Source organism: Hemitrygon akajei, chromosome 32 (assembly GCF_048418815.1).
Source record: "Hemitrygon akajei chromosome 32, sHemAka1.3, whole genome shotgun sequence".
Classification (NCBI taxonomy): Eukaryota; Metazoa; Chordata; class Chondrichthyes; order Myliobatiformes; family Dasyatidae; genus Hemitrygon; species Hemitrygon akajei.
The window spans coordinates 10,072,667-10,216,845 of record NC_133155.1 but is presented as its reverse complement, the minus strand read 5'-3'; the positions used below and the strand labels follow the sequence as shown (position 1 = coordinate 10,216,845).

General features: G+C 39.8%; 1 protein-coding gene across 2 annotated transcripts; it reads left to right on the top strand.

The window, feature by feature from the left end:
- Positions 1 to 43,038: 43,038 nt before the first annotated feature.
- Positions 43,039 to 140,717, top strand: maco1b (macoilin 1b). 2 transcript variants are annotated; one of them, XM_073034428.1, is made up of 12 exons: positions 43,039 to 43,098; positions 43,239 to 43,359; positions 86,524 to 86,665; positions 99,142 to 99,268; positions 105,319 to 105,388; positions 107,692 to 107,870; positions 111,991 to 112,495; positions 129,093 to 129,251; positions 129,726 to 129,908; positions 130,727 to 130,847; positions 131,102 to 131,276; positions 136,034 to 140,717. In XM_073034428.1, the coding sequence occupies exons 2-12, from the start codon at positions 43,280 to 43,282 to the stop codon at positions 136,234 to 136,236; spliced, it is 1,944 nt and encodes a 647-aa protein (XP_072890529.1). In that variant the 5' UTR covers positions 43,039 to 43,098; positions 43,239 to 43,279; the 3' UTR covers positions 136,237 to 140,717. The 2 variants fall into 2 exon arrangements, with proteins under 2 accessions (XP_072890529.1, XP_072890528.1); XM_073034427.1 differs by having other exon boundaries at positions 105,265 to 105,388.
- The last annotated feature ends 3,462 nt before the right edge of the window (positions 140,718 to 144,179 follow it).

Here is a 144,179-nt window from a genome sequence, read left to right as displayed (position 1 = left end):
TCTCAGGAACTCACGTGCCTCTCCGTCACGACAAAGTGACGATCCTCAGCGGTTAGCAAAACAGTCCCAGCACCAGTGATCTGGGTTCAAAATCTGCCACTGTGTGTCAGGAGCTCCCTCCCATATACATTCCAAAGACGTTTGGCTGGTAAATTGTGGGCATGTTATGCTGGCACCACAAGCTTACCAACACTTGCAGGCTGCCATCAGCATGTCCATTCTGTGTTGGTCATTGATAGAAATGATGTATTTCACTGAATGCTTCAATGTTTTGATTACATGTGGCAAAACAGATTTTTGGATCTGAAATCCACTGAATAAAATCTGACTAAATAATATATGGAGTCAATATCTCAACACACCTGTCAAATATAAGATTATAAACTATAATATTCAGAGTACACCAGGTTTAAAAAGCATGTGTTAAAGTTTATTCTGAATTGAGAATTTAAAAAATGGAATTTTTAAAGAATATACAGAACTGTCGCAAAAAAAATCACAGAATTTGTGAGTGATGATAAACCTGATTCTGATATGGGCCTCTATTGTGGACTGAGAGCGGAAAGGGGGCAGGGAGAGGGGAATTATGGTTAGGAAAAGGGGAGGGAGCAGGAAACACCAGAGACACAGTCTGTAATGATCTATAATCAAATGTTGGAATTGAAGAACCTTATCTGATGTCTCAGGGCTGGGTGTATCTGCACCTGCTCCATCACCCCGCCCCTGGAAGTCCTTCTCTGTCATCTCTCCCACACCCCTCCTGCGGCACTCCACCCTCACCATTCCCAACATCCTTTGCTCCTGCCGGATTTACAAACTCACTCTCCGCTCCACGTTGACAAATACCGTACTGTGCAAAACTTTTAGGCTCCTCAGCGACATATCTGTTCCTAAGAGTTTTGCACAGTACTGTATGTCATCTTCAACATTAGAGAATTTTGAAAGTAGAATAACATAACACTACAGCAAATATTTCACCAGTGACTCGTGCCCTCTAATAAATGAAGACAAAGTTCTTGCTTGTAACACGGCACATGACGAATCCGGGATTTGTCAGTACATGATGGGAAGGCTGATATCTGTTTCAACTCCTTAGCAAAGAGGGAGAGATTACAGGGTGAGCTATTCCTGCCCTTGTGATGCACCCCCTTGTCACATTTATGACTCAGTGAGTGTGTGGGTAAACTAACAAGAGTGGGAAGATAATGAGTAATGAAAGGAAAGTGATCGGGGAAATCATACTATAAAGGAAACAAAATTTTGCATAGGACTCATAAAAATGTGCACCAAGCTAAACTCATAATTTAGCCTCAGAAATATTACCTGATTCTCTCACTGTTCCTGCAGTTGTTGATGTAAACACCCTGATCTTGCTTCTGAAAATAAAATTTGTAATTCTAATCTCTTTTATCTGATTTATAGTAATTATACTTACAGGTGCTGAAAACAATTTTGTTATTAACCTTTCATTATTGAAGCATCAATAAATGCATTTTTTAAATATTCCTTTATTCATAAAATTTGCATCTGTATGTAATTGAATATTCATAGATAATCATTTTTAGTATAAGCCATGTCAGTCCATTGACGTTTGCGCGCTATCAATTTTTACTCTTCATAAGTTCAGAGTCAAAAAATACTAAAGCACAGAAACAGACCCCTCGGCCCATCTAGTCCATGCCGAACAATTGCACTGCCTACTTCCATCAGCTTGCACCCAGACCATATAGAGAAAGAGAGGAGATTACTGCAGAGAAGTTGAACTGAAGTAAGCGATTTGCCATGGTGTTATTGAACGGTAGAGCAGGTGAAAAGGCCTGAAAAGACCTGCTTGTGCTCCTACTTCTCTGCTCGCATTTACAAGCTACACCCGGCAACTTCATGTAACTCTACCTAAGTTGTGAGGCGAAAGTTTTAATGGGAAACAGAGAGGCAATTTTTAGTGGTCAGTACAAGGAATGAGCTACCATAGAAAGTGGTCGAGGCAGGTATATTAACAACATTTAAAAGGGACTTGGACAAATACATAGAAAGAGGAATGTGGGTAAAATGTAGACAAATGAGACTAGCGTAGATGGGAATCTGGGTCTGCATGAACCAGTTGGGTTGAATGGCCTGTTTCTGTGACACTATGGCAGAGGTGGAAACATAGATTCAACTGGGCCAGTTGCCCAAGGACACAGTCTTGCTCTCACTCTGACTCTTGAGACCAGCTTGGACTAGCCACAGATGCTTAATCAATCTGCAAACCAACAGCAGGCCCAAGAACGAGATATTGCCCACGTAAGGTGGGGCATTGCTGGAGCACCTCTTCTTCATCCAAGTTATGGTGAGGAAGGATACATCACCCCATGTACCCTTCCTAATAAACGTAGAACATTCTGGAACTGCAACACAAAGGCAAACATGAAAGAGTCCTGACGAAGGGTCTCGGCCTGAAACGTCGACTGTGCTTCTTCCTATAGATGCTGCCTGGCCTGCTGCGTTCCACCAGCAATTTGTGTGTGTTGCTTGAAGGAGTTGTATCTTGCATAACTCCATACTTAACAGGGAAGAATTTTGTTTTGTAACCATTAATTTTGACTGTACTACTGACATCTGCATAGCAATATTCAATATATTGCACTGTACTGCGGCTGCAAACCACCAAATTTCATCACCTATGTCAATGATAATAGAACTTTCTTTTATGAACACAAGAGATTCTGCAGACGCTGGAAATCCAGAGCAACACACACAAAATGCTGGAGGAGCTCAGCAGGTCAGGCAGCATCTATGGAAATGAGTAGACAGTCGATTTTTTGGGCTGAGACTCTTCTTCAGACTGTTTTTAAATACAGCTCTTTTCTGTAACTAAGCTGTGTTTTATATATTACACTGCACTGCTGTTGCAAAACGACAAATTTCACAACATGTCAGTGATAATAAACCTGTTTCTAATCTTGAGTTTTGGCCTCAACTCCATTTCCTGCCTGATAACCATTGTCTTTGGTTCCCCAATAAGCCGACAACCCACCTTCCTTGGACTTAGTGACTCAGTGTCTGAAGTTCTCTGAATGAGAGAAGGCCCAAGATTCACCTTAAGATTTATGAGCAGAATTAGGCCACTCAGGCAAATTAAGCCTGATCCGCCATTCCTTCTTGGCTAATTTAGTATTCCTCTCAACCCCATTTTCCTGCCCTTGATGGTAACCTTTAAGACCCTGCCTAATCAAGAACCGATCAACCTCTGCTTTAATGTCTTGATCTCCACAGGTGTCCGTGGCAACGAATTTCACAGAGTCACCATCCTTCCTTCTCGCCGTTGTTTAAAATGAACTTCCCTCTATTCTGAGGCTGTGCCTCCGGTCCTACACTCTCTAACTATAGGAAACAGCCTTCCCACATCCACTCTATCTAGGCCCTTCAGTAAGATCTCCCCTCATTATTCTAAACTCCAGTGAGTACAGGCCCAGAGCCATCAAACGCTTCTCATAGGTTAAACCTTTCATATACATATATAAGTGTGAATTCTGTTAAACATTTCCTGGTTCAAACTGTTGTCGTTTTTTCCTGCACCTTGTGGCGCATTGAGTGGTAACCTTGCCGTTTCTTTAGCGTTTGCCTGTTTTTTTTTCCATACTAACCCAGCGCGGATGGAAAGTGGGCAAGGAGCCAGCCGGATTTGAACCCGGGACCACTTGCCTAGATGCCACGACACCACCGGCTGACTCTGCAAACATTGGGCACCCCGTGCAGCTCAGCACTGTAGAGAACTTCAAGCTGGGTACAGAGCAGGTCTCATCATGGTTAATCACCAGCCCAGAGGCAACTGAGGTCAGTTGCATGCACAGAACGCTTCCCAATGGTTCAGCAATGCCCGAAGACTAAACAATTGGGAAGTAGATGAGTCAATATTCTTGTCTCTCACACACACACACACACACACACACACACACACACACACACACACACACACACACACACACACACACACACACACACACACACACACACACACACACACACACACACACACACACACACACACACACACACACACACACACACACACACCCTTCTCAGGCAGAGCCATTCCTAGTTAGTATTTGGACAAAGGAATGTCTGCTCTAGGTTTACTACTTGGGAACTGAAAGACCAACCAACGGATCAGTTTATCATCAAATCGTTAAATAATTTAAAAGAAATAAATGATCCAGAACGTTAATGCGCCAAAACCCAAAATAAACCTGGGTGGGAAAGCTCCTGCATGCCGCGAAATCTCATTAGATCCAAATCATTTCCAGTAAATTTGCATTTACATATTTCACACACATTTTGAAATAATAAATAGATCTGGAATATTTTTAAAAATAGCTTCAGTAACTGTAACCATGAAATTCAATGTTATTGCAAAAGTACATCTAGTTCACCAGAACCGGAATTAGAATTAGGTTTATTATCACTGAACGCTATGAAATTTGCTGTTTTGTGGCAGCAGAACAGAGTAAAACAAAATAATTACTATGTTACACTACAAATACAAAATAAAAGTGCAAACGGAGAGCAAAGTAGTGAGGTAGTGTTCATGGGTTCTTGCAACATTCGGAAATCTGATGGCAGAGTGGAAGAAGCTGTTCTTAAACAGTTGAGTGTGCATCTTTAGGCTCTTGTTCCACCTCCCTGATGATGGTAACGAGAAGAGGGCAAGTCCCGGATGGCGAGGGCCCTTGATCGATGCCAGTTTCTTGAGGCATCGTGATTTGAAGATACCTTCGACGGTGGGGAAGTTAGTGTTCGTGATGGAGATGTGTGAGACTGCAGCTCCCTGCAGCTTTTCTTGATCCTGTCCACTGGGGCCTTTATACTAGGTGGAGATGCAACCAGTCAGAATGTTCACCAATGGTACATAGAACCATAGGACCATAGAACATTACAGCACAGAAACAGGCCTTTTGGCCCTTCTTGGCTGTGCCGAACCATTTTTCTGCCTAGTCCCACTGACCTGCACCTGGACCATATCCCTCCATACCCCTCTCATCCATGTACCTGTCCAAGTTTTTCTTAAATGTTAAAAGTGAGCCCGCATTTACCACTTCATCTGGCAGCTCATTCCACACTCCCACCACTCTCTGTGTGAAGAAGCCCCCCCCCCTAATGTTCCCTTTAAACTTTTCCCCCTTCACCCTTAACCCATGTCCTCTGGTTTTTTTCTCCCCTAGCCTCAGTGGAAAAAGCCTGCTTGCATTCACTCTATCTATACCCATCATAATTTTATATACCTCTATCAAATCTCCTCTCATTCTTCTACGCTCCAGGGAATAAAGTCCTAACCCATTCAAACTTTCTCGGTAACTCAGTTTCTCAAGTCCCGGCAACATCCTTGTAAACCTTCTCTGCACCCTTTCAACCTTATTAATATCCTTCCTGTAATTTGGTGACCGAAACTGCACACAATACTCCAAATTCGGCCTCATCTGTCAAAATTTGCTGGAGTCTTTGGGGAGATACCAGATCTCCTTGAACTCCTGGTGAAGTATAGCTGTTGACGTGCCTTCTTTGTGATTACATCAGAGGATCGATCCTCTGAGATGATCCCGCCCAGGAACTTGAACTTGCTCACCCTTTCCACCACTGACCCCTCGATAAGGATTGATGTCTGTTCCTTCAACTTCCCCTTCCTGAAGTCCACAATCAATTCCCTGGTCTTACTGACATTGAGAGCAAGGTTATGGTTGTGACACCACTTTACCAACTATTTCACTCCTATATTCCACCTCGTCACCCTTAGTGTCAGAAAATTTAGAGGAGACTTGACCCAAAAGCAAAGCGGTGAAGATGATTCAGCGATGACTGCTAACTTCAATAATAGACTGCAAAATAACAAGCCTCAAGGGGTAGGAAACAAAAAAAACAGATACTAAGCACAACAGGCAACAAGGTAACTGAAGGCTAAGAGCAACTAGTTGAGGCTGGTTGGTTTGTATGAGTGAGCAAGGATGGTGGATGAGGGCTGGGTTTAAATAGGCTGCAGGTGATGAGTTGGAAATGAGTGGGTGGAGGCTAGGAGAAGCCTGTGCCTGAAGGCCTGACAAGCTGAAGGAATTGAGGAATTGGTGCTTTTATTGTTCTAGATTAGGGATCTGTCAAAAAGTGTTCGGGCAACAGAATCTGGAGCTCAGATGGAGGAGGTTGACTGTTTCAGGATTGCTGAATCGAGACAGGGAGTTAGAAGAGAGTGGCAAGCAGGTGATCAATGGTTTCCTGCTGCTTCCGGATCGTGTGCTCATATTGACAGGTGACCTCCTTTAGGTGAGAAAACTGTAACGGGTCAATGGCTGCTTCACTCATCTGGTCAGGAAATGTGGAGGAGACTTGACCCAAATTGAGATAATCAGCAATGAACAAATGACTTTATACTAATAGACCGCAAAGTAACAAGCCACAAGGACCACAAAACAGAGACAGCAGATATTAAACTCATAGGTAACAAGGTAATTGAAGGCTAGGAGTGTCTAGTAGAGGCTGGCTAGTTCGTATGAATGAACAAGGATTGAGTACGAGAGCTGGGTTTAAATAGGCTGCAGGTGATGAGTTGGAAACTAGTAGCAGGTGACTTCTTTTAGCTGGGTGGAGACTGGGAGGAACCTGCGTATGCAGACCTGACAGTCGGAGATTCTGCCAGCAACTTGTGTCATTGGCAAATGTAGATGGTGTTTGAGCTGTGCCTAGATACAGAGTGATGAAAATAGAGAGAGTAGAGCAGTGGGCTAAGCGCACATCCTTGAGGTATACCCGTGTTGATTGTCTGCGAGGAGGAGATGCTATTTCTGATCTGCACTGACTGTGGTCTCCCGATGAGGAAATGAATGGCTAACGTCCTTCAATGAAGGATGCCTGCCCTATGTACGACCCAACCCCAACAACATATACTCAATGTAAGCAACAAATGCCAACGTTACCAAAGCCAATCCGCATCCATGAATGAATAAGAAATTATCATTTTACTCATGTGTACCTAATGGTGGCCTCTCGAAGTCCAACCCTAGGGCCCCATCACGAGAGGTGGAAACGGGTAAGGCCGGCCAACAGGGCTCTGGGTGAAGCTGTATAGGCCAATCCCCTGTACAGTGGATACAATGGATTGCAGAACAATACCAGCGTCTTTGGATGATGGAGAGCGGAGGTCATCAATGGCCTATGCTCCTCTGGGAGATAAGGGCCCCAGAGGTGAACTTTCTGTAATTGTGAATAATTCTAACATTATTCCTACAGTAAGTTGAATAATCAGTACTTTCTGACGCTGGATCCTAACTTCTTAGACATTTGGACTTTCTAAAGACATTTTCTTCCAGAGTCCAAGTGCGTCAGTAAAGTGACTAAGTATAAAGTCCTCATGAATGCTTGTCTGCCTAATGTTACCCAATTCCGGACGAAAGCAATCTACACTTGAAAACTCTGACACATCAGTGATCGTACCATGCACTGTTGCCAAGTTGCACAGGGCACACATCAGAAAACAAGCACAGCTGTCCTCAGCTGCAGAATGTGCTTTCGTTTTGCAATGGCCCACACATTCGAGTCTCAGATGCCTCATTTATAATTGCTCTCCATGTGGTAATGTATACACTATTATGTTTCCAAGCTGGCTTGGGAAGTTGAAACAAATTGAGTCGACTAAATGTCAAAGGGAAACTGCTGTATTTTCCAAAGTGCCAGGCGCAGGTTCACAACTTGATTTACCTGTCAACCATCCTCCACTTCTTCTTTGCAAATGTATTGCCTGACTCAGAATTACAAGATGGTCGCTATCAAAATAGTTAATAGTATTCAAAGCATTTGATGAAGTTGCAGCACTAAAATCCACTTGTATGTAAATGGCTCTTCAGTCCAGCTAACAATGAAAACTGTTGCAGCATTTACAACTGTTTTGGAAGTAGCTGTAAATATTCTGAGGTTACTAAGTTAACTGTTAGTTCTGAAGGTTATCTTCACCCAAGGAAGTACACATGGGCATCAATCTATAAACCAACTATTACTCAGGGTAGTGGGGTGGAGATTCGTTTCTACTATAGGAGGTGTAAGGTGCTCCTTCCCTCCGCTAGCCTGCAGGTCACCCTTGGGCAAGGTGTAGCACCTGCTTAGCCCCCGATCAGGGTCATGTGAAGCCATGGGAGCAGGCGGTGGATGGTCGTACGAGCAGCTGGTGCAGATCACAAGTCCTGGTTATGCGACCACTACACCAGGCAGACAATCTCTGAGGAGTATTGATAATGGCTGGGGTCACCCGTCTTGTAAAGATGCTGCCCAGAAGAAAGCAATGGCAAACCAGTTCTGTAGAAAACATTGCCAAGAACAATTATGGTCATGAGACCATGATCACCCATGTCATATGACACAACACATAACAAACGAACGAATAATCTACAGGCAACATTTCTACCACTTTGCTCCGTACTATGTCATGTTGCCGATCTCCTAGCAACAGTCACAAGGATCAACAGCATATCAAAACTCAGGACGTATGCCCAATGAGAAACCAACTTAAGCACAGTACCTTTAACATTGTAAAACGTCTCAAGGAGTCATGGAGTCAAGCTGTGTAAATTTCTACTCAGGCAACCCAGAGAGGTGTTGGTAGCCTTGGCTAATATGTTGTGTCACCACAAATAGAGACTAGTCCTGAGACTGTTAAATAATGTGATGAAAATGGAAAAGGTAGAAGAAGTTAAAATATTAAGATTCAGGAATTGGGGGGGGGGGGGGGCATGTTATGCTGGTTCTGAGAAAGCCGTTTAGAAAGATATCAGAAAGTACTTATACCGTACAAACAATAATAGAAGTCTCCTCACCTCAACCTGTCACGTTGTGGATTTTGGAACAAGATTTTTGTTAAGTTTGCTCGGCATTGTAAATGGTGAATCTGGAGCTTTGGAGAAGGGCTGATGGTATGAATGGCTTATTCCATTTACAAAATAGACTCTGGCACTGAGGTTGGACCCTTGACTAGGAAGGGGAGGAGGGAAGAGAAGAGAGCGGTAGTGATAGGGGATTCTATAGTCAGGGGGGCGGATAGGAGATTTTGTGGGAAAGATCGGGAGCCTCGGATGGTATGTTGCTTCCCTGGTGCCGGGGTCCGAGACATCTCAGATCGGGTGCAGGTTATTCTCAAGAGGGAGGGCAAGAATCCAGATGTTGTGGTCCATGTAGGGACCAATGACATGGGTAGGATGAGTGAGGGGGTCCTGCGTAGGGAGTTCAGGGAGTTAGGTGCGAAGCTGAAGAGCAGGACCTCCAGGGTAACAATCTCCGGATTGCTACCTGTGCCACGTGCGAGTGAGGCAAGGAACAGGAGGATTATAAAGATTAATACGTGGCTGAGAGGATGGTGCAGGAGGGAGGGCTTCAGGTTTGTAGATAATTGGGCTTTGTTCCAGGGAAGGTGGGATCTGTTCCGAAGGGACGGTTTACACCTGAACTGGAGCGGTACTAACATTCTTGCAGGGAAGTTTGCTAGTGCTTCTTGGGGGAGTTTAAACTAAATTTGCAGGGGGCGGGGATTCAGAATGTGAGGGAGGATAGCGAGAGGAAGAATAAAGGACAGGTGGGGACTACACGGTTCCGGAATATTAAGTGTGTAGTAGAGGAAGGTGGGGCGGAACAAGTGATAAGGAGGACTCATGTACAGAGGGATGGTCTGACGGAACATGGAGTTAAATGTGTTGAAAGAATAAGTAAATTTAGGAAGGACAACAAAATTCTAGGGGCGTATAGCCCAATGGGAGTTCAGGGAGCTGGGTTAAGCACAATAGACAGCAATTCAAACAGAGAGAGGAGAAATGGGTTAAAAATTCTATATCTGAATGCACGAAGTGTCAGAAATAAGGCAGATGAGCTTGAAGCCCAGGTACGAATGGGTAACTATGATGTTGTTGGGATAACGGAGACATGGCTGCAGGGAGATCAGACCTGGGAAATGAATGTACAAGGGTATACGTGCTATATCGTAGGGACAGAAATGTGAGCAGAGGGGGTGGGGTGGCCCTGTTGGTGAGGAATGAGATTCAGTCCTTTGCAAGGGGGGACATAGGGTCAGGAGAAGTAGAGTCTGTGTGGATAGAACTGAGGAACAGTAAGGGCAAAAGGACCCAAATGGGTGTTGTCTACAGGCCACCAAACAATAGCATGGATATTGGGTGCAAGTTGAATAGGGAGTTAACATTGGCATGTGGCAAAGGTAATGTCGCAGTAATTATGGGGGATTTCAACATGCAGGTGAACTGGGAGAATCAGGTTGGTGCTGGACCACAGGATAGGGAGTTTGTAGAGTGCCTACGGGATGCATTCTTGGAACAGCTTGTACGAGAGCCAACCAGGGACAAGACTATTCTGGATTTAGTGTTAAGTAATGAACAGAATTTGATAAGTGATCTCACAGTAAAGGAGCCATTAGGAGGTAGTGATCACAATATGATAAGCTTTTATCTGCAATTTGAGAAGGATAAGGGCAGCTCGGAGGTGTCAGTGCTGCAGATGAACAGGGGAAACTATGGAGCCATGAGGGAAGAGCTGGCCAAAGTTGACTGGATGGATAGCCTAGCAGAAAAGACAGTGGAACAGCAATGACAGGTATTCTTGGGAAGAATGCACAAGGTGCAAAATCAGTTCATCCCCCAGAGAAGGAAGGATTCAAAGGGGGGAAAGGGGCCACAGTGGTTGACAAAGGAAGTCAGAGATTGCATAGCATTAAAAAAAAAGGAAGTATGACAGAGCTAAGGTGAGTGGGAGGACAGATGATTGGGAAGTTTTTAAGGAACAACAGAACTTAACTAAAAAGACAATACGGGGAGAAAAAATGAGGTACGAATGCAAGCTAGCCAGGAATATAAAGGAAGATAGCAAAAGCTTTTTTAGGTATGTGAAGAGAAAGAAGATAGTTAAGAACAATGTTGGGCCCTTGAAGAATGAATTGGGTGAAATTATTATGGGAAACCAAGAAATGGCAGAAGAATTTAATGAGTACTTTAGATCTGTTTTCACTAAGGAAGACACAAGCAATCTCCCAGATGTATGGATGGGCCAAGGACATAGGGTAACAGAGGAAATGAAACAGATTGACATTCGGAAGGAAACGGTGATGAGAAGACTGATGGGACTGAAGGCTGACAAATCCCTAGGTCCAGATGGTCTGCACCCTAGGGTACTAAAGGAGGTGGCCCTGGAAATTGCGGATGCATTGATAATCATTTTCCAAAGTTCCTTAGATTCAGGATCAGTTCCTGAGGATTGGAGAATGGCTAATGTTATCCCACTTTTTAAGAAAGGAGGGAGGGAGAAAACAGAGAACTATCGACCTGTCAGCCTGACATTGGTGGTGGGAAAGATGCTAGAGTCCATTATTAAGGATGAAATAGTGGCATATTTAGATAGCAGTGATAGGATTGGGCCGAGCCAGCATGGATTTACCAAGGGTAAATCATGCTTGACTAATCTGTTGGAGTTTTTCGAGGATGTAACCAGGAAGTTAGACGGGGGAGATCCAGTGGATGTAGTGTACCTCGATTTTCAGAAGGCATTTGATAAGGTCCCACGTAGAAGATTGGTGGGTAAAATCAAAGCTCAGGGCATCGGGGGGAAGGCATTGACATGGATAGAAAACTGGTTGGCAGATAGAAAGCAAAGGGTAGCAGTGAATGGGTGTTTCTCGGAATGGCAGGTGGTGACAAGTGGGGTGCCACAGGGCTCGGTATTGGGACCACAGCTGTTTACCATTTACGTTAACGATTTGGATGAAGGCATAGAAAATAACATCAGCAAATTTGCTGATGATACTAAGCTGGGTGGCAGTGTGACATGTGATGAGGATGTTAGGAGAATTCAGGGTGACTTGGATAGGCTGGGTGAGTGGGCAGATACTTGGCAGATGGCGTTTAATGTGAATAAGTGTGAAGTTATCCACTTTGGGAGTAAGAACAGGAAGGCAGATTATTATCTGAATGGTGTAGAGTTGGGTAAGGGAGAAATACAAAGAGATCTCGGAGTCCTTGTTCATCAGTCACTGAAGGTGAATGAGCAAGTGCAGCAGGCAGTGAAGAAGGCTAATGGAATGTTGGCCTTTATTACAAAGGGAATTGAGTACAAGAGCAAGGAAATCCTCTTGCATTTGTACAGAGCCCTGGTGAGACCACACCTGGAGTATTGTGTACAGTTTTGGTCTCCAGGGTTAAGGAAGGACATCCAGGCTGTAGAGGAAGTGCAGCGTAGATTCACGAGGTTAATTCCTGGGATGTCTGGACTGTCTTACGCAGAGAGGTTAGAGAGACTGGGCTTGTACACGCTGGAATTAAGGAGATTGAGAGGGGATCTGATTGAAACATATAAGATTATTAAGGGATTGGACAAGATAGAGGCAGGAAATATGTTCCAGATGCTAGGAGAGTCCAGTACCAGAGGACATGGTTTGAGAATAAGGGGTAGGTCATTTAGGACAGAGTTAAGGAAAAACTTCTTCTCCCAGAGAGTTGTGGGGGGTCTGGAATGCACTGCCTCGGAAGGTAGTGGAGGCCAGTTCTCTGGATGCTTTCAAGAAGGAGCTAGATAGGTATCTTATGGATAGGAGAATCAAGGGATATGGGGACAAGGCAGGAACCGGGTATTGATAGTAATTGATCAGCCATGATCTCAAAATGGTGGTGCAGGCTCGAAGGGCCGAATGGTCTACTTCTGCACCTATTGTCTATTGTCTATAAAAGGAATGGATTTCAGTTCCAAGGTGAGAAGGTAGAAAGGGGCTTTTTTGAAGTTGCATAACTTAGAATTAAAGTTTCCCAGACTTCTGTATTTGAGTTCTACTGGGGCTGAGTCACTTGTTTGGCCTAGAGAACTCACATCTTCTCCCTCTGACCTTCCTGCACAGCTGTGTAAGCACAAAGAACTTAAGCCCTCTCAACAAGGCCATAAGCACCCAAAGTTAGAATCACCTCACATAAATTAGTGCACTTGCGACAAAATACTCAATAACCTGCCACCTTCTGTAACTGGATTTGTTGCCCAGCTCTTTCCTGTGCCAGCTACAACCGGAGGTGGGAAATGCAAAGCAGCGTTAGTGTCTGTTTCTGGTGTTTTGTCTTTTAAACTCCCCTCCAAACCAAACTCGGCTGTTTCTTGGGAATTAAAATTCCTCCCTATTTCACATTCTAACAGAACAATACAAAATATGTTCAATCTCCGATTCCCTCTTCTCATCCCTCCCATCAAACAAGGTAGAAAAGCCTGAAAGCATGTACTGCTAGACTTAAAGACTGCTTCTGTCCCTCTGTTACACTGTAAGACTCTCGAGCAGGTCTCCTGGACAATAAGGTGAACTCTTTACTTCACAATCTACCTAATCATGGCCTTGCACCTTATTTTCTGCCTGCACTGCACTTTCCCCGCAATTGTAACACTTAATTCTGCACTCTATTATTACCTTTCTCTTGTGCTACCTAATGTGGTGGTTCCTTAAGATTGTTATAGCGGGGATGGTAGTGGAGATAAGCTTCCACTACCTATTAAATGCTCCCAATGGCGTGCATCCTCAAGTAGCCTCTGACAACCAAGTCCAGCTTCTGGCCTTCATGTGTGGCTTAGCTACTAAGCCTGGTGGGACCGTTTCTGCTGACAGGAGAATGGGCAAAAGCAGGTTACCGGTGCCTTAAGACTGATCGCTTTGGGGAAATAGGGCTCGTCAGCTGTGGTCGGCGGCTTGTTAGGAAGATAAAGAACTCAGATCCCAAACCCCCGCTGCCTTGCGGCTATACCCACTCACGGGGAAGGCTTTGGGAGTAAACCCCGAGGAAAAATCTGGAGCTGGGGTCCTTAAGGCAGAGCTGCCTTGAGTTCAATGTTAATTGGCCACTAGTGCCAAACTGTATCGGTTTCTGATGTCCTTTGGATTCATCAGCTGCATGGAGATGGGGGGCCTGCAGCTCGCTCTCCATATCGTACTGCCCCTGGCTTGTGTATCATGTAGACAGCTAGGATTCAACACCCATGATTGATCCCAACAGAGGGCCTTAAACCTGATGTGGTGAAATGACCTGTATTGAAGGCATGAAAACAAAGTTTTTCACTGTACCTTGGTACATTTGAAAGTAATCAACCAATTTACCAATTTTTAAGAAGAAATGATGTTACTTTAAAGGCTCTTTTCCATTCAGCTAAATGCAATTTTATTGCAAGACTATTTTGAAGGGGCAGAGACCTCAATAGATTAATTAAGAGTGACATTACAGTAGAAAAGACTCACAAGGAAAGGGAGAACTTGGGTGAAGTCAGTGGAAGAGCAAATAGTTCACACTGGTGTAGGTTCAATAGGAATAGGGATATGCCTGTGATATACCAGCTTAGAGAGTAATGGGTGGATTTCACTATGAACAATAATGATGATAGTCCCAGTCACTCAATGAATTTCCCTTCATCCCATCTCAAACTTCATCATCATCATTATGTGCCGCATTGTATGACATGTCCATTGTGGTCTTATCCATGACCATGAATTTTCTTGGCAAATTTTTCTACAGAAATGGTTTCCCATTGCCTGCTATTGAGCAGAGTCTTTACAAGACATGTAACCCTAGCCATCATCAATACCCTTCAGAGATTGTCTGCCTGGCATCAGTGGTCGCATAATCTGGACTTGCGATGTGCACCAGCTGCTCGTACGACCATCCACCACCTGCTCCCGTGCTGACCCTGATCGGGGGGCTAAGCAGGTGCTACACCTTGCCCAAGGGTGACCTGCAGGCTGGCGGAGGGAAGGAGCGCCTTTGGTAGAGTCGTATCTCCATCCCCCATCCCAACATCTCATACAAGTGAGTAAATTTAGAACTGTGACAATGGGATAAGCTGACTGACCTCAATCTTAGGTCAATGCCATAAGTTTCTATTCTTTACTCATAACTTTATTGAGGTCTTTGATATTCAAGGGTTCCCCTGTCCCCATTTAAAAGAAAGATGTGACTTGGAGCCCATCCCAAATAATTAATCAACCCCACACAATCACAGCAGCCAGATATCCTACCCTAATTCTGCAGTAATGCAACCATCCAACAATTTCATCCCTGAATCTCATTATTGCTGCCCAAAAGCCCTGAAAGATGGTAGCTACCGCTGGCGCCATAACCAGCTGCTGATGACAGTGAAGGAAAGTATCTCCGCAGCATTTAACAACAGCAGGCTTTTCTACCACCCCAGCAAGCCCATAGCCTTTGTCAAAGCTGGAGACCAACCACATCCTCGGCCCAGATCGCCAGCAGGCTTGCTCACCAAGGTGTCTGACTGGCAACTGAAAGTCGATCTCGGCAAGCAATTGAAGTTCTCTGACTTCATCGCATCATCATCCCTGAGGCCTGACACGGTCATTCTGTCAGAAACCTCGGAGCAGGTGGTCATGGTAGAACAAACAGTGCCTTGAGAAGACCAGATTGAGGAGACATTCGAATAGATGAAAGCCTAATACCAGGACCTTGGTAGGGCAGTGCTAGAAACAAGGGTGGCGGGCACGATGCGAGCCTATAAAGGTGGGGTGTAGAAGTTTTGCTGGCTGCTCACTCTGCAAGACCTACTCTCTCCTTGGCGTTACAGGGGCTGCAAAGAGAAAAAGCAATCAGGACCGTCACAGAGGCTGCTGAGCAAGCCTCCAGAAAGCTATGGATCAAGAGGTGTGACCCATGGACCAACGCTGCTGGGACACAAGCTAAGGTCTGATCAACACTGGCTGGGTCGCCTGGGCGAGAATGTCTAACGTTGAAAGACACGTCACACTTGATGACCCCAGGTTACATTACTGATGATGTGTCCCAGCACATCCTAGGATGTACCTCAGCATCACGTTACCTGTTGTTGCCCTATGTTATACTTTAACAATGTTGTACAGGTAAATTGCTGCCAATTTTCATACCAATGTCTCCTCCTTTAACTTTCAAAGCGCAAAGTTCCATCCGATTAACATCATGAATGCAAAGTGCATTGTGGGTAAATTCCTCCATTCATGATGTCACAGGAAGGGAGGGTTTCACACAAAATGTCTGCTTCCAACAATTCTAAAGCGTAAACCAATTTACTAGAAGAGATTGTGGAGCTCTGGAAAGTGTACAGGTATTTTGTGGGAGTTATAGTTTGCACTATGATATATGTTAGAATGATAGAGTTTAAATAAAGAAAATAAAAATAGCAAAGAGTTATAGAAGGAAATTTATTTAACATTCCAGTATGAGTGGGCTATAGTAATCCTATTCTATTCACTTAGCTACAACAGCTGGAAGATTTAGCTCTATTAAAGTACAAAAATAAACAATTTATTTGAACTCTTAAGCTAGGTAATCTCTCTTAATGATGATCTTTGTGCACTTGCAGACTGTGAGCTTACTGTGAAATACAAAGATCCACTTTGTGAGTTGGTTTAAATTCATACCAGTCCCCAGGAGCTTAAGACAAATTTGCCTGGGATATATTATTGTATTTTCATATTCTCAGGACAAATGTTATACAATGTAGTGCTTTAATACCGAGTTATCACTTCTAACTTGCTACCCTACAGCCTGGGACTCTCCCAATGTTATTAGCAACACACACAAAATGCTGGAGGAACTCAGCTGGTCAGGCAGCATCTATGGAAAAGAGTAAACAGTTGACGTTTTGGCCTGTGTGTTGCTTTGGATATCTAGCACCTGCAGATTTTCTCACGTTTGTGATTTACTGCTCCTATCTTATTATATTGCTCTGAATATAGAGCTTTCCTCTATTCTCATGAACCAGTCATTCCATACACAAGCAGAAGAAGCCTGATTTAACTATTGTTCTTGACATTAAACAATGAATTTCCCATGGCAGACATGCTAATTTTCTCTTTGGGGCAGTGGGATATGGGAGGGTAAATTTTTGAATGTGAAAAAATACATAATCTATCAGCCCCCAGCATCTTACGGCAGCTGTGTGGAACGAGACATCATGCCAGTCCTGCCGAAGGGTCTCGGCCCGAAACGTCGACTGTACTTTTATCCGTAGATGCTGCCTGGCCTCCTGAGTTCCTCCAGCATTTTGTGTGTGTTGCTTGGATTTCCAGCATCTGCAGATTTCCTCGTGTTTGTTATTGTGTCCACGCTGGCTTTTGCAGGGTAAGAAGGAAACTGATTTTTTGATTTTGAGATTTGCCACTGGGGAAACGGAGTGGTGTAAAGGGGAAGGGCTCTCAGAGAAGATCAGATGGAGAGCACTAGGATCTAGTGTCTCTGTGGGTCAGGAGGTACAGGGTTTGGGGTTTTCCCTGCCGCTTTTATCAAGAGGTTTGTCCTACCTCTTACAACCTCCGAGTCCCCGTCCCCTCTCCTGTTGGAGGGACCACTCCCATTGATGCACCATCAATAACTCACTCTGAGACGTAAGAAGTGAGATATCGGCTTTTATTGACTGGAAGAATGAACAACACTACATCCTGGAGAATGAGGGCCGGCCTCAGGCCTCATTCACCTTTATACAGGGGTCTGTGGGAGGAGCCACAGGAGCAGTCAGCAGGGGTCTGTTGGGAGCAAACCACTCTGGTATATGTAGTTCACCACACCCATAATCCATGATTGCTCCATGCCAAGTAATCTATTGAGATAATAGACCAATTCACAGTCTTGCATTCATTACTTTGGACAAAGTACTTAAAAATAAATATCTAATAATTTGAAATAGGATCATAGTTGTAAGGAAATGCAGCATGGTGACAAGCCTTTTGGCCCAACTATACCTCTATAGCATGATATTATTGTACCTGCCTCAACTATGTCCTCTGGAAACTCTGAGCAATTTAAGTACACCCAGAAAGCAACGATTTAATGCAAGTAGTTCAAACTATCAAATAATTTCTGTCGATTGGTATTGAATATTTTTAAAGGTGTTCTCAGGGTGTGATTGTCATCGACCACCTTTTATTCTCTGTTACCTCTGAGAAAGTGGGGCTGAGCCATCGATTTGGTACTCTCCCATTGTTCCTGGGTCACGAGTCGGCAGTATTCGACCCAACGCCAATGAAACCTCAGTGACCTCTCGTGCAGTGTGACATGAACAGGAGCTTGTGTAAGATGCCGTTGCTATGCGCTTGCTGCCCTTGTTCCTTTTAAGTTGTGGAGGTTGCGGATCTGTGATTTACTATCAAACAATCCTGGCCAAATTTCTGAGGATGGTAACGCTGGAGAACAAACTTTTCCGGAAGTGTTGCCTCCAGAGAAATTTTTTTGTTTATGGTAGACCACTTGAAGCTGAACACGAATATAATTTCAGACTACTTGTATCAGGTAGGAATTTGGCCAAGTAACTTTTATTGAATATAAAATGATTACTAGTATAATGGTGCTTTGCAATCGTTCAACTAAGCTAAAAATGTTTTTCTTGATGATTTTTGTTTGTACTCAGTGTCTGAGGCTTCTCGCTTAAATATCCAACAATAATCAGCCAGCATTGATGGATTCCAGTTGCCCTGATACCATTTCTCCATGACCGCCATGTCCTGGTGAAATCTTTCACCATGCTTGTCACTGACAGCGCCAAGATTTGCAGGGAGGAAGTCTAAATGGGAATGGAGAAAATGGATCTTTAGTGACAAGTTGCATTTCATGGTTTTGTATGCTTGAAGCATGTTAACCAGTTGTACGCAGTTTGGTGCTCTGTAGTTGCCAAGAAAATTTTCAGCAACTTCCTTGAATGTGTTCCATGCGATTTTCTCCAGTCCCGCTAGAAGTTCTTCAAATTGCCTGTCATTGATGACCTGTTTGATTTGTGGACCAACAAAGATACCTTCCTTAATCTTGGTATCAGTTATTCTGATTTGAATTATGAATTGAAATAATATATGTAAGCAATTTCAAAACAATAGTGAAATTTCATGCTGGTTTTTATGATCAATAGCCCAAAATCCAGAAAGTACAGCTTAAAGTATTCAGGAAGCAAAATCTTTGTTGTCCGGTGTTCTCACTGTGTTGCCGTAGGAAGGTTTAAGTTGTTTTCTGTACCTTTCTTACTTAAGCCTATCACCCCTACTGGGGCCAGAGTCCTCTGTCCTGGGCCAGTCTTTCCAGTTGTCCCCAGGTGTAGCCCATCTTTGAAGATTCTTCCTCTGCCTGAGATAAGGTCTTCAGAGCTTCTATTTGTGTTTCTGTAGCTCTGGGTTTTTATGGGATGGGGTTGCTAGTCCCATGCCCAACCCTTCTCCTTTTGCAGCCAGGCATGGGACCATACAGTTCTCTGGTCCCTTTCCCCATAATTTAGGTGATAATGACATTGGTTTCCAATGGATTCTTTCCAACTGATCCAGCTGCTTCGTGTTAGGGAACTATCCACTTTCTGATACTGTATAGTTTTAAACCCTGAGTTTTCCTTTATCATTTTACCAGTAGTTTGGTGAATTGATACAGAAGGGATTGCCATTCCAATCACTGATCAAAAATATTTTCAATGTTTAAAACCAATGCAAAACAAAAGGTACCAGCAGAGCATTAAATTCTCCTTCAGTGCAGTAAATTAGACCGCAAGCGGACCTCTCGATATTGGTGCCATATTGAAGGTTGTGCCGTGAGATTTGCATGAAATATGTTGGCGATGGGTAAAAAATGAACTTAACACAGAGGCACAAAGCAGGAGTAAGTCATGAATCAGTCAAGGGCCTGTCCTTTGGATGAATTAGTATGTGATGTTTATTGAGATGATTATATCAATGTGTATTGACTGCGTACACAGCATTTCTGTCAGTTTTCGTCATCTTCATCCGCAGAGGAAATACGTACTGTACGTCAGTGTTTTCATAGAGTTGAGAGAATGTTAGAGAGTGGGTGTTGGTGGGGAACAATTAAGCAATTGATATTCCCATTGACAAGAAAATAACACATAATCCATTCATTGTTCAAATTGTTTCCTAGCCACTGTTAAGTCAGAACAGCTGGAAAATAAAAATAGAAAAAATAGTCTGAAATCTTCAGGTAGAGATTTTGCAATCGCACTATGTATATATTTTTATGCACTATCTATATACAAAGAGGCCATGCATCTGTTTTTTATCTGCTTTGTATTCTGTGTTGCACTTTATTATGTTTATTATGGTAACTAGTCACTTGGTGAAAGCGAAGGGAATAAGTTACTTATTCCTGCTTTGGTCTGTGCAGTTTCCAGCTTGGGGCTGACGGATGTCGTATCTTTTCTTGACCGCTCAATTACACTCAATTTCGCTTAGTTATGCTTAGTTACACTTAAGTTTCACTGCTTCAAGATTGTATGTTTGTTAATTGCTAATAAAGGATCAAATACATACCTTCAACTTTTGGAACAGTCATTATTGGAGCTTAGGGTGCTTCATTCAAGTATAACAAATCTGTGGGGATCACCAGCACCAACAGTTGGTTTGGTTAGAATTGGCCACTACAGTATAGGTATACTATCTACCCTTGCAATACACACATAAATTTGTCGGAAGTGAGGTTTTTGTTTGCAAGAACTCTGGAAAATTAAATAGTACAATGAAAACCTCATTTTGAGATTAAAATTAAGTTCTAAACTTATTGTTGTAAAGTGAGTATTATTAAAAGTAAGTTAACACCATTCGAGGAGCTGTTGGTAATAAGAGGTTGGTGCCAGGGTTGGCGGGGTTTTCACTCCCGGTGTGCATTGTGCGTAGTTCCTCCACCCATGCCGCACCAGATACCTGAAAGCCTCTGTAATGTAAATATCGTTTGCCGTCCCAGATAAAGATGTTCTTTTGGCCATAAAATTGTCGAGTGGTCCTTTTGTAAAGTAGAAGTTACCACACTTATTTCCAACAGACGCAATAAATATGAATAAAGTTCAGAATGCTTATTGGAGAAATTCTAACCTTTTATTGTCCACATACATAAAAATGTTGAATTTCAGGACTATTAACTTGAATGAGGCTACAGTTCTTTCAAATTCATATTTAAGACCATAAGAAATAGTAGCAAACTGAGGCCTTTTGGCCCATCAGGTCTGTTGCGCCATTTCATCATGGCTGATCCATTTCACCTCTCTGCCCCAGTCTTCTGCTTTCTCCCCGTATCACTTTGTGTCCTGAGCAATCAAGAATCTATCGACCTCTGCCTTAAATATAAATAAAAACTTGGCTTGTGGCAAAGAATTCCACAGATTCACCACTCTTTGGCTAAAGCAATTCCTCCTCATCTCCGTTCTTAAAAAGGCACCCCACTATTCTGAGACTGTGTCCTCTGCTCTTAGTTTCTCCCACCATAAGAAACATTTACTCCGCATCCACCCTATCAAGGCCTTTCACCATTCGGTAGGTGTCAATGACGTTACACCTCATTCTTCTGAGTTCTATGAACCCTGTGAATCCAGAGCCATCAAATCCTCATATGACATGCCAGTCAATCCTGGAATCATTTTTGTGAACCTCCTTTGAACCTTCTCCACTTTCATCACATCCTTTCTAAGATAATGGGGCCCAAACTTGCTCGCAATACTCCAAGTGAGGTCTCACCAGTGCTTTATAAACTCTTAACATTACATCCTTGCTTTTAAGTTAGTCAAAAAATCATTACATAATTAAAGTGATTAAATTTCAACAGAATCAATTTTGATTACATTTTAAATTTAAGTGGAAATTAAAGGCAAAATTTCAAACAGAAAGATGTTACACACTTAATGATTGGAGACATTCATTTTTAAATATGTAGATCACATTCAATTTATTAAACAAATGTAAACACTTAAATTATAACTTTACTTTAAAAACTCATTTTTGATTGTGCTGACGTTATATAGAAAGCATAGTCTGCAATTACTTTTGACTCAAAATAAACTTCTCACTCGGAATGCTGTCCTCAGTTATTTTCACTAGTGCCCAGGAAGATATTAAGAATACAAGTTCACTGGCAATTTGTTCCAACTTCAATGTAAACAAGTTAAAAAACCCACTTTGAGGCACTTCAGTAGTTATTGAAAAAAGACAGTTATTACACAGTATTTTTAATAAGAGATGTAATATATTATTCTGTGAAGTAATTTCAGACCCACAGGTCAGTCAGAGTTGTTTAGCCATGTTGGAAAATAATTCTGAATATGGCTGCGATTTTAATATCGCACTCACAGACATTGTGACATTCATAAAGAAAGTTCAACTGAAGTAACTGCATATGCAATCATATTACTTTTATAATATGAAGATAGGTAATTTTGTCCTATATTAATTAAGGATCACATTCCCCCCATCTTTCATATGATTGAGATATTGCTTTCAAATTAATGTGGTTAACTTCTACCTATTCAGACGTTTTGCACTTAAATCGAGTTAATATTTTCATTATTAAGTATCTCTCGCTTATTGCCTTTGTAATGTGATGTGTGACACTTGCCATTAGTCAGATCAACCGTCAGGAAGAAAATGAATGTGTACAAAAAGTACTGTGGAACGGGCAGTGACTGAGTCAATTAGCAAAAAATACTGAAACAGAAATATTTATATCGGAGCGTATGTGGGAAATGGGAGGTGGAACTGAAATGGCATGCAACTGGAAGCTTGTGAGGAAGACAGGTGTAGCATTAAACTTAGATAAAGTAATGTCGCTGCTGACGATCCAGCACGAGGAGTTATCCTGTGTGACATGCCCTCCGATCAATCAAATAACACTGCTCCAAAAAGTCAAAGAACTGTGTTCCATCTTTTATTCGCAGCTAGCAAAATATACAATCTTGAAATGATGCAATTAAGCAGTCAACAAAAGATATGACACCCGGCGGTCCCCAGAACCAAACTGCCCAGAACAAAACTTATTCCCTGTGCTTTGACCATGCCCCACCCACGTGACTGACTTAATAAACACGGTTATAATGCAGATAGAGAACAGGCGCGTGGCTCCCAAAACAGGTGGCCTACCTGTAGGTTGCCTATTTAGTGCCTGGTCTTACTAACGTACAGGAGACTATATCAGCAGTGGACAAGAATGGAGGAGGCACACTTGAATCTTTGCCTCGCCTGCAAGGGAATTTTAGGTCCCTGTATGAAGTGGGGTGGGGAGGGATGAGCAGACCACGGGATAACAGAGAGAGTGGTGCCTGCAGACACCAGAAAGAGGGGGAAGGTGAAAATATAGTGAGTGGTAGGATCTCAATACAAATGGTGGAAATGAGGAATGATGATTTCCTGAATGGGAGGGTCATTATGGTGAAAGGTACAAGAGGACCTAGATTTGTATTCTGTTTAAACAGAAATTGAGTGAGAGCTGAAGTTGGAGAAGTAGGAAAAAAATCCAAAAGAGGAATCCATCAACTACTGTAGAAGACGAGCACATATCATGAGAAAGGAAGACATTTCAAATAATCATGAATGGAAGCCCTCAACTCGAAAGCGGATGTGGAGCAACGGAGAGAAAGGGATAGTATCCTCAGAAGAGATGGCATGGGAGGAGGTTTAGTCCAGATAGCTGTGGGTGCCAGTGTGTTTATAGTAAATGTCAGTGGACGGTTGTCCCCTGAGGTGGAGATGGAGAGAACTGTCAGAAATAGTTCAAATGAATTTGAGAGCAGAGTTGAAGCTAGTAGTGAAGCTGATAAAATTGCTGAGTTCTGCATAAGTGCAGAAAGCAACGTACTTGCAGCCATCAAGTACCTTGATGTTGAGAGTAATTTGTTTTATGTTATTGCAATAGTAATTGGGCATGAACCTGAAACACTCGATGGCCCCATGTTAGTTACATCACTGATAATGCATCCCAGTGCATCCTAGAATGTATCTCCGCATCGTAGGAGTTTTTAGTTGCTCGTGGCTTGATATTATTTTAATATGTTAGTGTGTATTCAGCTTTGATCATATAGTTTCAAAGGTACTTGGGCTGTTTTCTCTCGAGTGTCAGATGTTGAGGGAGAGACCCAATGGAGGTTTATAAAATTATAAAAAGCATGGATAGGGTAGGAAGTCACAGACATGAGAAATTTTGCAGATGCCAACATTTTTGTGTGCTTTTCCCAGGATAGGAATGACAAATATTTAAAGATATTCCCTCAAGTTAAGAGGGGGAAAGTGTGAAGGACACATGCGAACTACATTTTTTTACACAGAGGGTGGTAGGTAACTGGAACATGCTGCTTGGGGTTGGTTGAGGCAGAAGGAGGCATGGAAGTTTAAGAGGCATTAACAAGCATAAGTTCAAGGTTCAAGACACAATTATTATCGAAGTACGTGTGTAGTATACAAACTCTGAGATTCGCCTTCTCCAGACAGTCACGAAAGAAAAGAAAACCATTTCGGCTGTTCAAAGAAAAACATCAAACCCCACAGTGCAAAAAAAAAACCAAATTGTCTAAGCAGCAAGAACATCACCCACCCTATGCCCAAAAAACAAACCGTGTAAACAGTGACAGGAATATCAGAATATCACCGCCCCCCGACACGGAAACGGCAGCGTGAACACGTAGGAAGATGAAGGGATATGGATCATGAAGGCAGGCGGGCTTAGCTTAATTTGGATTCATGATTGGCACAGACGTTATGAGTGGAAAGGTTTGTTCCTATGCTGTGCTGTTCTGCGTTAGGAACAGGAGGGTTCGAGAAACAGAGGATGACAGAAGCTGGTGAGTGAAAACCAGTGGCAGTAGAAGGGTGAGGCAGTATTTGATAACAGCAAAGAAGGCTGGAATATATCCTTGAAAGGGTTTGGTTGACCATAACTACGGGAAGCCATTTGAAGTAAATATGTCCCCACTCCCACTACAATTTGTACAACTTTAATTTTACTGCGACTGAGCCAAGTAAATAGATTGACTGGAAACAAAGGCATTGGAGAGCTAGATCCCTGGTTAAAACTGGGGTGCCACTGTAGTGCAGCGGTTAGCACAGCGCTATTACAACTTGAGGCGTTCCAGAGTTCAGAGTTCAGTTCCAGCGTCACCTGTAAGGAGTTTGTACGTTCTCCCCGTGAACCACATAGGTTTCCTCTGGGTGCTCCGGTTCCCTCGCACAGTACGAATGTGGGTTTGGTCATTGTAAATTGTCGTGTGATTAGGCTAGAGTAAAATAGGTGGGTTGCTGGGCCAGAAGGGCCTACTCTGGGCTGTATCTCTAAATAAAAATAATTTTTAAAAGTACTTCTTAATCTGACCAAAATCCCACAACAGATATCATCCATAATTTTCCATTGCCCTTTACATAACTAAACCCCAACTCGTTTGCCTGAGCCTGTACCCCACTCAGGTAGCGTTCTCAACATATTTCCAAAGCAATTTGACCGGCTGCTGGCAGGATACAGCCTGAGAATTTATTTGTGATGCTTTTATTTTCCGGCAGGAATCCTGGCCCATGGGATTGCTAGTGGATGCTTGGTAACTTGAAGGTTGGAGTGGTGTCTGGCACTTTGGGGAAAGGATCAGTTCACCCCAGAATGGCGGGAAATAACAAAGTACATCTTGTGGTGTGGGACACAGGAGCCATAAGATGTGGCATCCAGGGGAGGGCAGTCACCATTGGACCATCGGCCTGCTCCAAAACCTTCTATACGTGGACTATTGCACCATAGCACGATCTGACTTGGAAATGTGGAGAAGAAGCATTCAGGTCAGAGCTGCATCACCAGCAGCTTTGGAGGACACGATAGAAATTCATGGCATGAACGTAAACGCCGGCAAAGTGTTTGTGGCAAAACTTAACGTACGTGCACAACACTTTAAATAAACGATTCAACACCCTTTTGTGAATGTTACAGGAGCACTAACCTCCCTCAACCACTCACAAGGACTTACTAACGAAGCCACAAAGGGAAAACGTTATTGTAAGCAACACACACAAAATGCTGGAGGAACTGAGCAGGCCGAGCCGCATCTATGGAAATGAGTAGATAGTCGGCGTTTCGGGCTGAGACCCTTCTTCAAGACTAAGAAGGGTCTCGGCCTGAAACATTGATTTCAGGCATCTGAATACTTTTCTGTGTTTATTGTATATTATAAACTGTGTTTAGGAAAATATTTAATTTCTCTCACTTTGTCACATGTGATTCCCAATACTTCATTCTTGCGGTCAGAGCTCGCTGGAAATGCCAGCACTTATTATTAATTCTCTCCGTCCGTCCGTCCCTTTGAACTAAGTGAGTTGCTCAGCCAGTTCAAAGGGTGGAATCAGAAACAGGCTTATTATCACCGACAGACGGTATGTTGTGCAATTTGTTGTTTGGTGGCAGCTGTATATCGCAAGACTAAAAAGTTCAAAGTAAATTGTATTATCAAAGTACATACATGTCACCATATACAACCCTGAGATTCATTTCCCTGCGGGCACACTCAGCAAATCTGCAGAATAGTAACTATAGCAGCATCAATGAAAGACGACAAGCTGTGCAAATGCAATTATAAATAAACAGCAATAAATAATGAGAACATGATTCAGCACAGATTAGAAGGGTCGAGATGGCCTGTTTCCGTGCTGTAATTGTTATATGGTTGTATGGTTATATGAGATAAAGAGTCCTTAAAGTGAGATAATTGGTTGTGGGAACATTTCAACGATGGGGCAAATGAGTGTAGTTATCCCCTTTTATTCAAGACCCTGATGGTTGAGGGTAGTAACTGTTCTTGAACCTAGTTCTGTGAGCCCTGAGGCTCTTGTACCTTCTACCTGATGGCAGCAGTGAGAACACCTGGGCGGCAGGGGTTCCTCATGATGGATTTTCTTCAGACTTTTTTCAAGATTTATTTATTCAACTGAATTTAAGTTATGGAGTGGATATGAACTTGTGTCCCTGGATGATTAGCTCTTATCTCTGGATAACAACTCCAGTGACAAAGCCACTATAATTCCCCAATTAGAATATTGTATGTTCAGGACCATTATAGTAACAAGAAAATGTAAATATGCACTTTAAAACCAAGAATTTAATTAGTTATTGGCTGTCGTGCTGGTGGTGTTTAGGACAGCAATGAAGGTCCACCATCTCTGGTTGTGCTCTGGGCTTCCTTCATCATGTCAGTAGCTTCCTCTTGGTTTTCACTACAAGTCCTGTGTGCTCAGGAAAACCGTCGCAGTCAGGTGTAGGATTCTTCATTGCTGTTTCCACAACAATTTTGTTTTACCAGTCAAGGTTGTTAGCCCTGAGCTGAACCCCCAAACCTGGAGGACCGGTGGACCACTCTTAGTCTGGCCTCTGCCCTTTGACCTGTTTGGCATGGGTGACCCGACCAAGAGCCGAAGCAGAAAGCCCTGACTCCAGCCAACATAGCTCTCTGGGTCATTAATGCATGCAAACCTGCAAACCATGACAGGGGTTTGGTCCTCTTGGAGGAGCACCAAGAATAGACACTAAATAAAGAAATTGCTGTAAGCTACTAAATTATTAATATGATAAAAATAAAATGCATCAAGTATTGCAACAAGCTTTGATAAATATGATCACAGCAGAAGCCAGGTAGATCTGGTTAACCTCACATGCAAAACTACATTGTTTGTCATAGTCGGGATGGGGGTGATAATGGGGGTAAATACCCACTACCTGTTAAATGCTCCCAAGTGTGTGCACCTTAAATAGCCCATGTGTGTTGTTGTTTGAATTTCCAGCATCTGCAGATTTCCTTGTGTTTGCTCTGACAACCAAGTCCAGTTCCTGGCCTTCATGTGTGGCTGAGCCAATAAGCCCAGTGGAACCAGAAAGGAGAAGGGGAAAGCGGGTGACTGGCACCTTAAAACCAGTCACTTCGGGCAGATGGGGCTCGTCAGCCGTGGTCGGCAGCTCTTCTAGGCGGAGGAAAACTATCATCTCAAGCACTTCCTACTTTGTGGCTATACCCACTCATGGGGAAGGCTTCAGGAATAAACTTTGAGGAAAAATCCAAAGTCGGGGTCCCTAAGACAGCCCTACGTTGAGTTCAATGCTAACTGGCAACTCTGGCGGGATTGCTGGTGCAAAACTGTATCGGCCCCTGCCATTCCTTTAGACTTATCAGCTGTGTGGAGAGCGGAAGACTGTTGCATGGACAACAGTTTGCTCTCCATATCGTACAGCCCTGCCATCATGTTGACACAGCTGGGATGCACCATCCTTCATCGACCCTGACTAATGGAGGGCCTCTTCATTGAAAGCCTTTAGTTTAAGTGGCTACACAAGACTCTATTGTACATATTGTCCTTGTATCAACATGCTTGCTTTGTGGATGCCATCAAAACCAGGTTAAATTGACTATCTGTGGACACTTTGAGTGCTTTGAATGCAATGGTGACCATTACACCCAATCCATTATAAACGTCTTTAAGATCACCCGGGGATCTGACGAAAGTGCTCTTTAAATGTAAGTTTTCTCTTTACCTGTTTTCATCACCTGCTGGGTGAAATGGTCGCATCTGATTTTTCGAATGATGTCTCCGTTATTACCCACTTGATACAGACAACAAAATTCTTCTACCTTGTTACTGGACATTTTCCTGGTTGAACCCTGATATTCCGTCTGGGTAAGTACAGTGTAGAGGCTCTGGTATTCTCATTACATTATCTCTTGAACTTAATTGTGTTCTGTTGCTATCTTTGTGGGGTCAGTTACGATCAATATGTGGATGATTTGTATTTTTTTTCCGCTCCTACTGAGACTGACTACCGATCTGTCTTTCTGGGTTATGCGTGTGTGTGACCTTTTCTTCTTATTGGAAAATAAAACAATGAATGTATATTGCCTTTAGCCATAAGAATACAACTTAATGTAATCAATCAGATCTGCAGAGCTGGTATAAACTCGGAAGAAATTACACAGTGATGCATCCCATCGTTACGTGGTTGTACTTGGGGAGATATCATTCAGGAATAAACTTCCTCTGTCCTTACTGCACTTGACTGTTGAGAACTTGAAGCAATTTTGATGGGACAATATTTTCTTTTTTATGGATATTGCTATCAATCGGAAAATCACATTAGAATGTGGAGGTAGTTCATCATGAGGATTATGTCATGATGCGGTTGTCCATTGTGTCCGACGATGACAGGAGACCTGTGCTGGAGAGTTTTTCTAGAGTGGAAAGGCCATTGCACTGGGCAGTTCCACTTACTCAACCTCAGAAATCTGGGTCCAGTGCTATGAGCAAGTGTCACAAACTGAGTCTTCCTTGTTTGTAGTGGATGACCATGACATCTTCTGTGCCCTGTCAAGCCCTTCGCTCTCCATAGAGTGTTGCAGGACCGACTTCCTGACTGTTGTATCTCAACAGACAATAGGTGCAGGAGTAGGCCATTCGGCCCTTCTAGCCAGCACCGCCATTCACTGTGATCATGGCTGATCGTACACAGTCAGTACCCCGTTCCTGCCCTCTCCCCATATCCCTTGACCTCGGTATCTATAAGAGCTCTATCTAACTCTCTCTTGAATGCATCCAGAGACTTGGCCTCCACTGCCTTCTGGGGCAGAGCATTCCACATATCCACCACTCTCTGGGTGAAAAAGTTTTTCCTCATCTCTGTTCTAAATGGCCTACCCCTTATTCTTAAACTGTGGCCTCTAGTTCTGGACTCACCCATCAGCGGGAACATACTTCCTGCCTCCAGTGTGTCCAATCCCTTAATAATCTTATATGTTTCAATCAGATCCCCTCTCATCCTTCTAAATTCCAGTGTATACAAGCCCAGTCGCTTCAATCTTTCAACATATGACAGTCCCGCCATTCCAGGAATTAACCTTGTGAACCTACGTTGCACTCCCTCAATAGCAAGAATGTCCTTCCTCAAATTTGGAGACCAAAACTGCACACAATACTCCAGGTGTGGTCTCACCAGGGCCCTGTACAGCTGCAAAAGGACCTCTTTACTCCTATACTCAATTCCTCTTGTTATAAAGGCCAGCATGCCATTAGCTTTCTTCACTGCCTGCAGTACCTGCATGCTTGCTTTCATTGACTGATGTACAAGAACACCTAGATCTCATTGTAGATCTCATCCGCCCAGATTGCCAGAGCTGACTTTGCATGCTAGGACGGGCATGTCCCTATCTCACCGGGGTATGAAGCTGCTGGCTACCCGCAACTAGTTTAGCCCGTCTGTCAAAGCCGTGTACCATGGTGTGTGGCTGCTGTCGTGTGCCAACTGCTACCTGGAGCCACAGGTGAGAGCTGAGTGTCTGAGGGGGACCAAAGCTGAGTGGGCTGCCCCAGAATGGACACGACAAGCCCCTTCACCATTTATTTACTGGGACACAGCGCAGAATAGGTCCTTCCAGCCCTTCGAGCCACGCCACCCAGCAACCCCCGATTTAATCCCAGCCTAATCACAGGACAAATTACAATGACCAATTAACCCCTCAACTAGTACGTCTTTGGACTGTGGGAGGAAACCGGAGCACTCGGAGGAAACCCATGTGATCACAGGGAGAACGCACAAACTCCTTAGAGACAGCAGCGTGAATTGAACCCCGTGTTCTCTGTACTGTAAAGTGTTGTGTTAACAACTACGCTACTATGCCACCTAATAATAATGATAATAGAGCTGAACAAGTAATAATATAAATAAATAATACTTATTAAATTGCTGAGTGGTCTGCAGAGTTAAATGGTATTGTACCGATATGTAGCTTTGTAATTGAAACATAACATGATGTGTTGAGTTTAAAGGGACAGCAATCAATACTAAATCACTCCAAGCGCTAATATTCCAAAAGCCCCCAAAAAAGCTCACATTACTAGTTCCAGGTTAAGTAGAATCAAACAGAATCTATTAAGTGTGGCAAGATCGTAAATTCCAAGGCTTTTGATTAGAGGTCAGCTAAAGTTTTCTGAATATAAACGCGTAGTGGAAAAGGAGATGGCTTCTGAAACGTGTCAGGAGAGCTCGAGCAATATGCATGGCGATATTTTCTTTAAAACTGTCTTAGAGGATTTGGAATAAAATCAGAATCAGGTTTAATACCATTAGTGTATGTTGTGAAATTTGTTCTTACGCAGCAGCAGTAGGTTGCAGAGGGGAAGAAGCTGTTCCTGAATCATTCAGGCTCCTGTACCTGCTCCCTGATGTTAGCAATGAGAAGAGGGCATGTCCTGGGTGACGGGAGTCCTCAATGATTGATGCCGCCTTTTTGAGGCATTGCTCCTTGAAGACGTCCTGGATTCTGGGGAGGCTGGTGCCCAGGACAGAGGTGACTGAGTTCACAACTGTTTTTTTCAGTCCTGTGCAATAGCAGCACCAACCCTCCCCACCCCAGACCAGACGGAGATGCAGCCAGTTAGAATGCTCTCCACAGTACATCTGCAGAAATTTGCAAGTGTCTTTGGTGACAAATCTCCTCAAACTCTTAATGAAGTATAGCCACATTGCCGTGTTGGGACCAGGTTAGATCCTCAGGGATGTTGACACACAAGAGATTGAAATTGCTCACTCTTTCCAATACTGACCCCTCTATGAAGACTGGTGTGTGCAGTTCACAATCAGTTCTTTCCAATAGCAAAATATATATACTGTAGCTAGGGTGCTTAAGACTTTTGCAAAGTACTGTACTTGTCAAAGTGGAGCGGTGAGCGAGTTTGTAAATCTGGCAGCGGCAAAGGATGAGGGTGGACTGCCACTCAAGGGGTGTGGGACAGGTGGGCTAGGAGTGGCTGGGGGGGTGGGGGATGGTGGTGGTGGTGGCTCTTGTGCAGAATCACCCAGCGGTGAGACACCAGACGAGGCCACTTAATTCCTAACAATTGGTTTATTCATCATTACAGAATGTCTCTCCAGTGCTCCCGCTCCCTCCCCTCTCCCCGCCTTCTTTCTACTCTCACTCCACAATAGAGACCCATATCAGAATCAGGTTTATCATCACTCACATATATCATGAAATTTGTTTTTTGTTTGTGGCAGCAGTACAGTGCAGTACATAAAGTTACTACATATCCATGAAAAAGTCTTAGACATTTTAACTATATATGTATATGTAACATATATAACATATATATAACAATCACAGCACGGAAACAGGCCATTCCGGCCCTCCTAGTCCGTGCCGAACTCTTAATCTCACCTAGTCCCACCTACCCGCACTCAGCCCATAACCCTCCACTCCTTTCCTGTCCATATACCTATCCAATTTTACCTTAAATGACACAACTGAACTGGCCTCTATTACTTCTACAGGAAGCTCATTCCACACAGCTATCACTCTCTGAGTAAAGAAATACCCCCTCATGTTTCCCTTAAACTTTTGCCCCCTAACTCTCAAATCATGTCCTCTCGTTTGAATCTCCCCTACTCTCAATGGAAACAGCCTATTCACGTCAACTCTATCTATCCCTCTCAACATTTTAAATACCTCGATCAAATCCCCCCTCAACCTTCTACGCTCCAATGAATAGAGACCTAACTTGTTCAACCTTTCTCTGTAACTTAAGTGCTGAAACCCAGGTAACATCCTAGTAAATGTGCCTAAGACTTTTGCACAGTTCTGTAAACTCATATCTTTTGAATATACTTGCCAAGTTTTATGTAAATCCAGAACTATGTACATTTATATGGGACAAGTGCAGTATTCTAAATGAAAATATATGGTAAGGAACTACTGGGCGCCATGGAATCGTGTGGTCATAAGACATAAGTGCAGAATAAGGCCAATCAGCCCATTAAATCATGGCAGAGTTAATTACCCTCTCAATCCCATTCTCCTGCCTTCTCCCTGCTACTTTAATGTTGTTACTCATCAAGAATCAACCTCCACTTTAAATATACTCAATGACTTGGCTTCCAAGCCATTCGTGGCAATGAATTCCACAGATTCACAACCTTCTGGCTAAAGGCATTTGTCTAAATCAGGGCTTCCCAGCCTTTTCCATGCCATGGACTAATAAGCGGTCCGTGGTCCCAGGTTGGGAACCCTTGCTCTAAAGGGACGTTCTTCTAAATTGAAGCTGTGTGCTTTGGTCCTAGTCACTCCCACTTCTGGAAACATTCTGTCCATGTTTATGTAGGCATTTCAGTATTCGGTAGGTTCAATGAGATTCACCCTCATTCTTCGAAACTCCAACAAGTACAGACCCAGAGCTATCAAAACCTCCTCAAACGTTGATCCTTTCATTCCCAGGAACGTTCTTATAAACGTCCTTTGGACCCTGTCCGATGCCATCACATCCATTCTTAAATATAGGGCCCAAAACTGCTCACAATACTCCAAATGTGGTCTGAACAATGCCTTATAAAGCCTCAGCATTGTACTCTTGCTTATATATTCCAGTCCCCTCGATAGGAATGCCGACATTGCATCTGTCCTCCTTACCACCTACAGATTTCCAAGTCCCTTTGAACCACCAATTTCTGAATTCTGAATTTGCTCCCTGTTTGGAAAATAATCTACACGTTCCTTCCTTCTACAATGTGTATGACCATACACTTCCCTGCACTGTATTCCATCTGCTACTTCTTTGCCCATTCTCCTAATCTGTCTGAATCCTTCTGCAAATTCCCTACTTCCTCAACACTACCTGCCCCTCCACCCCTTTTCTCTGTATCACCTGCAGATTTGGCCACAAAGTCATCAATTCTATCATTAAGGTCATTAGCATATAAAGTGAAAAATGGTGGATGCAGCAGAACAGCCAACCAGAGAAAGCCCCCTTCATTCCAATTATTATTTTCTAGCAATACAATGTCCACTCTTGCCTTTTTTTCACTCTTCAATATATTTCTGGGAAAACAAAATCTTTTAGAACATAGAACATAGAATAGTACAGCACCTTACAGGCCCTTTGGCCCACAATGTTGTGCCGACCCTCAAACCCTGCCTCCCATATAGCCCCCCCCCCACCTTAAATTCCTCCATATACCTGTCTAGAAGTTTGCTATCCTCTTTAATATTATTGGCTAGTTTACCATCATATTTCATCTTTTCTCTCCTTATTGCTTTCTTAATTGCCTTCTGTTTGTTTTTAAAAGCTTCCCAATCCATGAGCTTCCCACTAATTTTTTTGTTATATTGCGTAACAAAATTATAATACACTTTTGCTTTTATGCTGTCTTTGATTTCCCTTGTCAGCCATGGTTTCTCCCTCTTGAATGCTTCTTCTTCTTTGGGGTGAACAGGTCCTGCATCTTCCAAATTAATCACCAAAATTCCAGCCATTGCTGATCTAACATCATCCCTGCTAGTGTCCATTGTTCCCTCTAAGCTGTACCCGTGTGCACAGACACACATCTTTTGCTAGCAGCACACAAAGGAATTTAAACTGTGCACAAAAGGTTGTCACCCTCTACTTCATTGGCATGTTAAGTATATTTCACGATCGTACACAACCACATTTCCTTTTCTGGTTTCTGATGCGGATGGTGTTGACATCGTGGAGTTTGCGATGATTTGTCTGCAAATTTTAGAACTGGCTTATTGATACTGTTTTTCTTGAAGAAATTATTCAGTGCACACATGATGTCATCACTGGGCCAAAATTGCATACTGCAATATTTTTGTGCACACTGGTCATTATAAATTAGAGGGAATGGTGCTAGTGTTCCCTTCCATTCAATGTTGGTCAGCTCTTACCTCAAGTTTTCATAGTTACCTTTATCCAACTTGATGATACATTCAAATTTAGCTTTTCACTCTGAAACTGCAGGGTAAATTCTAGCATATTATGATCACAGTTTCCTAATTGTTCCTTTACCTTAAACTCCTGAATCAAATCTGGTTCATTACACAACACCAAATCTGGAATTGCCTTTCCCCTAGTGGGCTCGACCACAAGCTGTTCTAAAAAGCCATCTTGTGGGCATTTTACAAATCCCTTCTCTTGGGATCCAGTACCACCTTGATTTTCTCAACGTACCTACATATCAAATTTTCCCATGACCATCATAACATTGTCTTTTTCACATGTCTTTTCTATCTCAGGTCATAATTTGTACCCCACATTATGGCTACTGTCTGGAGGCGCATATAATTTCCATCAGGGTCTTTTTACCCTTGTAGTTTCTAAATTCCTCCAACAAGGATTTTACATCTGATCCCACGTCATTTTTTTCTAAGGATATGATTTCACTCTTTACCAACAGAGCCACCTCAGCCCCCCACCCACCTACCAAACTTTTACATGGAATGTGTATCTTTGGATGTTAAGCTCCCAGCTCTGATCTTCTTTCAACCATGACTCTGTGATGCTCACAATGTTGCACCTGTCAATTTCCAACTGCATTATATATTATTCTACCTTATTAGGTAGAACTGGCCACAGTTTTAGAACTTTGGTAGTGTGAGTCAAACTGTAAGTTAATAACCTTGAAATTATGCCTTGCAAATATTATTTTTAAAATTATATTAAATTTTACCCATCTAATTATTTAGTAAAAATATACAATTGCTTAATTTAAAATCAAACACAAATATGTATTGTGTTTGCCTAAAGACTGTATTGCATTGTTATATAGAATAATTTTGATTGTTAAGCACCAACAAAACATTCTGAACAAAAAATCAAACTGTAAAATTTCTATTTTATTTCACTCTTGAGTAAACCCTGGGCTGAACTTTTGTTGACTCATAGCATATTTTAAAATGTGTCATTGTTGCTAGGTTGGACTCCTTGAACCTCCCTCCCTAAGGTATTGACGGGTGACTCAATGAGAAGGATTACAGTTGTAGGAGCCAAGTATCTGTTATCGATTTGATTTGTATTCAGTGCTGTGTGTTTGTTACGGTAATTAGTCACATGAGTGGGGACGTGGTAAAAGTGAAGGGAATAAGTTAAGTACTCTTGCTTGCTTTGTGACAGTCTGAGGGTTGGAACCGGCGGAGATCGTATCTTTGCTGACCATTTAATATCGCTTCAAGATTATATGTTTGTTAATTACTAATAAAGGAGCAAATAAAGGATTCGACTCTTTGGAACAATCATTTCATTGGAGCCAAGGGTTCATCACGCAAGTATAACAATCCCATGGCGGTCGCAGGCTAGTAGTAATTATTTTGTTTTAATTCTGGATTAGTTGTGCCACTACAACAGTAGTTCAGGAAAGTGGCTTGCCATCACCTTAAAGTGAATTAGGAACAGACATTTAACGCTGCCTAGTCAGCGTGATTGGTTTCTGTGAGTGAATAACAAAACTCTCAGGTACCCTTCATGTTTCCAAGCATTAACTTGTGCTTAATAGCAATGTATAAACTTCGCGCAGGACCACTCTGTGGGCTGCTGCCTGGGTATGGAGCTGAAATGTTGATCACTGCCACTGACCAGAAACCTCAGTGAGAGAAGGGCATTTGTGGCATTTCATAAGACAAGGTCTCTGACTGATGCTTGACTGAAATAAAATGTAGGGTAAGGCGTCCGTCATTTAGAATGGGGATGTTAAGAATCCTTGAGATTTTCCACTACTGAGATAATTGCTCAGTGTATTCAAGTATCAATAGATTTCTGGCTAACAAGCAAATCAAGTATTTTGTGAAATTAGGCAAGAAAAATTGATGAGGAAGATGATCAAAGAATGGATATATTAGTCCTAAAGTCATTCTTCCTCAGGCAGGGAAAACAATTGTTCCACACTATATATTTCATACAGTTATAGAAACCTAAGACATAGAAGGAGGCTATGAATCCCTTTATATTGTCCAGAGCAAACATGAATTGTTTCAAATCTATTTTATTGAGATATATTGAGGCCCTACTCGATCTTTGAGGTGTGCTGGCCAGCAACCCCCAATTTAATCCTCGCCTAATCACAGGACCATTTACAATGATCAACTAACCTACCAACCAGTACATCTTTGGACTGAGGGAGGAAACTGGAGCACCTGGAGGAAACCCATGCGACCAGGGAGAACAGCTCCTTGCAGGCACCAGCAGGAATTGAACCTGGGTCGCTGGTGCTGTAACGTGTTATGCTAACCATTACGTTACCATGCCACCCGGTTTTAAGTAATTTTAAGTTCATTCTGCTTTCTAACACTCTGGCTGAAAAGAAATAAGTTGGTTTAATGAAATACTTGGATAATACGACTTATTACCAATGAGCCTGGGACAGAATGGAGTAAGGTGGGGGAACAATATGAACATGACTAACTGTGTTGATGGGTTCTTCAAACGTCGTCATGACAAGCATATAAGGTGCTTCTAAAGTGCCAAACAATGAAGAAAATGGTGAAAGAAAAGCTTAGAAACTTGTTCAGAATATTTCCAGTTTCCATCCATTCATAATAGAAAAATTAACCATTGTAAAACATGTGGAATTATCCTGATAAAGATTCTGTCCATGAAAATCTAGAAAAGACAACTATGGGTAATAGAAGTCTGAGGTTAAAACACAAAAACTACTCAGCAGGTCAGGGAGAATCTGTGAAAAGTGAACCATTTGAAGTTTTAGATCTGCGACCTTTCGTCAGGCAATTAGACATTTGTTTCATAACGGCTGTAGATTCTGTTATGTATTTAATAGTTGTCATATTGCAAATATATTGTTTGATTAATCGTTCTGTGTGGTTTAAATAATTCATTTTGGGTTATACGTAAAAATAGGTGCATCATGCCACCACATCATATGTGTGCGCCTCGCTTAAAGCAAAAAACGAAGTTAGACTCACATTCCTGGCTCCTTTTTTCCCCATAACACACACAAAATGCTGGTGGAACACAGCAGGCCAGGCAGCATCTATAAGGAGAAGCACTGTCGACGTTTCAGGCCGAGACCCTTCATTCCTTCATTCATGAGTCCTGACGAAGGGTCTCGGCCCGAAACGTCGACAGTGCTTCTCCTTATAGATGCTGCCTGGCCTGCTGTGTTCCACCAGCATTTTGTGTGTGTTGTTTGAATTTCCAGCATCTGCAGATTTCCTCGTGTTTGCTCCTTTTTTCCCCCATTAGCTTTATGTTTTGGAGTTACAAAACATAACAGTGGCGACAAGGTGGTATTAAAATGAATCTGAGACAACTACAACTTGATTGGAGATGCAGCCGCCATTTGCATGCCACATGCCCTGCAATAGGGGCAAATGAAAGTGAATTAGGAAAGGTACTGGATGATGTCACGGCAGTGTTCAAGGATGGCATTGGAAAACTCAAACATATCAAGGGTAAAATAGTGTTAAATTAAAAAGCTACATCCAAGTTTTGCAAACCCCATCCGGTTCCTTATACCATCTGTGGTAAAGTAGCCAATGAGCTAGATGGTATGGAAGCTGAAGGAGTTCTTTCCAAAGTTGAGTTGAGCCCATGACCAATGCCATTGGTCCCAGTGGCCAAGAAGAATAGGTCTGTCAGGATTGATGGTAATCTTAAGGCGACCATCAACTTAGTATTGTAAGTAGATCATTATGGTCTGCCTAGGGTAGAGGATACCTTTGCAAACCTTTCTGGAGAGAAACACTTAAGTGAAGTGGACATAGCTGAAGCCTACCTACAGATAGAGGTGGAAGAAGAGACAAAATGTTTCTCACAATAACACTCACAAAGGGGTCTATTGCTATAACAGGCTTATTTTTGGAGTAGCGTCTGCACCTGCACTCTGGCTGAAAGCTTTGGGCCAGGTGTTGCAAGGCTGCCCAGTCACTCAGTGTTAGCTGGATAACATCTTTGTTACCAGTGAGGATGGTAAGGAACATATCCAAAACATCAAGACAGTGTTGAAAGATTGGAAGATTATGGGCTCATAATGATGCAATAAAAGTGAATTCTTTAATCCAAGCATCACTTACTGTGGTCACACTATTGATGCACAAGAATCACACAAGTGTGCTGAGAGAATTCAAGTATTAGTGGATACCCCAAGGCCAAAGGATGTGTCACAGTTGTGGTCATTGTTAGGATTTGTCAACTATTGTAACAGGTTACTGCCAAAGCTGGCTACTGTGCTCCTCCTCTTGAACTGAATACTACAGATCAGGAAGAAGTCACAATGACAAAGTAGTGTGAGGTGGCTTTCAAAAAGGTAAAGGACATCAGACACAGTACTCACACATTATGATCCATATCATATGGTGAAACTTGCCTGTGATATCTTGCCTTACGGTATAGGTGCAAGTCATGTCACACGTTATGAGTGATGGAAGTCAGCGCTCCATAGCCTTTGCATCACGTTCCCTTACCACTGCAGAGAAAAATGATGCACAGATTGACAGAGTCTGGTTTGGGCTGTAAAATGTTTCAACCAGTACTTGTACGGGAGACCGTTTACCCTCATTACTGATCATCAACCACTAGTCACAAAATGCTGGTGGAACACAGCAGGCCAGGCAGCATCTATAGGAAGAAGCGCTGTCAACATTTCGGGCCGAGACCCTTCGTCAGGACTAACTGAAAGAAAAGATAGTAAGAGATTTGAAAGTAGGAGGGGGAGGGGAAATGCGAAATGATAGGAGTGTAGGTGTCTCTCTGGGGCTCTGTCTGCCAGAGAAAGCAGGATCTCCCAGTGGCCACACATTTTAATTCCATGTCCCATTCCCATTCTGATATGTCTATCCATGGCCTCCTCTACTGTCAAGATGAAGCCAAACTCAGGTTGGAGGAATAACACCTTATATACCGTCTGGGTAGCCTCCAACCTGATGGCAAGAACATTGACTTCTCTAACTTCCGTTAATGCTCCTCCTCCCCTTCTTACCCCATCCCTGATTTATTTATTTTCCCCCTCCCCTTTTTGTTCTCTCTCTGCCCTTCACTCTGCCTGTTCTCCATCTCCCTCTGGTTCTCCCCTGCCCCTTTCTTTCTCCCTAGGCCTCCTGTCCCATGATTCCTTCCCTTCTCCAGCTCTGTATCACTTTCGCCAATCACCTTTCCAGCTCTTAGCTTCACCCCGCCCCCTCCAGTCTTCTCCTATCATTTCGCATTTCCCCCTCCCCCTCCTAATTTCAAATCTCTTACTATCTTTCAGTTAGTCCTGATGAAGAGTCTCGGCCCAAAACGTCGACAGTGCGTCTTCCTATAGATGCTGCCTGGCTTGCTGCGTTCCACCAGCATTTTGTGTGTGTTGCTTGAATTTCCATCATCTGCAGATTTCCTCGTATCGACCACTAGTGTTGATTTTCAATCCACAGAAGGGTGTTCCACTAACAGCAGCAGCAGCACGAATGCAGAGATGGGCTCAGTTCCTTGGAGGACACATTCGTAAAACTGAATTCAAGAGGACAACTAATCACAGAAATGCAAATGGAATTTCCCGTTCACCCTTGGAAAAGGAAATAGCCGAAAAATTTACAGAAGAGGAGACTCCTCTTGACGTATTCTTCCTAATGCAAGTCGAAAGTCTCCCTGTATTGGCAGAGATGATTCAAAGGGAAACCAGAAAAGACCCTACACAGTCTCAGGTCTACAGAGCAACTCAAAATGGCTGGAGTATGCAGCAGAAATCCCAGCTATAGAAATCCTATATGCTGATTCTTCATCTCCTTTGATTCGGCCGATGGCAATGTTGTCATTAACAAACTTAAATATGGCACTGGGGCTGTATTTAGCTTTGCAGTCATAAGTGCGAAGCAAGTGGAGCAGGGGGCTAAGCACGCAACCTTGTGGTGCCCCTGTGCTGATGGAGATTGTGGAGGAGATGTTGTTACCAATCCAAACTGACTGGAGTCTGCAAGTGAGGAAATCGAGGATCCATTGTACAAGGACGCATTGAGGCCATTGTTTAGGAGCTTATTGATGAATTTTGAGGAGATGATGGTATTGAATGCTGAGCTGTAGTCGATAAAGAGCATCCTGATGTGTACATCTTTGCTGTCCAGATGTTCCAGGGTGAGTGAAGAGTCAATGGGGTGGCATCTACCGTGGACTTGTTGTGCTGGTAGACAAATTGGAGCGGATCTAAGTCACTTCTCAGGTAGGAGTTGATGTGTTTCAGCACCAGCCTCTCAAAATACTTCATCACTGTGGATCTAAGTGCCACTGGACGATAGTCATTGAGGCAGGTGGCCACGTTCTTCTTGGGCACCAGGATAAATGAAGCCTGCTTGAAGCCGGTGGGTACCTCAGACTGCCAAAGCTAGAGGCTAAAGATCTCAGTGAACACTCCAGCCAGCTGATTAGCACAGGTCCTTAGTACTTGGCTAGGTACCCCATCTGGGCCGGATGCTTTTCATGGGTGGGTTCACCCTCCAGAAGTCTGCACACACGTCCACCTCAGAGGCTGCAATCGTAGAATCTTTGAGGGCTGTGGGAGTTTGTGATGGTTCCTCCATGTTTTGATGGTCAAAGAGAGTATAGAAGGCATTGAGTTCATCTGGAAGAAAAACCTTGCTGTCATCTATGTCACTTTGATTTAACTTTATAAGATATGAGAGTATTTCAAACCTGCCAGTGCTGTCGACCATCTTTTGTTGATTCAAGTTTAGTCTGGAATTGGCACTTTGCTCATGAGTTGGGTTTACGGAAATCATACCTGGACCTCTTGTAACTTCCTTGGCCACCAGATTTGAATGCCTCTGACCTCGCCCTCAGCAGATTGACGATCTCATGTTTCATCCAGGGCTTCTGACTGGGGAGGACTCTGAATGATTTTGTGGGGACACACTCGCCTACAGCTGTTTTAATAAAGTCCGTGACAACCATGGTGTATTCATTCAGATCCACAGATGAGTCTTTGAGCACGGCCCAGTCCACCAACTTGAAGCAACCTGGTAGCCTCTCCTCCACCTCCCACATCCATCTCTTTGTTTCCCTAACCTCTGGCTTGGCTCTATAGCCTCTGCCTGAATACAGGTAGGAGAAGGACAGCCAACTTACCCGATTTACCGAATTGCGGTTTGGGCATGGAACGATAGGCATTCCTTATCTATGCATAACAGTGGTCTGGTGTGTTGGGACCTCTGGTGCTACAGGTTATATGCTGATAATGATAGTGCAAGAATTCTTTCCCAAACAAGCCTCGTTGAGGTCTTTGACTATGTTTTGAAATGCGTTAGGATGGCCTGTTTCTTGTTGCAGACAGCGTCATGCGGTATCTCAAGTGCTTGATTATAGTTGGCTGCTGGTGGTATGTAAACTACAATGAGGATTATGGAGACCTCCCTGTCAGTTATTCCCAACCTGGGATCCACAGACCCCTTGCTCAATGATATTTGTTTGTGGCATGATAAAGGTTTGGGAACCCCTGCCTTAGGTAAATAAAACAAATGACATTTGATTGTTAGATGTTCAAGGGTGGGGGGAGGACATGAGTTTGAACCAACTGAATGGGACAATTTAGTATTGTCTGTGCTGTCACTGTGCTGTGGCTGTCTATATAGGAGTTGTGTTTTATAGAATCCTTTTTATGTATTTATTTATATGTGAGTGCCTCAAAACGAAGTTAGTCTCAAAATTCCCGGCTCCCTTGTTTTTCTTCCAATTAGTTTTATGTTTTTCTCAAAACTGCATTTCTCAAACCTACCTTATAGGGTTGCCATACTATATAAGAGCAAAGATGTCATTTTGGGAACATGAGCATTCTACAATGACATCATGTTAAAAAAATCCTAAACAATTAAAACTTAAATATTATAAGAACACCGCACAGTTAGCAACATGAAATAGTTTTCTAAATGATTTCTGTACAGAGTCTTGCAGGCATATTTGTTCAACACAGGAAGCCACTTTTGGATCAGATGGTGATGTAATATGTCAGGGTATTAAACTATTTCTGTGGAGTAAATTATTCTCCCTCAATGAGAGAAAGGACACTTTTTTTAATGTCAGAACCCTGGCCTACGACTTAACGTACAACCTGCGTACGTGGAAGCCTTTGCATGCTTACAAGTCCAATGCACCTCCCCAATAAGCCTCAACCAAACCAAATTTACTCTTCCCGCCCCTGCTTGTTGCCGATTGGATCCACGGCGATGATTGGCACCAATAAGAACCAAACTCTGAGCAACGATTGCACAGAAGGGGAGCCAATCATGCCTATTAAGCTGATGCGGTCCCCTTGCGACCAACACGCCTGCGTGATAGCTCGGCCCTCCTTGACGTCCCCAAGTGCCCGCCCTTTGCGTCCCTCTATTGGGTCATCCTGCGTGATGGGCATCTACCTGGTGCGGGAGCCTCCAGCCTTTATAGGTGAGTGGACTTGGCAATCATAGAAGCGGCAGCGTTATTGGGCTGCCGGCGGAGTTAATCTTGGTGTTTAAGGTAGACAAGCGCAGCTAGTCCCGCCCCTCGGCCAGCCTGGAGCCCAAAGACAGAGAAAATATTGGTTTGGACCGAGAGGGGTTGGTTTCATTTCATTTAATTCTTTGTTTGAAAGAAGAGGAGGAAAAACGGAGGGAGAGGAGAAAAATAATATTTCCACAATTTTAAACGGTCTCGAATTAATTCTCGCCATTTTTTGTGTAAAATTATATTAAAAAAGGAGGAAACGGAATTTGAAGAAGGGAAAGGCAGCGAAGGACAATGAAGAGGCGCAATGCTGATTGCAGCAAGATCAGGAGGCCGTTAAAACGGAACAGGATCACCGAGGGGATATATGGCAGGTAGGAGCAAAATGCAGCACGCCACGCATTGTTTATATAATGTAAATAAATCGTCTGATCCGGCTCGGGTGAGGGAAGTGCCTTAGGGGGGCTGGCTGGGTGTGTTTCTGGCTGGCCTAGGCCGCAGAGAAGCCTGGGGCTCGCGTGAGGGGAAAGTGTGTGTGTGTGTGTGTGTGTGTGTGTGTGTAGGGTGGTGGTTTTGGGGTGGTTGCTGATATGAAAAGCAAGGCCTTGCGAAGCTTCTGGAAGCGTCTTTAATTAAATAAATAGAATGTTTTTATTGTATTAGAAATAGCACTGAGCAAAGTGAGTTGAGTGTCACTGTTTCTAATGACATTGTAATGAAAGCAGAGTCGGGCTGTGAGATACTTCAGGGAGAGCTGTCATGAGGTGCTTTTCAGCTTGCCAGGGCGTCAGGTAAAGTTACTACCGGACACTACTGCGCTGATTTTTGGAATATTCTCAAACAGTGTTATTTATATTCAGATAATTTTGGTTTTAGAAATTACTTAGGGATATACAAATACTTTATTGTCACCAAACAATTGATAGTAGAGCGTACAATCATCACAGTGACATTTGTTTCTGCGCTTCGCGCTCCCTGAAGTACAATATTAACGTTTCTCCATTTTAGGGAATAATACTATCCATTAAGGGCATAACAAAGAATTTAGGAAAGGAATGTGTTCGTTATTACATGAAATTACTTCCTTTCTGTTTGTTCTTCATCACCAGCTTTTTGTTATGTTCTCACTTTCCCCAGCATTAAGTTTAGTTATCATTCTCATAGGTTTACACATAATTGATGATGCAGAATCTGTCATTGTTTACATTTGTCAGTGCTGTTAATTAGGATAATTTTACTGAGTTGTAATCTTTTTTTTGTGCAAAAGAATTTGGTTTTAGTTTCTTTGGAATCTGATCTTTTATTTTCCTTGAATGAGGATGTGAAATAGAAAGTGTATCAAGAAATTCAGTCTACGTCGACTCTTGGTTGAAATTAAAATATTATGAAAATTAAAACTAGCTAATAGTCATAGTAAGTTGACCAAAACATAGTATCTTACTGTTATACAAGTGTCTTGTGAAATCGTAAGTTAGTGCCATTTTGCATGAATTGAGAATCAAGTTTCTTTACTTTTGTGTATCGTTATAACGAAACACTTTCATAACTGATTGACGTGTAATGCTCAATGAGGGCATGATTGAACTTTGAATAATTCAAATCCAATTAAACACTGTTTAAACATTGCCAGTGTTATAATATACAGAATCTTGGAAACCAATTTGTCTGCAACTTGCATCCTTCCCTTCCCCCACCAATGCCAAATGGTATTAAGTAAATAACCAGATAATATTTGTTTATTTTAAATTATTTGAAAGAGAAACACTGGGCTGACTCTCAGAACTGCTGTCCTTATATTAGTACTGTTAGCTTTTTTCTGCGTAGCTGAGGGCTACTTGGTAAGTACCTCGTTGGAAAGATTGTAGCTTTGGAAGTGTAACACTGTCAGCATGTTGTACTGGGATGTTAGCCTAAAGAAAACCTTGCGACTGAGGCTTGAAAAGGCATCCTTCTCTCTCACAAGCGATTTCTATCTTGAAGCTAAGCAAAATTTTATTTCTTTGAAAGTTATTTGCACTTGTTGAGTAAGGCTTGAGGAGCTGTTGCCAACAGAAGAATAAACCTTCAGCTGATAACTTTTAATTGTGTTTCCTGTGCTTTGATATTTACCATACACTACTTATGATCTTTGTTGTCGACGTTTCGGGCCAAGACCCTTCGTCGGGGTCTCGGCCGAAACGTCGACAGCGCTTCTCCCTATAGATGCTGCCTGGCCTGCTGTGTTCCACCAGCATTTTGTGTGTGTTGTTTGAATTTCCAGCATCTGCAGATTTCCTCGTGTTATGATCTTTGTTAATAACTTTTCCAAAAGTCTTCGGTAGGAGTTTTACGTAGTTGTTGAAGGTATGAGTTAGTAACTTGATAATCCAAGAAGAAAAAATTGGTTCCTGAGAAGCAAATTTTACTTTTTATCAGTAGAAACTGCAGCAAAGTATTGATACAGAAATTGGACCGCTATAATAAGTCTTCAGTGCTGAAAATAACACTGAAATTTTGACCTGTAGTTTAATAAAGTTCAAAGTGGTTTATGTTAGAAGTTGAAAATTTGCGTATCCTTTCTGTGAGTGGTGGTCCACTGGATCACTAGCATTCTACAAATGGAATCAAAAATGTCATCTCAAACTACTAGCAGCGAAACTGTATCTTGTTCTATCATACCCTGCCCGAGTTCCCTCTGCTGACTGTAAAGAGTTTGTTTGTTCTCCACTGTGACTGCGTGGGTTTCCTCTGGGTGCTCTGGTTTTTCCCGTAGTCCAAAAGACGTACCAGTTAGCAGGGGTTAGCTGGGCATTGTAGATAGTTCTGTGATTCGGCTAGGGTTAAATTGAGGGTTGCTGGGCTTATTCTGCGCTGCATCTCAATAAAGAAATAAAAAAAAATCTGCTCCAGTTGTATATCAAGTAATTGAGTCCTTGCTGCACTGAATTTCAGCTGTGGGCTGGATTGAACTTTGATGTGGACTGTAGTTGTGTTGGCAACCCCAGCCATCTGACTTGTAATGCTTGACTATGATGAAGTGGCTCTTCTGGATCATACTGAATCGAGAGTTTGATTGCAAGTTAGACTCAAATACCTGTGTGATGGCTGTAGCATGTAATTGTCTAAACATTGTTTATGTTCTTCCAAGTGTTTGCAATGAGCATCATTAATGAGATTAATTTACAAGTTCCTGAGTAAGTTGTTTAAAATGGGTATTTGTAATAGGAGTAAAGAGGTCCTTCTGCAGCTGTACAGGGCCCTGGTGAGACCCCACCTGGAGTATTGTGTGCAGTTTTGGTCTCCAAATTTGAGGAAGGACATTCTTGCTATTGAGGGAGTGCAGCGTAGATTCACAAGGTTAATTCCCAGAATGGCGGGACTGTCATATGTTGAAAGATTGGAGCGACTGGGCTTGTATACACTGGAATTTAGAAGGATGAGAGGGGATCTGATTGAAACATATAAGATTATTAAGGGATTGGACACATTGGAGGCAGGAAGCATGTTCCCGCTGATGGGTGAATCCAGAACTAGAGGCCACAGTTTAAGAATAAGGGGTGGGCCATTTGGAACAGAGATGCAGAAAAACTTTTTCACCCAGAGAGTGGTGGATATGTGGAATGCTCTGCCCCAGAAGGCAGTGGAGGCCAAGTCTCTGGATGCATTCAAGAGAGAGTTGGATAGAGCTCTTATAGATAGTGGGGTCAAGGGATATGGGGAGAGGGCAGGAATGGGGTACTGATTGTGTATGATCAGCCATGATCACAATGAATGGCGGTGCTGGCTAGAAGGGCCGAATGGCCTACTCCTGCCCCTACTGTCTATTGTAATAAAGATTGAAGTCAAAGTACGTGTATGCCACCATATACAACCCTAGGATTCATTTCCCTGCGGGCATACTCAGCAAATCTATAGAATAGTAACTATAACAGGGTTAATGAAAGATCAACCAGAGTGCAGAAGACAAATATATTTGCAAAGGCAAATATAAATTAACAACAATAAATAACGAGAACGTGAGATTCTTTAAGTGAGTTTATTGGTTGTGGGAACATTTCAAGGATGGGGTAAGTGAGTGTTATTATCCCCTTTAAAGCCCCTGATGGTTGAGAGGTAATAACAGTTCTTGAACCTGGTGGCTGAGGTCCTGAGGCTCTTGTACCTTCTACGGGATGGCAGTAGGGAGAAGAGAGTGTGACCTGGGTGGTGGTGATCTCTGATGGATGCTGCTTTGTTACGAAAGCTGAAGTTAGCCAAAAGAATACTTGAATCTAAGTTGATTTGACAATAAACAGATTCTGAAACCTTCCTAATTTTGTACCGATGACAAAGTGGTCAGCAATTTGAATCTACTTCATTGTTGTGATGTAGATTTAGTTACTTTTAAAATCGAAACTCAGTTGTATGCATTAATTTGTATATTCATCTAATGGTGTTTGCACTATTTTTTTAATAGAAAAGTTCTGGTTTAACTATTTTCATTGCAGCAATTCTGAGTGGACATTGCTTGAGTTAGTGAAGTATCTCTGAGATTCCATGTTACTATAAAACATACCTGCTTCTGTTAGCGAAAGGGTGTAAGTAGAGAAAGAAACTGATTCAACAGTGCATTTATTACCAGTACAGGTTGTTTTCATTTTCCCTGTACCTGGCACAGATTTCATATTATTTTGCACTATTGGAACTTGGTTGATATTTAGCCTTCAATGTAAACATATGTTGAAACTTTTAACTTTGTAGTGTCATGCTGAAGTGAATTTCAATCAGCGGAACTTCATGCTTGGAATGCTTTTGCATTGTATCATAAATAATGTTATGAAGGAATGTATGACAAAAATCTGGCCAACAGGCTGGATTTTGACTTATTCACTACGTAAATTCAAATAATTCATGCTTAGTGGTCAATCAAAGCATTTCAGGACAGGTGTCCTAGTGTTGGGAAAATTAGATGTATGTCACCCAAAAAAATCCATGTTAATGGTACATACTTTTACTAACAAGCAAATCGGTTGGCAGGTTCAGTGGATTACAAGATGTAGCAAATGCTGTGAATTTCTTTGCTGCTGGCAGCTAATTTCCACTGCTTCCATGTAAACTTTGAGCAGGTGATGTTTTGCGATGGACACTTAATAATTTCAGGAATTTACAGGGCTTATTTGCATAAATGTATCTTACTGGAATTTAGAAAGAAAAGTGGAAACGTGATGAAAATTTTAATGGCATTAAGGTTAATTCGTAAGAAGATGTTGGGCTAGAAAACAAGATCTAAAATTCGTGGGGATACCTTTCAAGGGTGGTTAGAAATAGGGCACTGTATTGCAAGGGGTGACTAAGTTAACAAATTTCACATGCTGGTAACAATAAACATGATTCTGATGCTAGACCAATTATTTCCTTTGACTCTGAGATTGATGGTTTCCTAGCTCAAAGTGTTAAGAGATGATGGAAGAGCCAGGAGTTGTCACAGATCATATCCTGATATGATCCCAACCCTATGGCATGGCACAATAGAGTTCAGGACATTCTCCTGTTCACATGATTTGTGCATGAATTCAACAGTAAATGTACAGCAGCAAGTGAGAGCTGAAACTTTGCATAATTACCTTTTTGGACAATATGGTTATTAATGTAATGCCTGGCATAGTCTGTTTTTAAAAATCCATTTTTATCTGTTTTCATCCATTGTCTTTCACAGTCTTTAAATTTGGTTGATTAGGTACACCCTTTGATCAACCATTCACTAAATTCACAAATACCTTGATAGATTTGCCTTACTCTTGTCAGTATGTACTTTCAGAAGAGATCAATAGAGCTTTGGATATTAGAGAAACCAAGGTATGAAGACAAAGCAGGTAAAAGGTGTTGAGATTCAAGATTATTGTAATATTGTTCAATAGTGGAGTGAACTTGAGGCTTGCTCCTCCACCCAACGTACCACGTTGTGAAGTGATAGGTCCAGTAGCCTGAGTGGGTGACCTAAAGTTCGGATCCAACATCCGAACTTCTGCATTGAGTGCTTAAAGCTCTGAGAGAAGAGGGACACAATCAGAACTAGTCGGCTCAATTTATTTGTATGCCTGTTGCCCATGTTTTTCTTTAAAAATGGCATTTAGAAGTTTAAGTACATTTCATTCCTGTCTGAATATCACTATTTTTCTCAGGCCAACTGTTGAAAAAATACTGAGATTCTTTTTAAATTGATGCTATTTTCAAAATCTCTTGTTTTTGTTTGACTTTTCTTACTTTCTGGAAGATAAAATTCTGGAGTTCAACTTAAGATGTTTTATTTGTGAACCTGCTGAGTGGCGAACATCTCATCTCTGAGGGAGAGAATATAGTTAACTCATTCTTGAGATCACTAATCTTTCCAATTTGCTCATCTCTGCAGATGATGGCCTTTGTCCAGAAATGTGACTCTCAGTTGAGTATACAGCATGGAACAACTGCTTTAGTCCATAACATGTAGCATGAAGACTTGTGGACTAAATCCCTGCTAAGTTATTCCTTTGTAGTAGTAATAAGGTTGGTCCCTGCCCAGCAACAATATATCACATACTAAAAAGTTGACTGCCTGTGTCACAGCCTGATATGGAAACACCAATGTCCTTGAATGGAAAATCTTACAAAAAGAAGTGGGTTGGTAAACCCCTCCCAACCATCTACATGAAGCACTGACACATCCATCATCAGGGACCCCAACCACCCAGGACGTGCTCTCTCCTCACTGCTACAATCAGGAGGAATGTACAGGAGCCTCAGGACTCTCTCCACTAGGTTCAGGAACAGTTATTGCCCCTCAACCATGAGGCTTTTGAACCCGTGGGGATAATTTCACTCAACTTCACGCCCTATCATTGAAATGTTCTCACAAACTATGGCCTCTCCTTCAAGGACTTATTATCCCATGTTATCGATATTTATTGTTGTATTTGCACAGTTTGTCTTCTGCTCTCTGGTTGAACGCCCAAGTTGGGTGGTCTTTCATTGATTCTGTTATGGATGTTACTCTCTCGCTTTATTGAGTATGCCCACAAGAAAATGAATCTCAGGGTTGTAAATTGTGTCAGGTATGTACTTCGATAATAAACTTACTTTGAACTTTGGTCTTCAACAGGACAACCACATTTTGGTTTCTTCCAAATCATCAAACTTAGAAATATCAATAATCCAGCAAGATATTTAGTCAACAGTAACCTGGTAGTGCACAGTTTAGGTTTCACCCAGACCTTTTAGGTCCAAACCTTTTCACAGCCTTGAATGGAACAACTATACTGGGCTCAGAATCAGAATCAGGTTTATTATCACCGATATGTCTTGAAATGTGTTGCTTTGAAGCAACAGTACAGAGCATTACCTAAAAATACTATAAATTATAATAAAATATATGTTAAAAATTAAGTAGCACAGAAAGAGCAAAAATAGTGAGGTAGTGCTCATGAGTCAGTTCATTGTCTGTTCAGCAATCTGTTGGCAGAGAGAAAGAAGCTGTTTTAAAATGTTGAGTGTATGTCTCAGGCTTCTGTATCTCCTCTATGATGGTAATAAAAAGAAGAGAACATGTCCTCCGTGATGAGGTTCCTTAATGATGGATGTCTCCTTTTTGAGGATCATGTTTTGAAGATGTCCTTGCTGTTAGGGAGGTTGGTGTCCATGATGGAGTTGGCTGAGTTTGCAAGCATTATGCAGCTTTTTCTGATCCTGAGCAATAGCCCCTCGAAGCTCGTAACCTATATACTTGACACATAGATACACTATCATAGCCTATAGTCCTAGCACATGGATGCAACCATGAACAAAGCTTGACAGTGTCTCCGTTAGAAGTGTCATAGATTTGGCATATCACCAAAAACTTAGACAGACTTTTACAGGTGTACAGTGGAAAGCATTCTGAGTGGTTATATCACAGACGAGTATGGAAACTCCAATACAAAAGGCCTCAGAGACTGATGGACTTGGCCAGCTCCATCATAGGTACAGCTCTTCCCACCATCCAGGAGGTGTTATCTTAGTAAAGTGACATCCATCTTCAGGGATCTTCACCGTCCATGCCATGTCCTTTTATTGGTCCATTGGGGAGGAGGTACAGGAACCTGAATACCTACACATCAAGGGTCAGCAGCAGCTCCTACTCCACTGCATCAGGTTCTTGAACCGACTGAAAAATATTTGACACTACTTCAGACTATTTTTTCTCTCTATCTTGTGTTATTGTCATTGTTTATTTTGCATACATGTAATGTATAATTTGTTAATTAAATTTATGTTTAGTTGTTTCTATCCTTGAACTGTGCTGTGCTGCAAAAAGCTACTTTTTGTGGCATCAATAAAAGTGAGTGATGTGTATGAGGTTAATTTGAAAGGAAAATTAAGTGACTGCCCTTAGTATCAGAATAGCATTTAATTATGGTACCAAGGAATTTGAGCAAGTTAAAATCAAGGGGAATATTCTCCAGTTGTACCTGACGCACCAAATTTGCTGTGGTGTTTGATGGTACTGTTTGATCCCACTGGTGGCCAACAGTGGTGGTCAGTAGCATCCTCGGTCTGACCATCACCAACTCCTTTTAAGGCACCAGGAACGAGCTATTTTTTATTTTGTGATGCATTGGCTCCACTGACAGCTTCTGAAGTCATGGTTAACCATCCAAACTTGCGTCATGTTTTGGCTAAAAATGTGGGAGCCACAGATAATTTTGGGCTACTTAAATGCCTGTCAATGTTTTACAACTATTATAAGCTGAATAACTTTTCTGTTGAACATTCTGAATTTTGGTACTGCTCAGAAACAGAACTCTTAGAAATAAATCAACATTGTAAAGACATAAGCAGGAAAAATAAGTTCTGTCACCTGACCCCCCTCTTCCTTCCCCTCCCCCCCCAAACAAGATCTGTTCATTATTTACAAGGTCCAAATGTGACTTGGGCATTCACCTGTTGCAGTCCAACGGCAGCAACAGTTTGTAAGTTTGAAACTGTTTGCTTCACTGTTTGTCTTGTTAGTTATCGTTGACTAATTTTCCCCCCATCTGTGTCCCTTTCCATAGCCCAGAGAATGTAAATATACACTCAGTGGCTATTTGATTAGGGACACCTGTATACCTCGTTAATGCAAATAGTTAATCAGCTAATCATGTGGCAGCAATTCAATGCACAAAGGGGTGTAGACATTGCCAAGAAGTTCAGTTGTTGTTCAGACCAAACACTAGAACAGGGAAGAAATGTGATCTGAGTGACTTTGACCGTGGAATGATTGTCGGTGTCAGACAGGGTGATTTGAGATCTCAGAAACAGCTGATCTCCTGGGATTTTCACGCACAACGGTCTGTAGAGTTTACAGAGAATGGTGTGAAAAATGAAGAGTATCCAGTGAGTGGCAGTTTTGTGGGTGAAAATGCCTTGTTAATGAGAGAGGTCAGAGGAGAAAGGCCAGACTGGTTTAAGCCAACAGGATGCTGACAGTAGCTTAGATGGCCATGCGTTACGGCAGTGGTGTGCAGTAGAGCATTTCTGGATGCTCAACATATCGAAACTTGAAGTGAATGGGCTTTACAGCAGCAGGAGGCCACAAACATACACTCAACAGCCATTTTATTTTGGTCCAGGAGGTACCTTAAAAGTGGCCACTGAGAGTAGAATATTTTTGCAGCTCTGAAATTCAACATCTATATGATTGTTGGCTTCTACCAATCTGCCCCTGCTGTGCCACATTGTCTTAGGATAATAATGGATTAATGTGAGGTCTTAGGACCTACCTTTCAGCAAAGGCAGATGCTGATAACTTTTACCACTGTCCTCAATGTGCCAGTGCAGATTTCTGGTTTATTTGAGGTAGAGGATTAGAAGCTAAACAACTCAGACCTAACCCAAAAGTTGACTTACCAAGCAGCATTGATCCTTTACCCTTCAAAATGTGCTGTTGAGACCACCTGCAGCAAGTATCTCAAAACATTGGAAACATACTAGTAACAATGTCTTCACAGAATCCTCAAGTTACTAGAAGGAGAAAATAACTAATATCCCTTCCAGGCCAATGTGCATTTGTTACACTTCATCAGCTACAAAGGGTAGGCCAAGTTATTCTCATTCCAGGCAACCAGTTTCTAAAACACACTCCCATGATAGCTCAAAAAAGGTATCATCAAGTGGATGGAGGAAAAGATTCAGTGATGTGCTCATAAGAAAGCTTCATAAAGAAATACAACATTCCCAGTGGGGATCTCTGGCTGGCCCATGCTTGATCCAAGTTGGAAAGCAGCATTTGGGATAGTAATCAGAACTTTGAGGCCATGCATTAGGAGTACCCAGAGACTGCATAAGTAGAAGAAAGATGGAGCACTTTCCAAATGCCCAGCTCTTTGTCCACCTTGTCGAGCACAACTTGTTTCGTTTGTGGAACCCACAATATTGGAGCCCAGAGTAAGTCATTCTTGACCTTGAGGGATTGCCTAAAGAAGAAGATTTGCAATGTATTTAAAAACTACTTAAAAGGGATTACTGCAGAAGCTACAAATTTTTACAGCTGCAAGGTGGGCCTATTAATATTTCATTGCGGTTGTAATTTGAGAAGCTAATTGAAACAAAATATTATTAGCTGACTTTGCTGCTCTTGAAGCTTAAAGCTTTTCTTGACTTTGTTCCATACAAATGAGCCCTTATCATGTTCCTTGATCTTTTAAATGCAAACAATCTGAATCTTCAAAGACATAACAGTTTTATATTTACGAACATCTATTATCTAATTAGCTTCTGTGAGCATCCAAATAAACTGAAATTTGTTTCCAAATGCACTTCAAAATTCGCTTTAAAAGTGAGATAAATGTTCCCGTTCAAATTGGTTTTCAAGAAATTCTATTGTTGCATTCCACATTTGTTCTGTACTACAGCAGATGAAACATGCCTCAGCTCTTCTGTCTTTGTTACTGTTTCCTCTCTGATATTCTAAAATAATTCTGCAATGTAATCCTTTTAGATTGCGAAGATAAATTTGAGTTATTTATTTTTTAATGACTGACTCATAACTGTTAAATCCATCAAATATTGGCCAAATATTTGAGTTGAAGATCTGGAGTTGATCCTCTAAGTCAATTTTCTTTTTCATTCAATTGACTGTATATTGGCAGTATTTGAAACTAGTGAATATTAAAATGTATTGCTCTGCATTAAGCTGATCTATCTTTTGTGATTTATATTGCATTACACATTCTCAGTGCAAGACTTGTCTAATACGCAAATCTTGTAACTTGTACAGAATTTGATCATAAGTGTTGTCTCCTATTCATGAGGTAGATTGTGCTGTCTTCTCTCTAGTTTTTGCTGTTGGTCTACACTTCGTCATGTTATATTTGATGCCACTGTAGTGTAGCAGTTAGTGTAAAGCTATTCCAGTTTGGGGTGTCAGAGTTAGGAGTTCAATTCTAGTGTCCTCCATAAAGAGTTTGTGCATTCTCCCAGTGACTGCACGGGTTTTCTCTGGGCACTTCAGTTTCCTCCTACAGTCCAAAGATGGATTGGTTAATAGGTTAATTGATCATTGTAAATTATCGCTTGATTAGGCTCGGGTTAAATCGAGGGTGTGATGAGCAAACCAAGCTGAGATGGGGTCCAGAGTTGACCCCCCTGTGAACTATGCTGGTAATGAGAGAGAGAGAGAGAGAGAGAGAGAGAGAGACATAATTTGATATTATGGCTTTGGCTGATTGTTTACCTTTGTTCCAAGGACACTTTCTTTGCCTGCTTGTGAGGATTCTTGCTGAGACAGCAAGGTGGGCCCAGGTGATGGATGGCCGGTACCCTGCAAGGGGAGATAAAAAGCGGGTCTGCGAAGACACAAGCAGACACACCACTGGACACTGAAAGAACGTTGTGCACCGATGTGAAGGTGGGGGTTTGGAGGATCTATTCGGGGGAATCAATCAGTGGCTCACAGTGTGTGAAGGTGCGACCGGTGGGGGCTTGTTTGTGTGTCCACCCTTGCCTGGGTGACAGGCCTACCATTGAAGAATGGTCATGCCTGGTAGGGGGTCACAGTCGGTGACCATAACACGACAGGAAGACACCTGAAGGTTTGATGGCAACTGCTCTCCCCCTCCCCCTCTCTCTCTCCTCTCCTTTCTCCCCCCCCCCCCCCAACAGTACACCAGCAGCTGCCTCGACCTGTTTTATATCTTTGCATTTTATTGTACTCTATTACTTAGTTTACTAATGAAAACTATTAGTTACACTAGTACCAGGCTCCAACGTATATTCCATTTCTGCTGGTTTGGTAACCCGGTCATGGAGTACGTAACAAGGGTTGCTGAGTGGCCTGTTCCACATTGTCTCTCTAAATAAATTAAAAATTGTTTTGGGTTGTTGCTTGATATGTGAAAATTGTCAAGCTCTTTCACTCACTGGAAGTTGGAGAATAAGCTTCACAACCATCAAAGCTTCATCTTGCATTCCAGCTGTCTGGCGTATTTTTAATTTTACTTTTGCAGACTGATTGATACTTGACTGATGCCTAATTTAAGTATTCATTCTTTTAGTCTTCCAAGAATTAAGTCTAAACCAGTAATTATCCATTACTTCAGCAAATCCTTCCATATTGATTTTTTTTAAAAAAATTCTTGGGTATAGCTTCTGTTGTGGCCATTTAACCTTGACCAGTCCATTAATTGTAGGCTAATAGGATAGCTTCATTAATATGGCATAATCTATTTTGGAGATCAGATGTAAAGGTTTTCATTGACTTATTACTAAAATCCTTAATTTTTCTTTCCATATCTGATCAAACTATTGCTGTAAATAGTCAATCTTGATCATGCCAACTATAATCATCCTGGATTATTGAGCTGGGCTGCACACCACCACATAACGTGACTCTGCATGCTTTTCCAGAATATCTACTTTGCCAAAATCTGGCATGCATGTCATGAATAAGCAATAGTTGGCAATCAAAAAAACACAGTGCTGAGGATACTCTGTGGTTCAATTTGCTTTTAAGGAGGGGTCATTGCCCTGAAATGTTAACTGTTTCTTGTTTCAGGCATCACCTAATTTTCTGCGTATCTCCATTATTTTCTGTTCTTATCATGTATAGCTGTGATTTGTCGGGTTGCAGGCTCTCAGCTAGAACTTGGAGCTCCTGTAAAGATTAAGTACATTGCATTGGTCAACGGTTAGTCTGAACCATTTTAGCATGTTGTGGTGACATGATTTAAACATTCACTTGTTAATGATGTTCATGACTAATCCCTGGTTTTCCAATGTGATAAATTGCTGTTTCTGCATCATCATCAGCTAATCCTGATACTATAATCAATAATTATAGCCCTCATTATTCTGCAGATTATAAAAATGTATTAAATGATCCACTTTGCTTCATCAGTTCCTTCTTATCTGGGTTCATTAGGTAGTTTATTGCAGACATAAATGTTACAGGGCTCATTTTTGATGTTTGCATCTCGATACATTGGTGTCTAGCTTTTTAGAATCAGGTTTATTATTACTGTCTTGTATGGCGTTTTTTCTACAATGATCTGTGCAGGGCAAAGACACAAAATAATTATAAATTGTTGAGTGTCGGTCTTCAGCCTCCTTTACCTTCACCCTCTTATGTGCAATATTTCTTGCTGCTGATCTATTGCATGATTCTAATATCAGCGTTGTTCAGGTGCATGTAGCTAAGTATCCATTTACAAACTTGACTGTGGTTATCTCCTTTTATACTTTGCTGAAAAAATTAATTAGTAATATTGAAGTCAGAGGAAGTCATTCTATCCATTCATTGCCATGCAGATTCTATATCTCAAGTTTGTGTTCCTGCACCTCTTCATCTCCATTTCTATTTCTCTGTATATTATTTGCATCAATTCAGCATTTGCAGCTCTCTGGAGTAGAGAATTTGATGGTGGCTGTCCACCACCCCTTCGCATTTCATTTTCCCATTATGCTTTTGCACTCTTGGTGAACTTGGATACAGTACATTCTGTTTCTTCACCTAACTTGCTAATGTGGGTACTCAGGAGCCCAGCATGGGACTTAGCTGGATAGTATTTTCCAAACTAATTATTCCCCCACTTTATTTTTTGTCATGTTAGTCCATGACAATATACTACCCCAAGCTGTTGAGCTTTGTGGCAATTTATTTGTGGCCCCTATTTGAAAATTCTAATTTACTAAATCCAATGAATTTCCCTTAATCTACTCAGCCGATTGCATCTTTAAAGTCAATTATATTTGTAAAACAATTGGTAGACAATTCTTTGAGGTTGAGGATGACTTGCATCCACTGTACTTCTGAGGTGGCCAAAGAAATCACTGTAGGACCTGCAGACTCTGGTATAGGATGAACTTGATAGAGTAGTTTGGGGGGGGGGGGGGGGGTTGGAGGTAGTATGCTCTCTTTACCATGAATGCAAGATTTTTATGCTCCTGCCAACTGGACCTGATTGTCAATACCATCCCATATGTTTTTTTTTCTCCATTGTGAGTGATGGTGGATTATGGATTCCTATGAATCAATGGGAATGTTGTACTTTTTAATAGGTACTGCAAACAAGATTCCTGATTCTTTAAGTTTAAAAAACAAAATAGTTTTTTGCAATGTCAGAGCTCCAAAGAGATTTTTAGGACTTTGGTGATAGGCTTATGAGCATCTTGGGCTGACAATGTGTAATTTGAACTTTGGTGTTTTTAGGCATGGAACCTTACTAGAAGGTAGGGATCAGTAGAATGAGTTTGATGTCAGGATTGAGGTCTTGATCTGTGGGCAGCTTTTTCCTCAGTAGTGTACCTAAAACCTAATTTGGAAGTGCTTTCGATGAAGCTGTGTTCATTGAGGGTATACTTCTCAAGATGGGGAATTTGTTGATGTTTTCCACAGACCTTATTGTTGTCAGGTACTGTGGGGAAAGATTGCTAGAGGACATTTGTTTGGTGTATGTAAAGTGTAAAGCCCATTCTGCTTAAGTGAACAAGGCAATAATGACTTGGAGTTTGACCTTTGGATGTGAATATACACAACCATCATTTGTGTTCTACAATTCTTGACTGTTTAAACTTGGGGTGACTTGGGTTGTGGAATGGAAGTGGTCAGTTTAATGGTTTTCCACTTTTGCGGATTAGTTCTCCTGAAGAAGGTAGTTTTTTGAGGTGAGATGCAGAGTCGCAGTGAGAAAGATGGAGGAAAAAATGATTGAGCGATATGCACTGAGCATCGATCTCTTGTGCACCAATTGACCCACATGGCAGCTTCACAGTTTAAAGTAAAATTATTTTTGAAGTATTTACGTCACAGTATATAAACCTGAGTTTCTTTTTCTTGTGGGCATATTCAGTAAATCCAATAACCATAATAGAATCAATGAAAGACCGCACCCAACAGGGCGGACAACCAGTGTGCAAAAGATGACAGGCTGTGCAAATCCAAAAGAGAAAAAGAATAATGAATATGCAATAAATTTTGAGAAGATGAGAGGAAAAATCCTTGTGGGAATATATCAGTGAAGTTGAGTGAAGTTATCCCTACTGGTTCAAGAGCCTGATGGTTGAGAGGTAATGAACCTGGTGGTGTGAACCCTGAGGCTCCTGTACCTTCCTGATGGCAACAGAGAGAAGAGAACATGACCTGGGTGGTTGGGGTGGGGGAGGGGTGTTTCCTGATAATGGATACTGCTTTCCTGCGACAATGTTTCATGTAAATGTGCTCAATGGTAGGGCGTGCTCTACCCATGATTAACTGGGCTGTATCCACTACTTTTTGTAGGATTTTCTGTTCAAGGGCATTGGTGTTTCCATACCATGCTGTGATACAGCCAGTCAGTATACTCTCCACCACACATCTATAGATGCTTGTCAGAGTTTTGCATATCATGCTGCATCTTAGCAAACTTCTAAGGAAGTAGAGGCGCTGTCGTGCTTTCTTCATTAATTGCACTTGCATGCTGGGTCCAGGACAGGGCCACTAAAATGATAACACTGAAGAACTTAAGGGTGCTGACCTTCTCCACGTTTGATCTCCAGGTGAGGACTGGCTCTTGGCTCTTCCTGAAGTCAATAATCAGTTCCTTGGTCTTGCTGACATTGAGTAAGAGGTTGTTGTTGTGGCATCACTCACGAAGATTTTCGATCTCCCTCTGCATGCTGATTTGTCATCACCTTTGATTTGGTCACTGATAGTGGGGTCATAAGCAAATTTAATGATGACATTGGAGCTGTGCTTAGTCACACAGTCATAGTAATGCCATCATGTAGCAGATGTTAGATGGATGTGGAGAGCCAGTTTTGGGAAGGATACTCTACAGTCCGTTTGACTGACCAAGTCAGTGAAGTCAGAAAAAACTTGTAGCAGCTGACAGTTTGTTTCTCTTGGACTTCATACATAGCACTGATTGTCCATTATGCCTCTGGTGGAGAAAACTGATTCCAGCAGCATTTTTGCAGACACTGAAAGGACATGGTTGAGTTTTTGGCATGATCTTGCGGACTTCCCAGCTTTTAATCTCTTATGTTTCCTATATTTCAAGCAATTTTTGGTGTACTTTGTGTTTTCTACTGTGGAAATGGTTGCTAAATTCTTGTTTTGTATGTCAACCAAATGTCAAAATTTCTTTTGCCTCCTGCCTCTAAGGGCTCCTATGGTTACTTGGAGTACTGTTTCCATGTTACAGAAACTTTACACTCATACACCCAGTCTGCCATCTTTGTTTCATCAATTTAAAGTATCTTGGTAATGTTATAAGGTTTTCTTAACTTGAGTGTCTAGAGTCATTACAGTTGACTATTTTAGTAGATGGAAGCCAGTCCCGTTTGTTGTCGAGTCATTTCTGGATCTGGCTATGCAAAGTTGGGGCAATTATATATTGGGGAGTGGGGAGAGAGTGGATGGTGAGAAGGGAGACAGCGGATGGTATGCCAAGACAGTCTGGGCATAGATATCCCACAGGTTGGATTTGTGGATCTGTTTTGGAGATCTCTAGCACTCCAGCAATAAATTGTCTTTTTCTTCTATTGTACGGTGTCTCCTGTCTATATGCTGCAAAGGATCACAAGAGTCTTTGAGGAACATGGAAAGATTTTCTGTGACTTTGACAGTTGCTTCATATCCATGTTAGATTAACTCACAGCTTGATTTGTGCTGATCAAATACAGACACACTCAGTATTTATCCCATTTGTTTTCTTAGTAATTGAACATGCGGTGAAGAATCAGATGTGTCTCATAACAGCTGAATTCCAGTGTTTTTATTGTGTTTTAATTGCAAGTTTGCTATTAAGATTTCAACATAACAATGTGATTGTAAAATCCTTGTGCTCACTATTAACCAGAACAAAAACACATTTGTACTTTCAGATGTACAGTGGATTCTGGTTCATTGGGCCATCAGTTAATAGGGGCAGCCGCTTATTTGGGACAACTCTTAGAGACAACTAGTCAAGGGAATAGTTGGCATTCACTTTGTTTATTTGGAACAGTATGCTGCTTGATTGGCATGGGAGACTGCTGTCAAACAGTTTTTCAATAGCATGTTTCTGTTCAAAGAACAGTGATTTTTGTCTCTGATAGTTGGTGAGAAATGAGCAATAAGAAAATTCATGACTGTTTTGCTTACTGTTGACTCGAGCATTGAGGCACGGAAATGCCAGAAACAGCTGGGTGTGGAAGTGAAATGATTTAGGAACGTTAGGAACTACGAAGAATTTGAAGGTACCGACTATAACCTTGAATGTCATAATGAAATGAAGTTTGGAGTTTTATAGTACTGTAACAGTATTGGTGGTCTAATTTGTTCAGTATTTCATTTAAGTACATAATTTGTTACTCAGTTAAGCGGTAGTGTCTTTTTATTCCTTAACTATTTCCACAATACTTCGGCTAATTTGGGCAGCAACTTAATTGGGCCAAAATGTACTGGTCCCAATATGTCCCAATTAACCTGAATCCACTGTATTGGCCAGTGCATTTAAAAAAAAAAATTATCCCAGTTGTTTTGGCATAGCTTAGAATCACGTAGATGCGGAATAATTCTGTCCCCTTCCCTGCCCCTGTCTCTTTCCATTCTAAAATTTACCAAGTTCACATAAACTGTACCTTTTAAAAGTATTTAGCCATTAGAAAGGGATCAATTTAACTGAGAAATTTTATTTGCAAATCACTTGCTCCTTTTTTCACAGTAGAGACCAAAACACAGACAAAAATGTAAAGCATGAAAAACATTAAAAACCAAAAACTATAATGTCAAAAGTATTTATCCTCCTTTGCTCAGCAGTTAGCTGAACCATCTCTCGCAGCTAGTCTTTTTGAATAAGCTTCTATTAGCTTTGCATTATGTGATGGAGCAAAATTTGCCGATTGCTCCTTGCAGAATTGCTCAAGCTGTACCAAGTTAGTTGGGGAGTGGTGGTAGACAGCATTCTTGAGGTCTTGCCAGAGATATTCGATTGGATTAAGGTCAGGACTTTGACTGGGGCACTCAGGGACATTAATTTTCTTCATTTGAAGTCACTCCATGGTTGCACTGATGAACTTCTTCCCCAGCTTAAGCTTTCTGGCAAAGGCTGGTAGGTTTTTATCCAGGATCTCTCTGTGTTTAGCAGCATTCATCTTTCCATCAGTCCTGACCAGATTTCAAGGCCATGTAGCTGAAAAGCATCTGCAAAGCATGATGCTGCCACCACCATACTTTAGAGTAGGGATACTGTTACCTGGCGCAGTATTTGATTTACATCATACGTACCACCTAGGGCTGAGGCCAAAAAGTTCCATTTAGTCTCACATCTTTACAGTATCTTCTAAGTGATGCTTTGCATAGTCTTTACTGACCAGGGTTTCTTTCTTGCCACGGCCACTGGCTTCTGCATCCTGTGGCCTCCCTTACAAGTGCCATTCTTCATTGACGTAAGTTTTTAGGAGAGTGGTGGACTGCACTGAGCTCCAAGGTATGTTCAGTGCCTTTGAGGTGGTCTTGTACCTTTCCCTGGATTTCTGTTTCTCTGTTATTATTTCATAGACTTGCCTTGAATACTCTTTAGTCTGATTTTGGTTTGATCTGGTGAAAATCTACTATACTGTTGGATCTTGCAGAGAGAGGGGTATTTATTCTTATGAATTCATTGAAAACAGGTGATCCTCCCAATTTTCTACATCACCAGAATCAGAAACATGTTTATTATCACCGGCATATGTTGTGAAATTTGTTAACTTAGCGGCAGCAGTACAATCAATACCTGATAATATAGAAAGAAAAGAAAATTGATAAGTAAATATATTACAGTAAATATATAAATTAAAAATTGCAAAAATGGCAAAATCAAATTATATTTTTTTAAAAAGTGAGGTAGTGTTTATGGGTTCAATATCCATTTAGGAGTTGAATGGTAGAGGGGAAGCATCTTTTCCTGAATTGCTAAGTGTATGCCTTCAGACTTCTGTACCTCCTTCCTGACAGTAACAATGAGAAGAGGGTATGTCCTGAGTGATGGGATCTTTAATAATGGATGTCACCTTTCTGAGGCACTGCTCCTTGAAGGTGTCTTGGATACTGTGGAGGCTAGTACCTCAGATGGAGTTGGATAATTTTATACTTTGTGTAGCTTCTTACGGTTCTGTGCAGTAGCCCCTCCCCCCATACCAGACAGTGATGCAACCTGTCAGAATGCTCATCACAGATCATCTATAGAAGTTTTCGAGTGTTTTAAATGTCAAACCGAATCTCTTCAGACTCCTAATGAAAAATAGCTGCTGTCTTGTCTTTATAGCTGCGATGATATGTTGGGACCAGGTTAGATCCTCAGAGATCTTGACACCCAGGATCTTGAAATTACTCTCTTCTTGCTCTCTCGCGCTCTCTCCTTCTGATTCCTCCGAGGATTGGTTCGTGTTTCCTCATCTTGTCCTTCCTGAAGTCACAATCAGCTCTTTCATCTTATTGACACTGAGTGCAAGGTTGTTGCTACAACACCACTCAACTAGCTGGTATATCTTGCTCGTGTATGCCCTCTCATTTCCATCTGAGATTCTACCAACAATGGTTGTATCATCAAATTATAGATGGCATTTGAGATATACCAAGCCCAACAGTCATGGGTATAGAGGGATTAGAGCAGCAGGCCAAGCATATAAGCCACTGTTGATCGTCAACGAGGAGGAGATATTATCACCAATCTGCACAGGTTGTGGTCTTCTGGTTAGTAAGTTGAGAATACAATTGCAGAGGGAGGTACAAAGGTCCAGATTCTGTAGCTTATCAATCAGGACTGGGAATGATGATGTTAAACACTGAGCTATAGTCAACGAACAGCATCCTGACATGGGTGTTTGTGATCTAAGGCTGTGTGAAGAGCCATTGAGATTGCGTCTGCCATAGACCTATTGTGGCGTAGGCAAGTTGCAGTGGGTCCAGGTCCTTGCTGAGACTGGAGTTCGTTCTATATGTGACCAAACTCTCAAAGCATTTCATCACTGTAGATGTGAGTGCTACTGGGTGAAAGTTGTTTAAGGCAGCTCACACTGTTCTTCTTGGTCTCTGGTATAATTGTTGCCTTTTTGAAGCAGACAATGTGCCTCCTAGTTCATCCATGACTTTTGGTTTGGGAATGTACAGCAAGTTTTACATAGGTACACATTCATCTACAGGTTTTAATGAGGATGGTAACAACTGTGGCATACTCATCCAGATTCGAAGATGAATCCCTGAATGCAACCCGGTCCACCGATCCTAAGCAGTCCTGTAAGCGCTCCTGTGCTTCTCTTGTCCATACCTTCTTGGCCTTCACTAGTGCTGCAGACTTCAGTCTCTGCCTATACTCAGAGAGTAGAAGTACAACCAGGTGATCAGATTTTATGAAGTGATGGCATGGAATAGCACGGTAGGCTTTCTTGATGGTGGTGTAACAGTGGTCCAGTGTGTTGTTTCCTCTGGTACTACAAGTAATTTGTTGATGGTAATTATTTAGTGACAATTTCAGGCTGGCCTGTTTAAAATACCTTAAATTGATGGTGAAGGAGTCAGGGTGTGCTGTTTCATGCATGTTGATCACATTGTTCAGATCATCTAGAGCCTGTTTGACGTTGGCTTGAAGTGGAATGTACTCCGCTACCAAAATGATCGCAGAAATCTCCCATGGCAGGTAAAATGGACTATTCTTAATTGTGAGATTTCCAGGGTTGGTGAGTGGAATTGGGATATCTCTGATCCATTTGTGCACCAAGAGGAGTTGATCATGAGGTGTACACCTCCACCACTGCTTTTGAACGACTTGACAGTCCTATCTTGATGGTGTATAGTGAATCCATCAATCTGAATCACTGCATTTGATATGGAAGGGGTTAACCAGGATTCCATGAAACAAAGGTTGCATGCTGTCCTAATGTCCCTCTGATATAGCACCCTAGCTTTGAGGTCTTTGATTTTATTTACTAGAAACTCTACATTTGCCTGCAAGATAGTCGGTATTGGGAGTGTAAAACACTATTTTCTTAAATGCACCTGTAATGCTCATGCAATTGGCTGGTGTATGTCTAGGGGAATATTCGTCCACCCGCCAAACTGCGCCTCCCGTATACATGGATGCTGTGAAATGCACACTGGTATAAACTCGCCCACACAATATCAAACTGCACACCATGTACGTTTACAGAGTACACTTTATAAATCTTATTAGAACCAAGTGATTAATAGCGATACAATATATATGAAAGAAAAGGCACCACAACTTATCAGGGTTCAGTCAATTAGTGCACAATCGTTGGAGCTGAACCATTGAAGTCTTCGGACCACTATTCGATCTTCTCCAAGACCCGCCGCCTGGGACAACCTGGGTGGTCGACCAGAGCGCATCCAGCACCATCCGCCTTCCTCGCAATCTCCTCTCCAACTCCCCAGAAGTCTGCACAACAGCAACTCACAGACCCACAAGAAAGATTAACATCTATCCCAATTGGTTAACAAATGAATACAATTCTCGTTATCAGTAATTATAACCCAGACAAGCTGTGAGAGAAAGCACTCTCTCACCAGTTACCATAACAAAGAAGTCATTTTGATTTACATATGCAGTAACATAAAGAAGAAACCCCTTACACACCTGTATTCCTGACCTGCAGTTACATTTCCTATGAGGAGTCCAGGGAGAAGTACGGCTACAATCAGCATTGTTTCCGTTGGTTTTAAGCAGCGATAGTTTATTCATTTGTATTAAGACATCTTTATTGACTGTACTGACTTTGGAAGCAGTTGTGATTCTCAGCTGTATCAGGCTGAAACAGGAATACTTAACCATATCCATTGAGCTGTGCTGCATGAGATTGCCATTCCCAGGGTGCCCCGGAAGCAGATCATAATAAATTGGGTGAGTTGGTAAGGTACAGTCGACCCTCCTTATCCACGGATTCCATATGCATGGATTCAACCAGCCACGGATCGGGAAAACCTGGAAGTTCTCTCTCCTGCACTGGTTGCTTGAGCGTGTACAGACTATTTTTTCTTGTCATTATTCCCTAAACAATACAGAATAACAACTATTTACATAGTATTTACATTGTATTAGGTATTATAAGTAATCTAGAAATGACTTAAAAGTACAGGCAGTCCCCGGGTTATAAACGAGTTCCATTCCTAAGAACGTCTTTAAGTCGGATTTGAAGTCGGAACAGGTACATTCAGTATTATTTAACGTCAAACGTTTTTCTTAGTATATATTTTACCTTACTATGCATATAAAACACTTAAGGAACATACGTATTTCAATAATTTAACCACTACGTTGCTTAGTAATAGTTGTAGCTTTCATCGGGGCAGGGCCTTACACATTCTCCATTAAAATTGTTCTGATCGTTGACTGACTGTAGCCTAATGCTTTTCCAATGACTGATGGCGTTTCACCTCTTTCCGATCGCTTTATTACTTCCACCTTATTTTCAGTCGCGATCGTGATTATTTTCTTGAACAGAAACACTGCAGAGCTGCGCTGCCAGGTCCTAATGTCCACATGTTAAATGAAGTCCGGGGTTCCGCTGGGTGCTAAAGACCACTGCACTGATACATGTTAAATAAGGGACTTGAGCATCCGTAAATTTTGGTATCCGTGGAGGAGGGGGTTCCTGGAACCAATCCCCTGCGGATAAGGAGGGCCGACTGTAGTATATCGCACCTGAGGAATGAAAGTGTAGTAATTACAAGAGGATGAATTGATTTTCAACCTCAAAATTTTGGTTTACGTTTTTAGTAAATTGTTGACAGTTTTTGGAATATTTCTTTCGATTTGACCTGATGGACAATGTTTTGCAGATTAACTCAAAAATCCTAATTCAATATATTTTAAGTTTAGAAAATGAGACAGTAAAACGTGAAGATAGTTTTGGGACTGAATAATTTTTCAAGGCACTGTATGTGCAAACTAACTTAGCTTTGTATCAGCATCTTTGCTCTGCTTTGTCAAGTTCTCAGTTGGGTAGTAATATTTTTGCACTTTAGCCTAGAGAATCGATTTAGTCTATCTTATTGGGCTATAGTGCTTATGTATTCATTAAAAAAAAAAGTCTGTTCTTTTCCAGATATTGTAATGGATCAAGGGATTTCTGAAAGGTTTTCCCCTTTCGGTGTCCGCCTCACAAAATTTATGTTTATCTGTTTTATAAGTTTGCAATAAGCCTATAATATGCTTTACTGTAAAATGGGAGCTGTAACCATTCTATTGAAATATTGGTTTTATGAAAAATAGTTTTATTCTTTTGATCAGACTCTAGAGATCTAGTAGCAACAAATATTAGCGTTTCAGTGTTCCCATTCACATCTGGTTCTTGGCAGTGAAATTCTTGGAAAAGAGTCATGTCTGAATTGGTGTTTGTCTGGACTATCTTTCTATTCAGCATAGAAAAGCCAGCTATTAATTATTAAATGTACAAACCCGATTGGAGCTTTTGAGCATAAAGGCATTTGCCAAATGTCTAGGTATTTGACCTTTTGAGAAGGTTCAAGCTGGAATCATGTAAATAGAATTTGTTTATCTTTTATTTAAATAAATTCAAAAAATCATTTTGTACTTTTTTGCTTTCATTTTTTTTGATATTGTAACCCTTACATTGTACAGGAGTTTTATGCATTAAAACTCCATTAATTTGGCACAAAGGATTTTGGTGCAAGACTGGCAGACTTTCTGGGCTCTTGGATGTAATTACTATTTGTACTTCATCCACTTAATTAGTTTTTTTTGGATATTACATAGTTGTATAATAATTCTGCAGTAAAGTCAGTGAGTGTGAAGGGACTGTGGGAACCAGGAATGGTTTCCTGGTTTGCAAATGGTTTGCAAATCAGATACCAAACCATTAGAATTTGCAAACAATGGAATAATGTTTTATTTGAGTTTGACTGTAATTTTTGATGAGTAGATTTGTTTCAACCATTTGATTATTGTAAAATCTTACCCTCCTGATTTTTAGTAGTTTTACTGCCACAGCCACAAGAAGTGATTTTTGATATTTTTGTTACTTGAAATTCATGAAAGGGGATGGGGCATAGTTTTAGAATTATAGGTTAAAGAGTGTGGTGTAGTATGGTGGGGTGGAGATGGAAGAATGACTTGGAGAATGGAGGCATTATCCTTTGGCTTCTTCAGAGAATCACTTATCATGAAAATGAGAAATCCAGTGTTATTTAGAAAAGACTTGTAATGTTTTAGTGTAATATAGATACATGTGGAACCACATCGGTGTAATAAGGTACATTTCCATTTATATTAAGTTCCGGTATTTGGGTGAAATATCTTTGATAGTGAGATCTCTTAATGTTTGTGAATAGTGTATGCAGGTTTATGCAAAGTAATAATTAGCTGGCAGAAATTTAACGTTTTTGTGTAATGTCTTCAACTACTGATGCGGGTCAAAGATGACCTGGGATTTGGGTCAGCTGGTGTTAACAGGATTCCCTGTGAATGCGGAGCAGCATGATAGAAACCCTCATTAAGGTGCACAGGAGGTGCATCTGTTTGGGTTGTCTGAAAAAACTCGGCAGTAGCAGAACACTGCATTTGCAGTGGCCGTAGGATTGACTTTGACGGGACAAATGACTGTGCGGCACCAACGGCTTTTGGGACCGATTGGGAAAGGAAGCCACTGGAATATAACTAGAGAAAAAGAACTTTAACCAAGACAGAAGGTCTCGCTCTAAGTAAGAACTGGAATTTGATTGTAAGCAAGGTGTGAGAGCGGAAATATGATTGGTTAGTCCTCATCTGATCAGGAGGGATGGATGACGGGGATATAAATACCACTGGACTAGACATGCCCAGGCATCATTCCTCATGAAGAATGCAGAGTTTGTCATCAAAACATCACTTATAATCAGTAAAAACACAAAATGCTGGCAGAACTCAGCAGGCCAGATAGCATCTATGGGAGGAGGTAGTGACGACGTTTCGGGCCGAAACCCTTCATCGGGAGTTGCTGAAGAGTTCATCAGCAATTTGCTGAGTTCTGCCAGCATTTTGTGTTTTTATTTATTTCCAGCATCTGCAGATTCACTCGTGTGCTTATAATCAGTACCTGTACCCGGCAGGAAGACTGAGAAAAGTTTCTTGGTCACATACACCTGGAAAGTACTAGATCCTTTTTCACAATTTTTGGTACTTACAAAGTAGATTTAATTTAGTAATTGTCTTGACTTGGGCCCTTAGCTCCCAGTGGAGCGTTGGCCATCAATGATACCCCATCTCCATCATCCTCTGAAGTTGATGGTACGGTTGGAGTTCATCAATGTTTCTGTAATCCATTGCTTCCACTGTAAGTGGATTGGCCTGTACAGCTTCGCCAGAGGCCTAGTAATAGTGTATCTGTTAAAATAACTACAGCATGTGAAATTACAGAAATTTGGTCTGGGCATATGGACAGGGCAGTGAATTGTGTGTATAAACTCACTCACTCACTCACTCTCTCACTCTTCTTGTCAACAATATATTGGTAAAGGTTTAATTGTAGTGTAAATTATTACAGGGAAAATCCCATCATCTGTTTATCTGAATTGATTGTACCATACTGTTTGCTCTGTGATCTAATATTTTCATATTTTTCCTTTTCCATTGTTTGTATATTTTCTCCTTGTGTTGTAAAAATGTCCAATTGTTCTGTCACAAATAAGAGAAAATCTGCAGATGCTGGAAACCCGAGCAACGCACATGAAGTGCTGGGGGATCTCAGCAGGCCAGGCAGCATCTTTGGGGGAGAAAAGTACATTAGAATTTTCGGGCCAAGACCCTTCAGCAGGACTGGAGAGAAAAGACTGTTCTGTCATATTTCTTAACAAAATATTCAAAGAAAGAAGCTCTTCTAATAACCTAAGTAATCTGGGGATTAGGAAAGACAAAAAATGAAAATGTAGAAGATCTTTGATCAAACTATTAATTAAGCTTTGTGGGTGAAGTAATTATGCGTCTAATTTGTTTAAAGCAATGTCCAATAAAGAAACAAATCCTGAAATGGCTAGTTAGTTAGATGCACGAGTTGAGAAGTTTGAGATTTGTTAACCTGATCGAATGTAGTAGCTTCTTAGGACCCAAATTCCAAACCTCATTTGACCATTAATACATTATCAACAAAAAACTGTTCTAAAACTGACAAATGTTTGTCAAATGTTTTGACATTCAAAACAAAATGTTAAGCAAATAAATGCATCATTGTATACTGGAGTATCTCCATTTTCTGGCCTTGAGAAGTTAATTTAAATCAGATATCTTCTGAAACATTTGCGTGTATTGTTAAATATTGGAAAATAAACTAGTTTACAGTACTGGTAAATCAATTCTAAAGGGAGCTGCTCAGGCCAAGTTTCCACATCTGAGAAAGGATTAGCATACATCAAAACCTATCTTTGGAGTACTAATACAGCAAATGTGTTTTTCATTATATTCCATTTTTTTCTGTGTAGATTAATCTCTGAAAATAATAGGAATCTCAAATACTGTGGCAATATTAAGTTGAACACTTAGGATTCTGCACCAAAGATAAACACAAGACACTGGCACAAGGAGATGTGGTAAACAGCTAAAACATGCAACGCCTTTTAAAGCTGATGTTTATAGAAGCTTCAGTGTTATATAAACTAATCGTGGTGGCTATGTAACATGATTTTGTTTTTCATCTTTCCCAAGAAGATATTTTGACATGTATATTAAAGTGCAATATATTCATATAATTCAGATTTACTGATCTTTGTATAAAAAGAGTATTTTAAACAAAGACATTGTAATTCTTAAGTAACATATTAGCATATAATACTAAACTCAGATGTTAAAAAATATTAGTGATAGAGTCATAGAAAAGTATGGTGCTGAAACCGGCCCTTCGGGCCACTAGTCCATGCCAAATCATTTAAACTGTTCACTCCCACTGATTTATCTCAATCAAAAGCTGCCTGTCTGCATGTGTTGTATTTATGTCTGTATGCAAAGCTTCTCAATTTTCAGTATTCAGTTACATGGCCTTTATACTAGACAATGTATGTCATACAACTGGCTGAAATTGAAATAGTGGCAAGATGGCATTGATTTTAGCTGTAACTGAAGTGCATACAAGACATAATTACAGAACGTAGAAGGTGCATCAGCAGATGGGAAGTTAGAAAGTTAGGTTTGGCTGTGCTTTTTTGTAACTTGTAACAAAATTTTTCCAACTTTTTAAAGTTGTAAATAACCAATTATTGGTCATAAGGTGAACGCTCCTCATAGTCTGTGGTCTCTGTAAGTAATTTCTCACAGCATGTGCAGAGAAGAAGTCAAGGATTTTGGACTTGGATTTTATGACTAAAATTGAAAATCTACAAAAGTAGTGGATACAGCCCAGTCCATCATGGGTAAAGCTCTCTGCACCATTTAGCACATCAACATGGAGTGCTGTTGCAGGAAAGCAGCATCCATTATCGAGGGCCCCCACCATTCAGTTCATGCATTCTTCTCACTGTTGCCATCTGGAAGAAGGTAAAGGAGCCTTGGGACCCACACCACCAGGTTCAAGAACAGTTATCCTTCAATAATCGGGCATCTGTAGAAATTTGTGAGTGGCTTTGGTGACATACTAAATCTCCTCAAACTTATGAACTATAGCCGCTGTCTTACCTTCTTTAACTGCATCGATATGTTGGGCCCAGGATAGATCCTCAGGCATGTTTTGAGGTTGCTCATCCTTTCCACTTCTGATCCATTGATAAAGACTAGTGTGAGTTCCCACATCTTATCAACACACATGTAAGAAAATCATATATACTTAGAAGTTTACAACAATTTGGCATGACGTCTAAAACTGACAAACTTCTGTAGATGTGTGGTAGAGAGTCTATTGACTAGTTGCATCGTGGCCTGGAACAGAAACACCGATGCCCTGGAACAGAAAAGCCTACAAAAAGTACTGGATGTGGCCCAGTCCATCATGGGTAAAGCTCTTCCCACCACTGAGCACATCTACCTGATGCAGGAGAGTGGCATCAAGAAATTTCATCATTCAGGCCATGCACTCTTCTCTCTGCAACCATCAGGAAGAGGGCAAAAGAGTCTCAGGACCCACACCACCTAGTTCAGGGACCATTATTACCTCTCAGTGATCAGGCTCTTGAACCATAGGGGATAACTTCAGTCAACTTCACTTGTCCCATCACTGAACTGGTGTTCCCACACTCTCAAGGACTCTTCATCTCATGTTCTTGATTATTTATTGCTTATTATTATCATTATTATTTTTTGTACTTTTGTATTTTCAATTTGTCTTATTGCACATTGGTTATTTATCCATCCTGTTGGGTGTGCTCTTTTATTGATTCATGTATTTACTGTGAATGCCTGCAAGAAAATTAATTTCAGGGTTGTATATGAGGACATATATGTACTTTAATAATTTACTTTGAACTTTCTTTTGCCACAATCTGGAGTTTAGAATGGTATAAGATCTGTGGGAGCCTTTGATTTTAAAATACAGTCGGCCCTGCTCATCCGTGGGGGATTGGTTCTGGGACCCCCGTGGATTTCAAAATTTGCGGATGCTCAAGTCCCTTATTTAACATTTCAGTGCAGTGGTCTTTAGGACCCAGCGGAACGCCGGACTTTATTTAACATGTCTTCATGCAGTGGACATTAGGACCTGGTGGTGCAGCTCTGAATCCGCAGTGTTGCTGTTCACGAAAATAATCACGATCGCGATTGAAAATAAGGTGGAAGTAATAAAGCGATCGGAAAGAGGTGAAACGCCATCGGTCATTGGAAAAGAGTTAGGCTACAGTCGGTCAATGATCGGAACAATTTTAATGGAGAATGTGTAAGGCCCTGCCCCGATGAAAGCTACAATTATTACTAAGCAACGCAGTGGTTAAATTATTGAAATATATATGTTCCTTAAGTGTTTTATATGCATAGAAAGGTAAAATATGTACTATATATTAAGAAAAACGTTTGACTAACTGACGCTAAATAATACTGGATGTACTTGTTCCGACTACAAATCCGACTTACAGAGGGACTCAGGAATGGAACTCATTCATAACCTGGTGACTGCCTGTACTTTTAAGTCATTTCTAGATTACTTATAATACCTAATACAATGTAAATGCTATGTAAATAGTTGTTATACTGTATTGTTAAGGGAATAATGACAAGAAAAAATAGTCTGTACATGCTCAAGCAATAAGTGCTGGAGAGAGAACTTCCGGGTTTTCCCGATGCACGGATTCAACCAACCGCAGATATGGAATCCGTGGATAAGGAGGGCCGACTGTGTGTATAAAATTTGACCATTATTCATGAAAGCAAAAAAATTAAATCCATTGGAAAACTCAATTGATTAAGACAGGAGCTGGCATGTTAAAACTTAGGTTTGTTTACATTGCAAGCTATAAAGTACAAACTGGTAAAGGTTACACAATTCTGATTGAATCACACTTTGAGTACACATGCAGTTCTAGGCAAAACATGTTAGGAAGGGTGTATTGACCTTATGCTGGTGTTTTGAAGGTTAAGGGTTGATGATTAAATTTAAGAAATTTGAAAAAAACCGATAAGCTGTTTGCACTGTTTAATTGAAAGGGTATAGTCTAACAATTAGTCCGGAGATGTCAGGCATCAAGATAAGGACTTCTGAACACAAAGGGTAGTAGAAATTTTGAAATGATAGTCTATTGCTAGTTTTAATTCTAAGATTGGTAGATTTTTGTTCATTAAGTACAAGAAGGACTGTGTGGAGAGGGCAAAAAAACTTTTTATGACATTGGTGAAATATTATGTGTTTATGGAACAAGCCAGTGTGAGTTCAATTAAGTCTAGTGAGTGAAGAGAGATGTTGACAGTGCAGACTGGGAAGTTTTGTCAAGTAATTATATAACAAAATGTGGGAAATCAGTGTTTTAAATTCTTGGAAGAGGCTAATTGCTATATCATCATCATCATGTGCTGTGTTGTATGATGTGAGCAATCATAGTGATCATGATTGTTCTTGGCAAATCTTTCTGCAGAAGCGGTTTGCCATTGCCTTTTTCTGGGCAGTGTCTTTACAAGATGGGTGACCCCAGCAATTATCAGTGCTGTTCAGAGATTGTCTGCAGGGTGTCAGTGGTCGCATAACCAGGACTTGTGATGTGCACTGGCTGCTCATATGATCATCCATCACCTGCTTCCATGGCTTCACATAACCCTGATCTGGGGTTGGGGGTGACCAGCAGGCTAGAAGAGGGAAGGAACGCCTTATACCTCTGGTACAGACGTATTTCCACCCCACCACCCAAATAGCTATAATTGGGCTTGAAATATATTTAATTTGGTACGCTTTATATTGTGTTTGGTAAGGTAAATGTTGTGGATGAAAGGAGTTAAGTTGTTTTTCTCATACTTTATTCATTGTAAAGTTACGTAGAAGGTGCATTTATTTTAAAACAAAAATAAGATTCAGTTTTTATCAGTAGAGTGGAAAAAGAGAAGTAGACAGTAAAAGTTGTTTTAGAACCAACCCCTCTCTTGATAATTATGTATTTGCCAGTAAAATTCCACTTAATCTGATAGCTGACTATTCAGAAATCCCAGTTCGACATCTGGTTTGTTGCCAGTTCCAATGCTCCCTTTGAATTTGGTCTATATATTTTTTAAAAATCTAAAATGTAAACATGGTAAAGTATTAATAAAATAACATCTGATGACATGGAAAATCTGCTTATCCACCAACACTATAGTCTTGACTGTCCCAGATGAAGAGTTTTGCTACATGTATGATTGTTCCTTTGAGTAGAGTAAATCTGCTTGCATAGAGCTTCAGTAAAATTCAGAATCTTTTTTCTATGTTTGCATTATTCCAGCACATCACAGGAACCAACATCCCCTATATTGACTCTATACTTCTCGCTGCCTCAGTAAAGTAGCTGGCATAATCAAAGACCCCCACCCACCCTGAACATTTTCTCTTCATCCCCTCCTGTCAGGCAGAAGATTAGAAAAGCCTGAAAGATCATTCTACCAGGCTTAAGGACAGCTCCTATCCCACTGTTTTCAGACTTGAAGAGGCCTCTTGTATGATAAGATGGACTCTTGGCCTCACAATCTTCCTTGTTATGACCTTGTACTTTATCGTTTACCGGTATCGCACTTTTTCATCAGCTTTTACAATTTGTTCTATATTGTTATTGTAGTTTGTTCTAGCTCACTGCAGTGTGTAATGATTTGATCAGTATAAATAGAATGTAAGACAAGCTATTCAGTACCTTGGTACATGTGACAATATACCAACGCTGATTACAATTTTAAGCCATCTATTTAAGATAAATAGAGGCATTTTAGTGGCTAAACTGAAGTTTAGTTAAGGTTTTTCTGCTTCAGACGAAAAATGGCTTGTTACTTCACCAAGCAACAATCAAGATGCTGGAGGGACTCGGCTAGTCAAGCAGCACCTTTGGGAGGAAAGGAATTCTCAATATTTTGGCTCAAAGCTTTGCATCATTGCTGAGTTCTTCCAGCACCTTGTTTGTTACTCCAGCACCTGCAGTCTCTAATGTCTCCATTGTTCCTTCCTAGGTTCCATTTGGAAACTGAATTGATGTTTGTTCTAATGATGTAATAAGCTACAGTTTCATCTTGGCTTTCCAGTGAAATGTTCTGCTTTTGGGTCATGATGAACTTGTGCATATCATTTTCCTTATTCAGTTATGTAATTTGTTAACTGAAGTGTGTTAGCCAACCAGTGGTTATCTGTAGTCTGTGTGTAATGAAACACTGGTTTAAGCAATTTGTTTACCTTGATGTGGTTGATATAAGAGAACTCTAATTTCAAAGTTCAGAATAATTTTTATTATCAGAGTACATTTATGTCACCACGTACAATCCTGAAATTCATTTTTCCTGTAGGCATACTCAGCAAATCTATAGAATTATAGCTGTACAGGATCAATGAAAGATCAAGTAGAGTGTAGAAGACAACAAATTGTGCAAATGCAAATATAAGTAAACAGCACCAAATAATGAGAGCACATAATAACAAGATAAGAGTCCTTTAAAGAGTGATCATTGGTTGTGGGAACATCTCAATGGATGGGCAAGTGAGTGTAATTATCCTATTTTGTTCAAGAGCCTGATGGTTGAGGGGTAGTAACTGTTCCTAAACCTGGTGGTGCGAGGCATACTTCTACCTGATGGCAGATGGCAGAACGAAAAGGGTATAGTCTGGGTGGTGGGGATCTCTGATGATGGATACTGCTTTCCTAAGACAGTGTTTCATGTAGATGTGCGCAATGGTTGCGAGGACTTTACCCATGATGTACTGGGCTGAATCCACTGTGATGCAGCCAGAGAGTAAATATACTCTTCACTACACATCTATAGAAGTTGAAGTTCTAATTCTTGCACTTGATTTACTTATACCACATTTAGGTTGGGTTTTTTAAATGGTTTAAGAATCTAGCATTGGTGTGAAAATTTAGTCATTAAATGGGAATTGGCTGAAAAATGTAATATACGTGTGAAAACTTGTAATCACATTGATAATCTTAAAGCAGTTGCTTAATATCTTGGCAGCTGATAATCTCATTAACTCCCAATGGTTGACTATTTTAATAATTATATGAAGTATTTGGGGATTGGCACAAGGAGTAGCATTTTTGCTGCTGAAACAATCTGATAGAAATCTAATCAGCTTATATGATACATTCTTCAGTCTGCCTTACTTCTGTGATATTATTTAATCCTGTTAACTATAACATTAAATTCACAGCATTAGAGTCATGGTTCCAAATGTAAGAACCGCTACACCTTGGCATTCATCTTTCTCATCACTAGTTGCTCTCGTCACTTTGACTAATGCAAGTTAGAGGTTTTTTTCTTTGAGGTATATAAATGCAAATTATTTTTCTTTTCATATCTAAATGGCATTCTAATATTGTTTGTAACCTAATGGACTATGGATATGAGCCAGATTTTTTGTAGAAAAAAAAAAGCTCCACAAATAGGAATTTTCAAAATGCCGTATCAGTATAGCATAACAGTTTTGGTTCATTGATTTTAGCCAATTTTAAAATTCTACATTTGCATTTTTGTGACCCCTTTTAATACAATTAAATTCTCAAGGCATTTCTTATCAAACAGTCTGACATCAAATGTTAGGAGATACAGATGACTGTCAGAGATTTGCTCAATTGTGCATCTTAAAGAAGTGAGGCAGAGAATTTGAGGGAAGTTTCAGATCTTAGGATCTTTACGTTTTAAGTCTAGATTATTTGCAAATAAAATCAAAGATTAAGAGCGCAGTTATGGAGTAAGATTTGTAGTCTAAAATAAAAGATTGTAATTGCAAAGGTGAAGAACTACAAGGCCATAGGGAGAATTTCAAATCAATGTTGAATTTTAAAAATTCATCATTTGCTTACTGGGAGCTTTGAAATAGTCAAGTATGGTGGTATAAAAAGAATAAATGAGGCATTTTAGCAGCATAAGAACTGAACTAGGTGCATAATACAGTGGATTCTGCTTAATTGGTCCATTGATTAATCACTGGACAGCCACTTATTTGGGACAATTCTTAAAGAATAAAATCTGATCAAGAAAACAGCCGGGTTTCCCTTTGCTTATTTGGGACACAAGGCCCCTTAATTGGGGCAGGAGACTGATGCCAAATAGATTCCAGTGAGTCTAAGTTACGTGCACTTGAGTGGCCATTAGACACTACACCATGCTTAGAACAAACAGTGATTTATAATTAGTGTCAGTTGCACGTGTTTATGTTCAAAAATCAATGATTTTTGTCACTGATAGTTGACAAGAAATAAACAGTAAGATAGTTTAGAATTATTTTGCTCTCTGTGGTTTCAAGCATTCAGGCTTGAAGATGCTGAGTGAAAATGAAACAATTTCATTACTTCAAGTGAAGAACTATGAAGAATTTGAAGGTATCGACAGTCGTTTTGAATGTTACAATGAAAATGAACTTTGGAGGATGCAATCGTCAAAAGTATTATATGAAGTCAGTCCATTATCTGCACTAGCTATCTATGCTAATTTTGTTCATTTACAGTCAAAAGAGTACGGCAGTGTGTTCATTGTCCATCATATCCAACAATGACAATGAAACCTGTTCATGAGAGTTTTTAAAGTGGGAAAAGCCATTCCACTGAGACAGTTCTACTCTTGACCTTGTAAGTCTGGGTTCTGTGGTAGGCGTAGTCATTACAGACTGGGGTCTTCCATGGTTGCAGTAGTTAACCATAGCTGCTGCTGATCCTTATCATGCCCTTCGTTCTTGAAGCGTTGCAGAACCACCTTTTTGACCATTGGATCTCACTGTTGATTTTTATCTGCCCAGTTCACAGGAACTGGCTTCACAGGCTTGTTCCTATTTCACTGGGTTATGAGGTCTGCCAGCTACCCTCACCTAGTTTAGCTTGCCTGTCGAAGTGGTGTACTGGGGTGTGCCTGCTGTCACATGCAAATAGCTACTTGGAACCATAGGTGAGTGTCCATTGTGGACAAAAGGTGAGTGAGCTCTCCTGGGATGGATGTGTCAAGCTACTTCACCAGAGGTGCTAAACCTCCCTGGACGCCCTATACCCGGCAGTGTACACTGGATGAACTCTTCCGTTGCTTGCTACTAGGAACTAATGCACAGTTTTATAGTACTATAGTAACTTTGGTAATATTCTAATTTGTTCTGAATGTCATTTAAATGCATAATTTGTTACTCAGCTAAACTGTAGTTTGTCCCTTTTCTAAATTACCTTTTTTAACTATTTCCATGAAACTGATTATTGGGGGCAGCTGTTTAATTGGGTCCTGATGTGTCCAAATTAATGGGAATCCACTGTATATCTGACATGACTTATACCGTGGATTTGGTTTGGTTCAAACTTTTGAAGTTTTAGCCCCAGGGAGAGAGAATGGGGCAAATTTTCATTTGTACATTAACAGACTGTAATCAATAATTTGCTGATAGTCTATGGATTGAGAGAGATAGCCATGAGGTGGAATTGGATGTTGTCTTCACATAGGTTCGGGCATTACTGAAGGGCAATATGTAAATGAAACAGGGACAAAGATGATTTTTAACAATATAGTTCGGGGTTAACATTAAGGTAAGTACATATTGTAGGTGGTTCTCAAGCTATGACTGGATACATATGAATAGATCACGACTACATGCATTTGGAGGATGGCAGACAGGTGTTCAGGGACCTTAGTGCAATAGACAATAGGTGCAGGAGTAGTCCATTCGGCCCTTCGAGCCAGCACCGCCATTTACTGTGATCATGGCTGATCATCCACAATCAGTACACTGTTCCTGCCTTCTCCCACAAGTTAGCTAGTGCAGCTAACTTATAAAAAGCAGCAAATGGGCCAAGGATACCTGAGAGGAGGGAATTTTTTATTTGTAATTTTGTAAAATATTGAGGTGGATTTGGGAGTGTCAGTGTAAAATTATAAAGACCTATGCAGTGGAAATGAATATTTGGAAATCACCGCTTGAGGCATTGGGAATAGTAGCTTAGGCGATATAACTGATGACTAATAATGTGGACTGACAAATATATAATAATGGCTAGCAATTTGGTTGAAATGGAAGGAGGATTGTGTGGCTGAGATATGCTCAAATGGCTTGAGGAGAGATGGAGAAGGCTATAGTCAGATAAACCAAAAACCTGGAATAGAAACTGCTGGAAATACCTAATTCATCAACATATCTGGAGAGGAATTAAAGGATTTGAACCAATATTTCTACATTGATTGCAGTCTAGGATTGAAACCTTAAAGAGGTTGAGCTTGTGCATAAGGGGAATGGTTGGACACATTTAGAGGCAACTCCCTGGATAGTCTTAGTCATAACAGGGTAAAAATCATGAACTGTATACACCTGTTGGGAAGTGAGGCAACAGGAAAATAGTTTAAAATTGTTGGCAATGGAGCAAAGGAACTAAAGCTATTCATTCCAGGGTTATCTTAGGATCATCCTGAAAAATGAGATTATGGCCCTGAGTATGCAGGGTGGCTTCTTCTTTGCCCAGAGTTTGAAGGTCAATGCCAGGTGAAACCACTGGAATATAACCCATTTAAGTACCTTTTTTTGGGATGTATAAATGCTCGGTCAAATGCACAAAAGAAACTGCTAGAATTGGCAAACATGGAGTTTGTTGGTAAGATTCCACCCTGCTATAATTTATCATGACATCAATTTCATATGGGATTCGGGGACTGTGTGTGTGTGGGGGGGCGGGGGGGGGGAATGAGAGAAGTAAGAGTTTCTCTAAAGTGAAACATTATTGTTTGTAATAATTGAAGCATATAAATGCTTTGAGCTGTTTTATTAGTAGTTTTTTAACTGTACTTTTAGTAGCTATCAAAACTATCAAGGAGATTTGGGTGGTGCAAACTGTTGAAAGCTTTCAGGGGAATTTGTGAGTGGAGTAGAGTGCAGGAGTTTCCAGTGATCTGTTGGAGGCTTTGCTACCACTCAGGCTTTGATGCTGGAATCCAAAACTCATCAGGCACTGCATGGTGAATTAGAGTATGTGCTAGATGAATTAGAGTATGGGTGATTGCAGGTAGATTGGCCCACCAGATCTGACTTTTGTTTGGGGGGAGGGGGCGATGTGGAGTGAAGTGCTTATGGTGTTATGTGTTCCATCTTTCTCTTCCCTTTTCCCCATCTTTCCCCCTCCCACCAGCACCAACAGCCAGCTATCTTCTCTCTCCATCTCTCCATTCTCTGCTGTAGAGTTTCAGCCCAAAACACTTTTTTTTCTCTTTCCTCCCCTCCCTCCCCACCCCACAGATGTTGCTTGTCCTGCTGAATTTCTCCAGCAGTCTTTTAATGTGCTAAGTCATTCTTCTATTGTGATGTAGTCTGTCTTAGTGCAAATTGAATTGTCGTTTTGGTTCTTCATGTAAGTCAAGTTAACTTATAATTTAATTTCTCTATATAAATTTAATTTATTGTGTTGGAGGTGAAAATGACGAAGACAAATTGGATATTAGGTTTGCATGCAGTATTTAGGTCAGAGGTGTTGAACTCAATTGCACATGGGGCCAAAACTCAAAGCACACTTTAGGTCGCGGGCTGAACAGGATAAACATTTATTGAACACACTAAAACTAAACATTTTTTGAACATAAATATGAATAAAAACAGACAGGAATATTGTTCCAGAAAAAATAAACTAAAACTTTAAATAACTTAAATATTTTGCTCTCCATAAAAATATCTCCTGTCAGTATTATACAAGTTAGAAATATGAGCATGCTGCAAAAAAACCCTGAAAATATAAATAAAATTTGTGCTAAAAATTTGTGCTTTTCAGCAAAAGTTAAAACAACAACAAATCAAAACACTCAGTTTTCTTTGCTCTTATGCCGTTTTGTCAGAGCTGGATGCTTGGCATCTTTTCTTGGCAATAAGTTCGTTTAGGTTTGGTGTAAGGTTCTGTGTTGTGGAGATTCTCAGGATGGACTGCAGGTGTTCATCAGTGAGACGACTCCTGTGTGATGTTTTGTTAATCTTCATCACTGAGAAAAGCTTCTCACACAGATATGTGCTACCAAACATGCACAAGGTTCGAGCCGCATGTAGACAGAGCTGAGGCATTGCTTCAGGAATGGAGCGAATAAACTGTACGGGTCCTGCAGTGTCGTACTTTGCCTTTAGTGTCCCATTACACTGCAGCTCTATCAGCTCCATCTGAATCTGTACAGGTGCAGAGGTGCAGTTTCTACGTCGACGGCAAATGGGTTGCGAAGCAGCTCGAAATTAATTTTTTGTGCTTCAATGTCACCAAAGCGCCGTGCAAACTCGGTGCGAAGTGCGCTCAGTTTATCAGCAAAGTGCGCATTTGGGAACATCATTGCGCCGACCTGGTTCAACATTACTTGGCAACAGGGAAAATGAGGCAAGTTGCACTGGTGCGTTTGTGTCTCCCATAAGAGCAGCTTCACTTGAAATGCCTTCACTGCATCATACATGTCAGTGATCATGCGGTCACGTCCCTGGAGCTGAAGGTTTAAGACGCTGAGATGTGTTGTTATGTCAGCCAGAAACGCCAACTCACATTTCCACTTTTCATCCCGCAAAACTGTGGAGTCTTTTCCTTTACTGTCCATGAACTGACAGATTTCCTTGTTGAGCTTAAAAACTGTATTGAAAGCTTTTCCCCGACTCAGCCAACGCACCTCTGTATGATAAGGAATGTCGGCAAACTCTGAATCTATTTCCCGCATAAAAGACTGAAATTGCCAATGATTTAAACCTTTAGCTCGGATAAAGTTTACGGCTTGTGTTACAGTGCTCATTACATGTTCCATCTTTAGGACTTTACCACACGGCGTTTCTTGGTGTATGATGCAGTGATATGTTGTTAACTCACCAGTACAGTTCTCCTCCTGCATCTTTACCCGCATCCTTCCCACTAGTCCACTTTTTTCACCGCACATTGCCGGTGCTCCATCTGTTGTAAGTCCAATAAGTTTGTCCCAGGGCAATTTCATGTCGGTTACACTTTGACATACATTTTCAAAAATGTCTTTTCCTGTCGTTGTCCCGTGCATCGATTTAATGGTCAATATTTCCTCTGTAATGCACAAATTGGAGTCCACTCCTCGGATGAAGATAGCCAGCTGTGCAGTGTCCGTCATATCAGCACTTTCATCCACAGCAAGCGAGTATGCAATAAATGGGTTGCTTCTTTCAATCAACTGTGTTCTTAAATCAGTGGCTATCTCACAAACTATACTCAGCAACCCATCGGTTTTGAAAGACTTTTTTTCAGAATCAACTTTTCTCTTTGCCATTGTTAGGGGTTAGCTTTGACTTCAGAATAGCGTTGTATACGGCAACAGACGCTTGACGCGGGAATGTTCCCGGGTAGCCTATCGGCAGCTGTTGCACTGCATTATGGGATCTGTAGTTTGTGTGTTATCAGCGCTTCATATCGTCGGGTCATTAATAATTAAAATAATAGATCTATCTAAAATGATCTCGAGGGCCGGATATAATTGTACACCGGGCCGGATATGGCCCACGGGCCTTGTGTTTGACACCTATGATTTAGATCATTTGTGATCACCCATTATTGATACAGTTGGTTGGCGTCAACAATAGATGTTGCGTCCCATCTGTCTACATGATATGCAAGCCAGGGCTGTACGATATGGAGAGCAAGCTGTTACCCCTATAGCAGGCTCCCCCTCTCCATCCATCTGATGGATATACAGGAATGGCAGTGACTGATGCAGCTTAGCACCAGCAGGGTCACAGGAGTTGCCAGTCAGCAATGAACTCAACGTTGAACTTCCTTAGGGACTTCAGCTCTGAATCTTTCCTTGTGGTTTACTCCTGAAACTGAGTTGGTATAGCCTCAAGGCAGCAGAGGTTTGAGATTAGAGTTTTGCTTCTTGATGTGCTAGCAACCACGACTGACGAGCCCCATCTCCCTAAAGCAACAGGTTTTAAGGTGCCAGTAATCAGTCTTTGCCCCTTATCCTGTCAGTTGTAATGGTTCTGCTGGGCTTAGTAGTTAAACCACACATGAAGGCCAGGAGCTGGAGTTGGTTTTTAGAGGCTATTTGAGATGCACGCCATTGGAAGCATTTAATAGGTAGTGGGAGCTTATCCCACTACTCCCTCCCCTGACACTGAGGACCCAAACCCATTTAATTATACTCTGGTGTTTTGGATTTTCAAATACTGGAATTTGGCCTTAAGGTTTAAACTTCTAACAAATTTTATTAAGTAAAATTATCTATTTGAAATATTTAAATCTGATTTTGTTATTTAGAGTTTTCAACATGGATGAATGACTTAACCCTACTTGTATTCTTCATATTGAAGAAGGAAAATGTAGGGCAAAGGAACTGATCTCTGTGTTGACAGAAGATGAATCTCCTTTCCTCATTGAAACAATGCATAAATGTTCCTCTCTTAGGTTTCTGGATCTGGCTGGGACGAGTATTTCCATAATCTTATTATTCCAATGTTGTCAACATTTCAGGTGATTTAATTGTTTTCACAGTTGAGTAAAAAGCCATGTATGATTACAGTAGAATGGACTGGAAGGTGTACAAAATGTTGAAGTAACAAGGGCCCATGTACATTCTGTGCACAACCACCTACAGTAATTCTGTGTGCCCATGGCACATGGCACCATTCATAATAGATCAGGCCTTGTAAACTCTAAGCACAAAGGCCTTTCCTCTTTGTCTGACTGACTAAGATTGGGGCTACCTAAACCTCTGGTTGAATACTCAATCCTAATGCAATCATTGAAAGTTGTTTGAAAAGTAAAGGAAAAATATAGATACTGAAAATCTGAAATAACAACGAGGTGCTGGAAATAGCAGAACAGGTAGCAATGGTAGAAAGAGGTTGACGATCTTCATTCAGATTTAACAATATCTGAGCTTGGCTTGTACCACCTTTCGCAATTCGGCCTCTACCCAGTCATTGAGATTCCTTCCCTGCAATTTAGAAAAACGCTGATTTTGAACTTTCACTGATTATGATGAAAGGTCGTTAACCTGAAACATCAATGTTTTCCTTATTCCGCAGTCATTGATCTGCATCGAATATTAATTATTTTGTCTAAAAGTTTTTGTTTACACTTAGTTAAAACTAGCTGAGGTAAATGGCAGTTTCTGAAAAAGACATTGTGAATGGAGAGTTGATGGTTGTGATATGCTGGAAAAGGATTTAACTTTCTTTTAAAATATCTGTTACTTTGGTTTGTTAGAAGTACTTAAGATCAGAATATTATCTGATCCTCTAGCCTCAAGCCTGTCTTACCATTCAATGTTGTCATAGTTGTATGCCGTAGATCTTTTCTTCGTTTCTATGCCAGTTCTCCAATGTCCCCAATTTCCTGATGCTTCAGAAATATATCTTGCTTTCTCTGTAATTACTTCCAACATGTATCTTTCACAGTCTTCTACAGGAATGAATTCTAGACAATCATTGCTTTCTATGACGAGGTATTCCTATGCGCCCTGGTTTTTAAATGCACGTTCTCTTATAACTAGGACCAATAAATCCTCAGTTTGTTCATTGTCATCAAAAAATGGACTCCTAAACCCTGTAGTTTAAGATGAGTTCTTGGAATACTAATATCTTAAATTTGTTCCCAATCTTTGTCGAATTAATTTACTTGTCCAAAGCATGGCTGAACTGAGGAAAAGATTTGTCTGTCTTACTGATTATTTTGTGAACTTTGAGCATTTAGAGATTTTCTGAGGAAGGGTTAAAGATCAGTTACACAACCATATAATCAGGAGGAGGCTATATGGTCCCTCAAATCTACCGGTACTCTTCTCTTCCATTCATTAAATGTTACAACCAATCATTAAACTGATTGCAATCACACCTCTGCCTTCCTGTCTGCCCCCAGGAACATTTCATTCCCTTGTCTCCCTCTGCCTTAGGAAATATTCAATGACTCCTAAAGACATTGGAGAACTGCAAAAGATCATAACCATAAAAAAAGGAAACCCATGACGCTTCATAACTTTATTTTTAAACGGTGAAGTGAAATCTAGTTCTAGATTCTGCAACAAAGAGAAGCATCCTTTCAAAATTAATTCAGCCCCTCAGAATCTTGATTTGTTTTAATCAATTTGTCTTTTCCCTTCTAATTTCCATCAGTTGCAAGTTAAGTCTCCTCTTTCCTGTCCCCGACCCAACCCTATGAAACCATTAAGCCTATTGAGTCCACACCAGTTTAGGCAGAACAATCTCATTCTCTTGTAGCCCTACAGCATGCTTTCACTCACTAGCCCAACAAATCCCATTTGGTTCTTTTGATAAGGTATTGTTTTACAATGGTCTATTAACCTACCAGCATCTTTTGGACTGAGAGGATACAAGAATACCTGCACAGTCACAGGAAGAAAGTGGAAATTCCACACAGCAGTTGAAGTCAGGATTGAACTTGGGTCACTGGGCCTTGAGGCAGGAACACTATTTGTGAGCACTGCTGAACACAAGGCCACATGCCTATGTCATGCCTCTTGTTACAACTTGCCAACGAGAAACAGACCCTTTAATACCGACTGTTTCCTGTTGCCAATCTTCTATCTTGGCTGAAGTGTTGTCTCCACTGAGCTTTGTTTTCCTCAATAACACTGCTGCATCACCGATCAAATGCATTCTGCAATTACGATGCATTCTTGTTGAGATTTGAAGTCTGCTTGAAAAGTGATTGAGTGATCCATGTTGGTTGAATTCTATTTACTGAAGAATGTGTAACCTTTAAGAAACAAAGAAAAGGCAGGAAATAACAAGAGAAAATACTGAAATAAATGAATTCTAAATTTTATTGTGACTCTTCAAAGTTACTTAGCTAACAAATTATTTTCTGATTCACATTTTACCTGAAGACCACCCTGAACCAGATTTTGAACTTAACCATGCATTGCAGAGAGCTCAGTAGTTTATAAAATTTTGCTGACTAAAATACGTTCTATCCCAAGAGGAATGTCAGAGGCAATTTTTAAAAAATATAAATAACTGGCAAATCCATTTGCCAGAGATATAAAACAAAATTTATTGTATTGCAATAAGACCTTGAATGCAGTATAATGAAGTGCAAGGTGGTGAAGTCAAAGGAGGCTTCACAGTGCTGATTCTGTCTTGTGTAATGAGGAAGAACTAACTGAATTTTATTATTTTCTTTGAAGTGTATGAAAACTAAATAATTGGTTCATAGTGTAAAAAGGTTGATAAGTTTTCCATTGAGTAGTGGCAAAATGGGGAGAGGTAGTCAGGTTTCAGCAATTGGCTGAGAACAAAAAGGGAAAACAATGCAAAAGAACAAGATTATTTGTAGTAATCATAATAAATGGTGCAGAAAAAGCTTCACCATAATTTAAAGGAAAAGTTAGTTGGGTTTTTGAAGGCAAAGGACAGAGGAACAGTTTGGGAACCTAGTGTAAGATGATGAGTGCAAAAATAGGCTGAGTGGCCTAAATTTCTTAATTTTTATGTAATTCCATCAATTGGTCTGATTAAATGGATGACTTTTTTGAACTTTGAGTACTTGATGACAAAATCAAATTATGTAATCTATAGTTCAATGCCTAAATTGTTTTCTTTTTCCCATTTTGCAGCACTTTCTTGTACCTTAAATTCCTTGTTGTGTGGGCACTGGTGTTGCTGGCAGATTTTGTCCTCGAATTCCGCTTTGAATATCTTTGGCCTTTCTGGCTCTTCATCAGGAGTGTTTATGATTCCTTCAGATACCAGGGTCTGGTAAGTTGGTTGGAGAATTCTGATGGTTTATACATATAGTAGTTCGGTCTGTTATGTTTGAACCCACTACTGAACTAACCTTCTAATTAAGAAGCTGTGATCAACTCCCATTTTATTTTTTAAATGATGCAATTTTAATCAGTGTTAGAAAAGCAGCGGGGGCGGTAATTCACATAGAGGGCTTTATTTTCTCCAAAACGCAACATGCTTTGCTCTATAATTATAAATGCATATTACTTTGCCCTCACTGGAACTTGAGAGATCTTTGAGATGTATACGGGTCTGAAAAGGGTCAGTAGAATATTTGTTGAGAGGCTGATTCAGCCATTTTGGACTGAGGTCAGTAATTTTTTTTTTGTAAAGAGGATTGTTAGTATTTGGAACTTCCTGCCACATTGTTGTGGACATTTTGCTGAAAATGTGAATGCTGGAAGATGAGATTCTTGGTTGTTAAGAATTGGTGGGGGTTGGCAGTGGTGTAGATCAGGTCATAAAGTGGGCTGATGGTACGTGATCAGTCAGTATCTCATTGAATGGCAGAGTTGAGAGGCTGTACAACCTGCTCACTTTGTTCAGCTAGTACAAAAGTACAGGACTAGTTATGGCCCAGTTGGAGTGGTCATCTCCGGGTATCATATTTTTGGAAACATTCGAAACTTTGTAGAGGTCAGAGAAGAGGTTTACTAAAACAGTTCCACTTTAGCTAGTACTATTTCCAAATTTCCATGCAAGTTAGAGATCTGGTGGTGTTTTCTTTATAGACACAAGACTGCATAGAAGAATATCAAAATCTTGAATGGCATTAATAAATGGTAATTTTCAGTGCAGTTTTGAAAGAATCTTTATCATGAGGACAGAGCATTCGGCAGAGAGATCATGTGAAGAAATATATTTTGCATTAAGTTGTTAATGCATCCAAAGGATAGTGGAATCAGATTGTTAATTTTCAAAAAGACATTGAAAAAGTAAGATTTATGGAACTCATTGGCTGATTCTTTTAAGGAGCCAATGTAGGCATCTTCCTCTAAGCTAAAACTATTCAAATTGGAATAGATTTTTCTTTAAGTTTGAAGCATGTTTCCTTGGAGTTTTTTTTTTGAAGAATTCCCATAAAACATTGTCTCATATGTTTAGACCTTATAGTTAAATCTTATGTGACATTAAAGTATGTAAAATGGTAAAGTCGGCTTCACTAATGTTCTGTTGCATTCTATGTTAATAACATATTAGAATAAATGTAAACTTAGTAAATTAGGACAATAATGATTATTGAAGAATGACAGAGAGGACCCTGGTCTGTTGTGCCCCTTTGTAATTCTCATCTCATTTGCAAGCATGCACTTTGACTCCATTTCAGTTCTGCGTGCGTTTGCATTATTTTCAAATCATGGTGAAGTATTTTAACCATCAGTGCTGTAATCATCATTTGTTGCAAAGGAAATTCAAATCCCCCAAAAAATAATGGTAACAAGTTCTTGTTTCTCTTATTATGTGACTTATTTTGTGTCTTTCCTCATTGGTACCTATTTGGAAGCTTCCTTTCATTAATCATCCTTTCACATCTTTGAAAAGTTTCCCTTGCTTCTCTTGGGGGGGGGGGGGGGGGGAGAAAGAATTTCGGTTTTTCAAATTTGCTTGAGAACCATTGTATCATCATCATTATTATATGCCATGTCCTATGACATGGCACATAATGATGTCAAATGACATGGGTGATTAAGACCATAATTGTTCTTGGCATATTTTCTAGAAAAGTGGTTCACCATTGCCTCCTTCTGGGTGGTATCTTTACCAGACGGGTGACCCCAGCTGTTATTAATGCTCATTAGAGATGGCCTGCCTGGCATCAGTGACCGCATAACCAGGATTTGTGATATGCACCAGCAGCTCGTACAAGCATCTGCCACCTGCTCCCATGGCTTCATGTGACCCTGATTTTGTGGGGGGTGGAGGTGCTAAGCAGGTGCTGCACCTTGCTGTAAGGTGCCCCACAGGCTAGTGGAGGAAAGGAGCATCTTACACTTCCTTTGTTAGAGACGTATCACCACCCCCGCCTCCCTAACGTACCATTCCTGACATAACTCAAGCAAGCTTTTCTGTACCTTCTCCCTCATTGTTAGCTCTTTTTATATTGGTATGCCAAGAATATTTGTGATGACTGTTAAGCTTTTATTCAATCCACATAATCCCACTTTCCATGTAACTTTTTTGACCTTTTTTTTAGTTTTTCTTTGTTTTTTTTACACATTTAATGATTTCTTTCTCAGATTCTGGTCACTTCCCCTTCCACCATACCCAGGTGTGCTGAAATTGAACTCATCTGAACATATTCACTTTTGTTGGTCCTTAATATGAAGATCAGGATCTATGATGATTTGTGGCTGGGGAAAATTGGTATGAATTTTTCTGTGTGCCCTTCAAATTCCCAAGTATGCATTTCAGTAGCAAATCAAAATAAAAACAACAATGGAAACTTTGGCCAATTACACTTGGGTAGCAAACAAACATTATTACTTAAAATGACAATTAAAGAATATGATTTTAATGTAGAGTAAATTAAAATTCCATTTGAAAGAATAAAATTATAGCATAATTTCTCACAAATGTGCATGTAATTTTTAAAATAGGGTTATTAGGATATTAGAGGAATGAAATTAAGCTTTGTAGGCTTGTAGTTTATGGCTGAGGATTTGTAGTGGGGAAATACAGTAACAGTCATTGCGATAATGAAGGAAATTTGGTGGCAGCTTCTGTAGTTTAAAAATAAATTATAACCACAAAATATGTCCACAATTTTCCATCTTTAATCTACAGTATCTACTGCTTTGCAAACCTTTCTAATATAACTTTCTGGAATAACACAGTATTCAGGTAATTGCAAACAACTCTTTCTCGAAAGAAACCCCAAACCTTCAGTTTCGTAAATTGTAACAGCAGGATAATGGATTCAGGTTAATTGGGACATATTGGAGCGGGTACATTTTGGCCCAATTAAAAGGTTGCCCCAATTAGCCAAAAGAGCCATGGAAATGGTTAAAAAGGTATTACGAAAACAGACAAACTACAGTTTAACTGAGTAACAAATTATGTATTTAATTGAAAACAGAACAAATTAGAACACTACCAACACTACTACAGGATTATAAAACTATGAGTTCCTAGTAGTTATCAACAGAGGAATTCATCCAGTGTAAGCTGCTGTGTTCTTTTAATTGACTGTAAATTAACAAAATCAGTTGAGACATCAACTGCAAATAATGGACAGCCTTTATACAATGCTTTTGACGATTGCATCCTCCAAATTTTCATTGTAACATTCAAGATTATGGTTGAAACCTTCAAATCCTTCTTGGTTCCTAACCCATTGAAGTAATTGTTTTATTTTCACTCTTGGCCATTTCTGGTATCTCCAATCCTGAATGCTTGAAACAGTGAGCAAAGCAGTTCTGAATTGTCTTACTGTTTACTTCTCCCAACTATCAGTGACAGAAGTTACTTTCCTGAACACAAACGCACATAACTGACGGTATTTAAAATTGTTTTCTTTCTGTCGTGTCCAATGACCACATAAGTACATGGGACTGATGCTAGTTAGAAACTGTTCAGTAACAGTCTCCTGTCTTAATTAAGCAGCATAGTGTCCCCAAGAAATGAAGGCAATGTTCTTGATTAGTTTTTGTTCTTTGAGTTGTCCCAATTAAGCAGCTGCACTGATTATCTGATGGCCCAATTAATCTGAATCCACTGTATTTACAATTCAAGTTGCCCAATAATTGTTCTCACGGACTTAAACTAGCTTTTATCATACACTTTTTTTCATTCTCTTGGAAATATTTATAAATTCCTTGGGCAAGTGTATGATATTTCAGCTATTTTAATCATGGGTGTTTAGAACTTATTTTGTGATTTGTAAAGTTAGTTTAGAATTGTTTTTAATACTGCTTGGTTTATTGCCAGAGAATCATTTCATTTTGATTGACTGCTTTACGTGCTGGATGCCAGAGATTCCTAGAGCTAATGACTAGTTACAGCTATTGTAGAAAGAGCTGAAATGTACGCCACACTGATTGTTATACCTTTGTGGTCAGCATTCTTCAAGACAGTGGCAGTGCTATCTATTGCGTGAATTTGCTGCTGCCAATCTCTGGGCCATTGTATTTGTTGTTATGTGAATAACATCGAGTCCAATTGCATTGGAGTCTAGAGGGTTCAGGTTAGATAGTGTCAAACATCCATTGATTTGGAGGAAGCAATGATAGAAGCTCAGACAGGACTTTCTGCCAGAAATTGGATCAGCCCTGATGGAAATAAACGTTAGATTTTGCAAGTGCCAAGTGGTAACAATACTGACATGGAGATAATCTATCTTGTGTTGTCTTTATCACCTTGGTATAGAGACCTTTTCCCATCAAAACATTTGTGGGAATCACTGCCACGTAGCCATTTAGAAAGCATAATATTTTTACCATAAAACTACCCTCTATTGGACAGATTACTGTTAAATGGAACGGATTAGACAGGACATTAGCTGTCTTGTGGGCCTCGAAGCTGTGATTTACTGTTAAAGCTGTTAAAATCTGTTAGCCTGACACAAAACTTGTTAATTTTAACGCTGACTGAACATTTGGACTCTACCAGCAGCAGGACCTTGTGTGCACATGAGATCCTAGTGCAGTGCTCTTTGCATTAGAGCATGAGCTAGACACCTGAGCTGAAGAACAATCAACTAAAGGTCTATAATATCATCATTCATTTGAAAGAAAGAAATTTGGCAAAGTAACTCACCGATAAACTTTATAATCTAAAATGCCAGATGGATGAAACCGCAACTTCATATTGTGATTTACATCATTACCATTGCTGGTATCCTGTTACTTAATCTCATTCTGTCTGTGCAGTATTGAAGAATTACAGTGACAAATGAAATGGGTTATAAAATAGGCTAGGCAGCTCAGTAGCATAGTGGCTAGTGCAAAGCTTTACAGTACCAGTGACTGAGGTTCAGTAAGGAGTTTGTATGTTCTCCCCGTGACTGTGTGGGTTTCCGCCGGGTGCTCTGGCTTCCTGCTGCAGTCGAAAGATGTACTGGTCGGCAGGTTAATTGGTCATTGTAAATTGTCCTGTGATTAGGCATGGATCAAATTGAGGGATTGCAGGGTGGCACAGCTCTCTGTGCTGTATCTCAATAAATATCACTATTGTTATGTTCAAGACCCATGCACCAGATCTTGGGGCTTTCCAACAATGCTGTTTCAGTGACATTTATATCTCCCGAGCACTGTGGAAAATTCAGTTTTACTTAAATCTAGATAAATTTTCTTCATCCAGCCAATTTTTGCCTTATGATGCACTTGTTGGTTGTTTACTGAAAGGTTGAAGGGATCACCGTACTAAATTTGCTCATCGGGTCTCTGGTTGGGTTCTGTTAGAATCATTCAGCTCATACTTATCCTGATCCAAATGTGCACAAAAGTTTGAATGGCAAACAGTGTGAGAATATCTGTCCTGATCAAGGCAGCATCCCACCAAGTGACACAATGTAGAGTGTTGAGATAACTTGATAGTCCTACAACAAAATGATAACATGTTATTGTAGCATACTTATTACAAAGACTTCTCAAGGCCATATGTTTTGGCTGTTTGTAGGATTTGCTGCAACAAATCATTTGTATTCTCTGTCATCAAAGCAAGGAAGAACTAGAACTTAAAAATGGGTGAAAATTTTTAAAAAAATGCAGGTGTTGGAAATCTGAAATAAAAACAGAAAATCTTAAACTCAACAGGTAAGGCATTTGAGGAAATAGTTAATATTTCAGTTAAATCCAGGAAGATGAGTTGGTCTAAGTGGCAGAGGGTGGGGGAAGGTAATGGGTGGAACAAAGGGTTTGTCTCTAAATATGGTGAAGTAGTATTTCCATTAAAAGACAGGTAAGCTTTGTGTTGGCTAATTTGTATAATCTGACTGATGTTGTGTAGCTTGGCATAATGGATATTCCAAGCAGACCAAAATACATATCTAATCAATTTCATACACCTCTGCTCTCACCCCTTCTTGTCAAAGCAAAAACAGAGTTCTACTGTACTCAAGTTTCCACTCCACCAGCCAGTGCATTTCAATGGATCATCTTGCACAGTTTCCATCAGCTTGAACAAGATTTCATCATGAGAAATGCATTTCTGTCCTCTGCTTTCAGATTTCAAAGAGATGAATCCTTTTGCATCTCCCATCTCTGAACTGTTCCCACAACCTATGGACTCACTTTCAAGGACTCTCAATCTCATGTCCTCTATTGCTTATTTATTGTTTTTTTTGTACTCGCACAGTTTGTCTTTTGCACGATAGTTGTTTGTGTGGTCTTTCATTGATTCTGTTTTGTTTCTTGGATTTACTGAGTATGTTCACAAGGAAACAGATCTCAGTATTGTATGTGGTTACATGTATGTATTTTATTATAAATTTACTTTGAACTCTGACCCCATGTATTATCCTCTGTCATAGACACATGATGTCCAATATCTGTCCTTACAACTCTTCCCTTCCCACCATCCAAAGACCCAAATTATTTTTTCCAGGTGGGGCACTTTTTCCAATCTGACTTCTCGTCGTCGTCATCGTTAGGTCGCATCTGGAAATTCCAGTTGGTGGACAATTTCCCTCCACGCCGCTCTGACATATTGGGAAATCATATACTCGGCAGGTTACAGCAGTGGTTTGCCTTTGCCTCCTGCCGGGTGAGTTTAAAGAGATCCCCACCTCTTGCAGTGGATGACCAGGATGTCTAAGTGCCTTGTCGTGTTCTTAGAGCTCCACAAACGCCTTCTGGCCTGCCTTCTTGACTGTTGAACCATTAATCGGTCTCCTCCACTCAATCTGTCAGGGCCGGACTTCACATGCTGGGATAGGCAGATCCCCTACCTCACCGAGGGTCGAAAACCTGTCGGCTACTCTCACCTGGTTTGGCCCGTCTTCTGAGACGGTTTACTGGGGTGTGGCCACCGTGTGTGTTACAGCTACCTGGAGCCACAGGTGAGAGTTTGAGCACAGGTGAGGACCAAAGGTGGACGAGCTGCCTTGAAAAGGGCACGGCAGGCCCCCCCCCCCCCCATCAGAGGTGCTACCCCTCCCTAGACACCCCATACAGCCCAATCTGACATCTACACTGGAAAAATTAAACGTATTTTGAGTGACCACTTAGTGGAGCAACTGCACTCAGTCTCCGTTACCATGACTGCTGTTTTAATTCATCATCTCACTGAGATCTCTCAATGTCTGTGGCCTCCTAATACAGTAATGGCCAACTTAAACTCAAGGAACTTAACATTGAATTCTCCAACTTAAATAACTTACCCATTTCTGTTTGTACCAGGATTGGCCATTTGTGTTTCTATTCCTCCTTTCCTTCCATTTGTATATTTTGGTCTGCTGGGCACGTTACAATCGGCCAGACTATACAGTGTCACTCAAACTTCACAACATTAGTAATACATTACATGAGAATTTAATGGTAATATTCTTCTATCCAGTTACATTCATTCCTTTTATTAAGCTTCTTGCCCCCCCCCCCCCACCCATCTCTTATACCAACCTTTTTTATGCCATTAGCCGAGGGGTCTATGGGCATCAGGTTGGAACCCCTGATTTAGATTAACTTGTTTTTTCTCTTAAACACGATATTTTGCAGATGCTGGGAATCTTGAGAAACACACAAAATGCTGGAGGAACTCAGCATTTTTCTTTTTTCAGTTTTCTGTTTCTTAGTTCTGATGAAGGACTCTTCAACCTGAAACATTAACTGTTTCTCTTTACCTAGATGGTATCTGACTTGCTAATATTTTTCCAGCGTCTTGTTTTTTATTGTAGAAACAGCAGAAGTGGGCCGTATGGCTGTTCCGTCCTCTTCAATACCCTGTCCTTCCCCTTTCTCTGTAAGCCTTGACATTTTTATTCTGAAAAAATGTATGTGCTCTACTGCCTTCTGTATTAGTAAATGCCAAAAGTTCACGGCTTGCTGCATGAAGAAATGTCTCCTAATCTTCTTTTTGAATGGCATATCCCACATCCTGAAGTTATGATCCTTGATGTTGGACTTTTAACATCTAAAATATTCTCCCTTTATCAATTTCATTTAGAATTCGATAGGTTTCTGAAATAAAGATCTTTTCCATTTTCCCTTCCAAGTCATGCACTGTATTGACTAAGATATGATTTTAGCTGTTCATCGTCAGTAGTTCAAAATACAGAATTACCATTGTCATTACGGGAATTGCAACAGCTCTAAGAGAAGGTCTTTAACCACCCATGAGTAGAAATGAACAGAAATTTAGTCATGTGAGGATTATACATATTTCAATCAACTGTAATATGTTAATGTATTTTTCAAATTGTTCATCAGCAAGGTTACCAACAGGAATTTTCACCCAAACTATGTACTTAAGATTTACTTGCCTGTCCATTTGTATCAATAAATAGACTAAGAGAAGACAGTGACATACACTAAGAGAAGACAGTCTTCAGAGGAAATACAATTTTCCTGAATGTATTTTTTCAAACAAAAAAAGATCTGTAGAAAAATATTTCCTACCAAAACTTCTTAATTTTGACCAAATTACTTTGACGAGTTTTGTGCTGCTCTTGTGCTAATGCAACACTACTTTATTCTGTTTGTTTTTATTGCACCTTCACACTTGGATATTATAGAATTTGACACTAACCATTTCAATTCCCTCGATAGATAACTCTGTGTAGACTTGGAAATTGAGTAGATGAATTACACCTCGGTTCTCTATATAGTAAAGCCTTCTGCAGAATATAGAACAGCAGAAGAAATAGAAATATCGTTGCTATAAAGGATCTCCACTTGAAGCATCGATTGTTTATTCATTTCCAAAGACGCTACCTGACCTGTTAAGTTCCTCCAGCATTTTGTGTGTTTTCCTCTGGATTTCCAGAATTTGTAGAATCTCATGTGTTTATCATTGGACCTCAGGACCTTTCACACCTTCTCTGTCATTCAGTAAGCTTGTGGACAATCCCCTTGCTCGGTATTCCCATGTCCCTTATTTCAGGTGGTATAGAAAAATCTGTTGATTCTTATCTGGAATAAACTGGAAGCTATAACTTCTGGGATTTACAAGCTTCCACATAGAAGAAATTTCTCCACTTCTCATTTTAGACAGTCAGCTACTTACCCTGAAACTTTATCTAGATTGTAGTTCCCTGAGTAGAAGAAACTCTAAATATGTTTCTAGTCAGCCAGAATCTTGTACATTTAGTAAATCTACATTTCATTACCTCATGAAGATGAACATTACATAATAAAGCAAAAATATTCAAGCTGACACCATTCTACTTGCTGTATTTGCTTAACCAAAATACTACTGTATGCTAACATTTTTATATTTCTTAATGGTTTTACATTCTTCCTACAAAAATCAGTACCATGGCTGCTAGTACTACAAAATCTAATGTGCAATTCACATGATTATATGTACAAATACATTTGAGACCTGCATAATGTTTACTATAAAATGAGTTATATGGTAATTGTACTGAAGTACATTTTTTTCACTTTTTTTAATTTTTATTGAACACAAGTAAAAACAGAAACACTAAACATATGCTAACAAAGCCAAGGAATCGCACATAAGCAGCAACAAATATATAGCTATTAACTTTACATATACAAATAAACAAGAAAATCCAGTCTAAATATTGTTGGACAAAAGGAATTATATCTAAAAGGAGTCATAAAACAGAAACACTTACAGAGATAACCCGAACATTGTGTTTCTGTTCATTTCCTCCCACCCCCCGCCTAATCTAGATTTAGTTTGCCTTAACTATCTGCCAGAATAATTGGTTGTTGCAGAAATTTGTTGCTTGGAAAGTAAGATAGAGTAGTGGAATGCATCTTAAATTCTGTAATCTTTTAATTAAGTGTAGGAATTGGCTGTTCTGTTTTAAAATTCCTCAGTAGATCTGTGTAAAATGTTGATATGGGATGTTTGTCCAGTTTGGGATCTTGAGTACGCATTTTGCAGTTGCATACTAAGTAACACAAGTATCAAGAATAATTTGAAAAATCTTAGTGGCAGATTGACTGCATTGCTCGCCTTGAAAGCTGCCCACAATAATAGAGTAAATTCTTTTGCATTTGCCAATTTAGCATGACTTTCATCTATCAGTAATAAAACATCTATGATGTCCAGCAACCATCATGTCATCAATTAAGCTATGCAGAAAGTTATACTTAAAAACTCTCTCATGGAAAACTTGGAAGTACAATGCTGTAGTTTTTAATGAGCGTTTCCATATCTTACAGAGAGCAGAAATGAAATTTTTTTTTTGTTTATTCATTTGCAGGATCTGAGCAAGGCTAACAAGATGGGCAGTTAATCATCCTTGGGTTATGTTGAGCTTTTGGGGCGTACATGTGTTTGAGATATTAAGGTTAAAAGGTTAATAAACCTAGCATTTTAAAATAATTAAAAGAATTAAATTCTGCTCATAAAATTTTATTTCAAGGCCACAATAATTGTATCTTTGCAAGCCACTGAAAATCTCAGTTGTATTTCTTTTAACTTGATAACAGAGGCCATTGCATCAAATGTTGAAGTAGTTGTCAGTTCAGTTATTTTTAAAAGATTTCCAATCTGCCGAGACTTAAGCTGGGCACGCTTTAGAGGAGCTGGATTTCAGCAATTTGGGGAATTTTGTATTTCACTGAAAGTGTGGCCAGTTTCATCGTCATCACAACTCTAAAATAGTTCAAGGAATGCGTAAATTGGCACAGTCAGGCCCATTGTAATCTTTTGGAAGTAATATCCACTTAGCAGTTTAGTGCTGTACGTCAGCTGAACTAGGGAATCTTCCAGTACTGCTGTATATATGATTGCCTTGTTAAGTTTACTTGAAGATCTGAACTGTGGCAAACTTGACAGAGGGGATACCTGTTTTAAAATTAGTGTAGTGTTGCTCTTTGGAAGTGAATACTTGAGATAGGCATTTGAATGATTCATTGACTTGAACATGAAAACTTGTCACATGAAAGATCTGGCCATCTCTATTTACCATCTTGTATGATGTGTAAATTTCTCACTTGCTTTATGGGTCCACTACTGTTTCTTTCACAATTGTGCTATTGACGCCTGACTTCAGTCTGCAGTCAAATAAATTGTACCTTAGTGGGGTTAATTTCAGCAGGGTATTCATCTACTGTAAGGATCTGTAATAATTAGTTAATCGCAGTTGGAGTAGAGAGAGTCTGACAATGTGTCTCTTTCCTCAGCGCACTCTGCCAAGGAATGTGTTAAAGGTTAACTTCTGAAACCTTTTTAATTCTGGAACTGTGGTCAGGGCAATGTAGTTGATTATAATATAATTTTTATATAAAATATAAAATTTTATATACTTGGGAATATAATTTTTCCCCAAGTTAGACTTGACGAAATTTCTCATCAAATGAAGCTACCTTAGAACTTTCTATTCTAGCTTCATTTGATGAGAAATTTGATATAACTTGGGAAACATGTATAGTAAGTTCAGTTTATAAAAGTACAAAGTACAAACTAAATGGGGAAAATTTCTAATGTTTGACTGAACAAATATAATTTGTGTCATAAGGTAGCCAAAGTGGTGCTTTTGAATATATTCCATGAAGGAAATGTCATCTTTTGTGACAAATACCCATTTCTTTCTATGTTAAATTTCATATGAATCCTTTTGGGGAACAGATTTGCTGACCTGTCACCAGAAGTATCTTAGGAGTTTTCACTCACCATCTTGTTTTCAGTTGGCTCAGGGGAGACTGTATGTAGGGAGGGGAGGGGAAGAACTTGTAATCATGTAATTTCCATTGGAAAATTTGTCTGTGAAATTACTAATTTTTTTCTGGTTTCTTTCACTCTAACCATTTCAAATGAAAGTATTTCTTTAAATTTATGACAGGCTCTTATCGTCCAACATACTTCGCGGTTTAACAAGGTCATGTTGATTACTGTACAGATGTCACATGTTAATATTTGGCTGTGGTATGAATTTCTTCCAAATTATGCACCTGTTTTTGACAAAATGTCCAATTTTCTCTTAAATGCATAAACTTGAAGCAACAGTTTACCTAATGAAGTTGCTTATTAAAGTTCTTTCAGCTTATATTGACATAGTAAAATATGATTCTATGGATTGCCATTTTGCCATAGAGAATATGCTTTGGAAGAGATCTAATGTTTGTATCTATTGATGAATAGAAAAAATGAGTGGGAATGAATGCCACACTCTTCAACCTACATCATTTTTCTTTTTGGGTACCTTCTTGCCATTCCCCTTTATAATGATCTCCTTTGATAGAAAATCCAGTTTAACAATTTATTTTGTCCCTAGGAATTTAGAATTGATCTTCAGGAAGCTCAATGTATTAATTTAAAAGACTTCATGGATTAAGCTTGTAATGCATTGCTTTACTCTGTTTTTCTTGCAGGCCTTTTCAGTATTTTTTGTTTGTGTAGCCTTCACATCAGATATAATATGCCTACTCTTCATACCAGTGCAGTGGCTTTTCTTTGCTGCCAGTACTTATGTATGGGTTCAGTATGTTTGGCACACAGGTATGTTCATGTTTTTTTTTCCCCAATGGATGTTGTCTTATACTTGAAAATAAACTGTAGATGATCAAACTTAAGACTTGATACAAATCAATATTGGATGATTGAAAAGTCTAAGTATCTCTTTAGCCTTACTGACCAGGCACATTTCTGCATTACCATGAGAAGGAAGGTTCCTCCTGACTAGAAAATAGAATAACTGCAGTTAGCATTTTTAATACACTTTCTCAAAAAAAAACTAACAGTTGGATTGATTGTGCAGCAGATGATTTGGCATTCTTGCGATTCTGATCCTGCTTAAGATGAGTTGCATCTTGGTGGCTTTTGACTTAAATATTAACTAACTTTATCAACTTATGTTTTTTTTCTCTGTTCTGACTGCATTTCTTTGCACAGCTGAATGAACACACAAGTGTATTATCATTAGCCATTTAAAATGTGCTTAAAACCCCTAATGTTCCATGCAAACCCATATCATGTGTGTTGGGCCATTAACTACAGCATCTCATGCCAAATAGCAATAAAACGATTACTGCTGAGAACTGAAATGAACACTCTGTAAGAGTTATCCTTGATCAAACAGTAATAACTTAGAAACCTGCTGCATGGGGCATTGAAATTACATTCTTATTACATATCAGAGCTTGAAAAATAATCTTAAAATAGATTATGTATTTTGCTTTATCAGTATAAGGCCTTAAGACATAAGAGCAGAATTAGACCATTCAGCCCATTGAGTCTGTTCTGCCATTCCATCGTAGATAATTTATTATCCCCCTCAACTCTACTCTCCTGCCCTCCCCCGTAACTTCTGACGCCCAGAGTAATCAAGAACCTATCAACCTCCACTTTAAATATACCCAATCACTTGGCTTCTGCAGCTGTCTGTGACAGAGAATTCCACAGATTCACCACCCTCTAAGCTAAAGACATTTTTCAACTCTGTTCTAAATGGACGTCCATCTGTTCTGAGGCTATGCTCTCTCGTCCTAGACTATAAGAAATATCCTTTCCACACCCACTAGGTCTTCGATGTTTGATAGGTTTGAACGAGATCTCCCTCATTCTTCTAAACTCTGGCAAGTAGAGGCCCAGACTCAAATTGCTTATTCCTGGAATCATTCTCATGAAACTCCTCTGGACCTTGTCCAATGCCAGCACATTTTTTCTTAGATAAGGGGCCCAAAACTTCTCACGATACTCTTCAGCGCAGTCTGACCAATACCATATAAAGCTGACAGTTGGAGTAATGATATTCAATGATAATTTTAGTAAAAAATGTCAACTATGAAAACTGCTTCATTATTCATACTGAAGCACAACAATATATATTCTGTTTTTTCCTGCTCTGTCTTCCCCCCTCCCCCCAGTACTCCTCCCAATCCCTTTGTAGATTTCCTCAAGCAAAACATTTTCTTCAGTTTGAAGTGGCTTAAATTGTTTAGGGAGTGCCCTGGCTGAAACAGAAACACAAATTGCCAGAAGTACTGAATAGATCAGGCAGCATCTGTGAAGAGAGAAGTGATGATGAAGGGCATTGACTGAAATGTTAGCTCTAAGCCCCTGGTTAACGTGTCCTTTCCATGTGGAAGAATTTAATTCCACTTTTTAACCTTTTTCCATAACCTTTTGTACATTACCCTATCAGTCTTACATTTACTGTTAGTTTTAAAATGGTGATCTGTAAAAGAGCAGCCACTTTTCCAACTGATGGACTAAGTGGTCGCTCATTCATAAATATCAGTAGCATAGATGTTTACTACACTACATTTTGAAATGCACTTCTTTTGAATCACAGCAGAGGATCAGTTTCAACAACCTTCACAGGCATAATGTCCAGTCACAACTGGGCTCAATGGGTTAATGTTGTTGAGCGAATTTTGCTTCACTGTCCTGGTTCAGCTAGATTGGTTGTTCAGTTCATGTGTTTTCTGTATTCCATGGTTTTGTTAAATCTGTTTTTCTGTGGGGTATCAAAAGTATGTTTCTGTAATATTCTGGGACCTATTCTAGCCTCTATCACTGTAACAATAAAATAGGTTTAGTGAATAAGTGTATATGGATTTTAGTAAGGTGTCTGATAACGTTCCTCATTCAAAAAGTCAAGACATGGGATCAGAAACAGATTTAATATCACTGGCATATGTTGTGAAATTCGTTGTTTTGTGGCAGTAATACATTGCAATACATAATTATACTATAAGTTGGAGTAAGAAGTATATATTTTAATGTATATATTAATATGTTTGTAGTATTTATATTTTAATACATATTAACAGTAAATAAGTTGTGCAAGAAGAGGGAAAATTAGTGAGGTAGTGTTCATGGGTTCAATGTACATTCAGAAATCGGATGGCAGAGGGGAAGAAGCTATTCCTGAATTATTGTGTGTGTGCCTTCAGGCTTCTGTACCTCCCTCCTGATGGGTAGCAATGAGAAGAGGGATCCAGGAAACTTGGCTGTGTGGATTCAGAATTGACTTGCCCACAGAAGGCAGAGTGGTCGTAGATATAGCATATTCTGCTGGCAAGTCATTGAAACCTCTGCTCTTTTTGTGATTTTTTTTAAGTGACTTTGAAGAAGTGGAAGACTGGGTTAGTAAATTTGCAGATGACATGCTGGTTGGTGGTTAAGTGGATAGTGTGCAAGGTTGTTGTAGATTCCATTAGGACATTGATAGGACACAGAGATGGGCTGAGAAGTGGCAGATGGAGTTCAATCTGGAAAACTGAAGTGACTCACTTTGAAAGGTTGAACTTGAAGGCAGAATATAGGGTTAATGGCAGGATTCTTAGCAGTGTTGGGGTACAGAGGGATCCAAGGCCTATGTTCATAGATCTCTCAAAAGTTGCCATGCAAATTGTTATGGTGGTTAAAATTGCATATGCTGTGTTGACCTTCGTTCGTCAAGAGTCATAAAATAATGTTGAAGCTCTATATAATGCTGGTTAAACCACATTTGTTCAGCTCTGGTCACCTCATTATAGGAAAGATGTGGAAACTTTAGAGAGGGTGCAGAGGAGATTTACCAGGATATTGCCTGGATCAGAGAGGAAAGTGTAGTGGGGATGTCAGAAGTAGTTTTTTTATATAGAGTAGTGGATGTGTGAACACACAGCTAGGGGTGGTGGTAGAGGCAGATATGTTAGGGACATTTAAGTGACTTTTAGGTAGGTTTGTGGATGAGAGAAAAATGAAGTGCAGTGGGAGGGAAGAGTTAGATCGATATTTGAGTAGGTTAAAAAGACTAGCACAACATTGTGGGTTGAAAGGCCTGTACTGTGCTGTACAGTTCTATTCTTGATAATGAAATGTAGATTCAGTTTAGTCCTTTATGAAGGTGAAGATTAAGGCAATTAGCTTGAATTGATTGTATAACCAGGAAGGATTTGGCTTTCCTTTGTGTCAATCTGTCCTCCGCAGCAATTATTTAATAATTTATAAAAATCCATTGTTATTTTACAGTCACGTGCTTTGCTAAGATCATGATGCATAGACTGAATGTATACAACCCTTCTCTGAGGAAAAGGGAATCAAAGACTAGAGGGCATAGGTTTAAGGCAAGGGTTCCCAACCCCTTGGTTAATGGTAGAGTTCCATGGCATAAAAAAGGTTGAGAACCCCTGGTTTAAGGTAAGATAGATTTAAAAGGGCCCTAAGGTGCAACTTCACGATGAGGCTGGTGGATATATGGAGTGAGCTACCAGAGAAGGGCAAACTTATTAAAACTTTGAAAATATACCTAGACAGATATATAGATAGGAAAAGTTTTAGATGGCTAGACCAAACATGTGCAAATTATACCAGCCTAGATAGGTATTTATTTGGAAACAGGCCCCACAGAGTTGGTCCATGAGGCCTCTTTACATGATACAGTAGTCTGTGACTCTATGATAAAGTACTATCCTTTAATGGAACCAAAATCTATTAATGTGCTGAATTTCATTGACGTAGGCTTTCTGGCTGACCTGGTAGGTTTCTCTTTCAGCTTGTAAAATGATCTGCTAGCTCTAGCGAGGATATGGAATGCTAAAAATACTAAAAACACTTACGTTACCATCAGTGTGAATTTATTGTAGGACAAAGCTTTATTAATTGAATGCATAATTTGCAGTTCAAACAGATCTTAAATAACAATTCTGACATGTAGGAAATCAGATGGAATATTATGATGTCTGCCTTTTACTTCATGCCACAATATTGGATCCCTTAATCTTTATTGTCTAGTAACAGATTTCTGTTCAAGCAAACAGTACGGGGAGAATTTTCAAAGATGTTGCCAGGACTTGAGGGTCTTGGTTACAGGGAAAGATTGGATAGGTTACGAGATTATTCCCTGGCACAGTAGGAGAATGCAGGGAGATTTGTTAGAGGTATACAAACTTGAGGGATATAGTTAGGGTAAGTGTAATCAGGCTTTTTCCACTGATGTTGTATGAGACTAAAATAGAGGTCATGGGTTAAGGGTGTAAGGTGAAATATTTAGCGGGAACTTCACTCACGGTTGTGCAAGTGTGGAATAAGCTGCCAACGGATGTGGTGGATGAGGGTTCAACTGGAACATTTAATAGAGGTTTGTTAAGTATATAGGTGTGAGGGGTATGGAAGGTGATAGTTCAGGTGCAGGTTAACTAGGCAGAATAACAGTTTGGCATAGACTGGATGGGCAAATGGTCTATTTCTGTGTTGTCCAGCTCTATCTCAAAGAGTCCTTCCTCAATTTTAAAAGTCTTTAATTTTTAAGTTGGTTTTAATTTGAGTGAAAAGTCTCAACAAAAAAATGAAAGATAGATTTCAAGTTGGATTGGCACATCCCCTTTCCTGAGCATCTCATTGCTCTTTTTTTAAATGTTTCTTAACCTCCATCATTTTAACAATCGTATCCACTGTGTTAATGTGCATAGAGTCCTTTGGCTTTAACACAATGTAAAAAGGTATTCAAGTCACAGGTTGGCCCAAAGTTCTATGATAATGCCGTTAATGTCAACTAATTCATCTGGGACAACAGTGCATTGAGGCAAGCTGTTAATCCTGAAAGGGTCAAGAAGGATAACTCTGGCTGAATCAATTTTAATTTTTCACTTTTTCAACTCCAAGAAATTGAAGTTTTGTGACTATGTTGCAGTGTGTGTATAAAAGAAGTTAATAGAAGGGAGGAGTACAAATCTCCAAAGTTGTGATGTGAACTAAATATTCAGATTTGGTTAAAGTGTAAGTTGCAGATGTGTCTGCAGTATAAAATATGAACATGTCTATTACCTCATTTGAACCCCTCTGAGTGAACAGGCAAATTTGTACTCAAAAGCTTTCAGATTAATTCAGAAGTGCCAGAATTAAAATTGCTTCTTTTAAAAAAAAAATTAAGATAGAACTACAGAGACTTCAATTTCACCTCAGCAATCACATCTGTATTGATATATGGGTCTTTCTTTATATCATCTCTTAACTTTTCATTTAATTTTCAGTTAACTTTCGCAAGTTTCCTTTAAAAAAAAGTTTTCATTACTTCCTCTAACATATTTGCTGTACACTAGAGTAGCAGTACCTTCTGCAATTTTTTTTAATCTAACTGCTGAATTTGGAGATAGATGTTATCTTAGGAATCACACCATAAGAGGAAATTGAAACAAATAAGTTTATTAAATATTAATGTCATATTGTTTAAAGAATTGAAACAATTCACATCTTTATTTGATGTCTCTGGTTTCTGAAATTTAAATACAAATTTTTATTTGGTGCTATTCAGCTTATCCAAATTTATTTTAACACAGAGCACAGCAAGGAATGTCTTTTTAAGACCCTTTTTTTCCCCTGTTTGATATACAGCAAATTTGCATTTTCCTACATTGGAATCTGATTTTCCATTTTGCATCAAGTCGTGGTTGATGAACAAATAAATGGAAGTTACCTTAATCACTTTTTGCTTTTTATATCTGTGACAAGCCATTGTATTGTATTTATTTTTTGGTGATGAGGTAATACTTATTTTTCTTTTTCAGAAAGGGGAGTTTGTTTACCAACTGTATCACTGTGGATATTATTTGTTTATATAGAAGCAGCAATCAGATTTAAAGATTTAAAAAATTTTCATGTGGATCTTTGTCGCCCTTTTGCTGCACACTGGTAAGTTAGTATTTTTCTTAACATCCATTGATGACAGTGTATTTAATTATGATTACCTTTTCAGGATCTGTGTATAATCCAGTAACATGAGTGCAATATCCCTGAATGATCAGCTTGAGTAAACTTGGTTTTACTGCTGCCATTCTGTATTGCAAATGCAAGCTCTACAATACCCAGACTGATGAAGGCTAGCAAGCCAAAAACCTTCACCCTGTCTACCTGTGATGCCACTTTCAGCGAACCATGTACTTGTATTCCCAACCCCCTCTTTTCTGCAACAGTCCCCAGGGCTCTCCCGTGACGGAATATCCTATCCTGATTCACCTTCCCAAAATGCAACACCTTGCTCTTATTCAAATTAAACACCCATTTGACATTTACCCAGGTAATCAAGATCCCTCTGTAAATTCTGATAACCATCTTCACTGTCAATGATACTGCCCACTGTAGGATCATCTGCAACTTTAGTAATCTTGGCTTGTACATTCTCATCAAAATCATTGATATGACTGACAAATAGTAATAGGCCTAGCACTGACTCCTGATGAACACCAGTAATCAAGGGCCTCTGTGTAGAGCAGGGGTTCCTAACTTGGGGTCCACGAACCCCTTGCTGATTTGTATGACATAAAAAAGGTTGGGAACCTCGTACAAAGTGCTTTTAACAATCAGATCAGTATATGTTTGATGGTTGGCATTCACTTGGTGGACAGATTCATTTTGTAATTGTGTAGCTTGTGTGCATTCTGAATGGTGATAAAGATAGTTTAAGTCTTAACCAAACTCTATCCTGGAGCTATTTAAGTTTTTGATACAATCATTTGATTTTTTTTTCTTCTCCAAGAGTTCAAGTCCATGATATTGGGCCTAATTTGAGGGATCACCAGATATATTCTATAACATGGTGAACCATGCAGTCTTAAAGGTTGTCAAGCTAAGCCTTGGGCATATTTTTCATAATTAATATACTACTGGTTAACTCTGAATCTTGAAAAGCTGGAGAAATCTCCCTTGCCATAACCTGTTAACTGCTGAAAAGTGCATACAAGAATGACTGCCTCTGTTATTTCTTGTGGATGTGCAAGAATAGACCAGCAAGAATTGGTACCTTTAGTAATGGAGAAATTGAAAGGTTGTGGAAAATTACTTCATACATATTTATTATCCAGCTCTGTTTCTGTGCTTTCTGGGTTACATTATTATTTCTCCAGGTAGCTTCGCTACACTGCTCTGATGTGTACTTTGTATAAGGCTCAAAGTGCATTTATGTATACAATATACAACCTTGAGATTTGTCTCCTTTCAGGCAAAACAAAACAAAGGAACACTATAACCCATTTTAAAAAAGAAGACGGTCAACCACCCAATATGCAAAAAAAAACCAAATTGTGCGAACCATAAAAGTAAGCAAGTAACATTCAGAACTAAAGTTCACGAAAGCGAGTTCACAGCCATGAAGCCAGTCATCACTGCATCTAGTCCGGGAGCCCGTTAGCTTCAAGCCACAGCCTAAGTTCAGTGCAGAGACGAGTAAACCTCACTGAGCAGCAAGCTAAACGCCAGCCTGTCCCTCGTCTATGGCCCTGCCACCCTGAAAAGGTCAATCTAACCTGGCGCTTAAATCGGCCACTCTTCAGGTCGTTCCTCGCTCTTGGACTTGGACCCTGCTGCTTCGATTCGGCCTGTACCCGACCTTTCTGATCTGGTCCGGCGCTTTAATTGGCTAAACATCAGCTTGTTCCTCGCTCTCGAGCTCGGGCCCTTCTGTCTCGACGCTGCCTCATCTCAGATCTGCCACTTTGAAGCAGCTGCAAGCCCACTCCTGCAATTGCCAAATAATGGCTCATTCCTTGTCCTTGGGCCTGGGCCTTGCCACCTCACTTCAGTCCATACACACCACGCCACAACTGTCCTGCATCTTTGAGACTTCAGTTCACACCACAAAAATGTCAGGTCGTACAGGCGGTTAGGGAAGTTACAGGTTATTGACTGCAGTGATCATTTTCCAGAAAAAGTATGATTAATAGAGTAGTCAGTAGTTTTGTTTGCTGCCAGCAAGGCATCACTGTGCTTCACCAGCGCCATCTTAAACTGAAAAGATTTAATAAAAAAGACTTTGAGATATATTCTTCACAAAATTCAATAGAAATTTAACCCATTCCATCTATTTTATGGAAAAGTGATTAAAACTAAGTGAAAATTATTCTTATTGGTCTGACTTTTAAAAGGTGATAACTGCTTGGAAAATGTGAATTAACTTGTTCAGAGGATTGACTTATTCTGTTCTCATCCCATAAATAAAGCATTGGCTATCCTGTGGTGACACTGGGATTTGGCTTCAAAAGTTACGTAAGCTACAAAATGCGATTAAGAAAACAGAAGGAAGTCCAGAAGGAGAATGAGTTCTACATGCAGCTCCTGCAACAGGCTTTGCCTCCAGAGCAACAGATGTTACAGAGGCAAGAAAGAGAAGCTGAAGAAGGTAAGCATTTATTGAGATACTGCTTGTGGACAGTGTGCTAATCGTCAGAATTGTATGCACTATAAAATAAGTTAGCAAAATATTCACCACCATTCTAAAGTTAGCACATTTTCTAGTTTAGTGACCTTAAAGAGGTGAGGTGAAAAGATGCCTCTTTCCACTTCTGTCTTGCAACAGTGACGTGTCAGTTGTATAAAACTCCATTTAGCCAAAACATCACTCTACATCTCATCCATCGTTGAATCCTAGTACAATGAATTACAGATGGTTATTTCTTAAGAAAAATCACATCTGTTAGTTTTGTTGAGAACTTAGATGTGCCATTAGGTGAATTTCTAAATGATACTCCAGAATATGGTGGCAAAGTTGATTGTGAAGTTGACAAAACCTGGTGAACTTAATGAAAGAGAATTGAGACCATAGAAGTAATTCTTTACTTATCATTGAAAATCAGTAAGGAGTATCCTCTTAAACAAGTTAAACCTGTCATTTGGCATATTAAGATAGTGATTGAGGGTACTCCTTAAATAGTTCCTAGTAAAAGTTACTAATTAACGTAAAGTGAAGATGGCAGAATTTTTTTTTTGTATTTCATTAGTGAAATCAGTTATTTATTAGCAAAAGTCACTAAATCAGAAATGGTCCCAAAAATTCATCTTGTGTTGCACCTGCATTAACTGAGCAATTTTAGTCATGAGAGTCCTGATTCTTGAGTAATCTGCAGTAGGCTCCTGACATTTTGTTCTGTGCATTTAAAATAAATGTATTATTAAAGTTACCAGATATCATGGCACAGAAATGAGTGAACTATAGTGGTGCTAGAAAGTTTGTGAACCCTGCAGAATTTTCTCTCTTTCTGCATAATATGACTTGTTCATTTGTTCATTATACTTGTTCATTTATTTATTGTGAAAAATTATCCAAAATTACATTTATTTGTTGGAAAAGCTATGTGAACCTTTGCTTTTAGTAACTGCTGTGACTCCCTTGTACAGCAATAACTTCAACCAAAGCAGTCCCAAACTACGATGCTCCTTCCACCATGCTTCACAGTTTGGATGTGGATATGGTGTTGGTCTGCAGTGCCCTCTTTCCCCAAACATAGCAACGTGTATTTCTGCCAAAAAGTTCAACTTTTTTGTTTCATCTGAGCACCAAGCTTTGTCCGAGAAACATAGAACATCAAGGTGGTCTTTTTCAAACTTGACACATGCAGCAATGTTTTTTGGAGAGCGGTGGTTTCCTCCGTGGTGTCCTTGCATGAACACCATTCTTGTTTTGTGTTTTTCTTAGTGGACACATGAACAGAGGCTTTAGCAAGTGTTAGAGATTTCTGCAAGTGTTTACTGTTACCCTTGAGATCTTTTTCACATCCGTCAGCATTGCACGTTGTACTCTTGGTGTGATCTTTACAGGATGCCACTGCTAGAGAGAGTAGCAACAGTACTGAATTTCCTCCATTTGTATACAATTTCTCGTACTGTGGACAGATGAACACTCAGGTCTTTAGAAGTGGCTTTGTCATCTTTTCCAGGTTCGTGCATCTCTACAGTTCTTCTGAGGTCCTCTGAAAGTTGTTTTGATTGAGGCATGGTGCACATAAACAGATCTTTCTTGAAGAGCAGGCTCTGTTAGTAACCTGACTCTCTTTTCTATAGGACAGGGCAGCTCTACAACCCACACCTCCAATCTCATCTCATTATTTGGAGTCAGGCATTCCAATCAGCTTTTGTAGAAGGCAGTACCCCAGAGGTTCACATGCTTTTTCCAACAAGTACATGTAATGGGTAATTTTCGTAATAAATAAGTGAACAAATATAATGTTTTTTTTGTTATTTATTTAATTGGGTTCTCTTTATCTAGTTTTAGGACATGTGAAGATCTGATCACATTTTAGGTTATATCTATGCAGAAATAGAGATAATTCGAAAGGGTCTATATTATATTCAGATTTTGTTAATGGCTTGAGTGTAGGCTAGCTACCAGGTATATTCTTTTCAATTATTTTACCAGAATTTCTTCCTTTTGGTTTTGTCACTTGCAAAGCTTCAACATTTTTTTCCATTTCTCTAGTACACATGGTCCAATTATTGGTGCACTTGTGACTGGCCTTGTAATTAAAGCACACAGTTTGATATAGTCATACTCATTCACAGAACCTCATCTTACAGCCAGTGCTCCAGACTCCTCTTGAGATTTCCACATGTACCTTACTAGCTGAGTGAACCCTACGTAGCAAGTTTCAGCTGTATTTGGTAGAATAGGAGTGTCTCTGGGTGTGCTCAGTGTTACCTCAGGAGCACTTGATGTCAGACATAGGCGTGGGAATCACCTGTTGATTACCAGTGAAAAATTAGTACAAATAAACTGTTTCATATTGAACACTGCTTGGGTTGAGTGTAGCAGTGGTATAAAGTATATTCTGTGAGCAGGCATGCCAAGTGACTTAGTAGTTTGTCTTGAAGGTTGAAACTGTTGAACAGAGTCCCGATCTGCCACAGGTGGCAGGAGAACCAAGGGCAGTTAATCAACCCACACAATCGCATCTGCCCATCATATTGCTAGAAATTATCCTAACAAGGCCTTGTGGAGATAATGTCTTACCTGCACACTCAGGGCACCCTGGGTTATGTTGCATGATACTGTCTCTGTGCTAATTGAGATGATTTCAGAACAGATCTCGCAGCTTAAAACTGGACAACCATGAAGGGCTTTGAGTCATCAGAATTGTAATGGACCACCAGTTGTAACCTTGTTATATGGCATATTTGTCAATCTGTGATTAATATCTTGCCGGAGGCCCCATTCTGGTTCAACGAAAGCATGCTAGCTGCAGCATCAGGCATGCACACAAAAAAAAGGGTTGCCGATGATAAAATAACTAAAATAACCAGGCCCAGAACACACACACTCTTACAGTTCAACCATTTTTATTTGTGTGCCATGACTGCTGTCTCCCACACAATTTAAAGCTGCTGGCTTTCTCTGTCTCTGATTCCTCCAACAAGGGTTGGTTCAGGGACTTCTGGTTTCCTCCTCCTGATGTCAAAAAATGAGCTGACATTGTGAAAGAGAGCAGTTGTGGCACCACTCAGCCAGATTTTCAATTTCCCTCATTTATGCTGATTAGTCATCACCTTTGATTCAGCTAATGGCAGTAATGTTGGTTTGCATTGGAGCTGTGCTAGTGCAAAACGAGTAGAGCATGGTACTCATTTTGGGTTCTACCAGAAGCACTTGTAAGCTTGATCCATTCTACCATGGACAAAGGATCTCAATTCATGAGGTAAGTGTGCCCTAACATAAAAGAAGATTTTGATCAAACAAGGCAACGAGGTATAAAACTACTGGGAAACATTGTTGATGGGAGAGGGAAAGGAAGGAAAAAACGGGAATATGGGAGTGGTTCATCTCCAGCTTGTATCATGAAAAGGCCAAGTGAAGGCTGGAAGTCGATCATCGCTGCACTTGTGACAGTGCCTTAGGCCATAATGTTTTCATTTGATTCCTTATTAACCTTCTGGCTATCTCAAGATCAAACATGAAGGATTTTTTTGATTATTTGGGTATTGTCAATGGAACATCGCATTGTGTAATAAAGTTGCAAGGCCTATACAGTGTCCAGACTTGGCATACTTAACACACTTCTAAATGGATGGTAGAGAATTCTATTATTTGTATACTGTGGTGGAATACTATTGGTGCTTCTGTTTAAACTACGAGCACAGATTGCATGAACTTGTATGTAGAAGACTGAGAAATTATCTAATTGCAGTGTTTTTAAATGTTCAAATGGTGTTCATGAATTGTTCATAGGGAAGCTATCTTTTGAAGGAACTGAGAATGTGAAGAATATAAAGTTAGAATTCGGCTTCATTCAAATGTCAAATAAATATTTATTAAATATGCAGTAGTTTGTAATATGTTTTTTTAACGTAAGTGGAATGGCAATAAAATCTTTCATTAATCGTAATAGCTGCTTCTCCCTGTGGGTTCCTTTATGAACTATTTTAAATATTTCAGTTTTCTAAGTTGGGATTGAAAGGGCATAACTTCTCACTTATGGGTCTTGTGCAAGCTTGCTTTTCTTTGGTGTACTCACTTTGTTCTCTCCTCTCAGCTGCTGCAGCCAAAGGAATCACAGATATGGATTCTGCGCAACTCACTCAACACAATGGAGGAATTCCAGCAGGTAGAAAATTAGCAACAGCTTTACCAGAACTAGAATACAAAGAAAAAGGGAAAGATAAGGACAAAGAAGCCAAAAAACCCAACCTTGGGATTAACAATAATATTTTGCAACCTGTAGACTCAAAAATACAAGAAATTGAGTACATGGAAAACCATATCAATAAAAGATTGAATAATGAGCTTGTAGGAAGCACAGAGAATCTCTTGAAAGAGGACTCATTTACGGCTTCTTCAAAAAATTACAAGAACGCTACTGGGGGAGTAAATTCTTCACCCAGAAGTCACTGCACGTCCAATGGCAGCATTCCTTCCTCCTCTTCCTCTAAGAATGAAAAGAAGCAAAAATGCACTAGCAAGAGCATGAGTACACATAAGGAAATAATGGAAAACTGTATACCTAATAATCAGCTCAGCAAGCCAGACACATTATTAAGGTAATAACTTTATTTTAGTATTTGAAGCTTACTTGTGTTCCCTTTGTATGGCAATTTTGCTTGTTCAAGGCATAGTTGGTATCACCGTTTTTCAGATGTGCTGTTTTGCAACAATATTCTGACAAAAAAATCAAAATGAAGCAAGTGTGTGCAAAATTATTTATAATTTTTGGTATCAGCCATAAGGTGATTTTTTTTCCAGACTATCTGGACTAAAGTTGTTATTACTAGCCAATATTTAACATGTACTGTTTTATGACTTGATATAATTGCAGCTAACCAGAGCTAAGTTTGTAATATGAATATTTTATGAGAAATCTTAACTATATACATGTGTGCAATAAACAAGATGCTGTTTCTCTGAACCAGGGTGTAAAGTACAGTAATACACATAACACAAAATAATTTGCGTAAGGATAAAATCTTCAGATGAATCACACGTAAATAACAAACTTAAGTGCATAAGTTAAATATTGTAAGGTACAGAACAAAATAATCAGTATATCATAATTAACGGATTGATTTGAAAGAGCCTTGATCAAAGAAGCCAGTAAGTAAACTGTTTAAGGCTATCTGTATTTCTTCCATGCCTATTTTCCAGTTTTAAAAGAAGGAAAGTTTGAAGCTAATTCCTGATTTTTTTTTTTGTTAGGAAATCATTGTTCTCAATCAGTGCATGATGTTAAAAATCATGTTTCTTGTTGCTAGGTTAAAATTATCAGCTGTTTGCTTTGTTCTCCAGTTAAAGTAGACTAATTCATATCTGTACCTTTGAATGTGAAATGCCCATGTTTTCTTGCATATTTTAAAAAAATCAAAGTAGCTGCTGCTGAGTGACAGTTTCAAAGTCTCTTAAGTGTGTTTGTTCCAAGGATACAGGAACCTGCTGAGAGCAACCTCCATATTTTAAATATTAATCTCTTCTTTGAATTCAGTTTATCTGTTAAGGAGAAATTTTCTGCTTTAGAAGACACTTAGCTTGCCAAAGATTTTGGAGAAGTAGGTTTCTCAGTTTCGAGGGCAGTTGGCTCTGGTTTATTTTTCTGTTGAACTGATGTCAATGCTGCAGATGGTCTTGAAATAAATAATTCTGTTTTTTGTTCATTTCAGAGCAATGTAAAAAGTGTAGACGTTAACACACTGAAACATGTTAACAGACGTTTTTATTTTGTTTTGCTTTTTTTAAAGGTCTGTTTTCATACTGCCTTTGTGAATTTTCATACTGGAAATATCCCTGATACCACTTTGGAGTGGATGTTACAGTGCTTGTATGCTATTACATTTTTGCAACTGAGATGAGAGGGTCAACTGCCAGCCATTTAAAATCTTTACATGTTGGAATATTTCTGTTAATCTTAGTAATTTTAAAACTTTTTAGCTCCTTTTATGCATTCTTAGGTCATGTAACCTTAACATTTTTAAAGACTGCACTTTATGCTGTTAAGTGGCAAAGTGGAGTAAGATTATGTACTAAAGGAAGCAAGAGACAGTGGGCATGCTTGGGGATTGAAAGAGTCTAAAATCCTTACCATGTCAGAGGAAGGAGAAGAAATTGACAGTTCATGACTTGGGATTTATATGTGCTTCTCTTGAGGTGGACCCTAGTACTGTGATGAACAATATTATTGTGGAAGTGCTGCATGATGATGTTCTACATTGTTGGAAAACTGATTGACTTGAAAGATTTTTTGTTAATTCAGTTACTTCCTATAAAGTTGCATTAAGTATTGTAAACCTCTTACAATAAGGTCAATTAATTTACTTTCTTTCGAGAGGCCCACATTGCTGAACCACTCAATGTGGAGCATCATTATGTCTCTTCTGCACCACTATAAACTGCTTATCACTGCTTAATCAGATGTGTTATCCTTTAAGCAAGAAATTTGAAGGTTTCCTCTTGCTGTTTATTTGCTGTAAAGGATATGCAAACTCCACACAGCACATGGAGGGAGGATCTAACTTGGGTTTCTTTCCCTGTGAAAGCTCCATGACTGAAAACTACACCAAAGGATTCAAAGTATATTTATTATAAAAGAATGTATAAATTGTACAACTTGTGATTCACCTGCTTGCAGGCAGCCATGAAGCAAGAAACTCAAAAGAACTCAATTTTTAAAAAAGACCAATACATAATACGGGGGGGGGGGAGGGGGGGGAGAGAGAGAGAAAAGACACAATTCACGCAAACAATAAAAGCAAGCAACAACATTCTGAATCAAACAGAGCCCATAGACCCGGGTCCTGGTGCAGCCAGAGTAGGCCCATAGCCTCAATCTCAACTCATCACACAGCAGGCCACTGTGTCAGTCTCATGGATGAAATTGCATTCTTTGGTTTGAACTTGAATGGATGTTATATTCACAGAGCTGCTTAGTGGGATGTGGGATGTCCTGTGTATTGGTTGATCACCAATGAGTCAGTGGCTCCTGTGCAATTTTAACTGGTTTGGCAATATTTGTCAGTAATTTTAAAAAAACCCAAACAGCATCCTTCACGATATTGAAAACATACTAACTTTTGATTACATGTAGGAAAATGATAGCAGTATTTTTAACTTAAGGCATATGTAGTGAACTGATAACAATACCTCAGGTAATTAACATTATGAAGGTAAAACAATACAGCTAAAGGAAAATGATGTGAAAGGTGGTTAAAAGGCTTATAAGAAGGGCCCCAAAGAAGAAAGAAACTGGAGAGGCTTAGTTATTTAAAGACAGAATTGTGGAGGTTTCAGAAAAGATGGTAAGAATTTGAACAGAAGGCTGAAACTTTAAATTTCAACTGGAATGGAATGAAAACGCATTAGAAGAACTAAAAGGTAGACGTTGGTCAGGAAAACATTTGAGTAGTTGAGTCTGGGCATGAAGGTAGGCTGAAGTGGAATAGCTTTAGGTCTTTGCTTTTTGTTTTAGAATAGAATAATTACTCTTTTTTTCTTTATAATTATTATATATTAATGCATGTTTTTGTGTTGTATTGGTTTATTATTGTCACCTGTACCAAGATACAGTGAAAAGTTTGTCTTACTATTTGTACAGATCAGATTGTAGCAGTTACTTTAAAGCAGTCCAAAACCACTCACGAGACCAAGCGTGGTTGGGGGCGGGGGGAGGGGGGGTGTTGATGCTGTATGATGCACTTTCCACAATATTGAAGTTCCAACGTCGAGGGAAGTGCACTTGTTACTTAATTGAGAAACTAGCAAAGGTGCACTATCTTCTAATGATAAAACTATTGAAACTAAACAAGCAATATAACAAGGTGTACAATCTTAGTGTATTCAAACATACTTAAGCCAGGCAAGTTTAAACATATTTAAACAATAAATGAAGCAATGCATAACTAAGCGAAGCAATCAACCAAAACAAAATTATTCCCAGCTGCCTCTAACCTTAACCAGATTAAAACTGGACTATAGACAAAGTATGAATACGTAACTATACTCTCCTGCCATGCCCCCCAACCCATGTGACAAATTACCCATAATAAATGTGCAGCACAAAATGCAGTACGGACATAGAAAATATATACATGGCTCCTACACAGTGTATTGAGCTAGAAGCTAAGGTAAAACAATAACAATGCAGAATAGAGCATAAAACCTACCAAAAAAAGAGTGCAAGATCATAACATAGTAGATTCTGAGGCCAAGACTCCACCTTATTGTTCAAGAGGCCTATTCGAGAGTTCATTAATAGTGGCATCAAGGCTGTCCTAGAGCCTGGTGGTACATGCTTTCAGAAGTTTGTATTTTCTGCCTGATGAGAGAGGGGAGAAGTGAGGTTGGTGGAGTCTATGAATACGCTGCTTTACTGAGGCAGCGAAGTATAGAGATAGTCCATAGAGAGCAGGGTTGTTCCTGTAATGTGCTGTGCTGTGTCCACAACACACTGCAGTTTCTTGCTGTCACATACTTTGCATCCAGACACAATGTTTACTATGATGCATTGATAAAACTCATTTAAAGTCAATGGGGAAGTGCTGAATTTCTTTAGCTGCTTGAAGGATTTAGTGTCATTGGTGAGCTTTCTTGATCGTGACATACTGGATATATTCATACCTTGGAACTTAAAGTTCTCAACTTCATCAGCATTGATGTAGACAGGAGCATGTGCAATGCCCCCCCACCCCCGTTCTGAAGTCAATGACCAACATTTTTTTGTTGAAGTTGAGGGAAGGATTGTTGTTACCTAAAGTCTCTCTCTTTGTACTCTTTTGAGATGCGGCCCACTACAGTGATATCTAAGTTAGAACAGAATCTGACCACGCAGTCATGACCATACAAGAAGTACAGTAGGGGGCTGAGGATGCAAACTTGTGGAGCACCAGTATGTAGAATAATCATGGCAGAGTTCTTGCTGCCTTTCCTTATTGATTGTGGTCTGTTGGTCATTTGCAGGTGGATGCATTAACTACCATGGTCCAGAGTTTGCTGATGAGTTTGTTTGAAATAATAGTATTGAAAGCAGAACTGTAGTCAATAAACAATAGTCTGGTGTAGGTTTCCTGACTATACAGATGATCCAGAGAGGAGTGTCGGGCCAAGGAGATGGTGTCCAGCATAGACCTGTTCTGGCAGTTGGCAAATTGCAGTGAGTCGAGGCTATCTGGAAAGCTACAATTGATTCACACTGAGACCAACCTCTTGAAGCGCTTCATAATGATAGATGTTAGAGCTACTGGGCACTAGTCATTAGTGTTTTTAATTTTCTTGGTTACCGGGATGATAGCAATCTTAAAACAGGACTGAGAAAAGAAGAGGTGAAAAATGTCTACAAACACCCTGCTAGCTGATCTGCACAGGATCTAATGACATGGGTAGGACACCATCCAGCCCCATTGGTTTTTGTAGGTTCACCCTCCAGAAGACTGATCTTTTGTCCATGACAGTGATGGTAGATTCAGATGAATTAGAGACTGGTGTTGATCTGGTCACATAATGTTGAATTAGTAACATCAATGGCTGCTTTAAATCTGCACTCTGACCTTTATATGACTGCACATGATCTGAAACTGTTTGTCCCGCTATATAATTGGTTGTATAATTGGTTATATTCCCAAAATATATCATACCTCATGGCCAGGATTTCCCCATTTGTTTTCTCTAGGCTTTTGATGTCAAGTTTAGCCTGTGTGATTGAACCAATCTCCATTGTATAAACCAGACTTTTTTCTTTTCCATTAGTCCTTGACGATAAGGATCTTGTTGCTTGCAGCTATGTTTTTTTAAAATAATGGTGGTGATAAGCAAATAAACTAAGCAATTTAATTCTCTACCAGCTTGATCCCAACTTTGTGTGTTCCTACACAATTCTGTGTTTATTATGATCAAAGTGCAATGTAAATTCATTATCAAAGTACATATATCACTATACATGACCCTCAGATTCATTTTCTTCTGAGTACACCCAATAAGTCCATAGAATAATAATTGTAACAGAATCAATAAAAAGCCGCACCAACTTGTGCATTCAACCATTGTGCAAAAGACAACAAACTGTGCAAATACAAAAAGAAGTAATAATAAATACATAAGCAATAAATATTAAGAATATGAGATGAAGAGTCTTCGAAGGTGAGTCCATAGGTTGTGGAAACATTTCAGTGATGGGGTGATTGAAGCTATCCCCTTTGGTTCAAGAGCCTGATGATTAATAGGTAATAACTGTTCCTGAAACTGGTGGTGTGAGTCCTGAGCAAGAAGGGAGCATGTTCTGGGTGGTGTGGGGGGGGGGGGGGGGGTCCTTGATGATGGATGCTGCTTTTCTGCGACAGCATTTCAAGTAGATGTGCTCGGTGGTGAGGAGGGCTTCACCTTTGTTGGTCTGAGCCGTGTCTGCTACTTTTTGTAGGTTTTTCCATGCAGGAGCATTGGTGCTTCCATACCAGGCTGTGATGCAGCTAGTTTAGGTTTTGTTGAATCGGGTTCAGTTTTAGTCACTTCTTGAAATGGGTTTCATATGCTACAATAGCCTCTGTAGCAACACATTGCATCTCTTAATGTATGCATTCCTTTTTGTGATTCCGTATGTCATCCGTGGTTCTGCTGGTAGCACTGTGTTTGAGATTCTCTGGTGATCCATAGCTATTCCAGAGATTGGAGCACACAAATCAAGATGCACTGAGGAAGTGGTGGATTCTCCAAAGATTCCATCTTCCTATTTTGAGAAAGAGTAGGGGATTATTTCCTCATTCAGATTCCTAAATATTGTGTAAGTTGGCAGATGTTTCTTGCTTGACAGAAGTTTCTAACTTTCAAAAGTGCTTATATAAATTTCTTGTATAAATTGGTAAATTGTTTGAAAAGTATAGACAAATGTCACATCTTTTGAAATATGAAATGAAAAATTCAACAGTAGTTTGAAAATGATTTTCTTATGGCATGACTGATTTTTCTGAAGCAACATTTCTCTATTCTACTTTACTGTGTTCTGTGTCTGGAGTGGAGACCAAGCTTTCAAAAGTTCATAGATGTTGGAAAAGCAACGCTGATTATTCCTTGAATGGTACTGTACCTTGTCTAATGGATAGTTTCACCTGAATTTGCTAGCATGTTTAATACTGCCTGTACATTATGAAAAGTGATGAGCAAATATGAACCTAGCAACAGTTTGTTTAACTTTCTCTCCCCATCTTTGTCTTGTTTTCACTACCAAATATAAGCTCATCCATCATATAAAAAGTATAAAAAAGTATTCCCCCCCCCCCCAAAGTTTTCATGCTTTATGGTTTTACAACATTGCCTCACAGTGGACTTAATATGGCTTTTTTTACGCTGATAAATAGAAAAAGATTCTTTTGTATCAAAGTGAAAACTGATATCTACAAAGTGATCTAAATTAATTACATATATAAAACACTAAATAATTAATTATATAAGTATTCACACCCCCCCCCCCTTTAATATGACACCAAAAAATCATCACTGGTGCAGCCAATTAATTTTAGAAGTCACATAATTAGTTAAATGGAGATCGACTGGTGTGCAGTCAAGGTGTTTCAATTTTTTTGTAGTAAAAATGCACCTGTGTCAGAAAGGTCCAACTGCTGGTGAGTCAGTATCCTGGCAAAAACTACACTATGAAGACAAAAGAACACTCCAAGCATGTCTGCAAAAAGGTTATTGAAAAGCACAAGAAAGTTTCCAAGACACTGAATATCCCTTGGAGTACAGTTAAGTCAATCATCAAGAAATGGAAAGAATACGGCACAGCTGTAAACCTGTATAGAGCAGGCCGTCCTCAAAAACTGAGTGACCGTGCAAGAAGAGGACTAGTGAGGGAGGCCACCAAGAGACCTATGACAACTCTGGAGGAGTTACAAGCTTCAGCGGCTGAGACAGGAGTGACTGCGCGTACAACTACTGTTGCCCAGGTGCATCACCAGTCACAGCGTTATGGGAGAATGGCAAAGAGAAAGCCATAGTTGAAAAAAAAAACTCTCATGAAATCTTGGCTAGAGTTTGTGAGGCTCTGAAGTCAGCTGGAAGAAGGTTCTATGGTCTTAGAAACATAGAAAACCTACAGCACAATACAGGCCCTTCAGCCCACCAGGTTGTGCCGAACATGTGCCTACCCTAGAAATTACTAGGCTTACCTATAGCCCTCTATTTTTCTAAGCTCCATGTACCCATCCAAAAGTCTCTTAAAGACCCTATCGTATCCGCCTCCACCACCTTTGCCAACAGCCCATTCCCTGCTGCACTCACCACTCTCTGAGTAAAAAACTTAGCCCTGACATCTCCTCTGTACCTACTCCCCAGCACCTTAAACCTGTGTCCTCTTGTGGCAACCATTTCAGCCCTGGGAAAAAGCCTCTGACTATCTACACGATCAATGCCCCTCATCATCTTATACACCTCTATCAGGTCACCTCTCATCCTCCGTCACTCCAAGGAGAAAAGGCTCAGTTTACTCAACCTATCCTCATAAGACATGCTTTCCAATCCAGGCAACATCCTTGTAAATCTCCTCTGCACACTTTCTATGGCTTCCACATCCTTCCTGTAGTGAGGCGACCAGAACTGAGCACAGTACTCCAAGTGGGGTGTGACCAGGGTTCTATATAGCTGCAACATTACCTCTCGGCTCCTAAATTCAATTCCACGATTGATGAAGGCCGATACACTGTGTGACTTCTTAACCACAGAGTCAACCTGCACAGCTGCTTTCAGCGTCCTATGGACTTGAACCCCAAGATCCCTCTGATCCGTCATACTGCCAAGAGTCTTCATTAATACTATATTCTGCCATCATATTATGAAACCAAATTGAGCTTTTTGGCCGTCAGACTAAACACTACGTGTGGCGTGAGCCAAGCATCGCACATCCACAAAAACCCACTATTCTGACCGTGAAGCATGGTAGTAGCTGCATCATGCTGTGGGGATGCTTCACTGCAGCAGGCACTGGAAGGCTCGTGAAGGTAGAGGGTAAAATGAATGCAGCAAAGTACAGGGAAACCCTGAAGGAAAACCTGATACAGTCTACAAGAGAACTGCGACTTGGGAGAAGATTTGTTTTCCAGCAAGACAATAACCCCAAGCATAAAGCCAAAGCTACACAGGAATAGATTAAAAACAAAACAAGTTAATGTTCAAGTCAAAGTCCAGACCTCAATTGAATTGAGAATTTGTGACTGTACTTGAAAAGGACTGTTCACTCATGATCCCCATGCAACCTGACAGGGCCTGAGCAGGTTTGTAAGGAAGAATGGCGAAAAATTGCAGTGTCTGCATGTGCAAACAGTTAGAGACCTATCCATACAGACTCAAGGCTGTAATTGCTGCCAAAGATGTGTCTACTAAATACTGACTTGAAGGCAGTGAGTAATTATGCAATCAATTAGTTTGTGTTTAATAATTGTAATATATTTAGACCATTTTGTAGAAATTTTTTTTCACTTTGACATGAAAAGTAACCTGTTGATCAGTGTCAAAAAGCCACTGTAATTCAATGTTGTAGAATAACAACACACAAAAACTTTCAAGGGAGGTGAATACTTTTTATAGGCACTGTACATTTGGTTCTAGATTTTTTTAAAGTTTATATTAATAACATTTTAATGTTTAGCTTTCAAATTCTTCCATTGCTTTGACCTTTTCTATCTAACGCTACACCACTGGTGCCCCGACCCAGCTGCCTTCTAGAACTCCATGCTCCTTCAACTGTGGCATTCCTTCTTTCTTTTTTGATCTATCTTTGGCAGCTAATTCTCTCACTAAACTTTTCTGTGCCTTTGCTTTTTCCTCCTACAGGATATACTTCAAAACCTATCTTCTTGCACGTAATTTCTCAAAAACCTTCCTCTTCAGCATCCTGTGCCTTTTTTCATTACTGATCTTCATAAAAGCAAGTTGTTGCTAACAGTTCATTAAGATTCTGGTGTGAAAGACAAAATGCATTGGGCCAAAATAGTATTTGAGAAATTTCTTAAGGACATATTTTACAAGCACAAGATTCTACCAGTAAGCAGAAAATATTTTCAGTGATTCTCATGGACTGTTAATACCAGAAATTTCCAACAAATAGTGTTTATTGCTCTTTAATAAAAGCCTACTGAATACCTCAGCCTGCTGCACATGTACTCATTGTGGTAGGTACAATGTGCAAAGTGCTGCTATGCAATTTTTATGCTTCTGTTGGTGAACTGTTGTATTTGCATGGATGCTGTTAGCCTTCAAACTTTGACTCTGCAAGTTCCTACCAGTTTGTTGGAATGACAAAAAAAAAGAAAATGTCAACAGAAGAGTTCTGATGAAGGGTCTCGGCCCGAAACGTTGACAGTGCTTCTCCTTATAGATGCTGCCTGACCTGCTGTGTTCCACCAGCATTTTGTGTGTGTTGTTACAAGCTGACTTTTGTTTATTGTTGATGTGCTTTGATGGCTGTTGATATATTTGCAAGAGTAATCTGTTTTCAATCTTGATATCGATGCCAAAGAACAAAGCAATAACTTTCTAATATAAAGGATTGTTTTAAAATCTTGCGTGAAGTTGATATAAAGTTTTAGTTCAATCACAAAAATTAGGTGGAATTTATTATAGGTGAGTATGCAGCAGCTGTGGTCACCTGTGGGGTCTAGGGTTACATTTAAAGCAGTGGATCATACCTTTTATGCTTTAAATAAGAACTTAGTTATGCATATCAAAAAAAGTGTGGTATGTTTTGGAAAAATATGGATTCTGGCACCCCAACTGTTAGTAATCTGGAGCTTTAAAGTTGCATTAATGTGGACCAAATGTACACACTAGTCTTCACAAGGAAATGGGTTGGGAAAGTTAGTTGCCAAACCACCGTGTATGAACACAGTTGGGCCTGACAAGGTGAAAACTTGTCCATCCAGTTTTCATGTGGATAGGAGCAGTTCAATGTCTGTGTCTGACTTGCTTTTACCTTGGTGCCATTCTGCTGCTAAAGGGGGATTGCCACTTTCTTGAAGGCAATGTTTTGCTTGTACATTCCAATGAATGTGTTTTGAATGTTAAATAGCTGTACTTAGAATCTAAATATTACATTTATGTAAAGTTTGTTAATCCTTAACGATGATTCCTGTTTTAGTACTTGCCATATACAATGGATTTAATTTTCTTGCTGAGTTTAAAAGGACTAATTTTCAAAAACTGGCTCTGAAATTTTGCAAATATCTTCATTACAGAGCATGGCTGATAACTAGAGAAAAGGGAAATATCCACTTTGTCTTTTCTGAAAATGTTTTGTTCAGTCTTGGTTTTCTGGGATGCAGTTGTCACATTTATTCTTGAAAGTGGTTGTGAATCACCTTTATAAAATCCTGTAGTCCTTATGGTTGAGGGTACACCCACAATACTATTTGATAGCGAGTTCTACCATTTAGACTCAAATTGGGGGAAAAAAGAAAAATGTATTTTCAAGTCAAAATAGTGTTTGACTTGAAAAGTGCATGGAGTATAACATTCTGCTTGTGATTAGTGGGTTGTCAAGATAATCCTGCTGCAATAGACCTACCCTCTGACTTGCTTTTTGACCATAGGAGCAGAATTAGGCTATTTGGCCCATCAAGTCTACTCGATGACCAATTCATTTTCCCTCTCAGCCCTAATCTACTGCCTTCTCCCCTTATCCCTTCATGCTTTGACCAATCAAGAATCAGTCAACCTCTGCCTTAAAATATATGTACAGACTTGGCCTCCACAGCTGCCTGTGGCAAAGAATTCCACAGACCCACCATTCTCATGCTAAAGAACTTTCTCCTCAGCTCCATTCTAAAAGGACGCCACTCTATTCTGAGGCTGTGTTCTCTGATCTTAGAATCTCCTACCATAGGAAACATCCTCTCCACATCCACTCCTTCAAAGCCTTCTACCATTCAGTAGGTTTCAGTGAGGTTGCCCCTCATTCTTCTGAGTTTTAATGAATACAGACCCAGAGTCATCAAACGCTCTTCATATGGCAAGCCATTTAATTGTGAAATCATTTTCATAAACCTCCTTTGAACCCTGTCCAGTTTCAGCACATCTCTTCTAAGATGAAGGGCCTTTGCCCTGAGGAATCCCTGCAGCTACGCAGAGCTGACTGGCTTGCATTAGCCATAGTCATCTTCCCTTTTAAATTTCCACGGTATGGTTCCAACCTTTCATAATGTCCATTGTCTTTAGTTTCTTTATGGCTCTGTCAAATACTACGCAATGTTGAAGAAGATCTCTTAGTTGTTCTCATTTCTTTACAATTCCATCCTCGTCATGTTTGGACCAAATCTCCAATGAGATGTGGAGTGAAGTGGCCCTGCAAAAGCCAAATTGGACAAATTGTTAGATTAATGATCCCACTAGGTAAGAATGTCAATAGCCTTTCCTCATTTTGCTGATGATTGCGAACATGTAATAGATATTTGTGACATTTGCACTAATTGGATTTGTCATACTTGCCATGAACAAGTTACACCTAAACATCTTCCATATTGATGGTCAGATGATGATGGTACTGTACTGATCCAGGCTAGTCAGAGATGTGGTGAATTCTGGTGTGCAAATGTTTGGTGCGACAGTTTTTGTGTCCCATTTTTTTTTCGTGCTGTTTCCAATGTACTTGAATCAAGAAATTGGATTGAATTAGCTGAAGGCTAGCTTCTGTGCTTTAGATTTGGGAAGAAGGTTAAAGTTGAAGAAAATATTTGCAAATAATTCCTATATTTTTTCCTGCCTTTATTTAAAAATGGGAAGGTTCTTGAAACTTCTCACCCCATCCATCTCCTGTTAACTAATAGTAAGCTACCATTCAAAATTAGATCTGTTTAGATTTTGGAGCATTTGATCTAATCTGGTTGTGAGATCACCTAGCTGGCTGCATTTTTGTTTACTGTGTAATCCTGTGTGGAAGCTTTGAAAGATTGGCACTCCACGTTCTCCTGGCACTCTCATCTGTGCCTATTGAACCAAGTTTCTTTGCTTGGTATGACTACAGTGCCAGGGTATAAGGTTATTCACAGTGCCCTACAGTCCTGTTTTGAAGTTCCAGATTTTTGTTGGTATATCACATTTGGCACAATGCCACTGCCACACAATATGGTGGTGAGTATGCTTGGTTTATTTACATGTTGCCTTTAATATAGTAAAGCTTTTTTATTATTTGTGTAATTAGCGTTGAAGCAGCATTGTTTTACTTTTGAGTTTGTTTGCTAAACATGGTTGTAGCCTGTAAAAATGATGCTCAACTATTATTTGGAAAGCAAGTGACGCCTTATTCTGTTCTTTGCTAATCATATGGCATTGGTCACTCTATAACATAGTACCCTTGAATTTATGATTATAATAAGAGGAAAATCTTAGAAAATTATAAACACCAAAGGAAAAATGCCTACCACCCTTCAAGTCTGATCCTGGCTGATACAAAGTTTGGTCTTTAACATCTTCCTATTTAATCTCCCTAAAACTTGATTATGCAAAACATCTGCCTATCTTAACCTTGAATGTATTTAATGTCTGAGCACTCACTGTCCTGAGTATTAGAGAATATGAAAACTTCTGAGAGAGGAAAAAGTCCTTTCATCTAAAATTTAAACAAGCCATCTCCTTATCCTGAGTGCTATCTGTACTATGTAAACTGACAGGAACTTTTGGCATCCATATGTGCAATTCTATATAGAAATCGAGGAAATACTACCATGGTACACTTTTCCTCTGTCACAGAGTTCTAGAATTGTACAGTGCAGAAACGGGGCACTTTGACCCACAGTGAATGTAATGACTTTCTGCCAACAACACTAATCCCAATTGCCTGTGTTTGGTTCATACCTTTCTGTGCCTTGCTTATTCAGGGTGTCTAACTAAATAGCTTGGAAATATTATCAATATATGTGATTCTCTTTGATTTAAAAAAAACTTTCCCCTCAGGTCCCTTTTTAAAATTGCTTCAATGCACTTCAAACCTAATACCTTTTTTGCTTCGGGAAAAACAAGTCCAACTTGTCCAGTATATCTCCTTAACTAAAGGCTTCTAATCCAAGCAACGCCCTCTGCAATCGCATCTTTCCTATGATGTGGCAACCAGAACCATACAGGGTATTCCTTGTGCAGTCTAACCAGTACTTTTAAAATTGCAATATGACATGCTAACATCTATATTCTATACTCTCCCCTTGTATGCTTACTTCTTCACCACCCTATCTGACATCTCTATGGGGTACCGTTGCAACCTTCACAGATGTTATCAATTGTTACTGATAATTTCTGATCTGATTTATCCACTCTTCACAATGTCAAGAATAATTGATGATATAGTAAAATTTTGGTTGTACCTAAGTTTTTAATGGTTTGCAAAATCTTTTTTGTGATTGAATAAACACTGAAGTATTTAAAAAAAATGAGAAGGTAGGGGTCACCCGAAAGAACACTTCCCACCCCTCAGAGACATTCTGAAAATTATATACAGTACCTGGAAAAAGTGTTCAGCCCCCACAACAATTTTCACATTTTGCTGGCTCATTTTCTAGACTTAAAATATGTTGAAGCTGGATTTTTTTGCTAATCTACAAAATGTGCATCATATCAAATCAAAAGAAAAAATCCAAAACCTGATAACAATTTACTTAGAATTAAAAACCAAAGTTATGAGGCTAAAAAAGTATTCATCACTTCTGTAGTTATGCTAACTTTCCTCAGGTGCAATATACTGTATGACCATATCAACTCACCCAGTTTGTGTAGAAAATGGGAGGATCACCTGTTTTCAATGAATTCATAAGTAACCCCTCTCTGTAAGGTCCAACAGCGTGGTAGATTTTCAACAGACCAAATCAAATTGAAGACAAAAGAGCATTCAAGATTGTAAGAGTGGGTTCCCTCATCTCCAACCCTCTTACTCTCAATACAGGAGACCCTCAGGGCTGTGTACTGAGTCCCCTCCTTTACTCCCTGTATACCCATGACTGTATCACCACCCACAGATCCAACCTGCTAATCAAATTTGCTGATAACACTGTGTTGATTGGCCTTATCTCAAACAATAATGAGGTGGCCTACAGGGAAGAAGTCATCTCTCTGACACTGTGGTGTCAAGAAAATAACCTCTCCCTCAATGTCGCACAGACAAAGGAGCTGGTTGTGGATTACAGGAGGAATGGAGATGGGCTAACCTCTATTGACATCAGTGGATCTGAGTTTGAGAGTGTAAACAGCTTCAAGTTCCTCAGCCTCCACATCACCAAGGACCTCACGTGGTCTGTACAGACCAGATGTGTGGTTAAAAAAAGGCACAACAGTGTCTCTTTCACCTCAGACGGTTGAGGAAGTTTGGTATGGGCCCCCAAATCCCAAGAACTTTCTACTGGGACACAATTGAGAGCATCCTGACTGGCTGCATCACTGCCTGGTATGGGAACTGTACTTCCCTTAATCGCAGGACTCTGCAGAGAGTGGTGCAGAGAGTTGAAATTGATCCAAATCCCTGGCCAGCGCATCTGTTGTTGTGAACTTCCCATGTTTCAGGACATTTACAAGGACAGGTGTGTAGAAAGGGCCCATAGGATCATTGGGGACCCAAGTCACCCCAACCACAATCTATTCCAGCTGCTACCATGCAGGAAATGGTACGGCAGCATAAAAGCCAGGACAGACAGTCTCCAGAACAGCTTCTTACACCAGGCCGTCAGACTGATGAACTCAAGCTGACTTGAGTGTACTCTATATTATATTGTCTGTTCCATTTATTATAAATTACTATGATTGCAAAGGGCACTTTTAGATGGAGACGTAATATAAAGATTTTTACTCCTTGTATGTGAAGGATGTAAGAAATGAAATCAATTCAAGGCAAGTCAGGGAAATGATAAGAGAGAAGCACAGATCTGGGAAATGGTACAAAACCATCTCAAAGGCACTGGACGTACCTTGGAGCTCAGTGCACTCCGTTGTGGAAAAAGTAGAAAAAAAATATGAAATCACGGCCACACTGCCTAGGTCAGAAAGTAAGGCACTTGTAAGAGAGGCCACTATGGCTACAACTGGAGATGAAGTTCATGCCTCCACAATCTCTTAAGGCCTTGCATAAAAAAGGGTATTTATGAAAGAGTGGAAAGGAAGAATCCCTGGTTTAAAAAAGAATGTGTATCCTTGCCTGTAAAGGCTTTGCAAAGTGTTACTTAGAAGATGTGGAAGAAGGTCTTGTAGTTGGATAAGACTAAAGTGGAACTTTTTGACCTCAACACTAAGTGGAATATATGGCATCATTCTAATACTGTGCATTGGCCAAGTAACATCACCCCTATTGTAAAGTATGGTGGAAGTAGCATCATGCTATAGAGATGCTTTTCAGCAGTAGGAATTGGAAATCTGGTCAGGATTGATGAGATGATGAATACTGCTAAATACAGAGAAATGCTGGATAAAAACCTGCTTGTTGCTGCCAGAAAACTTAAACTAGGAAGGAAGTTTATCTTTCAGCAGGACAATGAGCCAAAGCAACACTGCCAGAGCAACCATGGAGTTGGTTCAAATGAAGAAAATTGATATCATTGAGTGGTCTAGTTAGAGTCCTGGCCTTAACTGGATCGAACATCTCTGGCAAGACCTTAATATTGCTGTCCACCACTGTTTCACAAATAACCTGGCACAGCTTGAACAATTTTGCAAAGAGGAATGAGCAAATCTTGCTCCAAGATATTATGCAAAGCTGATAGAGACTTGTCCAAAAAGACTGCTGGCTGTAAAGCTGCAAGAGGTGGTTCACCTAAGTACTGAGCAACGGGGTTGAATACTTTTGAATTATGATTTTTAACTTTTAGTTTTCATGATTTATGATTTTCACTCCTTTTGGCTCTACTGTGGGGAAAAAAAAATGAGCATGTGGTTTACAAATAAAAATTCTCAGTTAAATTGATCCAAATCCCTGGCTATAATACTCATTTGCGTGAACAAAGGGTTGGGGGCCAAATACTTCTCCAAGGTACTGGTATTTATTTCTTTCCACTCCCTTAATCTTTTATAGATCTCACTTTTTATTACACTTTCTTCAGAGTGATTTAAATATTGTTCCTATTCTCAGCTTTTTAACTTACTGCTTTATCTCTGTAGCGGCTGAGTGAAGCAACACTACTAATATACTGTTGATTTTGCTCTCTTCAGGTTGGAACAGGATATTAAGAAGCTGAAAGCAGACTTGCAGGCAAGCCGACAGTGTGAACAGGAGTTGCGTAGTCAGATCAACTCCCTGACCAGCACTGAGCGTAGTATCCGTTCAGAAGTAGGGCAGCTCCGACAGGAGAATGAGCTACTACAGAACAAGTAAGGAATTGAGGATATTTCTATGAAATTGTGAACATTTTTAACCTGATTTCTCAAACATTCTGATCTGAATTACCATGGTCTTGCTCATATCCACGCCACCATGATCTTGCCTAAACTTTGCAAACTGTGAAGTACTTTTGGTCGGTTAAGTCCTTTAAGGTAGATTATGTTAGCTTTATATCTTTGGCACATTTTCCTGGATAACTGGCCAGTTCGTCGTATGTTTGCAAGTTGGTGTGTAGTAAAGAACTGTTTGCCTCAATTGTGAAAGCATTTTGTACATAATTTATGAGACAATACATATTTGTGTACTGAAATAAAAGTGAAAACAGAAGTTTGGCAATGTAGCCCTTTAAGCAGTGTAGAGTCACATCTGTGGCATTCCCCTATTTTTAGTGGGAAAAGTTGAGCGGGCTTAGCTTGGATTGCTTTGCTACTTGGTTCAATTTGAGCTCTTTTTTTTTAAACCAGATTACATACTGCAGTGCAAGCCAAACAGAAGGATAAACAAACCATCAGTCAGTTAGAGAAGAAACTCAAAGCTGAACAAGAGGCAAAAACTTGTCTTGAAAAACAATTGATGGAAGAAAAGAAGAGGAAGAAGCTGGAAGAGGCATCTGCAGCTCGAGCTGTGGCACTTGCTGCGGCCACTAGGTAACGATGTCACACCTCCCATTAGTCATGTAAATTATTGGCCAATAAATACACAGATCTTTTGATGTGTTTAATGAGCAGTCCTATGAAGCAATTCTAACCTCCCTATTTCTTTGTCTATTAATCATTTTTTGGCTATTTTAAATCTGCAATTACATCATTGTGCAATTGAAATACATTATTACTTTTTTTTAAATTGAATATTGTCATCCTTTCCTGTGATACAAGGGTCAAATAGTAAATATGGAAGTGGGCATTAAAGTGGCTTTTACACAGCAGGTCACAGAATGTGATGGGCATTCAAATGGATGATTCAAGATTCATAGATAATAACAGAGACCTGGATGCACATTTGCCATCCTCATTGTGCTATGTAGAGTTGCCTGAGCTGTGGAACTATTTCTGCTATCTAAGAATACATTAACTCACTTAGGTGCTATACAGGAGATTGGTCAAAAATGTCAATGCATTAGAGAATAATTGTCATCATAGGTAATTGAGGCCACAATGTGAAGAAAATCCATTATCTTTAACCTGAAACCTGAGTAATATTGTCTATTCATAAAGGATGATAAAACTGTTTACCCATTACCATCATCAATGCACAGACAGCCTTCAAAAACATTGTTTAAACTTTGTATTGTATGAAGAAAAAGGAGTAAGATTTTTTCCCTAAATAAGCAAGGGTTGACAATTATATTAGCTGAAAAGACCTAAGACTGTCATCTAACAGATGTAAGATATTAACTTCCACCTTAGAGTTTTAAAGATTTGTACTTGTGCAGAAAGTGACAAATTTAACTTCTTGTATTTTTAAGAGGGGAATGTACAGAAACTCTACGAACTCGTATTCGAGACCTGGAGGCAGAGTGTAAGAAGTTAACAATGGACATGAAAGTCAAAGAAGACCAAATCCGTGAGCTAGAGATGAAAGTACAGGTAACTCTGCTGTTCGATGGGCATTTTAGACAAACAGTCAGAACTGGAAATAACAAATATTATTGCAGATATCCAAACCAAACTTTCCTATCAGTGAAAATGTTTGCCGGTTTGAAGGGAAGAATTAAATTTTAATTGAGATTTCACTTTTAGTCAAAAATATGAAATTGCGTAATACAATGTGCTGATTGAGTTTAAAATGTAATTAATTTGTACGTTCTTCATCTCACTTTGTTCATTTATTTTTAATAAAGGAACTGCGTAAATATAAAGAAAATGAAAAAGACACAGAAGTATTGATGTCGGCACTTTCAGCCATGCAAGATAAAACACAACACTTAGAGAATAGTCTGAGTGCTGAAACCCGGATTAAGTTGGATCTCTTCTCTGCACTAGGAGATGCCAAACGGCAGCTGGAAATTGCACAGGGTAAGAAACTGGGTGCTTGGTTTAATTCTAAATACCCTACAATAATTCTGAAATGTGCACAACTTAACTTTTACCAAAATCCTTGTATGCGTGTTTAATGAATAGATTGACTGGAAACAAAGGCATTGGAGAACTTGATTCATGGTAAAATTAGTGGCATAGCAACTGGTGCAACACTATTACAGTTTGGGACTTCTTGAGTTCAGAGTTCAATTCCAGTGCCGCCTGTAAGGAGTTTGTATGTTCTTCCCATGAACCACGTCGGTTTCCACAGGGTGCTCCAGTTCCCTCCCACGCTCCAGATTCGTACTGGTTAGTAGTTTAATTGGTCATTGTAAATTGACATGTAATTAGGCTATGGTTAAATAAGTGGGTTGCTGGGCTGTACGGCTCTACTCTGTGCTGTATCTCTAAATAATAAAATATAGTAAAACTACTGCTTGCAACTAAAATGTAGGCTTTTCCACCAATACTTTATGTTCAGAATAAAATGGTGATTTCATATATAGACTGTCTCCTGTGATCCAGAATAACTATGGTACTTGTGTCTAGTTCAGTGGTGAGGTTGTGGATCAGTGCTTAACCCAAAATTGGTTCAGCCATAAAGACTTGAAGAATCCATTTTAGAAAGAATTTCTTAAAATTCAGTGGGCTGTAGGAGTGTTGTGTGAAGTATTTTCACCCAGCTTTCATGACACTTTATTGTAATGCAATTGTGGTAAATTTTCATTCCTCTAAGATTATATCTCCCTGTAGAGTTGAAACTGCCTGGGCTCAAATTGTGCTTGGGAAAGGCTTCTGTGATAAGAGAAGAACTAAAAGTGTGGATGTGGGGATTTCCGACAACAAAATGTTGGAAATTTGGGCAACTTCTGTGGAAAGAAAGTTTAAAATTTTATCAGGATTAGAAAAAAATAACTGTAGTAGATAATGGATTATGGTACTTTGAGTATCAGGTTTTTTTTATCGCTGCCACGTGTCATGGAATTTGTTATTTTGCGGCAGACATACAGTGCAAGTAGTAAAAATGACTAATAAAAGTTACAAAAATATATAGTGCGAAAGATAAGTAACGAGGTTGAGTTTGTAGTTTCATGGACTGTTCAGAAATCTGATGGCAAAGGAAGAGAAGTTGTTAAGACTTTAAGTTTTGGTCTTCATGCTCCTGTACCACCTCCCGTTGGTAGTAATCAAATTAAGAAGTGAAGACTGAGCACCATTCCTTTCCTTTTATAAAAGAATTAAAATGGATTTTTGTTTGAAAGATTAAAGATCCGCTTTATTTATCACACATTCATCGAAATATGCAGTGAAGTACGTCATTTGCATTAATGATGAGCACAGTCCGAGGATGTGTTGGAGGCAGCTTGCAAGTGTCACCAATATGGCAGGCCCTCAACTTACTAACTAACCCATATGTCTTTGGAATGTGAGAGGAAACCGGAGCACCAAGAGGAACCCCACATGGTCACAAAGAGAACGTGCGAACTCCTTACAGACAGTAAAGGGAATTGAACTCCCAATTGCTGGCTAGAGTGTTGCTCTAGCCATTATGTTATTGTGCCACCTGTGGTAATCGGCACTAGGAATATTGTCATTGTTAATTTTTGTTAAATAGTGTCAATTTTAGGTTGACATTTTAAGACACTTGTTCTGACATTAAGGCACTTGTGTAACTTTTATGTATGGCACAGGTATTCCTCGAGCTGATTGATAAATTGGAATAGTTAATTTTTTGACTATACCAGTCACATAGTTCATTACGGATTTCAACAACTTAAAGTTCTAAACAATCGACATTTAATTTAATAACCTTTTTTGTCAGGTGAAAAAGTAATATTATTTCTAATTTAAAGCTCTAATTTGTTCATGTATTTGATAGCTTCAAGGGGCAGATGAAGAATTTAAGTAGGTTCTTGATGCGTAAAACAAATTTAGTTCATTCTAGTTTTAAGTATTTCTCAAGTATCAATAATTTTATTAGTTCCTCAGCTCTTAAACATTGGGTAGTTTGAGTGGTATTACTGGAGTGATGCTGATTTTTTTTCCCCTCATGCACTTGCCTCAGTTACCACCAGCTTTTTTGCCCTTTCTGGCCCCTCCGACACTTGGCCCCATATCTGGTCAAAATTTCTGTTACTTTGAATAGTTAAGTGAGTAGAAGATGAACTGATATTCAAAAGTCATAAAATTAAAGATGAAACATTTTAAGCAAGATTAGTGTATTATTTTTGTTTTGTACAATTTTAGAGAGAAAAAAAGGAAAGGAGCACCATGCAAAAGTTTGGGCACCCCAAGAGATTTGAGCTCTCAGATAACTTTTACCAATGTCTCAGACCTTAATTAGCTTGTTAGGGCTATGGCTTGTTCACAGTCATTGTTAGGAAAGGTCAGGTGATGCAAATTTTAAAGCTTTATAAATACCCTGACTCCTCACACCTTGTCCTAACAATCAGCAGCCTAGCACCCTAAAAATTAAAATAAGTGATGCCCACAAAGCAGGAGAAGGCTATAAGAAGAGAGCACAGCATTTTCAGGTAGCCGTTTCTTCAGTTTGTAATGTTAATTAAGAAATAACAGTTAACAGGAATGGTTGAGGTCTGGAAGATCAAGAAAATTTTCCAAGAGAACTGCTCGTAGGATTGCTAGAAAGGCAAATCAAGACCCCCGTTTGACTGAAAAAGACCTTCAGGAAGATTTAGCAGTCTCTGGAGTGGTGGTGCACTGTTCTACTGTGCAGCGAGACCTGCACAAATATGATCTTCATGGAAGAGTCATCAGAAGAAAACCTTTCCTGCGTCCTCACCACAAAATTCAGCATCAGAAGTTTGCAAAAGAACATCTAAACAAGCCTGATGCATTTTGGAAACAAGTCCTATGGACTGATGAAGTTAAAATAGAACTTCTTGGCCACAATGAGCAAAGATATGTTTGTAGAAAAAGGGGTGCAGGATTTCATGAAAAGAACACCTCTCCAACTGTTAAGCACGGGGGTGGATCGATCGTGCTTTGGGCTTGTGTTGCAGCCAGTGGCACGGGGAACATTTCATTGGTAGAGGGAAGAATGAATTCAATTAAATACTAGCAAATTCTGGAAGCAAACATCACACCGTGTGTAAAAAAAAAACAAACAAACAAAAAAGAAGCTGAAGATGAAAGAGGATGGCTTCTACAACAGGATAATGATCCTAAACACACCTCAAAGTCCACAATGGACTACCTCAAGAGGTGCAAGCCGAAGGTTTTCCCATGGCCCTCACAGTCCCCTGACCTAAACATCATCAAAAATCTGTGGATACACCTCAAAAGAGCAGTGCATGCAAGACGGCCCAAGAATCTCTCAGAACTAGAATCCTCTTGCAAGGAAGAATTGGTGAAAATCCCCAAACAACAATTGAAAGACTCTTAGCTGGCCACACAAAGCGTTTACAAGCTGTGATACTTGCCAAAGGGGGTGTTACTAAGTACTGACCATGCAGGGTGCCCAAATTTTTGCTTCAGGCCCTTTACCTTTTTTGTTACTGTAAAAGATGGAAATTTAAAACAAGTAATCTTGCTTAAAATATTAAAGAAATGTGGCAACTTTAACTTTATGCCTTTTGGAAATCAGGTCATCTTTTACTCACTTAGCTATCCACAGTAACAGAAATTTTGACCAAGGGTGCCCAAACTTTTGCAAGCCACTATAAATGTTTTATGAAGTATCTTTGTGCCAGTCTTAAGAATGTGCAGGGTCTGTTTACTGTCTTGTCTCCCGTTCAGTAAAATTGAACATTTCAGAATATGGATATAATGAATGTGATGAGGTACATCAACCTGAAGCGGAGAGTGAGTTTGTAATCTGGCGGGAGCAAAGGATATTGGGGATGACGAGGATGGAATGCCGCGAGGGGTGTAGGACAGGTGTTAGAGAAGGAGTTCCATGGGCTGGGAAGGGAGGATGCTGAAGGTGCTAACATACCCAGCCTTGAGACACCAGACAAGGTCATTTGATTCCAAACAATTGATTTATTGATCAATACAGAATGTCTCTTTGGTGCTTCCTGCTCCCTTCCCACTCTCAGACCACAATAGGGACCCATATCAGAATCGGGTTTATCATCACTCACGTATGTCAGGAAATTTGTTTTTTCGCAGCAGCTCAGTGCAATACATAAAATTACTACAATACTGTGCAAAACTTAAGATTACTACAGTACTGTGCAAAAGTCGTAGGCACCCTAGCTATATATGTGCCTAAGAATATTGCACTGTATTGTATGATTATAATTTATGAATTTGACTTTTCAGCGTTTTAATCGTTATTTCTGCAACAGGCAATTTTTTACACTTGTGTAGTCTTCTGTCAGCCAATTTAATGTTAACATGTCTATCACATTCAGGAACAGCTTCTTCCTCTCTGTCATCCAACTCCTAAATGAACGTTGAACCTATAAACAATACTTCCCTTTTATTATTTCTGTACTTGCACTATTTTTTAATTTAACTATTTAATACATTATATTGTATGTATGCATATACACACTCGCATATATATACTTATTGTAATTGATATACTATCAAGTTCTGTGTGGTGCTGCTGCTAAGTTAAGAACTTTACATATGCCTTAGATTTTAAACCTGATTCTGATTCAATGGATCTTAAAAGTTTTGATTCTCTTCAGAAACTGTTTTTATTTTGTGCGCCAGGAGACATTTTTGATGTGCAGATTAAGGTATTTTCTGAGCTTAATCTTTTTGCATTTTGTCTTTCTTAGGGCAAATCATTCAGAAGGATCAGGAGATCAAGGAGTTGAAACAGAAAATTGCAGAAGTCATGGCTGTTATGCCCAGTATTGCCTACACAGCAGCAGCAAGCACTCTGAGCCCCGTGACGCCACATTATTCCTCCAAATTTGTGGAGACTAGCCCTTCAGGACTTGATCCCAATGCCTCAGTTTATCAGCCCATGAAAAAATGACTGCGCGCCTCTTTCTCCTGTCCTTCCTCCTCTCCTCTCCTCCAACCCCCACTCTTTCCTGAACTTTTATCGATGTGGTGACATCATGCAAGAGTGTTCTGCAGTCAAGATGACAATGTAACGTGTGACTGTACGTACTAGCTGTAGTCAAAAAAAAAACAAAAATACAAAAAATGACATCATTGTGTCGACTAGAACTGCCTAATGGCTGCTTCTTTTTCCTGTAAATTTTTAGGAAATTCCCAGAACTTTGCAGTTTGTTTTTGAAAAGTCTGGTCAGTGCATTATAACTTCCTGTTTTTTTTTCCCTTTTTATTTCATTTGGTTTCCTCTTGGAAAATTCTTTTTTAAAAAACAGATCTGTGAACCCACACTCATGCATAATGATAGGGTTGGAAACTCAGCAATAAATTTCAGATTGATTTTGACTCATTGTTGCTGACTAGCTCTTTCACTGAGGGCCCATTAAATGTGTTAAATACCATATCACTTGTCCTACCATAAGTGTAGAAGTTCAGAGTTTGGAGTAAGTTTTCTTCGTGTACATGTGTGTCAGTCACCTGAATTGGACTGTTTAACCTCAGCCTCTCCAAGATCAGTGCTAACTTACATTTCTATCTCTAAACCTTTTTGGTGCTGTTGAGTATTGTAAAAATATATACATTTTAACGGTGAATATTTCACTACATGCTGGAAATTAAATGTATTTTGATTCCACATTGAAGAAGACTGCAGAATTCAAATGAGAGGATGCCCTTTGTGTTGGGAATACATACAGTGCCAATTAGACATGGGAATAGAAAATTAAATCTGCTAATTAAATTGTGAGATATGATTTGTTCATATCCAACTTCTTGGTCATGCTTTCAATTAGAGTTTATCCAGAATAGCACTAAAGATGCCCCGTGAGACATGAAAAACCTTTTCTAGTAAAATATTGAGTAAAATATTAATGCTCCCTCCCCTTATGGCTTAATTTTATATTTTACATAACAGTAACATTAAGTACTCAACAAGCTATTGAAAAATGGTTTTTTGAAAGGAGACTTGTCAGCACTCAGTTCTCCTCCCCCATCCATTATATGTACATACTGTTCTGAGATTACATTCGTTATTAATCGTGCCCTTGATATCACTGCAGTAGGAAAAACTCAACAGGGTGCCATTTATGAATAATTCCATGTCAAGACATTGTAGAAGTGTCCAAGCAGTTGAAAATGACTAAGGTGGAAAATGAGTGTAATGCCCAGATTACAATGGATTGTACTGTGTTTGGTATGACCTTTCATTAGACACCTGATGTTCAGTGCTTTCATACTTCAACTAAGTGGGATATAAAATATAGAAATCTATCATTTCCCTTGTGTAAGTGGATAATTTAAAAGGTGAATTGATTATTTATACAATTGATTAATCTAAAATTACCCTTGTATTCTAGATAATTACCCCTATAATTCTCAATATGAAAAAAGCATAAATTTATTTTGTCAACATATGGTATAATGCTGTAGATTGCCAAGTTTATTTTGATCCCATAAAGTTTTGCATTATACTTTGGCAATTGGTTAACAGCATAACCAAAGGGGAGGAGGGGAATCACATGATTTGTTTTATAGGAAAATCAAATGCACGAACAAATGCTTAAAGGCGCCATTCCTTCATCAACGAGAGAGTCATTAAAGTATACATTTGTGAGTAACTGATTAAAGTACCACCAAATTACTTTGTAATGTTACTGTTCTTGAAAGTATAAATAGTTCGTTTATCCTATGCAAACATGTTAACATCAAAATTCAGTTTCAGTGATTTCTCGTTAAGTATTTCCAAAATATTTTGCATGTTACCATTTAATACCTAACAATCCTATACTCCAGTATAAATTGAAATTTAAAATACAATTGCAGGCTTTAATGGATAGCAACATCCAAAAATAAGCCTCATAATTAAGATGTTACATTTTATTCCATTTTTAAAAGAAAAGGTAATGATCATAGTGCCTTTAAATCTGTAGCCAGAGGAAACCACTTTTTCAATAATGCACGCATCCTTTTCCTTTGTCCTTTTTCAAGCATTTAAGTCAAATTCCAGTCAGGACTACTTGACACATTTTGAAACTGAAGTGCTATGATTTATATAACCTTGAGTTATTGACCCAGCAATCTTCATGTATACTTGACATCACTGCCTCAATTTTAAGTATTATAGATTCTTTTGGTATTTTTTGCACAGGTCAGCACCAGAGTTTTTGTATTTGTCTTTCTCATTTACTATTTGGCATTTCTGTTAAGGAATGTTTTTTTTTTTTTTTTTGAACCCTTATTTTCTTTCAATTTAAATATTTATCACTTTACAAAAACTGGATTGTGCTGGATCTGTGGAATTAGTATGGACGATCATGATTCATCAGTTAAGGGCAGGTGTTAATTAAAACCACTGATTTAAGGCTGACTTCTATTTTCTATTCTATATTTACTGTACTACACAACTTGGTGCAGAAGACAATATACAGACCAAACGAAATGTAAATTTATCCTGAAAGCAGGAGAATTCCAGTGTATAATCTGAACTGATCCAGAGATCCAGTTCTTCAGTGCTTAATTGCCTACTTCTCTTCCTGTGAGACATTTACCTTGTCATTACCTGAACAGTATGCCAGAATGTGATTGTTATGAGTGAAGTAGTGGAAGGAGAAATAAATTCTACAGAAAGAAAAGTGGTTTATAAAACAAAGTGTGGATTTACCAGTGAATGCTTTGTTTCAAATTGTGTTAGGCTTGAATATCATTTGAGATTATTCTAGTCAACAAAAGTATCATTTGTTTTATGTATTTCCGTAAGAGCCTTTTGCTTAAATTTTGAGGAAATTTTGTACTGAAGAACAGAACATGAGTTAATAATTTGAAATGGTTACTATTATTTAATAGTGCATCATCGGTGCTTAGAATGATTATAATTTGTGTTTGGATGAAAGTAAGGAAGTACTGCGGTAATGAAAAAAAACCTTGCATCCATCGAATCATCCTAGCCCAAAAGTAAAGGCTTTGACCATGAGATCTTGTGCATCAGTGTTGACTCGTAATTCTTTTCCACTTTCCAGTAAGATGCGAGTGTCTAGAAGACACAATGGACTTCTGCAGTTCACTCCCCAATTAAACTTATTGGAGTTAATGAAATATACTTTTGAGAGCAAGTGAATATGTGGTATATCTTTACCATGTGGTATTGTAATGCTAGAATTCTGTTCAAATCCCTTAGAATTTTTTTGTTCTGCAGTTATGATTCCTTGATTTATTGACTACTCTTCCATGTAGTCTAGTGGCCCATGTTTCAGATTTTTCTCCCATAATTCTGAAATACAACTATTATCGTACTAGTGCAGACTATTCCATTGTGGCAGACGTATCGTACATCAAGCTGTCTTGGAATTCTGAACTTGTATAGGTAGGAAATAGCTATTCAACTGTTCCCATTGATCTTGACAAGTTACAAACGTTACATTTGCTTTTTCGAAAAACTTAGCATTTGATATTTTAAACAGTGTTGAACAATATTAAGTATTGATTATACTGTGATACTGTCCCGGTCTAATCCAAAGGAACCTCAAACATTATCAGTAATGTCTGCATAAGACATATTAAGTGGTTTAAATAAAATTGTTTCAATTGCATCCAAATAAGTTTCTGGTCAGGAGCTAACTTTTTAACATTGTTCTTGTCCATCTATACCAGGGGTTCCTAGCCTGGGGGCCACAGACACCTTGATTAATGGTAGGGGGTCCATGGCATAAAAAAGGGTTGGGAAGCCCTGCTCTACACAGATGTGTTACATTTTATAACCTTGGAGAACTGAGTATATACTTTCGTACGTTACACTAGTAGCACTGCTGCTGTGTTTTAAAATATTGAAGCCTACAAAAGTATGCAGTGAATAGTAATGTCTAAATTTTACCTTCCCCAGCCGCACTCCTCTTGGTTTGGATGATTTTTGTTTTTCTGCATCTAAAACTATTACAAGAGCATCACATACTTGTAGTAGACCTCAAATGGGTTAGCAGTTTCCAGATTTGTTTTTCAAAAATCTTTCGATATTCGTCCCGTGGTTCAAAATGAAGACCCTGTTTAAAAGACATTTTGTTTAATTTTAATGGCAGGATTTTGTTACAACCAACACATATTGCCAAGTTATTTTCTCTTTGACTGGATAGTAGCTTAAGCCAGATCAGAGAGGCTTTGGCTGTCATTTTTGATTTTTGAATCACCTTGTATAATTGTCACTATAAAAAAATGTTGCAGAAAATTGTCTCATGAATTCTTTGAGCATTGTGCAGAACATGGAGTATTGTCACTGACTTTTTTTGTGTTGAAGTTAACAATCCCTTCTTCCCTTGTCGCCACTTTGGCACTTTTCTTTATATGACTGGTCTTGGCTGCATTCTCTTTCTGTGGGGTTTACAAGGAATAAACGTTTTTCTTGCAGATGGATTCTGCTGTGTTTCATTAATTGCAAAATTCATGCCTGAGTTCATTCACACCAATTGGTGCAAGAGAAATGACGTACACGGTTAGATGACTAAGTGCTGCTTATGCCAAGGGCAACACTATTTGACTAAAAACAAGTGATTCAATTTCTGGTTTTGACAAAAAACTTTTCTGTTATGCTGATTTTGAAATTAGTGTTTTCTCAAAATAGCTATGGCTTTGTCTTGAGTAAGGGCTGCAAACTCCAAGGCCTGAATTTAATTCTTGATGGAAGTTAATCTAGTTTCTACAACAAAACTGGTATCGTGTGCCATATTCAGTTGTTATTCACCGAAAAAGCATCTTGAACTCCAAGCTGTTAATATATTACAATTACAATCTGTTTTAATTAGAATGTATCATTTTAATTTAAGCAGATTATAAATATCATGAATATTCTGCTAAATACCCAATTTTATAAACAAAATAGAAAATGGAAATAATCAGCTGGTCAGGCCACATTTGTGAGAAATGAAGCAGTGAACATTATGGAAGACTCTTCATCAGAGTTGGGAAGGAGATGGAAAAAGCTTTGTTAAGCTGCAGGAAGCGTGAGGTATGACTGGAGTAACCTGAAGGCAAGATGATCTATGGCAAGTGAGGGCATTTTGGAATGTGGTCAAAGGAATGTAGGAGTCGTAAAATGTGGAGTTGGAAGATATGCCCATCAGGTCAATTTGGGCATGTTTGTCTTCCAGGACTGATTGACGGTGGGGGCAGGGAAGAGAATAAAAATGAAGCTGAGTCAGTATCTCAGATGAACAGTTGTTACACAGAAATCAAATTACCTGAAATTAGAGAATTTAATATCCAATCTGGAAGGCAGCAGTGTATCCAGACAGTTGGTGAAGTGCTTTTCATTGAACTTGCTTTAGGCCTCATCATAAAGGTAAGAGTGAGAGTGGTATCCTTGAAGATACCTTGGATGCCACAGAGGGTGCTGCCCATGATGGAGCTGACTAATTTTACAAGTTTCTGCAACTTATTTCAATCTAGTGCAGTAGCACCCCCCCCCCCCCCGCCACTCCGCCATTCTGCAGCCGCTAAGAATGTAAATGAAAGTGGCAGACTTGGGGTCACCCCTGCAAAGTGGCCACTCAATCTGCATTTTGGTTTCTCCAGTATAGAGATGACTCTGCTGTGAGCAGTGACCAGAGTACACTAGGCTGTAAGAATCGCTGCTTCACTTGGAAAGGTTGGTTCCTTAGATGGTGGGGAAGGGGAATAAAAGGATGTGTCGCTTTGCCTGCGGTTGCAAGAGAAAGTGTCCATTAGAAGGGGGTGGTTGGTAAGATGGAAGATTGGATCAGAGAGTCATGAATGGGATAGTCTCTGTGAAAAGCTGAAGGTGGGGGGGGGGGGGGGGAGAGAGGAAGATGTACCTGCTGGTGGAATCTGTTCATAGGGCAGGTCTAAGGATGGATAAAGTTCTGATCCTTTCCTTGCACCCCACCAGTCTCCACATTCAATCAGAATCAGATTTAATATCACTGGCATATGTTATGAAATTTGTGAACTTTATGGCAGCTGTACAATGAAATACATGATATAGAGGGAAAAATGAGTTACATTAAATACAGTATATGTCTGTTAAATAGTTAAAATATGTAGCACAAAAACAGAAATGAAAGGAGATAGTGTTCATGGGTTCAATGTCCATTTTGAAAATGGATGGCTGAGGGGGAAGATGCTGTTCATGAATCGCTGAGTGTGTGTCTTCAGGCTTCTATACCTCCTTCCCGATGATAACAGTGTGAAGAAGGCATGGCCTGGTTGGTGGGGATCCTTAATGATGGATGCCACCTTCCTAAGGCACCGCTCCTTGAAGATACCTTGGATACCACAGAGGGTGGTGCCCATGATGGAGCTGACTAATTTTACAAGTTTCTGCAACTTATTTCAATCTAGTACAGTAGTGCCCCCCACTCTGCCATTCTGCAGCCACTCAGAATGCTCTCCATATGTAGAAGTTTTAGATGACAAACCAAATCTCAAACTCCTAATGAAATATAGCCACTGTTTTGCCTTCTTTACAGCTGCATCAATATGTTGCATCCAAGCTAGGTCCTCAAAGATACTGACACCCAGGAACTTGAAATTGCTTACTGTCTCCACTTCTGATCCCTCTATGCAAATTGGTTCGTGTTCCTTCATCTTGCCCTTTCTGAAGTCCACAATCGGCTCTTTGGTCTTACTGATGTTGAGTCCAAGATTGTTGCGACGCCACTCAACTAACTAGTATATCTCGCTCCTGTTCACCTTTTTGCCACCATCCAAAATTCTGCCAATAATGGTTATATCATCAGCAAGTTTATAGATGCCATTTGAGCTATACCTAACCACACAGTCACGGGTGTAGATGGAGAAAGAGCAGTGGGCTAAACACATCTCTGTGCAGCGCTAGTGTTGATTGTCAGTGAGGTGGAGATGTTATTTCTAATCTGCACAAATTGTGGTCTTCCGGTTAGGATGTTGATTTGCAAAAAATCAACTCTGCAGGTTACAACAGCTTGAAATTGACTTTGGTACCCAATTACTGGCATCAAACTTGACCTCAAAAGCAAGATCCACGGGCAACAGCCTTTCCCCATCCATGATATTTGGTAGTTGGGACTCAGAGCTTTTAATATGAAGCTTCTAGTCTTGATTTTAAAGTAGGCCAAAATCAGTTTAGTATTTAATGCTATGTGAATCAGGAATTCTAAATGATCATTTCAGTATTAATGTATTTCAATACCAGTTGCTTGACAATGTCCAGGTTTTCTTTACAAGCTACCAGGTATTTAACTTTTGGTAATTCATGTAGTAAATAAGAAATAATTGGCAAGTGTTTTAGATAGATGTTCATTGATAACAAAGAAAATTAGTGTCATAGTAGCATTATAAATGCATAGATATACAAATATTAGAAGAGAAATAAAAAAGAATAAAAGAAATAATCTAGCGGGAGAGGTTTATCACTTCCCCTGCTACAGATTGACTCATTATAGAGCCTAATGGCCAAGGGTAGGAATGACATCATATAGCGCTCTTTGGAGCAGCGCACCTGCCCTAGTCTATGAATAAAAGTGCTCCTATGTTCAGCCAAGGTGGCATGCAGAGGGCGAGAAGCATAGCCCAGAAATGCCAGGTTTTTCCGCAGGGTCCTTTGTTCTCCCACAGCCTCCAGTGTGTCCAGTTTGACTCCTATAACAGAGCCAGCCTTTCATGTACCAACTTGGCAGCGAATATCTTTGATTTGCATGCCACCCCGTCACATCATTCCAAAGTACAACAGGGCAGTACAAAAGGGAATTCAATAACAATGCAGAATACATTGTTGGAGTTACAGAGAAAGGTCACTGTACGTAGACAAATAAAGTTTCAGTGCCAAGACAAGGTGGTCTGAGAAATCTTAGTCTTCACCTTCATCATAAGAAGTCCGGT

Excerpts from the sequence above, each read along its gene's own strand:
- maco1b (XM_073034427.1), top strand. The coding sequence starts at position 43,280 with ATGAAGAGGCGCAATGCTGATTGCAGCAAGATCAGGAGGCCGTTAAAA. Across the intron at positions 99,269-105,264 it reads TCAGTATGTTTGGCACACAG|AAAGGGGAGTTTGTTTACCA; the intron begins GTATGTTCATGT and ends TTTCTTTTTCAG. Across the intron at positions 131,277-136,033 it reads GCAGCTGGAAATTGCACAGG|GGCAAATCATTCAGAAGGAT; the intron begins GTAAGAAACTGG and ends TGTCTTTCTTAG.